The sequence below is a fragment of the Helianthus annuus genome, chromosome 8 (genome assembly GCF_002127325.2).
Source record: "Helianthus annuus cultivar XRQ/B chromosome 8, HanXRQr2.0-SUNRISE, whole genome shotgun sequence".
NCBI lineage: Eukaryota > Viridiplantae > Streptophyta > Magnoliopsida > Asterales > Asteraceae > Helianthus > Helianthus annuus.
In genome coordinates, this window is record NC_035440.2 from 18,573,076 (window position 1) to 18,697,018 (window position 123,943).

At 40.2% G+C, this 123,943-nt stretch overlaps 3 protein-coding genes across 3 annotated transcripts; all 3 read left to right on the forward strand.

The window, feature by feature from the left end:
* Positions 1-47,034: 47,034 nt before the first annotated feature.
* Positions 47,035-49,646, forward strand: LOC110872259. The gene is made up of 2 exons (XM_022121033.2): positions 47,035-47,212; positions 47,307-49,646. The coding sequence occupies exons 1-2, from the start codon at positions 47,200-47,202 to the stop codon at positions 49,448-49,450; spliced, it is 2,157 nt and encodes a 718-aa protein (XP_021976725.1). The 5' UTR covers positions 47,035-47,199; the 3' UTR covers positions 49,451-49,646.
* Positions 49,647-50,903: 1,257 nt separating this feature from the next.
* Positions 50,904-53,995, forward strand: LOC110872258 (probable disease resistance protein RF45). The gene has a single exon (XM_022121032.2). It carries the CDS (start codon positions 50,985-50,987, stop codon positions 53,784-53,786), a length of 2,802 nt encoding a protein of 933 aa, XP_021976724.1. The 5' UTR covers positions 50,904-50,984; the 3' UTR covers positions 53,787-53,995.
* Positions 53,996-88,709: 34,714 nt separating this feature from the next.
* On the forward strand, positions 88,710-103,336 carry LOC110899708 (putative disease resistance RPP13-like protein 2). The gene is made up of 3 exons (XM_022146604.2): positions 88,710-89,090; positions 97,775-100,163; positions 103,054-103,336. The coding sequence occupies exons 1-3, from the start codon at positions 88,752-88,754 to the stop codon at positions 103,125-103,127; spliced, it is 2,802 nt and encodes a 933-aa protein (XP_022002296.2). The 5' UTR covers positions 88,710-88,751; the 3' UTR covers positions 103,128-103,336.
* The last annotated feature ends 20,607 nt before the right edge of the window (positions 103,337-123,943 follow it).

A 123,943-nucleotide genomic window follows, 5' to 3' on the forward strand; every position in this document is an offset into this window, starting at 1 on the left:
CTGATCTGGTCCCTTACGGACCGTATACAAGACCATACGGTCCGTATACTAATACCCAGCAGCAGAATGTTGAAAACCAGCTTTGGTTTTGCTCTTTGTCTCTCATACTTGAATCTAGGGGCTGCCCATTGTTTAGTAAACCATGGGTAGGAGGTGTATGGCTCAGATTTGATCACAGTTTACGAGAAACGATCCTAAGGGTTCTCAAAAACCTATAAATACTCCTCAAATTTTTGCTCTCATTCACCCCTTGATCTCATTGTTCTAAGTTGGGGCCCTTGTGCTTCATACCTGAACATCCAAGATCAACTCCCTCCTTGCTTAGACCTTTTGTAAGTGTCCTTTCATGCTTAGTTTAAATTTTAGCGGTTATAACCGAAAGTCAAGCGTTTTCGATAAACACTTTGACTTTTAAATGGTTGAGCCATTGTTCGCATCGAACATGGCTACCTGACCGTAGTTAGGTAGGTGTTTAACCCTTAAAAGGGCACCTCCTAATTACCACGTTTACTTAGTTTAATTGTCGGGTCAAATAAAAGTCAAACGGGTTAGTTTTAAATAAAATACATGGCTATTATATAAAAGTCATAAAATCAGTTTTCTCACTTTAATAACTTGGTAAATATTAGTTGAACATGCCTAAGCATGATTCAACCCGACAATTCTAAGTATAGGCTCGGTTCAACCGAAAGTCGCAAAAGTTGACTTTTGCTTTGACTTTCAGTTCTGACCCGATTTAGCTTAGTTTAGATATGCCTTAGGATTCCATTAGGACCATATTATAAGTTAGTATAACCCTCCAAGGTTATACAACTTGGTTCCATAGAAATCCTAGTTCATGCGTATCTCCGTTATATGCCTAAATGTTGACCGTTATGCCCTTTGGACCTTAAAACGATATTTTTGAAAATGTGAGAGGATAGAAACCTTCACTACTGAATTATAAACTTGTCCCTAAAATTTGACATCAGTTTGAGGTCTAGATTAGGAGTTATGCTCATTAGCGTAAATGAAAGCTTTTTTCTAATTAAACGACATAATTAGCGTATAGCCTATCTAAACCCAATTTTTAATACCAAACTTTTTACCCACTAATATAAAATAATATTTTGAGATTTTTGAATATTTTTATTTATTTTTAGGCTGAGCATAACTTGGGGTTGCAGCATTAATTCGGTAATTGTCGGTTTTGCCCTTTTGAGCTATAAAATGAGTTTTATAAATCCTTTTGACCCCAAACCTTTTTCTACTGATCTAATATGTTAAATAAAATATTTTGAGCCTTCTGGAATATTAAAAATATCAGCTTTCTATACAAAACCCGGAAATGGCTCCAAATCGCCTTTTTAAGCATTTTTAACGCATAGTATGTATCAAAACTAGTTTAAAGATATAAGGGTTGATGCCTACTGATTTTCTCAGTAAATTTTTATATTTTAACAGTAAGCAAAAGTTTTAATCTCAGATTTCCAGTTTTGGCCTTTAAGGCTTATGTGAAATTACCAAAATGCCCCTACGGTGCATAGTATGGTTATAATTCATAAATTTTACGTATAAGTGATACCCTACTGTTATAACTTATTAAAATGAGTATATTTACTGATTTAATCAGACCTGTAACTCAGATTACTATTTAAACTCTTTTATAAACTTTAAAATGACCAAAATGCCCTTGCGAGGCATAGTTTGAGTTTAAAATCATCTTGGGCATAATGGAAGGTATCCTATTGATATCACAACATATTTAAGGCATATTAACTTAGGAAACCTATTCATGACTCTTATGGTTACCCGTTACGCCCTTTTCGCGTTCGGATCGGCTTATGTAACTAGTTTGCATAAATTAGCCGAAACGGGTCAAACCTTATCATGTTCATCTCAAAATCCAGAATGTGTTTAGTTTACCCATATTAAACAAGTATTCAAACTTGTTGGGACTAAACCACATTCTAATCCGGTCTTCGCTTGCGTTTGAACCGTAAAACTGTAGGTCCCTTGTCGGAGGATGACGAACCTAAACCTTGTTATACTAACCCACTAGCGAGTGCGGAATCCAAGCTAGCAAGCAAACCGGGATGAGACAAGTATAAACACAAACACACACGGGTTCACCGATTAACACAACTTGTATTAATGCAAATGAAGGTTTCGGTTACAAGCACAATGTTTACAAATCTAACTTGTAAACTCTCAAAGTGTGTGTGTGAGTTTCGGACAGAATGCTCTCAAAGCTCTCAATCTCTCGGGTGTGTGAATCTGTCTAAGTGTCTATGTCTACTGAAACTCAACACACTGCATGGGTATTTATACCCAGCCCATGATGTCTGGTCCGAAGGATCCGACAGATGGTCCGAAGGATCATCTATCGAAGATAAAGTATTCGAAGGATCAGCAGGAACCTCGAAAGATCACCTTTCGAGGTCTGTCATTCGAAGCCTATCTTTCGATGCCATCGAAGGATCTACAATATCCTTCGATGAGCTATCCTTCGACACAGAACATCCTTCAACATTTACAAACTGTTGTCCAAGTCAAACCGGAGGATGGTTGACTTGGTCAACTTACAAGACTGACAAGGACATCGTTTACATCGTGACCGAATACAGACAAAGTACAGACACAAGTGCACCAACAAACTCCCCCTTGGTTGTAGCTTTGTCTTTATCTTCTATAGTTGTAGACTCGTCTCGAACTTCGATGGTCTTTGGTCTTCGAGTTCTCAAAACTCTGATGTCCTTTCAAGTCTTCAAAGTCGGAGGATCTTGAAAGTCTTCACGTCTTGAAAGCAGAGAGTGTATCAACAAACTACCCGTATCATGTAGGAAGTGTGTTGACAAACTCCCCCGTGGCATAAGCTCCCCCTTGAGTTATGCTCGTGAATGACTTGATCTTTATGAAGTGAGATCCTTGTGGTGTTGATGATGGCCAGCGGCAACTCGATCATCTTCATCTTTTGAGCGCCTTCTCGTCGTGTCTTCATTCCAAAGCTTGTCATCGACCATGTTCTCCTAGCCTTTAGAATCTGCACATGCAAGAAATCTAAACGCGTAATGAGAACAACTGCTTGGAATAGTTAGTATAACCAAATGACACACGAATGACCATGTCATAATCAAACACCGTCCGACAGTTTGAAAGTTTAATAAATTTATCATTTTTAAATTCTAACTTTCAAAATCTGCAAATTTTGACCGTTTATGAAGATTTAGTCAGTTCGGTTTTCAGTCAGGTTTCAGGTAACGAAGACTAGAGTTCCAACATCGTACGATCGAAAATAAAATAGAAATAAAATCTTTTTGGCATTTTTGAATTTAAAAGACAACAATTTAAAATCCTTTGAGTGTTATCAAACGACATCACCGCTAATGTCGTGCTGATATGCACCAAACGACGAAACTGTTTAAAAGAAAACAATAAAAGTTAAGCAGTAAATAAATATTTACAGACATACTTTTTGTGAGTTTCGAGGGTAAGAGAATCATATCAGTGTACGGTCATGCCAAAACACTCTTGTTGTTTAGTTAGTCAACATTAAGATAAGCATCCTATAACGATTATCGGTATTGTTGTCCACTTAAACTCAACTTATCAGATGTAATCATGGCGAGGGGATACGTTAAGGTATGATTTATACTTACCGACCGGTGTTCATCCACATCACGACACATTCCCGTATCAAGGTATGCACGAGAGTTCATCTTACCGGTGAGTATACCGATTATCATCTGTTTGACCGTATAAGCTGTGAGATTCTCACTTATTTTGATTTGAAAACAAGTCCTATGTGATATAATCACTTATTGATGAGGAACTTGATTTTCATATGCATGAGGGCACAGGTGCAAGTCCGTGAACAGGTCAGTACTTCCGTACAGCATAGAGACGAACTTGACACCCGGATAAATGTGATATTATATCACTTATTTGTTTTGGACATGTGATTGTTTATCACTTATTAAGGTCGAATGCAGTATGTATTATATACACGTATGTATAGTATCATGGAAGATCTAGACTTGCGTCCCCGTTATTTTTCGGTAAAAGATACAACCATGATACCCAGATGATAAGCAGCATAAAGACCGAATATCTCAGAACCTCGGCAATCTATCAAACGAAATTTCGGTACTAAGACCATATGCCAATGAATGGTTCCCACCTGGTCTTCAGTCGATTAAGATTTATATCACCCTGCACACTTTAAAATGATTGTGAGCCTACCGATACATCTTATATAGAGCTGCTTATCGTTTTTCATTTAAGGTTTAAAGAGGTTTGGATAGACCACTGATGTACTATCATTTTCTCTTTTGCTCGCCAGGAAACTCATTTTTGTTTTTCTATTGTTTTTGTGTTTTTGAAATTTTTCGATGTTTTTGGATTTTCAGATTTTTGGATTTACTCCCCCTAAAATCAATAAACTAAGAGAAATTTAAAACACAAAGATATTTACAAAAATGATTTTCCGATGTTGGTTTTACTCTTGCTTGACCTTAATGCCGTTTACCAATAATAAAAAGTCAAATCTTGATTTGTCAAATGCTTTGGTAAATAAGTCGGCACGTTGGTCATCGGTGTGAACCTTAACAACATCGATTAGCCTTTTCTCAAAGCAATCACGTATGAAGTGATATTTGATTTCGATGTGTTTGGTCTTTGAGTGCTGCACAGGATTTCTAGTGATATCTAAAGCAGCAGAATTATCAACGTAAATAGGAGTAGTTAGGAATTCAAAACCGTAGTCCCGCATTTGTTGTTGGATCCAAAGAACTTGGGAGCAACAACTTGAGGCAGCAATGTATTCAGCTTCGCATGTTGATGTAGCGACACACGTCTGCTTCTTGCACTGCCATGTGACTAGGCGATTTCCTAAAAACTGACATCCAGCCGTTGTGGATTTACCGTCGATTTTGCATCCGCCAAAATCAGAATCACTGAAAGCTACCAATTCAAAGTTATTATCCCTAGGGTACCACAGACCGGTGTCAGGGTACGCCTTCAAATAACGAAAAATCCTTTTAACAGCAGCAAGATGTGAGGCCTTCGGGTTAACTTGATATCTGGCAAGCAGGCACGTTGGGTACATTATGTCTGGCCTTGATGCTGTGAGGTACATAAGAGATCCGATCATTGCACGGTAGTTTGAGGGGCTAACAGCTTCTCCCTTCAAGTCAGGAGTAATTCCGTGATTAGTTGGCAATGGGGTACCAATGGGCGTTGCATCAGACATCTGGAACCGGCTCAAGATGTCACCAACATATTTAGTCTGATGGATGAATATCCCAGACTCTGTTTGTTGTACTTGTAGGCCCAAGAAGAAGGTCATTTCCCCCATAGCACTCATCTCGAATTTATCCTGCATGATGCGCTCGAATTCCCTACACAAGACATCATTAGTAGAACCAAAAATAATATCATCAACGTATACCTGTACCAGAAGAAGATCCCCATCTTGTTCTTTGATGAAAAGAGTACAGTCGATAAGACCTCTACGAAAACCGTTCTCCAGCAGATAGTGAGATAAGGTTGCATACCAAGCTCGCGGTGCTTGATGAAGACCATAAAGAGCTTTGTTGAGCAACCAAACCCGATCGGGGTGGATAGGATCTTCAAAACCTGGAGGCTGTTCGACATATACCTCTTCTTCAACCACACCATGTAAGAATGCACTTTTCACGTCCATCTGATAAACCTTGAATCCTTTGAAGGATGCATAGGCTAGAAAGATTCGAATTGCTTCGAGACGTGCCACTGGTGCATAGACTTCGTTGTAGTCGATCCCTTCAATCTGACGAAAACCTTGAACGACTAAACGTGCTTTGTTTCGGATAACAACTCCGCGGTCATCCTTTTTGCATTTGAACACCCAACGGGTACCAATCTTCTTGTATCCAGCAGGTTTCTCTACGAGTTTCCAGACACCCAGCTTCTGGAATTGCTGCAGTTCTTCCTGCATTGCTTCAACCCAAGCGTTATCTTTCAAGGCTTCTTTCCACGTTCTTGGTTCTTCCTGTGAGACATAACACGCGAAAGACCAATCGTTTTGTTGCCCGGATTCTCGAATAGCTGCATACAAGCCTGCATTGTTGTTGTTTCGCAACATGTTTCTTGTTTGAACGCCACTTTGCACATTTCCAATGATGTTTTGTTGAGGATGGGTATTATGAATCCTTGTTTCTGGATTATCTGGAACTGGAACATTTATACCCAGGTTGTTGAGATTAAGATCAACAACCAAATCAAGGCCTGGAATTGACGAAGAGGATGATGCAGTAGCCTCAGCTGTTCTGTGGGCATCCACTGGAGGAGTACCCTCTGAAGTACCATGAACTGCTGTTGTTGGGGCTTCTTGATCTGCATCTACAAATTCATCATCCTCTGAAGATTCGTTCAATTCGTTTGCATCATGAAAATCCTCATTGTTGAGAGTATTATTGTTCACCGAAGAAGATGGTTCTTGATTAACAAGAATTGGACGAACCACCGGTGAAACTGTTGCATTGTCACTCTCGAAAAACAGCCTAGCCGCAGCATTTTCTTCAACGGCTTCAACACTGATCGAATTGAAGAAGTCATCGTACTCAAACATCCAAGGTTGACCCGGATTTTTAACTGGCAAGGTGTGCCTTTGTACTCTGACCTCAGACCATTCCTCGACCCTTTTAGTCTCTAGATTCCAGACTCGTAAGTTAGGGGTGGCATACCCAAGAAAGTATCCATCAATTGCTTTTGCCCCAAACTTTCCATTAGGATCGATGATTGTGCATGGAGCTCCAAACGGTTCAAGATAAGACAAATCTGGTTTCCGTTTTTGAAGAAGCTCAAAGCAGGTCTTGTTGTGCCTTTTGACTGTAAGGACTCGGTTCAATGTGTAACATGCAGAGGCCACAGCTTCAGTCCAGAATGGAATGGGTAGCTGCAACTCTACTAACATTGTCCTAGCAGTCTCGATCAATGTGCGGTTCTTACGTTCAGCGACACCATTCTGCTGAGGAGTATAAGCTGCACTAAACTCATGAAGAATACCCTTTGAAGTGCAGAACTCCGTCATGGAATGATTTTTAAATTCAGTACCATTGTCGCTACGTATCCGCCTAACCTTCAACTTATACAAATTCTCAATCTGAATGATCAAGTTTTTGATGATGCCAAAGGTTTCACTCTTGTGTGCCATGAAAGCTACCCAAGAAAATCTTGAATAATCATCTGTAATCACGAGGCAGTATTGATCACCCCGAATACTCTTGTGCTTGACAAGACCGAACAAATCCATATGCAAACGTTCAAGAGGAACTGCTACCGTGTTGATTTTCTTTGTAGGGTGCTTCTTCTTCGTTTGCTTTCCTTTCTGGCACGAAACACAGACGTCTTGAAGATGGAAATTTTTGAGAGGAACACCATTCACCAATTCATTTGAAACCAAATGATTCATTTTGCGTAAGTGAATGTGACCCATTCGTTTGTGCCAAGAGATAGTGTCTTTTTCTGTGGCTTTGGAAACGAAACAAGTTGCTTGTGCAGACGTAGTAATAGCTTGGCTCATGCCAAGGACGTACAAGTCATTTATCCTTGGAGCCGACAAGAGAATCCATTCTTTTGGAATTTTGAAGCCGGGCTTCAGCACATAACATCCATTAGCATCAAAGTGTACGGAGAACTGCTTGTCACAGATTTGAGAAACACTAAGAAGATTGTGATCAAGTTGTTGAACAAAGTTGATCTTGTCAAAGCTGACAATCCCGTTAGATATCATTCCTTCTCCCGTTATATATCCACCTTTATCTCCAGCAAAAGCAACATAACCTCCTCTAATAGATTTAACGTCGTAGAGAAGCTTCATGTCGCCTGTCATGTGCCTGGATGCCCCACTATCAACAATCCAATGACTACTGATAGTTCCTCCTGAAGCACCCTGCACATGAACTCAATCAATTAGTTGGAGATGGGGACCCAAGCCATTGTGGTCTTGGGTCTTCCATTTTCATCAATGACAATAACTTCTTGTCTTTGATGGTTGGTGAATTGTGATGGTCCCCCTGATTCAGTAACCGATTTTGGTTTCCAGGTCTGTTTTGTTTTACCAGTGTCTTTCTTTAAAATTTTAACTTCTTGATTGTTTGAAGTTTTAGAATTGTCTGGTTTTACAGCAACAGATTGTTTTTGAACCACATCGATTTTAATTGCTTTCTCAATCTTCTTGACCTGTTGGCGTTTCTGTTTCTTTTCCCTTTCTTTTACAAGGCGGGGATCTTGTTTTACAGAAACAGATCGCTTACGGTCATTATGGTCACGGGGAACATCAACCTTTTCTTTTTGCTTATGAAGATATGGACAATTTCGAATAATATGTCCAATAGTTCCACATTCAAAACATGATCTTCGTTCTACAAACCCCGAAGTATCATGTGATCTCTTAGCCGATGATGTTGAACTTTGTGAACCCGAGGTACTAGGCTTTGAACTGTCTTATTCATTTCTTTTCAAAACCATAGCTTTCTTGACAAAATCTAAGTTAGATTTATTTTCAAACGTTTCAATTTTGTCCGTTCCCGTTGATTTCACAAAGTTTACATTCTTGTTTTTCTTCTGATTCGGCTTCTTTTGAGTTTGAGCCGGTGATTTTCCTTTGGGCTTGGTGTGATTTTGCTGTTTTGGCACCGTTGGTAATTTCTTGTTTCCAAATTGTTTTCGAATTTCAGCCTTTGGAATAGGAGGACACTGTGTAACTGTAACACGTGGTCCTGACTTTCCCAAAAACTTACTTGTCGAGTTTTCAAAGACTTTACAGATTAAGGATTGATTAACATTCTTAATGGGAAAATCTTTGTCTGAGTAAATTTTATCATCACCAACTAGAGTGTACAGCAAATTCACACTCTCCGGCTCTTCTGCAGATGAGGACTCAGTTGCAACAGTCTTAGCGGGCTTCACAGGGGGGTCACATAGAATGTGATTCTCGAGAGGTATGTCCTCATTCTTGACTACCGCATCAGACTTTGCTGCGACAGTATCATCAGATTCATCATCAGAAGAATCAGCATCCTCAATCATAACTGGAGGATCTTGATTCTGTTCAGCACTTACAAATGTATCTGCTGACACATCTGAATCTGAGGATACTTCCTTTTGGTATCCGAGTCCTGCAGCAAACTCTTTCACATCTAGAGGCACAGACGGTTCAAAGAACACCCTGTCCTCTTCATCAGGCATGGCATCATAATTGTGTCTAACTGGTGGTGGACATTTCTTGTAGCCAATGCATGTGACATCCCTCTTTTCCTTCTGAACATCAATGATGTGGTCCAACACATAGCTAGAACTCAAATAACTATCTAGCTTAAGCTGGATCGCATCGCTTTCTGTTTTCACACAAGCCATCTCCTTTTGCATAATCTCAAGGCGAGATATATACAAATTAATATCAGTTTGTTTTCTTGAAACCATTTTTGTCAGTTCAGTTTTATCTTTCTTTAAGGTCTCAATTACTGACTTAAATTCTTTTTCATGGTTTTCATAAAACATGTTGGCTTCTGTGCATTTTGAGAGATCCACAGTCAACTTCTGATTGTGGATGAATGTCACATCATATTTCTCTTGCAAAGCCTCATGCTTGCTTTGCAAGTCACACCACTCAGCACTCAAGGAACTATGTTTGTCTTGCAAGTCAAACAAACTAGCTTGTAAAGCATCATGTTTGGCTTGCAACTCAGACATGTTTCCTTCTAAGTCAGCACACCTAGCATGCAATCTATCACATTCATCACAGTTAATAGCAGTGGGTTCATCGACACATACCTGACTTGATGAACCGTCGACATTAGCCATAAAGGCTGAATGGAGAGAAGACGAAGTATAAGCAGCTTGATCCACCAAAATAGATCTTCTACGAGTTTCTGCTGCTGCTTCCTCCAAAAGCCCATCAAAGTTAGCATCATCCGAAACATTAGATGTCTCACCCACATGATCATCACCAGTATTGGATGATTCTTCATCAACACTTCTGCTGTACCCAGAAGAGTCTTCATCTTCAGACGATTCACCACCACTGGCAGAAGATTCTCCACCACTGGTGTGAACTAACTCCTTCACAATCTGAGCAAAACATGCTGTTCCATCGGGAGCATCACCACCCAACTGGATTGACCAGTCACAACCTTCATCCACCTGAACTGCAAGTGCCCGGTTGGTTTGGTTGTTGACAGGCACCAATGTACGCTCATTGTTTCTGTTCTGCTGGTTGCCTTGATTTCTGAAGGGGTTTTGATTTCCGTGCTGTGCTGGCTTTGTACATTCCCGTTTAAAGTGACCCCGTTCACCACAGTTGAAGCACTTAACAGCTTGTTTGTCGAACCCATACTTGGTGTCTCTCTTACTTTCCAAGTTGGTTCTTCCAGTACTTTCCATCCAATCCTTTGCTCTTCTCACAGCACTCGCAAAGGCCCACTTGATATCCATCAAGTCCATCTCTTCTTTATCAATCTGCCGGTAGTCTTCTTGTGTCAGATTAATATTGCTAATCTGACCTTCTATCAACCCACAGTACGCGCTCACTACAGTGTTAAGTAGCTCCATGTGTTCCTTAGCTATTTCTACACTGACTTTAGAAAAGCTTGAAGTGTCGAGCTGTACAGTACTAGGCTTTGATTGTTGACCTGCAGATGATGTTCCTCCATAACATGCACGTTGTGTTTGAGCAGGAGGAGGAGGAGGAGGTGGCTGTATTGGATTTCCATACATGTCTGTGGTGGGAGGTGGCTTAACAGGAACTTGCACCGGATTTCCATACATATCCGTGCTAGTGACAAACGCTGTTTGCAAAGGAGCATGTGGACCTGTTCTTGCAGACGAAGTATTGGAAGTTCCACAATACATTTCTGGATTTTGTGGCAATGGAACTCTCTTCACCTTTAATGTTTCCTCCTGATCCTTGTTTTCCAGAAGCTGCACGAAGTCGTTGATATTTGTAGTTTTCAACACTCCGTTATACTTCAGGATTTCCAAGAAACTACTCCATTGGGGAGGCAAAGCATCAGCAAACTTTTTCACCACTTCTGCTTGAGTTGTCGTCACACCAAAATTATTCAGCTCAGTAAGCAAATGATAAAACCGACTTGTCATGTCTCCCAAAGACTCCTTATCTAAGCATGTGAAACAGTCGAATTCTTTCTTGAGCAGATCATGACGCAATTGACGTGTTGCTTCATTCCCTACTCCTCTGGTTTTCAAACCGTCCCACAGCTTCTTCGTAGTCTTGAAGCTGACAAACTGATGATAGATGTCTTTGCTTAACGCCTGAGTGAGAATGGCGTAGGCTTTCTTCTCCAGATCATATATTTTCTTTTGATCTTCTGGAAGATCGGCAAAACTAGCAGTTGTTGAAGCGGCGACTTCGATAGCTTGATCAAAATCTGTGGTGAAACGTATCCACAGCTCTGTATTCTGGCCCAGAACATATGTACGGAATCTGTCAGCCCAACCCGGATACTCATTTAAATGCATCAGCTTCGGAGGTCGATTCAAACTTCCTGTTTCACTTTCGCTCAGTAAGATACTTTGGATACTAGGAGTTTGATTCGAGACTAACGCCCACTGATTTCCCTGAGAAGATGTCGATACCGGAGACTCGGCCCATGAAGGCGATAGACTTGTAGACGTGTATTTTCCACTGTCTGGCGCCGGTGTACCCCACCATGAGGGAGTGACACCAGAACTAGTATATTTTCCACTGTCTGGGGCAGGATTCCACCAACTCGGATTCATGATTGATAAGCAAAATAAATGCTAAGTTAATATTCTGAAAGATCACACAGCCGAAGGACCCTGTTCGAAAGATCTGAAATCACAGAAACTTGTTAACAATAAAAGATCACAATCGAAAGATCAAATCTTGTTCGAAGGATCAACAATACTCGAAAGACTACTGTTGAATCTCGAACAATGATTTCGAAAGATTCACAAGCTCGAAGGATTCACTATTTGAAAGATCCCTATCTTTCGAGCAAAATCCTTATCTTTCGAATAACACTCTTTCGAAAAGATTCCCTAGATCGAAAGATATGTTTCAGACTTCGAAGGATGGGTCGAAGGATGATGATCTTTCGAGCCTCCCTTGATCGAAAGATGGTCTTTCGATGTCGAAAGATATCTTTCGAGACCCTCTGACACAACTGACACGATGTGAAAGGTTGGTGAAAAGGTGATCGGTAGGTAAGTCAACTTTCGGCAGAAAGGGATGTGCAGGCTGTACCTTCTTACCAACTTTGAAAAATTTGCCCAAAAAGGAAAAACCTTATCCTAATACCAGTCACCGGAATATTGATCGGAATATGACCGGAAAACACAAAGTCACTTAAAAACAAGTTTTCAAGTTACCCAACCCAACCTTGAACACTCCCGAAGGTTTAGAAACCGTTTTTCAGTTCAAAATTGCAAGAAAACCAACAAAAACGGGTGCTAAACCAAGTGTCCAAACACACCAAACACTTGAACAAACCGGTTTTAAACAAGGTAAAGAGCCAAGCTCTGATACCACTTGTAGGTCCCTTGTCGGAGGATGACGAACCTAAACCTTGTTATACTAACCCACTAGCGAGTGCGGAATCCAAGCTAGCAAGCAAACCGGGATGAGACAAGTATAAACACAAACACACACGGGTTCACCGATTAACACAACTTGTATTAATGCAAATGAAGGTTTCGGTTACAAGCACAATGTTTACAAATCTAACTTGTAAACTCTCAAAGTGTGTGTGTGAGTTTCGGACAGAATGCTCTCAAAGCTCTCAATCTCTCGGGTGTGTGAATCTGTCTAAGTGTCTATGTCTACTGAAACTCAACACACTGCATGGGTATTTATACCCAGCCCATGATGTCTGGTCCGAAGGATCCGACAGATGGTCCGAAGGATCATCTATCGAAGATAAAGTATTCGAAGGATCAGCAGGAACCTCGAAAGATCACCTTTCGAGGTCTGTCATTCGAAGCCTATCTTTCGATGCCATCGAAGGATCTACAATATCCTTCGATGAGCTATCCTTCGACACAGAACATCCTTCAACATTTACAAACTGTTGTCCAAGTCAAACCGGAGGATGGTTGACTTGGTCAACTTACAAGACTGACAAGGACATCGTTTACATCGTGACCGAATACAGACAAAGTACAGACACAAGTGCACCAACAAAAACTTTCCTTAAAACTAACCGGTCTAAGTTAATACTTAAAGAAGACCTGTTAGGAATCTAATAGGTTAATAAAAACCTTCGTTCCAGATTAAGAGCCCCAGTAGAGGTACTTGTGCTTGCTGATTAGGATATACGGCTGAGTATAAATTGCATTTTAAGCTCAGGTAAATATTCTTAACTTATTTTCCCTATACGGGATTGGGATACGGTATTATAATAATACCGCTTGGTCGAGTATTGAATGTTTAATCGTATTGTGATTAAATTATTGAGGTAACCTGCTTTAATCTGTATTGTTTGAAATAAAAGCCTTTAGGGGTTAATGACCATGTCCCGGATATCCTTGGCATCATTATAAATTAAAAATGGCCACGTCTTAAGCACGGGGTGTGGGCGTACACCTGACAACTGCTTAAGGGAAACGGTATCTCACTCTCTTGTGGGCCTATACTTGTGGTGTGTCTGTTAATCTTGACTCGGTTTCTACATCGGGCCCTAAATGTATAACGAACATGTAAATCTGTATACAAGATTATTTTTATATAATTGTCCCAAGTTATAAAAGTTTTGTGCCATGTGCATTCAAATCAATTTTCTAAAACATTTTCAAAATGAGTCAGTTAAGTTGTATTTACCACTGTAAACTGACGTATTTTCCCAAAAAGTTTAAGTGACAGGTACTATACGTAATTGGCTGAGAGCTCAGGGCGTCAATAGGGAATCTCGCAAGTTCTAGATGCCTAAAGTCTGTTGAAAAATGTTATCTTTCTGTTTTAAGATCCGTCTGTGGATCCAACTTACATTCCGTTGTAATAATTGATATTACTTTTGAATCGGATTGTAATATATTTATCTTTTGCTTCCGCTGTGCATTTAAATTGTGTTGTTTGACTATGGTGATATCAACTACGTCACGATACTCCCCACCGGGCCCACCGGTAATACGTGGAAATGTCGGGGTGTGACAATTTCAAATACAGTGGTGTTTTTCACGTTCTAAACCGCCATGTCGCGTACCAAAAAATAATGGTTATGAATAAATACAATGTTTAAAAACACATTTTTTCCTAAAACAAAAGGGCTTGTAGCCTAGCGGTACTTAGATTTGTTGTGAAGACGTTTCTTCCAAAGTGGCCAAGGATAATGGTGGTAGACATTGGTTAAGATTTAGAAGCAGTTTTAGAGGTGTGTGACATTAGTTTTCTAAAAGACCCTTATTGGCAAATTACCAACGAGCATTGGCGGAGCTAAGTAAATAGGTATGGGATCACCAGACCTCATTCTTTTTTGGTCTTTTTTTGTGTTTCATGTAGAACGTACAACACGAAAATTCTAAACAACCCTAATACTTTTTTATGACAACCGTTTTGGTTTTATGAAATTTTGGCATCGTGCACGTCGGATTTATAACTAAAAGAATTATTTAAGGTTTTTACAAACTAAAAAATTATATAGAATTTTACCTAAATAAATAAATAATTATTGTTAAGAGTTTAACCAATTAACACACTGCTTTTAATTCCAATTTGAATAAGCCCAACTATTCATTTAAAAGCAAGTTATTACCAGTTAAAAGAATATCATTTTCTTATTTCTCAATTCTCACAATTCATTTAATCGAGCCTAAATGAAAATGATATATGTGTCCTCTATCGTCTCTTTATTAAAGTTAGCATTAGTTTCATCGATTGCAACAAGCCAACGACAAATGTTAACCGACGTTTTTCTTCAATGAAAAAAGTAAAAACAAATCGCATCCAATGGATGATGATTGTATGAACAATTCATGCATTTGTTATATTGAAAAATAGTTCTTTGCAAAAGTTACGATTGAAGATGTAGTGAGTTGTTTTCAAAACATGAAAACTCAAAGAAAAACAACTATTGTTGATGCACTTGTGTCTGTACTTTGTCTGTATTCGGTCTATATGTAAACAATGTCCTTGTCAGTCCTGTAGGTTGACCAAGTCAACCGTCCTCCTGGTTTGACTTGGCCAAACAGTTTGTGAAATGTTGAAAGTTGTTCTGTGTCGATGTAACACCTCGAAAAATTTCGTCCAATAATGTCTTGACACGTGTCATAAGGTTCCGTTATGTGAAAACATACTTTAGAGGGACTAAAAGTGACAAACAGTGAAAACTATGGAACGTAAGGGTCCAAAATGTCAACAATGGATAAATAGGCTCTATGATAACCCCACATAATGTTTATAACCTTTAACGGATGGTTCATGGATCATACGAAAGTGAAGTATTGCAAACTATAGGGGCCAAAAGTGTCAACATGTTTAATTTATACCTCTGAGTGAACTTTTGGCAGACCTGAAGCTTCGTATAGCTAAAATATACTCACTAGAATATGTGGTAAAAATTTCATGAAGTTTCGTCAACGTATGAGAAAGTTATGGCCAAAACCGTACTTAAGGGACTAAAAGCGTCAACGTCGAATTTCAGGGCTTTTCGGTTGAGCGCAAAGTTATCCGAGGACATTACCATGTTGGTAAAAGTCCTAAGGTTCTTAGAAACCAAGTTTGGGGGTTTACGGGTCGAGAAAAATAGCCGAAACATCGCGTACAAGTTCAGGGGTCAAAGCTGCCAATGTGTGAAAGTTGTTTGGCTGAACCAGGGGTCAGGCGACCCGCCTGGGAAAGCCCAAGCGGGCCGCGTGGGTTGCCCAGCGACAGAAAATCGTATTTGGGTCATTTTGAGTCCGAATTCAAGTGCATTACAGTTGTATCTTGCCTCCAATTGAGCCAATAACATGCCATGCATGCCTACTACTACAGGAACCTCGAAATTATGGCTTTAAATCAGGTCTTGATCACATTTCTTGATCATTTTTCATTGTAACCAAGTGCTCTCAATATTCAAGGACTTCAAGCAAGCTTTCTGGAGGAAATCTGAGCAACAAGGCCGATCCTAGTGTTCACTAAACATCTATAGGACTCTTGTAGGCTTTCAATTCGTTCTTTAATCCGTTTTTGTAGTGATTATTGCTAAAAGTCAAACTGGGTGCTCATAACCTTTGACTTTCTGATTAAACGGATTTCTTTCAGTCATTTCTCGAATTGAAACTTGTTATAGATTGGTATTTATGTGGGAAACAAACCCTCTAAAGGGTACTATCTGATTCCCACTACATGCATGCAAACTGTCGAGTCAAACATGGTTCTAAAAAGTCAACAGAATTGATTTTCGCAAAAATAAGCTTGAATGTTAATATATCAGACATGCAATCTGATTGATCATCATAAGTAACTTGTAATACATATAAGAATGTGTTTTAATCATCATCAACTCGACAATCTATAGTATAGCCACGAATCGGAACCGAAAGTCTTGTGAAACGATTATTCCGTAGACTATCGATTCGGATTCGTACATGCATGTTCGAGATCTGTATTGGAAAGTATTTTTGACTATTTTTATTTTAGTTAAACTTCTGGAATTTTCTTTGATTGAGTCTATGCTTAGCCTATTCGAATGCATGTTTCCGGTTTATGCATAAAGTTGACTATTTTGCCCTTTTTGATTTAAAACGGGATTTTTGGAAAAGTGAAAGGATAGAAATCTTTATTTTTATTATATAAACTTGCACCGAAAGTTTCGGATCAGTTGGTGGTCCAGATTGTGAGTTATGGCCATTAGCGTAAAACTATATTATAAATTTACATAAACGGTCCTTTTCGCATAGAACCCGTTTCTGGCCACGTTTTGGTACAAAACTTTTTACCAACTGATGTATTATAATATTCTGGGAATTTTGATGATTTTTAATTAATTTTTGGCTGAACGGATCCTAGATCGCCTATTCATTTCGGCTTATGTCGGTTTTGACCGTTTTAGCCATAAAATGAGTTTTACACATCCTTTTGACCCGAAACCTTTTTCTACTGATTTTATATGATGAATAAATTATTTTAAGTATTCTGGAAATATAAAAATCTCAGAATTAATTTGAAAACCCGAAAACACCCTTAAATCGCATAATTAGCGTTTTAAGCGCATAGTGAGCGTTATACTTGTTTTAAACATATAAGACCTATACCTACTGATGTAACTTACATATTTTCATATAATAACAGTAAGTATAAGTATATAAACTCAGACTTCCAGTTTTGGCGTTTTTAGCCCTTGTGAAATTACTAGAATACCCCTACGGTGCATAGTTTGGTTTAAATGATAAATTTGATATATGGGTCATACCCTACTGATATAATATGTTATATTAAGTATATTTACTGTATGAACCAGACCCGAAACTCAGATTTCTAATTTTACCCTTTTATTAACTTTTAAATGACCAAAATGCCCTTCTAAGGCATGGATTGGGTTTAAAATTATTCCGGGCAATATAGGACATAACTTACTGATATAATATCATATTTTAAGCATATTATCTCAGGAAACTTGCATTTGAATCTTTGGTCTACCGTATCGTCCTTTTCGCGTTCGGTTCGGTTTACGTAACTAGTTTGCGTAAATTGACCGAAACGGGCCAAACGATATCATTTTTATTTCAAAATCCAGAATGTATTTAGTATACCCATATTATACAAGTATTCAAACTTGTCGGGTCTAAATCACGTTCTATCCGGTCTTTCGCTTAATCGTGCGTAAACCGTATCATTCCTAAAACTAACCGGTCAAAGCTTAGGCTTAAATAAAAGGCCGTTAGGAATCTAATAGGTTAATTATAAACCTTTGTTCCAGATTAGGAGGCCCGGTAAAAGCTACCACCACTTATCGTTTGTGACTTATACTTGCTCAGGTAAATACATTTTGACTTATTTTCCCTATACGGGCTTGGGGTACGGTATTTAAAATACCGCTTGATCGGGCGCACAAGTCCTGCGCCTTATAGGTGTACAGTCTTGAATAGCTTGTGCGACTTCGTTTAAACAGTTTTGTCTTACTTAAAGGCTTTGGGGGGTTATTGACCATGTCCCGGATATCCTTGGCATTATCTTACGAGATGGCCACGACCAGAGCACGGAGTGTAGGCGTACACTCGTCGTGTATAACTCTTTAATGTGGTGTGTCAATTAAATCTCTAGCCCGGACAGTAGATCCCGGGCCACCAGAGATATAAGTGCATGTAATTCGTTCACAAGTTTATATTATATAATTATCCCAAGTTAATAAAAATATTTATGCCTTGTGCATTTAAATAAATTTTCAATCATTTTCAAAATGAGTCAGTCGATTTGTATTTACCAGTGTAAACTGACGTATTTTTCCCAAAAGATTAAGTGCAGGTACTATACGGAAATAGGCTGGCTGTTTCCTAGAGAGCGTCCACAATAGTCTCGCAAACTCGGACGACATTTATCTGTTGAACTATTTATTTCTATTTTTATTTGATCCGCCTGTGGATCCATTTCAACTACTGTGATATTTATTATTACACTTTATTTAAAAGTTGAAATGTTTCTATTCTGCTTCCGCTGTGCATTATTATATTGTGTTGATTGTCTATGACGATGCCAACTACGTCACTGTACCCCACACCGGGCCCACCGGTGACACGTGGAAATCGGGGGTGTGACAGGTTGGTATCAGAGCCAACGCTGAGTGAATTAAACACTATCCTAATGTGTTTAATCTCAGTTACACAATTGCACAGTCCTCGATTTTCGAGTCTAGACAAAGAACTTAGGAAATGTTCAACATTTCGTTTAATTTCATTTTATTTATTATTGCATTGTCTTATATATATTGTTGTGCAACTTGTTTGATTTTGACAGGATCACTATGCCGCCAAGAATGAGAGGTCGAGGAGGATTTGCTACTACCCACGACCATGAGGCAGGGCCCTCACATAGGCGAGCACCATCCGCCACACACAACACAGCCGCCAACGACCTTTGGAGGTCTTTCGCCGAGCCTGCTAGACACTCGGTATCCGCCAGCACTTCACCGTCTTTACCCCACTCGTTTGGGCCCCACTCGGAGAACGGGCCCCATGGTTCGCATGGATCGTACATACCATTGCACCAGTCACCGCAGCAGTATCCAGCGCCAGCCTACCAGGGTTTATATAACCCTAATGCTTATGTGGAGGAGCCAGTGGGCCACAACCCACTCGGGCCGGAGGACCATTTTTCGGGAGAGCACGAGATGGACGTAGACGAGGATACGGACCCGTCGCTACCACCATCAGGTACGCCTAACCATCCGATTGAGATATCGGATGGGTCGCCATTTAGGGGATCACCCTATAATGGTGGGGACAGCTTTCAGGAGAGGTTTAAGCAGCATGATTGGTACTTCACCCCTAGCCACAACTCTCCGATGCTTCAATCACTCCATGGTACTCCGATGCTCCAATCGCTCCATGGTTCGCCGGTGCACTCGCAGCACCACTCGCAGCAGCAGCAGCTCCAGCAGCAGCCGCCTCTACCGCAGGACCTATCTGAGGCCCAGTGGCGTGACGTGATCACTCCGTCACCACCGCCGCCACCAGTTTTACCTCCTCCACCTCAGAGGCCGAGGAGGAATGCGCGCATGTCTACGCGCGGAGGGATTCGCATAGGCACCCCTCCACGTGTTAGTAGCAGCCGCTACACGTCTCTACCCGGGGAGTCCGAGACAGGGGAGTCTCAGCATCCCGTATCGGAGGTTACTTCTGTTCCGATCCCGCCTCCGCCGCCGCAGAATTTTGGAGAGCCGATTCCGGCTTATGCTAGTGCCGCTCAGTTCAACCCGTTCGAGCATGTATTCCCTCAGGGTTATGATTACACGGGAGACCCTTATTGGCAAGCTGTGAACTACAGCTCACTCCCTCCTAGCGGTCCATTGGGAGACACTTGGACTGCTGGGCAGTCTACTTTTGGTTACCCTCCGGGTTACCAGCAGCCACCGCAGCCGCAGCCTTACCAGCCGCCGCAGCCGCAGCACTACCAGCCACCACCACCGGCGCCTATGATGTCGCCGCCGCAGGTTCAGGAGATCCTGCATGGGATTGATAGCATGCGACGGGAGATGCAAAATGATCGCCGTCACAACCGTGGCATGTTCCAGAAGGTATTCGATTTGCTCAAGGGTAAGAGCAAGAAGGATCGTTGAATCCTTCGATTATCATTTCATGTACTCATGTCCCTGTGTGGACATCTATCCTTGTACTCTACCCCTGTGTGGGTATATCTATCTTATTCTACCCCTGCGTGGGTATGATATTCTGTTAACCCCTGCGTGGGTTTGCTTTATTTTATTTTGTTATTTGCTTAGCCCCTGCGCGGGCATGTTATTCATGTTATCCATGTTATTTCAAAGTCCCGTTTAGGGCAAATATGTACTGGTACTTTTATTTGAAATTTGAAATGGTTAGTTTGAAATTATCATTTTATTTATATGCATGAATAATATTTAAATAATGGAAATTATCAATTTTTATTTGATTTGCCATTTTATAAGAATCTTAGTAAGGTATAACCTAGCTTGAATGCCTTATTAACAGGCCTGGCCGTGACGGTAAAACCTGGTTGAAAAGATTCAACTCCCTGTTAACATCTGAAAACATGTTAACATTCTGGGCTAAGCGTGATCTGTAGAATCACACGACCCATTTTTTTTTTAAATTATCTACAGATTTTATCTGTATACAAGTCTATTAATGACTTGATACCTACGGGTTATGACTATGTCATATAGTGGCAGTTGTGGTCTATGACTCCCTGCCTAGTGAAGAATTATCTACAGATTTTATCTGTATACAAGTCTATTAATGACTTGATACCTACGGGTTATGACTATGTCATATAGTGGCAGTTGTGGTCTATGACTCCCTGCCTAGTGAAGAAAACTATCTACAGATTATATCTGTATACAAGTCTATTAATGGCTTGATACCTACGGGTTATAACTATGTTATATAATGACAGCTGTGGTTTATGACTCTCTGTCTAGTAAAGGATTATTTGTTTAATTATACAATTTATAGTCCTATAAAAATCTAAATTTGTAATTTAGTAATCGTCCATGTGACTAGGCCTATGGTGCCAATATATATATTTTCATTCCTTGATTGCTAATAAGAGCTTGAATGAAATTTATTAAATTAACTGCTAAGGTTCTTGATACCATGGTTAATAAATCGTCTAGAACGATAATACTGTTAGGTTCTAAATTAGACCTTGTCCTTTATTGTAGCTTAAAGCTACAATGGCCAAATCGGAGGAAACCAACAGTCATTCTGGGGAACACTCAGATAATGCAAAGATTCACGTTACCGGTGCAGAGTTGCAAGCACTGATAGATAATGCTGTCGCCAAGGCTATGGATCGGCAGTTCAAGGAATCTAGTGGTACTCGGAGTAGGACCCGAACAGAAACACACGCAAAGCCTAAGACTCATTCTGAGGCTCATAGTAAGCCGCCATCTAAAAAGAGTGAGCCGAAGAAAGCTGAGGATGATAATCATTCCTCCAACCACAGCAGCGTCCCGAAACAGGAGATTGAGCTGAAACATGACACGTACAGCAGGTCCTGTACGTACAAGTATTTTGTATCCTGCAAGCCCAGAGATTTCACTGGGGAAAAGGGAGCCGTCGATTGTATGACGTGGATTGACGAGATGGATACTGTGGTTGATATCAGCGGGTGTGCTGATAGGGACGTCGTGAAGTACGTGTCCCAGTCATTCAAAGGAGATGCGTTAGCATGGTGGAAGTCACTCCTACAAGCTGCCGGTAAGGCCACACTGTACGGGTTGTCATGGGAACAGTTTGTGGCCCTGATTAAAGAGAACTTCTGTCCGCAGCACGAGGTCGAGCGAATTGAATCGGATTTTGTATCCTTAGTCATGAAGAACCTCGATTGTCAAGCGTATCTTACTACGTTCAACACGCTGTCTCGTTTAGTGCCTTACTTGGTGACCCCGGAGCCGCGTAGGATTGCTCGATTCATTGGGGGTCTGGCACCGGAGATTAAAGCCAGCGTCAAAGCTTCAAGACCTACTACATTTAGATCCGTGGCGGATCTATCCCTCTCCCTCACTCAAGACGTGGTTAGATTGAGAGCCATGAAGAGCTCTGAGGAGAACAAACGGAAACGTGAGGATGACACCTCACGAAGATCTGAAAAGCGACATAGAGGGAACAACGACCACAGGAAAGGGTCGGGGTCTAGGAAAAGTGATCATCAGTCGGGTGAGAAACCCAGATGCAAGATCTACAGGAGGCACCACTTCGGGAGGTGTCGGTTAGAAACGAAATCCCAGTCTTCAGAAAAACGATGTGGAATCTGCAAGTCCACAGACCATAAAGCTGTGGATTGCAAGAAAATGAAGGATGCAACGTGTTTTGGTTGCAACGAGAAAGGGCATATTCGGCCCAACTGTCCAAAGTTTGCAAAGAAGGCCGAGGAAGGGAAGAAGACTAATGCGAGAGTCTTCAGAATGGACGCAAAGGAAGCAGTCCTTGACGATAACGTCATTACCGGTACGTTTCTTGTAAATGATGTTTTTGCTAGAGTCTTGTTTGATTCGGGGGCTGATAAGTCGTTTGTAGATGATAAGTTTTGTAAACTGTTGAACCTTCCTGTTAAAACCTTAAGTGTAAAATATGAGGTGGAATTAGCCGATGGAACCATAGAAACCGCCTCAACTGTTCTAGATGGATGTGTTATATCCATTAGGAATCATTCTTTCCCGTTATCCTTGCTTCCCTTTAAGCTAGCTGGATTCGACATAGTGATAGGCATGGATTGGTTGTCGAGTAACCAAGCCCAGATTCTGTGCAACAGAAAGCAAGTAATAGTTAAGACTCCGTTTGGTGAGTCACTTACTATTCAAGGAGATACCCAGCATGGATTGCCCGAGCAAGTGTCCATGCTTAAGGCATCCAGATGCATGCAAAAGGGATGTGTCATTTATATGGCACAAGTTACCATAGATGAGCCGAAGCCGAAGATTGAAGATATTCCTGTTATCTCGGAATATCCTGAAGTATTTCCTGAAGAGCTACCTGGTTTGCCACCAGATAGGCAAGTAGAGTTTCGGATAGACATCATTCCAGGTGCTGCACCTGTAGCAAGAGCACCATACAGATTGGCACCAACGGAGATGAAGGAGTTGAGGACGCAGTTGGATGAGCTTTTAGCTAAAGGTTTTATTAGACCTAGCTCGTCTCCTTGGGGAGCGCCAATCTTATTCGTTAAGAAGAAGGATGGTTCGATGCGTCTGTGCATCGATTACCGTGAGCTTAACAAGGTCACTATCAAGAATAGGTATCCGTTACCCAGGATCGACGATCTGTTCGATCAGTTGCAAGGAGCAAGCTATTTCTCCAAGATTGACCTAAGGTCAGGTTATCATCAGTTGAAGGTCAAGGAGGAAGACGTACACAAGACCGCGTTTAGGACTCGTTATGGACATTACGAGTTCCTAGTGATGCCGTTTGGGCTCACTAATGCACCAGCCGCGTTCATGGATCTCATGAATCGCGTCTGCAAGCCTTATTTAGATAAGTTCGTCATCGTCTTTATTGATGACATTCTTATCTACTCAAAGAGCCAAGCTGATCATGAGAAACACCTTCGTTGTATTCTCAAACTTCTGCATCAAGAAAAGCTTTATGCCAAATTTTCGAAGTGTGAATTTTGGCTTCGGGAAGTCCAGTTTCTTGGACATGTTGTAAGCGAGCGTGGTATCCAAGTAGATCCCGCTAAAGTCGAAGCAGTCATGAACTGGCAGGAGCCGAAGACTCCTACTGAGATTCGCAGTTTCCTCGGATTGGCAGGATATTATAGGAGATTCATCGAGAACTTCTCAAGGATTGCTGCGCCCCTAACCTCATTGACCCGTAAGAAGATTAAGTTTGATTGGGGCCCTAAGCAGCAGGAATCCTTTGACATTCTGAAGCAGAAGCTGAGCAATGCGCCAGTGTTGACATTGCCCGATGGTATAGATGAATTTGTGGTGTACTGTGACGCATCACACACTGGCATGGGTTGCGTACTCATGCAGAAAGGCAAAGTCATTGCCTACGCTTCTCGACAGCTCAAGGTGCACAAGAAGAACTACACCACCCACGATTTGGAATTGGGTGCGGTTGTATTTGCTTTGAAGTTATGGAGACATTACTTGTATGGAACCAAGTGCATAATTTATTCGGATCACAAGAGTCTTCAACACTTGTTCAATCAGAAGGAATTTAACATGCGTCAAAGGCGATGGATGGAAACTCTAAATGATTATGACTGTGAGATAAAATACCATCCAGGCAAGGCAAATGTGGTTGCCGACGCCTTAAGCAGAAAAGAAAGGGTTAAACCGATCAGAATCAATGCCAAGCGCATTGAAATAAGAAATAGTTTGAATGAAAGGGTGTTAGCTGCACAGAAGGAAGCTGTGCTGGAAGCTAACTATCCCGCAGAAAAGTTGGGAGTAACCGAGGAGCAGTTATCCCACGACAAAGATGGAATGCTACGCCTAAACGGACGAATATGGGTTCCAGTTTATGGAGGACTTCGGGATGTTATCCTCCAGGAAGCCCACAGCTCAAAATATTCCGTTCATCCTGGAGCTGATAAGATGTACCAGGATTTGAAGTCAAACTACTGGTGGATTGGTTTGAAAAAGTCCGTGGCCGAGTATGTGGCCAAATGTTTGACTTGTGCGCAAGTCAAGGCTGAGCATCAGAAGCCGTCAGGTTTGCTTCAGCAACCTGAAATTCCCAAGTGGAAATGGGAAATGGTGACAATGGATTTCATCACCAAGTTGCCAAAGACGAAAAAGGGAAATGATACTATATGGGTCATAGTAGACAGACTGACTAAGTCAGCTCATTTTCTACCCATCAAAGAGACGTATAGCTCAGATATGTTAGCTCAATTATACGTCGATAAGATAGTAGCACTACATGGTATACCTATATCTATTATCTCTGATAGAGATACTAGATATACGTCACATTTTTGGAAGAGTTTCCAACAGTCGTTGGGCACTCGTTTGAATTTTAGTACGGCTTACCATCCTCAGACCGATGGTCAGAGTGAGCGTACTATTCAAACTCTGGAAGACATGCTTCGTGCATGTGCGATCGACTTAGGTGGTAGTTGGGATAAGAACCTACCACTAATTGAATTCTCCTACAACAATAGCTACCATTCCAGCATAAAGGCTGCGCCTTTTGAGGCCCTATACGGTAGAAAGTGTAGATCGCCCATTTGTTGGGCAGAAGTTGGAGATGTCCAGTTGTCTGGACCAGATATCGTCTTTGAGACGACAGACAAGATCGTTCAGATCCGTGATCGTTTGAAAGCTGCCAGAGATAGGCAGAAAAGTTATGCGGATCCTAAGCGCAAAGATTTTCACTTCGATGTGGGTGAAAAAGTGTTGCTTAAAGTATCACCTTGGAAAGGTGTGATGAGATTTGGAAAGAAAGGCAAGCTAAGCCCGAGATATATAGGACCTTTCGAGATTATCGAACGTGTCGGGTCAGTCGCTTACAAGTTAAACTTGCCTGAAGAGCTTAGTGCCATTCATAATGTGTTTCACATCTGTAATTTGAAGAAGTGTTTCGCTGACGATTCACTGGTTATACCGCATACAGATATACACATAGACGAAAGTCTAAAGTTTGTTGAAAAACCTTTGTCGATTGAGGATCGACAGGTAAAGAAGCTTCGAAGGAAGCACGTGCCTATTGTAAAGGTCAAATGGGATGCCCGTAGAGGTCCCGAATACACGTGGGAAGTGGAATCCACGATGCAAGAAAAATATCCCCATTTGTTTGATTAAAATCTCGGGGTCGAGATTTCTTTTAAGGGGGTGAGGATGTAACACCTCGAAAAATTTCGTCCAATAATGTCTTGACACGTGTCATAAGGTTCCGTTATGTGAAAACATACTTTAGAGGGACTAAAAGTGACAAACAGTGAAAACTATGGAACGTAAGGGTCCAAAATATCAACAATGGATAAATAGGCTCTGTGATAACCCCACATAATGTTTATAACCTTTAACGGATGGTTCATGGATCATACGACGCGGAAATTGCACGAAAGTGAAGTATTGCAAACTATAGGGGCCAAAAGTGTCAACATGTTTAATTTATACCTCTGAGTGAACTTTTGGCAGACCTGAAGCTTCGTATAGCTAAAATATACTCACTAGAATATGTGGTAAAAATTTCATGAAGTTTCGTCAACGTATGAGAAAGTTATGGCCAAAACCGTACTTAAGGGACTAAAAGCGTCAACGTCGAATTTCAGGGCTTTTCGGTTGAGCGCAAAGTTATCCGAGGACATTACCATGTTGGTAAAAGTCCTAAGGTTCTTAGAAACCAAGTTTGGGGGTTTACGGGTCGAGAAAAATAGCCGAAACATCGCGTACAAGTTCAGGGGTCAAAGCTGCCAATGTGTGAAAGTTGTTTGGCTGAACCAGGGGTCAGGCGACCCGCCTGGGAAAGCCCAAGCGGGCCGCGTGGGTTGCCCAGCGACAGAAAATCGTATTTGGGTCATTTTGAGTCCGAATTCAAGTGCATTACAGTTGTATCTTGCCTCCAATTGAGCCAATAACATGCCATGCATGCCTACTACTACAGGAACCTCGAAATTATGGCTTTAAATCAGGTCTTGATCACATTTCTTGATCATTTTTCATTGTAACCAAGTGCTCTCAATATTCAAGGACTTCAAGCAAGCTTTCTGGAGGAAATCTGAGCAACAAGGCCGATCCTAGTGTTCACTAAACATCTATAGGACTCTTGTAAGCTTTCAATTCGTTCTTTAATCCGTTTTTGTAGTGATTATTGCTAAAAGTCAAACTGGGTGCTCATAACCTTTGACTTTCTGATTAAACGGATTTCTTTCAGTCATTTCTCGAATTGAAACTTGTTATAGATTGGTATTTATGTGGGAAACAAACCCTCTAAAGGGTACTATCTGATTCCCACTACATGCATGCAAACTGTCGAGTCAAACATGGTTCTAAAAAGTCAACAGAATTGATTTTCGCAAAAATAAGCTTGAATGTTAATATATCAGACATGCAATCTGATTGATCATCATAAGTAACTTGTAATACATATAAGAATGTGTTTTAATCATCATCAACTCGACAATCTATAGTATAGCCACGAATCGGAACCGAAAGTCTTGTGAAACGATTATTCCGTAGACTATCGATTCGGATTCGTACATGCATGTTCGAGATCTGTATTGGAAAGTATTTTTGACTATTTTTATTTTAGTTAAACTTCTGGAATTTTCTTTGATTGAGTCTATGCTTAGCCTATTCGAATGCATGTTTCCGGTTTATGCATAAAGTTGACTATTTTGCCCTTTTTGATTTAAAACGGGATTTTTGGAAAAGTGAAAGGATAGAAATCTTTATTTTTATTATATAAACTTGCACCGAAAGTTTCGGATCAGTTGGTGGTCCAGATTGTGAGTTATGGCCATTAGCGTAAAACTATATTATAAATTTACATAAACGGTCCTTTTCGCATAGAACCCGTTTCTGGCCACGTTTTGGTACAAAACTTTTTACCAACTGATGTATTATAATATTCTGGGAATTTTGATGATTTTTAATTAATTTTTGGCTGAACGGATCCTAGATCGCCTATTCATTTCGGCTTATGTCGGTTTTGACCGTTTTAGCCACAAAATGAGTTTTACACATCCTTTTGACCCGAAACCTTTTTCTACTGATTTTATATGATGAATAAATTATTTTAAGTATTCTGGAAATATAAAAATCTCAGAATTAATTTGAAAACCCGAAAACACCCTTAAATCGCATAATTAGCGTTTTAAGCGCATAGTGAGCGTTATACTTGTTTTAAACATATAAGACCTATACCTACTGATGTAACTTACATATTTTCATATAATAACAGTAAGTATAAGTATATAAACTCAGACTTCCAGTTTTGGCGTTTTTAGCCCTTGTGAAATTACTAGAATACCCCTACGGTGCATAGTTTGGTTTAAATGATAAATTTGATATATGGGTCATACCCTACTGATATAATATGTTATATTAAGTATATTTACTGTATGAACCAGACCCGAAACTCAGATTTCTAATTTTACCCTTTTATTAACTTTTAAATGACCAAAATGCCCTTCTAAGGCATGGATTGGGTTTAAAATTATTCCGGGCAATATAGGACATAACTTACTGATATAATATCATATTTTAAGCATATTATCTCAGGAAACTTGCATTTGAATCTTTGGTCTACCGTATCGTCCTTTTCGCGTTCGGTTCGGTTTACGTAACTAGTTTGCGTAAATTGACCGAAACGGGCCAAACGATATCATTTTTATTTCAAAATCCAGAATGTATTTAGTATACCCATATTATACAAGTATTCAAACTTGTCGGGTCTAAATCACGTTCTATCCGGTCTTTCGCTTAATCGTGCGTAAACCGTATCATTCCTAAAACTAACCGGTCAAAGCTTAGGCTTAAATAAAAGGCCGTTAGGAATCTAATAGGTTAATTATAAACCTTTGTTCCAGATTAGGAGGCCCGGTAAAAGCTACCACCACTTATCGTTTGTGACTTATACTTGCTCAGGTAAATACATTTTGACTTATTTTCCCTATACGGGCTTGGGGTACGGTATTTAAAATACCGCTTGATCGGGCGCACAAGTCCTGCGCCTTATAGGTGTACAGTCTTGAATAGCTTGTGCGACTTCGTTTAAACAGTTTTGTCTTACTTAAAGGCTTTGGGGGGTTATTGACCATGTCCCGGATATCCTTGGCATTATCTTACGAGATGGCCACGACCAGAGCACGGAGTGTAGGCGTACACTCGTCGTGTATAACTCTTTAATGTGGTGTGTCAATTAAATCTCTAGCCCGGACAGTAGATCCCGGGCCACCAGAGATATAAGTGCATGTAATTCGTTCACAAGTTTATATTATATAATTATCCCAAGTTAATAAAAATATTTATGCCTTGTGCATTTAAATAAATTTTCAATCATTTTCAAAATGAGTCAGTCGATTTGTATTTACCAGTGTAAACTGACGTATTTTTCCCAAAAGATTAAGTGCAGGTACTATACGGAAATAGGCTGGCTGTTTCCTAGAGAGCGTCCACAATAGTCTCGCAAACTCGGACGACATTTATCTGTTGAACTATTTATTTCTATTTTTATTTGATCCGCCTGTGGATCCATTTCAACTACTGTGATATTTATTATTACACTTTATTTAAAAGTTGAAATGTTTCTATTCTGCTTCCGCTGTGCATTATTATATTGTGTTGATTGTCTATGACGATGCCAACTACGTCACTGTACCCCACACCGGGCCCACCGGTGACACGTGGAAATCGGGGGTGTGACAGTCGAAGGATAAGAGATCGAAGGATAATGTGGATCCTTCGATCTCATCGAAAGATATGTTTCGAATGATAGATCTCGAAAGGTGATCTTTCGAGGTCCCTACTGATCCTTCGAATGCTTTGTCATCGATAGATGATCCTTCGGACCATCTATCGGATCCTTCGGACCAGACATCATGGGCTGGGTATAAATACCCATGCAGTGTGTTGAGTTTAGGCAGATGCACATAGAGAGACAGACAAAGAGATAGAGTTTTGAGAGCATTCTGTCCGAACCACACACACACACTTTGAGAGTTTGCAAGTTAGATTTGTAAACATTGTGCCTGTAACCGAAACCTTCATACGTATTAATACAGTGGTGTTAATCGGTGAATCTTTGTGTGTTGTGCTTTATACTTGTCTCATCCCGGTTTGCTTGCTAGCTTGGATTCCGCACTCGCTAGTGGGTTAGTATAACAAGGTTTGAGGTTCGTCATCCTCCGACAAGGGACCTACAAGTGGTATCAGAGCTTGGCTCTTTACCTTGTTTAAAACCGGGTTGTTCAAGTTCTTGGTGTGTTTGGACACTTGGTTTAGCACCCGTTTTTGGTGGTTTTCTTGTACTTTTAAACTGAAAAACGGTTTCTAAACCTTCGGGAGTGTTCAAGGTTGGGTTGGGTAACTTGAAAACTTGTTTTTAAGTGTCTTTGTGTTTTCCGGCGAAAATTCCGGTTAAAGTTCCGGTGACTGGTTTTAGGATAAGGTTATCCTTTTTGGGCAACCTTTTCAAAGTTGGTGGGAAAGTTAGGCCTGCACATACCGTCTTGCCGAAAGTTGACTTACCAACCCATCACCTTTTCACCAACCTGTCACATCAGCGTCAGTGTGTCAGAATCTCTCGAAAGATATCTTTCGACATCGAAAGACCATCTTTCGATCAAGGAAGGCTCGAAAGATTGTCATCCTTCGACCCATCCTTCGAAGTCTGAAACATATCTTTCGATCAAGGAATCTATTCGAAAGACAGGTGTCCGAAAGATAAGGATTTAACTCGAAAGATAAGGATCTTTCAAAGTGTGAATCCTTCGAGTTCTTGAATCTTTCGAAATCATTGTTCGAGATTCAACAGTGATATTTCGAGCACTGTTGATCCTTCGAACAAGATTTGATCTTTCGATTGTGGTCTGTTTATTGTTAACAAGTTTCTGTGATTTCAGATCTTTCGAACAGGATCCTTCGGCTGTGTGTGATCTTTCGGAATATTCACTTAGCATTTATTTTGCTTATCAATCATGAATCCGAGTTGGTGGAATCCTGCCCCAGACAGTGGAAAATATACCAGTTCTGGTGTCACTCCCTCATGGTGGGGCACACCGGCGCCAGACAGTGGAAAATACACGTCTACAAGTCTATCGCCTTCATGGGCCGAGTCTCCGGTGTCGACATCTTCTCAGGGAAATCAATGGGCATTGGTGTCGAATCAAACTCCGAGTATCCAAAGTATCTTACTGAGCGAAAGCGAAACAGGAAGTTTGAATCGACCTCCAAAGCTGATGCATTTAAACGAGTATCCGGGTTGGGCTGATAGATTCCGTACATATGTTTTGGGTCAAAATACAGAGCTGTGGATACGTTTCACCACAGATTTTGATCAAGCTATCGAAGTCGCCGCTTCAACAACTGCTAGTTTTGCCGATCTTCCAGAAGATCAAAAGAAAATATATGATCTGGAAAAGAAAGCCTACGCCATTCTCACTCAGGCGTTAAGCAAAGACATCTATCATCAGTTTGTCAGCTTCAAGACTACGAAGAAGCTGTGGGACGGTTTGAAAACCAGGGGAGTAGGGAATGAAGCAACACGTCAATTGCGTCATGATCTGCTCAAGAAAGAATTCGACTGTTTCACGTGCTTAGATAAGGAGTCTTTGGGAGACATGACAAGTCGGTTTTATCATTTGCTTACTGAGTTGAATAATTTTGGTGTGACGACAACTCAAGCAGAAGTGGTGAAAAAGTTTGCTGATGCTTTGCCTCCCCAATGGAGTAGTTTCTTGGAAATCCTGAAGTATAACGGAGTGTTGAAAACTACAAATATCAACGACTTCGTGCAGCTTCTGGAAAACAAGGATCAGGAGGAAACATTAAAGGCGAAGAGAGTTCCATTGCCACAAAATCCTGAAATGTATTGTGGAACTTCCAATACTTCGTCTGCAAGAACAGGTCCACATGCTCCTTTGCAAACAGCGTTTGTCACTAGCACGGATATGTATGGCAATCCGGTGCAAGTTCCTGTAAAGCCACCTCCTACCACAGACATGTATGGAAATCCAATACAGCCACCTCCTCCTCCTCCTCCTGCTCAAACACAACGTGCATGTTATGGAGGAACATCATCTGCTGGTCAACAGTCAAAGCCAAGTACAGTACAGCTCGACACTTCCAGCTTTTCTAAAGTCAGTGTAGAAGTAGCTAAGGAACACATGGAGCTGCTTAACACTGTAGTGAGCGCGTACTGTGGGTTAATAGAAGGTCAGATTGGCAACATTAATCTGACACAAGAAGATTATAGGCAGATTGATAAAGAAGAGATGGACTTGATGGACATCAAGTGGGCCTTTGCGAGTGTTGTGAGAAGAGCAAAGGATTGGATGGAAAGTACTGGAAGAACCAGCTTGGAAAGCAAGAGAGACACCAAGTATGGGTTCGATAAACAAGCTGTAAAGTGCTTCAACTGTGGTGAACGGGGTCACTTTAAGAGGGAATGTACAAAGCCAGCTCAGCACGGGAATCAAAACCCTTTCAGAAACCAAGGCAACCAGCAGAACAGAAACAATGAGCGTACATTGGTGCCTGTCAACAACCAAACTAACCGGGCACTTGCAGTTCAGGTGGATGAAGGTTGTGACTGGTCAATCCAGTTGGGTGGTGATGCTCCCGATGGAACAGCATGTTTTGCTCAGGTTGTGAAGGAGTTAGTTCACACCAGAGGTGGAGAATCTTCTTCCAGTGGTGGTGAATCGTCTGAAGATGAAGACTCTTCTGGGTACAGCAGGAGTGTTGATGAAGAATCATCCAATTCTGGTGATGATCATGTGGGTGAGACATCAAATGCAACAATCGATGCAGATATTGATGAACTTTTGGAGGAAGCTGCAGCAGAAGCTCAAAGAAGATCTATTCTGGTGGATCAAGCTGCTTATACTTCGTCTTCTCTCCATTCAGCCTTTATGGCTAATGTCGACGGTTCATCAAGTCAGGTATGTATCGATGAACCTACTGCTGTTAATTGTGATGAATGTGATAGAATGCATGCTAGATGTGCTGATATGGAGAAAAGTATGTCTGAGTTGCAAGACAAACATGATGCTTTACAAGCTAGTTTGTTTGACTTGCAAGACAAACATACTACTGTGAATGAGAATTTGAGTGACTTGCAAAGTAAGCATGACGCTTTGCAAGAAAAGTATGATGTGACTTTCCTCCACAATCAGAAATTGACTGTGGACCTTTCCAAATGCACAGAAGCCAATATGTTTTATGAAAACCATGAAAAAGAATTGAAGTCAATGATTGAGACATTAAAGAAAGATAAAACTGAATTGACTAAAATGGTTTCCAGAAAACAAACGGACATTAATCTGTATATCTCTCGTCTTGAGACAATGCAAAAAGAAATGGTCTGTGTAAAAACGGAAAGTGAAGCAATCCAACTCAAGCTAGATAGTTATTTGAGTTCTAGCTATGTGTTGGATCACATCATTGATGTCCAAAAGGAGAAAAGGGACATGACGTGCTTGGGATATAAGAAATGTCCACCTCCTATGAGACACAATTATGATGCCATGCCTGATGAAGAGGACAGGGTGTTCTTTGAACCATCTGTGCCTCTAGATGTGAAAGAGTTTGCTGCAGGACTCGGATACCAAAAGGAAGTATCCTCAGATTCAGATGTGTCAGCAGATACATTTGTAAGTGCTGAACAAAATCAAGATCCTCCAGTTATGATTGAGGATGCTGATTCTTCTGATGATGAATCTGATGATATTGTCCCAGCAAAGTCTGATGCGGTAGCCAAAAATGAGGACATACCTCTCGAGAATCACATTCTATGTGATCCCCCTGTAAAACCCGCTACGACTGTTGCAACTGAGTCCTCATCTGCAGAAGAGCCGGGGAGTGTGAATTTGCTGTACACTCTAGTTGGTGATGATAAAATTTACTCAGACAAAGATTTTCCCATTAAGAATGTTAATCAATCCTTAATCTGTAAAGTCTTTGAAAATTCGACAAGTAAGTTTTTGGGAAAGACAGGACCACGTGTTACAGTTACACAGTGTCCTCCTATTCCAAAGGCTGAAATTCGAAAACAATTTGGAAACAAGAAATTACCAACGGTGCCAAAACAGCAAAATCACACCAAGCCCAAAGGAAAATCACCGGCTCAAGTCCAAAAGAAGCTGAATCAAAAGAAGAAGAAAAACGTTAACTTTGTGAAATCGACGGGAACGGATAAAATTGAAACGTATGAAAATAAATCTAACTTAGATTTTGTCAAGCAAGTTACTGTTTTGAAAAGAAATGAACAAGACAGTTCAAAGCCTAGTACCTCGGGTTCACAAAGTTCAACATCATCGGTCAGACGATCACATGATTCTTCGGGGTTTGTAGAACGAAGATCATGTTTTGAGTGTGGAACCATTGGACATATTATTCGTAATTGTCCATATCTTCATAAGCAAAAAGAAAAGGTTGATGTTCCCCGTGACCACAATGACCGTAAGCAATCTGTTTCTATAAAACAAGATCCCCGCCTTGCAAAAGAAAGGGAGAAGAAACAGAAACGCCAACAGGTCAAGAAGATTGAAAAAGCAATTAAAATCGATGTGGTTCAAAAACAATCTGTTGCTGTAAAACCAGACAATTCTAAAACTTCAAACAATCAAGAAGTTAAAATTTTAAAGAAAGACACTGGTAAAACAAAACAGACCTGGAAACCTAAATCGGTTACTGAATCAGGGGGGCCATCACAATTCACCAACCATCAAAGACAAGAAGTTATTGTCATTGATGAAAATGGAAGACCCAAGACCACAATGGCTTGGGTCCCCATCTCCAACTAATTCATTTGAGTTCATGTGCAGGGTGCTTCAGGAGGAACTGTCAGTAGTCATTGGATTGTTGATAGTGGGGCATCCAGGCACATGACAGGTGACATGAAGCTTCTCTACGACGTCAAATCTATTAGAGGAGGTTATGTTGCTTTTGCTGGAGATAAAGGTGGATATATAACGGGTGAAGGAATGATATCCAACGGGATTGTCAGCTTTGACAAGATCAACTTTGTGCAACAACTTGATCACAATCTTCTTAGTGTTTCTCAAATCTGTGACAAGCAGTTCTCAGTACACTTTGATGCTAATGGATGTTATGTGCTGAAGCCCGGCTTCAAAATTCCCAAAGAATGGATTCTCTTGTCAGCTCCAAGGATAAATGATTTGTACGTCCTTGACATGAGCCAAGCTATTACTACGTCTGCACAAGCAACTTGTTTCGTTTCCAAAGCCACAGAAAAAGACACTATCTCTTGGCACAGACGAATGGGTCACATTCACTTACGCAAGATGAATCATTTGGTTTCAAATGAATTGGTGAATGGTGTTCCCCTCAAAAATTTCCATCTTCAAGACGTCTGTGTTTCATGCCAGAAAGGAAAGCAAACAAAGAAGAAGCACCCTACAAAGAAAATCAACACGGTGGCAGTTCCTCTTGAACGTTTGCACATGGATTTGTTCGGTCCTGTCAAGCACAAGAGTATTCGGGGTGATCAATACTGCCTCGTGATTACTGATGATTATTCAAGATTTTCTTGGGTGGCGCTCATGGCACATAAGAGTGAAACCTTTGGCATTATCAAAAACTTGATCATTCAGATTGAAAATTTGTATAAGTTGAAGGTTAGGCGGATACGTAGCGACAATGGTACTGAATTTAAAAATCATTCCATGACGGAGTTTTGCACATCAAAAGGTATTCTTCATGAGTTTAGTGCAGCTTATACTCCTCAACAGAATGGTGTCGCTGAACGTAAGAACCGCACATTGATCGAGACTGCTAGGACAATGTTGGTAGAGTCGCAGTTACCCATTCCATTCTGGACTGAAGCTGTGGCCTCTGCATGTTATAGATTGAACAGAGTCCTTACAGTCAAAAGGCACAACAAGACCTGCTTTGAGCTTCTTCAAAAACGGAAACCAGATTTGTCTTATCTAGAACCGTTTGGAGCTCCATGCACAATCATCGATCCTAATGGAAAGTTTGGGGCAAAAGCAATTGATGGATACTTTCTTGGGTATGCCACCCCTAACTTACGAGTCTGGAATCTAGAGACTAAAAGGGTCGAGGAGTGGTCTGAGGTCAGAGTACAAAGGCACACTTTGCCAGTCAAAAATCCGGGTCAACCTTGGATGTTTGAGTACGATGACTTCTTCAATTCGATCAATGTTGAAGCCGTTGAAGAAAATGCTGCGGCTAGGATGTTTTTCGAGAGTGACAATGCAACAGTTTCACCGGTGGTTCGTCCAATTCTTGTTAATCAAGAACCATCTTCTTCGGTGAACAATAATACTCTCAACAATGAGGATTTTCATGATGCAAATGAATTGAACGAATCTTCAGAGGATGATGAATTTCTAGATGCAGATCAGGAAGCTCCCACAACAGCAGTTCATGGTACTTCTGAGGGTACTCCTCCAGTGGATGCCCATAGAACAGCTGAGGCTACTGCATCATCCTCTTCGTCAATTCCGGGCCTTGATTTGGTTGTTGATCTTAATCTGAACAACCTGGGTATAAATATTCCAGTTCCAGATAATCCAGAAACAAGGATTCATAATACCCATCCTCAACAAAACATCATTGGAAATGTGCAAAGTGGCGTTCAAACAAGAAACATGTTGCGAAATAACAACAATGCAGGCTTGTATGCGGCTATTCGAGAATCCGGGCAACAAAACGATTGGTCTTTCGCGTGTTATGTCTCACAGGAAGAACCAAGAACGTGGAAAGAAGCCTTGAAAGACAACGCTTGGGTTGAAGCAATGCAGGAAGAACTGCAACAATTCCAGAAGCTGGGTGTCTGGAAACTCGTAGAGAAACCTGCTGGATACAAGAAGATTGGTACCCGTTGGGTTTTCAAATGCAAAAAGGATGACCGCGGAGTTGTTATCCGAAACAAAGCACGTTTAGTCGTTCAAGGTTTTCGTCAGATTGAAGGAATCGACTACAACGAAGTCTATGCACCTGTTGCACGTCTCGAAGCAATTCGAATCTTTCTAGCCTATGCGTCCTTCAAAGGATTCAAGGTTTATCAGATGGACGTGAAAAGTGCATTCTTACATGGTGTGGTTGAAGAAGAGGTGTACGTCGAACAGCCTCCAGGTTTTGAAGATCCTATCCATCCCGATCAGGTTTGGTTGCTCAACAAAGCTCTTTATGGTCTTCATCAAGCACCGCGAGCTTGGTATGCAACCTTATCTCACTATCTGCTGGAGAACGGTTTTCGTAGAGGTCTTATCGACTGTACTCTTTTCATCAAAGAACAAGATGGAGATCTTCTTCTGGTACAGGTATATGTTGATGATATTATTTTTGGTTCTACTAATGATGTCTTGTGCAGGGAATTCGAGTGCATTATGCAGGATAAATTCGAGATGAGTGCTATGGGGGAAATGACTTTCTTCTTGGGCCTACAAGTACAACAAACAGAGTCTGGGATATTCATCCATCAGACTAAATATGTTGGTGACATCTTGAGCCGGTTCCAGATGTCTGATGCAACGCCCATTGGTACCCCATTGCCAACAAATCACGGAATTACTCCTGACTTGAAGGGAGAAGCTGTTAGCCCTTCAAACTATCGCGCCATGATCGGATCTCTTATGTACCTCACAACATCAAGGCCAGACATAATGTACCCAACGTGCCTGCTTGCCAGATATCAAGTTAACCCGAAGGCCTCACATCTTGCAGCTGTCAAAAGGATTTTTCGTTATTTGAAGGCGTACACTGACACCGGTCTGTGGTACCCTAAGGATAATAACTTTGAATTGGTAGCCTTCAGTGATTCTGATTTTGGCGGATGCAAAATCGACGGCAAATCCACAACGGCTGGATGTCAGTTTTTAGGAAATCGCCTAGTCACATGGCAGTGCAAGAAGCAGACGTGCGTTGCTACATCAACATGCGAAGCTGAATACATTGCTGCCTCAAGTTGTTGCTCCCAAGTTCTTTGGATCCAACAACAAATGCGGGACTACGGTTTTGAATTCCTAACTACTCCTATTTACGTTGATAATTCTGCTGCTTTAGATATCACTAGAAATCCTGTGCAGCATTCGAAGACCAAACACATCGAAATCAAATATCACTTCATACGTGATTGCTTTGACAAAAGGCTAATCGATGTTGTTAAGGTCCACACCGATGACCAACGTGCCGACTTATTTACCAAAGCATTTGACAAATCAAGATTTGACTTTTTATTATTGGTAAACGGCATTAAGGTCAAGCAAGAGTAAAACCAACATCGGAAAATCATTTTTGTAAATATCTTTGTGTTTTTAAATTTCTGTTAGTTTATTGTTTTTAGGGGGAGTAAATCCAAAAATCGGAAAATCCAAAAACATCGAAAAATTTCAAAAACACAAAAACAATAGAAAAACAAAAATGAGTTTCCTGGCGAGCAAAAGAGAAAATGATAGTACATCAGTGGTCTATCTAAACCTCTTTAAACCTTAAATGAAAAACGATAAGCAGCTCTATATAAGATGTATCGGTAGGCTCACAATCATTTTAAAGTGTGCAGGGTGATATAAATCTTAAATCGACTGAAGACCAGGTGGGAACCATTCATTGGCATATGGTCTTAGTACCGAAATTTCGTTTGATAGATTGCCGAGGTTCTGAGATATTCGGTCTTTATGCTGCTTATCATCTGGGTATCATGGTTGTATCTTTTACCGAAAAATAACGGGGACGCAAGTCTAGATCTTCCATGATACTATACATACGTGTACATATTACATACTGCATTCGACCTCAATAAGTGATAAACAATCACATGTCCAAATCAAATAAGTGATAAAATATCACATTTATCCGGGTGTCAAGTTCGTCTCTCTGCTGTACGGAAGTACTGACCTGTTCACGGACTTGCACCTGTGCCCTCATGCATATAAAAATCAAGTTCCTCATCAATAAGTGATTATATCACATAGGGCTTGTTTTCAATACAAAATAAGTGAGAATCTCACATCATATACGGTCAAACAGATGATAATCGGTATACTCACCGGTAAGATGAACCCTCGTGCATACCTTGATACGGGAATGTGTCGTGACGTGGATGAACACCGGTCGGTAAGTATAAATCATACCTTAACGTATCCCCTCGCCATGATTACATCTGACAAGTTGAGCTTAAGTGGACAACAATACCGATAATTGTTATAGGATGTTTATCTTAATGTTAACTAACTGAACAACAAGAGTGTTTTGGCATGACCGTACACTGATATGATTCTCTTACCCTCGAAACTCGCAAAAAGAATGTTTGTGTATATTTATCTATTTACTGCTTAACTTTTATTGTTTTCTTTTAAACAGTTTCGTCGTTTGGTGCATATCAGCACGACATTAGCGGTGATGTCGTTTGATAACACTCAAAGGATTTTAAATTGTTGTCTTTTAACTTCAAAAATACCAAAAAGATTTTAGGTGTGTTTTAATATAAACTTTGTAAAAGCCAAAAAGATTTTATTTCTACCTTATTTTCGATCGTACGATGTTGGAGCTCAAGTCTTCGTTGCCTGAAACCTGACTGAAAACCGAATTGACTAAATCTTCATAAACGGTCAAAATTTGCAAGTTTTGAAAGTTAAAACTAAAATTGACAAATTTATTAAACTTTCAAACTGTCGGACGGTGTTTGATTATGACATGGTCATTCGTGTGTCATTTGGTTATACTATCTATTCCAAGCAGTTGTTCTCATTACGCGTTTAGATTTCTTGCATGTGCAGATTCTAAAGGCTAGGAGAACATGGTCGATGACAAGCTTTGGAATGAAGACACGACGAGAAGGCGCTCAAAAGATGAAGATGATCGAGTTGCCGCTGGCCATCATCAACACCACAAGGATCTCACTTCATAAAGATAAAGTATTTCACGAGCATAACTCAAGGGGGAGCTTATGTTAAGGGGGAGTTCGTTAACACACTTCCTACATGATACGGGTAGTTTGTTGATACACTCTCTGCTTTCAATACGTGAAGACTTTGAAGATCCTCCGACATTGAAGACTTGAAAGGACATCAGAGTTTTTGAGAACTCGAAGACCAAAGACCATCGAAGTTCGAGACGAGTCTACAACTATAGAAGATAAAGACAAAGCTACAGCCAAGGAGGAATTTGTTGATGCACTTGTGTCTGTACTTTGTCTGTATTCGGTCTATATGTAAACGATGTCCTTGTCAGTCCTGTAGGTTGACCAAGTCAACCGTCCTCCTGGTTTGACTTGGCCAAACAGTTTGTGAAATGTTGAAAGTTGTTCTGTGTCGAAGGATAAGAGATCGAAGGATAATGTGGATCCTTCGATCTCATCGAAAGATATGTTTCGAATGATAGATCTCGAAAGGTGATCTTTCGAGGTCCCTGCTGATCCTTCGAATGCTTTGTCATCGATAGATGATCCTTCGGACCATCTATCGGATCCTTCGGACCAGACATCATGGGCTGGGTATAAATACCCATGCAGTGTGTTGAGTTTAGGCAGATGCACATAGAGAGACAGACAAAGAGATAGAGTTTTGAGAGCATTCTGTCCGAACCACACACACACACTTTGAGAGTTTGCAAGTTAGATTTGTAAACATTGTGCCTGTAACCGAAACCTTCATACGTATTAATACAGTGGTGTTAATCGGTGAATCTTTGTGTGTTGTGCTTTATACTTGTCTCATCCCGGTTTGCTTGCTAGCTTGGATTCCGCACTCGCTAGTGGGTTAGTATAACAAGGTTTGAGGTTCGTCATCCTCCAACAAGGGACCTACAACTATAAAATGGATTTTTTTTTATATATGTATTTGAAATGTTGTGTTTTTTTCAATGACAATGTAGGTTCGTTAAACCAAAAATTATGACATGGGTTTGTTATTAATTTAAGCACCGAATACTTCAGACACTAGAGAAAAATATCCTGACTCAGTCACTACAGACTAATCCTACCTTCACCGACAGATTTGTACATCAGTGGTTAGTGGTTGGTTGTGTGAAAGTAGTATGTTTTGTAGTGTAGCCTTATTTATTATTATTAAACCAAATATAAATATATTGGTCCGTCAGACCAAACCTTGCCCATATCCACCCACCAATCACTGACTTGAATATCCTCCAATTAAAAATAATCTTTCTAAACTGTAATCATTGACCAAACCAGCCTGAAGGTCAATATGTTACTTTGCATCTACTTTTCAACTCATACAGCACCAGTTCACTACAACATATTCATCTTTTACAGTCCAGAAATTATAAAAAAAAAATGGTACTCAACAGTAAGTTAATCAACATCCAAAATCAAGATTCCAACTCATTCACTTATCTTTTTATTATTAACTTTTTAGCTTATACAGAAAGTTACAAATGAGTCTGCAACTATCCAAGCTACACCCTGTAGATCTGCAATGATGCTCATATCTGTATGCTTATCATCTCAACAGTTAGTTTATGAAGATTCCTATCAGCACATTCAAGGAAAAACATCATGTGAGGTATGGTTGTCTCTTGAATGGCCTTATGCCCCTGTTACATTGTCTCGTGAATTTACCCTTAAAAGTCAACTTCTGAGAATCACCATGAAAGGTGATGAAAAACCGGCAGAATATAGGGCTCAAGAGTATGCCACTGCCCTTGCTAACATCGGAGAACCGGTTAAAGACAAGGATCTTGTCATGCTCACTCTTACAGGACTTAGAGAGGAATACGATGGTCTCAAGGCCAACTTATTAGCCCGTGTTCCTCTCGTTTCCTTCCAAGAATTACATGGTCTTCTGTGTGACCATGATTATGTCTTTACAAAATTGATGACTGCTACCCCCATGCTTTCATGGAAAATGCTCTTTCGATTCAACAATCATCATCGACTGCTGCCCCTTCGGTTCAACAACCGAATATTGATCAACTTCAACAACTACAAAATATTCAACTAATGGCTACTCAATTGGGTTATCAACTAAACCCCATTCAATCTCCACGACCTCAAGCTTACTTTGGTTCTCGGTCCTTCAATAACAATCGAGGTGGTCGTGGATCACGTGGATCTTCTCGTGGCAACTCACATGGTGGTTTTAACAACCGCCCTCGGGATAGCAGTGGCACACAACCGTTTTCTTGGGCTTCTACTGAAAACACTGTTTATGGTTATTGCAACAGGTGTGGTATAGGACATTTATCATCTCAATGTCCAACTCAATCGAACCAGTCTCAACCTGCTCCACATGCCAACTTTACAACACGCTCAGAGGTTGGCTGACGGGTGGTCCGTAGGACAACCCTTAAGTGCCTTAAAAAGATTAAAATCCCATGTTTTACTCGTTTAATTGTTTGAACTTGGTAACTACTAGTTGTTTGTACGTGCAAGTGCAAATGGAGCTTAAAATGGAAGTAATTTGGAGCATCAATGAAAACAAAAATGTTTGGAATTGAAGAATTAAGAGGATAGCATGATAAAGGACGAAATTATGAGAACGTAGGCGAAAACGGTGAAGAAAACGGAGTTGAAATGAAAAAGTTATGCTGAAAACAAGTTTTCATGTTGAAGCCTGCCGTAGGCTACGGCAAGGGCCGTAGCTTACGGCATCGACCGGCACTTTTTGTCACCGTATGACAGTTTAAAGCCACCGTAAGCCATTCCAAGCCACCGTAAGCTATGGTGGCCACCGTAGCTTACGGCGCTGACCTGCGTAAATGTGTAACTTCCACCTTTTAATGCGGATTTATGGTGTCTTTTCATGTCTAATCATTCCCATTTGGTTACACACAGTTCTAGGGGCGATTTTGAGTGTTCTTGGGAGCTTGAACACATTCTCTAATCATTCGGTTTGTGTTTTTAATTGTTATGAACATTGAAACTTGTGTGAGGATGATGATTCAAGCCATGAGTGGCTAAATACTTTGTGATCATCTTTGGTTGAAGGTTATGCAAGACTTTATGCTTGAATTCCTAATTTCTAGGATAACAATATTTATCTTTATTGAATTGCTTGTTATGGTGTGTGATTGCTTTGTTGTAAATTGTTGATTCTTATGTTAAACTAATTAGAAACCATACGTTCTTGGTGCCGTTGGCAATCGAGATATCATGGGTATAGTTAGGCTTGGATAAGGGTTGATTGATCATCGGGTAACAACCTCACGTTCTAGGAATCTGAGTACTTAGTTCCCTTTCATCACTGCAAGCAGTCACACATGAGCTATGTCTATGTAGTTCTTTCTAGTGGAATGATAGCATAAACGTCGAAGCAAACTGGAAACTAAAGATGGTCATTTGTTTCTAATTTGTTTACAACCAACACTTTCATTTTGCAATTAGACTAATAATCTTAGTTTTAAAAATCAAATCAATCAAACCAACTCTTGCATTTTACTTTCATTGCAATTAGTTTAACTTGGTTAATTTAGACACACTTTTAAATAACACATATTCCACAAACTCCCTGTGGCGATACCCACTTGCCACTAGCTATTTAGTAGTAATTGGATTAAATTTGATTATGACCACGACAGCACGTCATTGGCCCATCTTTTGGACCTACTTGGAAGCCCGACACTGGTGCAACTCATCATGCCACTCCGGACCTGGCTAGCATGGATAACTCTGAGGCCTACTATGGTAATGATTCTTTACTTGTTGGTAACGGTAACTCAGTACCCATTTTTCATGATGGTTCATCCAAAATTTACTCACCAAACAAAACCTTTACCCTATCTGATATCCTTCATGTTCCTCAACTAAAACAAAATCTTTTATCTATTCATAAATTTTGTCTTGACAACAATGTTTTCTTTGAATTTCACTCTTCTTATTTTGTTGTGAAGGACGAGTCTACACACACTACCCTCCTTTCGGGCCCCAGTGAGCAGGGATTGTACTCCATTCATCTTCCACAACTCAAGTCTTTGCCCAAGGTTGCTTTCACTGCTGTGAAAGCCTCTTCAAACATTTGGCATCAACGCTTAGGACATACTCATGCTCAAGTTTTTTGTTCTATTGTTTCTTATTCTTCTTTACCTGTTTCGGACAAATTATCAAATAATTTATGTTCTTCTTGTCAATGTGGAATCTCAAAGTTATCTTTACCTAATTCTACTTTTCGTAGCAATAATATTTTAGATCTTGTTTATTGTGATGTTCGGGGCCCTTCTCCCGAACCATCCTTTGACGATCATCGCTACTTTCTTTTATGTGTTGATCATTGTACTCATTATATGTGTATTTATCCCTTAAATCAAAAATCAGATGTTTACACCATCCTCGCTAATTTTATCACCATGACTGAACGTCAATTTAACACTAAGCTTAAATGTATTCAAACTGACTGGGGGGAGAGAATTTCGATCTCTCACCAATCTTTGTCGCAACCTTGGCATTATCCATTGACGGTCTTGTCCTCACACCAGTGAGCAAAATGGATTTGTTGAACATCGTCATCGTCATGTTGTGGAATCTGGACTCACCCTCTTGGCTCAATCCAGTCTTCCTCAATGCTTCTGGAACTTTGCTTTTGAAACAGCTGTATACCTCACAAATCGCCTCCCCTCTCGTGTTTCATCTAACAAATCTCCCTTTGAACATGTCTTCAAACGAAAACCGGATTACTCATTCTTAAAAGTCTTTGGCTGTCAGTCTTTTCCTTACCTTCATCCGTACAATCGTCACAAAATTGAATTCCGGTGTACTCCTTGTATTTTCCTAGGTTACAGTCCTACTCACCATGGTTATCGCTGCCTTGACCCTTCCACTGATCGGATCTACATTGCTCGGCATGTTCGCTTCAACGAACATGTTTTCCCTATCAGCCTTCAGCAACACCAACACCACCACCACCCTCTACCCTTCCTTACATCTCTATTTTTCCTGACCCACTACCCGGCTTTCTACCCGAACCACCACAATCACCAACGCATCCATCACCACCTCCTCAATCTCCCCCACAATCTCCACCCCCATCACCTACTCAGGCCGCTAATACCAACATACTATCACCACCACCTCCTCGACCTCGACCTCGACCATCAAACCTGCGTCCTAATCCTAAACAACCAGATCGATACAACCCCGCTGCCTAAACTGCCACCACCTCCACATCTCCTCCCATTGAACCCACTATCTTTACCGTTGCTAACAAGTCTTTAGAATGATGCCAAGCAATGGACAAAGAGCTATTTGCGCTTCATAGGAATGGCACGTGGACACTTGTGCCCCCTGTTTCAAATACGGTGGTGTTTTTCACGTTCTAGACCGCCATGCCACGTACCAAAAATAATGGTTATGAATAAATACAATATTTAAAACACATTTTTTTCCTAAAACGAAAGGGTTTGTAGTCTAGTGGTGCTTAGATTTGTTGTGAAGACGTTTCTTCCAAAGTGGCCAAGGATAATGGTATCATGGGATACATTAGTGAAGATTTAGAAGTAGCTTTAGAGGTGTGTGACATTGGTTTTCTAAAAGACCCTTATTGGCAAATTACCAACGAGTATTAGCGGAGCTAAGTAAAAAGGTATGGGATCACCAGACCTCATTCTTTTTTGGTCATTTTTTTGTGTTTCATGTAGAACGTATAACACGAAAATTCTAAACAACCCTAATACTTTTTTATGACCACCTTTTTGGTGTTATGAAATTTTGGCATCGTGCCCGTCGGATTTATAACTAAAAGAATTATTTAAGGTTTTTACAAACTAAAAAATTATATAGAATTTTACCTAAATAAATAAATAATTACTGTTAAGAGTTTAACCAATTAACACACTCCTTTTAATTCCAATTTGAATAAGCCCAACTATTCATTTTAAAGCAAGTTATTACAAATTAAAAAAAATATCATTTTCTTATTTCTCAATTCTCACAATTCATTTAATCGAGCCTAAATGAAAATGATATATGTGTCCTCTATCGTCTCTTTATTAAAGTTAGCATTAGTTTCATCGATTGCAACGAGCCAACGACAAATGTTGACAGACGTTTTTCTTCAATGAAAAAAGTAAAAACAAATTGCATCCAATGGATGATGACCAGTGGCGGATCTAGAAAATTCGCCAAGCCGTAACGTTTTATAAAAAAGCCGTAACGAAATCGTAAAAATGTCAAATTTTTCTAAAATTTACACTAATTTTACACTACCGCCGGAGCGCCAAGCCGTAGCGGAGGTTGCCCCTTCTTATATGCTAGGTCCGCCCCTGATGATGACTGTATGAACAATGCTTGCATTTGTTATACTGAAAAATAGTTCTTTGCAAAAGTACTTACTATTGAAGATGTAGTGAGTTGTTTCAAAACATGAAAACTCAAAGAAAAACAACTATAAAATGGATTTTTTTTATATATGTATTTGAAATGTTGTGTTTTTTTCAATGACAATGTAGGTTCATTGAACCAAAAATTATGACATGGGTTTGTTATTAATTTAAGGGGTGTGATAAATATACCCAAGATAAAGATTAATATACCCAAAAGTCAAATTAGTAATGATTTAATAATGACTAAATACTTTATTATATTATTTTATTATAAAGTTAAAAGTAATAATTATGTTTTATTATAAAGTCAAAAGTCATAAAATTTGAGAAAACCAGTTATTTTCATATGATATATTTTCAGTCTAAATGGAAAACAAAAAGGTCAGTTTTATTTTAGTGGATTATATTAAAATGTGACTTTATTTTATGTGATTTAATGGTTATTTAAGATATTTGCTGCAATTGAAATTAAATTATTTCCCTATGAAAAAACTGAAGAAAAGGTGAACTATGTGGAATATGTGCATACACACTTTTCGGAGAAGTTTTTAATCAAGAAACTAAAAACAGATAAATTTTATATTGTTATACATAGTGTATTTTATTAACTACTAACTGTATTTTTTAAAAATTGTTTGCAGCTGTAAAAAAAATTAAAAGATATATGGAAACTTGAAAAGTGCACTAAAAATTTATTAGTTTATGGAAATTTGAAAAATTGACTTGTAGGAAAAAGTAAAAAAAGTTGGCTTTTAGGTGTATTTAACACAACCCTAATTTAAGCACCGAATACTTTAGACACTAGATAAAATTATCCTGACTCAGTTACTACAGACTGATCCTACCTTCACCGACAGATTTGTACATCAGTGGTTGGTTGTGTGAAAGTAGTATGTTTTGTAGTGTAGCCTTATTTATTATTATTAAACCAAATATAAATATATTGGTCCGTGAGACCAAACCTAGCTCATATCCACCCACCAATCACCGACTCAAATATCCTCCAATTAAAAATAATCTTTCTAAACTGTAATCATTGACCAAACCAGCTTGAAGGTCAATATGTTACTTTACATCTAATTTCCAACTCATACAGCACCAGTTCACTACAACATATTCATCTTTTACAGTCCAGAAATTATAACAAAAGATGGTACTCAACAGTAAGTTAATCAACATCCAAAATCAAGATTCCAACTCATTCACTTATCTTTTTATTATTAACTTTTTAGCTTAAACATTTACCTTTTTTGTCAGTTTTCAGTAACTTCATCACTGTGGATGATAAAAGAAGACTGGTTGAGATTTTCCCAGATCCTGTGAGGAAACAATGGAACAAATGGGAGCTAAGAGGATTGGTTCTTCTCAGCCTCACCCTGCAAACTTCACTAATCTACAGCGGTCACCGCAGAAAGTATATAGCCAAAAGAAGGATCAGAATCTTTATATGGTGTGCTTACTTGTTAGCCGACTGGATAGCCACCGTGGCCCTCGGCCTCCTGGTCGACCGCCAAGGGAATTCAGCCAGTTCTAGTTCTAATAACAGCAACAAAGATTATGGAGATCTAACACTCATGGCTTTCTGGGCACCCTTTCTTTTGCTTCATCTAGGTGGGCCGGACACCATCACTGCTTACGCGTTAGCGGATAACGAATTATGGTTAAGACACTTGCTTGGACTCGTGGTCCAGACGGCTGCAGCTATTTATATCACTCTGTTGGCATGGGATGGCAGTGTTGTTTCTGTCCTCACAGTTCCTATGCTTGTTTGTGGGATTATCAAGTATGGTGAGAGGAGTTGGGTTCTGATGTCGGCTAACCGGGAGCAGTTTCGTGATTCGGTTCTTGCAGATCAAGACCCTGGTCCGAATTATGCTAGGTTTATGGAGGAGTTCTGTTTGAAAGAGGCTGAGGGGTACTATGTTGCGGCTGTGCAAGTGGACGAGGGAAATTCTCCGGAAGATGATGTGGAAAACACTGCGGGGGCTGCTGCTCCATCTGTTCCTAACCCTGATGCTAGCACACTAGACATAGCGGATTACTTCTTTGAAACATTGAAGTTCAAGCGGCTTTTTGTGGATCTAATACTCGGGTTCCATCCGCGAGATGTGAGTCAGTCTTTCTTTGAGAAACAGGAATACAACACCGCGTTTGAGGTGATTGAAATTGAACTTGGATTTGCCTATGATGTTTTCTATACAAAAGCACCTATCATATACACTCCTTTCGGTTTGTTTTTCCGGCTCGCTACTTCCTTCATCACGCTCTCGGTGTTATTGACTTTTGTTGCATCCATGAACATGAGGCCACATAAACATCAACCTGAAGATGTTGTGATTACTTGCATATTGCTGATCGGTGCTATTTTGCTTGAAGCATATGCAGCCATATCTTTGCTGTTCTCGGATTGGGCAAATCTATGGTTAAGCCATCGTTCTTCGAAGTTTCCATTTAAGCGTGTAGTCTCGTCGCTCCAGTCTTCACAGAAAGGAAAAAGATGGTCAAACTCTATGTATCAATACAGCTTGATAGATTTTTGCCTCAACCATAAATCCTCATCGTTTCAAAAAATCTCAAAAGTCATCCCTTTGCATAAAAGGATCAAGAACTTATGGGAGAAATGGGAGAGTATGCTCCAGCTTAAACATCTTACAATAACACCCGAACTAAAATCTTTCATCTTTAATCACTTTAAAGAGAAATCTACCGACACAGAATTGGATCTAAAGATCTTAAACACCTGTCGTGGAGCGGTCTCTCTGCGAACCCACAAAAGTTATGGCACATTTAAATGGACGGTTGATGTGGAATTCGATCATAGCATTCTCATTTGGCATATTGCTACTGATCTATGCTTCAATCTAGATAAGACTGGTGAGGAATTCAAACAAGAATGGAATCACTACATGATATTGAGCAAACAATTAGCAGACTACATGTTATATATACTGGTCATGTGTCCTTTCATGTTGCCCATTGGAATAGGAATGATACGGTTCAGAGATACATGTGCAGAAGCCATGGTGTTCTTTAAAGAGAGAAACAGCACAAGTAAACTTGAGGCGTATGAAATGCTGGGGCAAGTGAGCACCAAAGTGTTTCCGGCAACAGTAAAGGGGGATCGTAGTAAGTCGGTATTGTTTGAGGCGTGCAAGCTTGCGGCTTCATTGAGTGAGATGGGTGATTCTGATCCTGGAAAGATGTGGAAGATGGTGGGTGATGTGTGGGTGGAGATTCTTGGCTATGCAGCGAGTCAATGCCGAGGGTTTGACCATGCTCAACAGCTTGAAAAGGGTGGAGAGCTTCTTACTCATGTTTGGCTTCTGATGGCACATCTTGGCATCACTGAACACTTTAAGATTGAAGAAGGTCATGGAAGAGTTAAGCTGGCTGTTACCTAGAGAAGCTAAAGAGCAAACTCGGTGCAAGAGGCTCCCGCAAACGCAGGGTCCGGTTTGGGGGGGGAGGGGGTTGGGCCAACTTGGCATGTTACCTAAAGAATTATTGGCTTTTAGTATAAGAATATACTCTGTAATCAATGTGCTGCAAATGCAATTATATACTTAGCTCTTTAACAATACATATGATCTCTAGTTAGATATAGGGCTGCTTTATTATACCTAGGTTTTTTCTTTCTTTTTACGGTCCATTTTCTCTGTAGGATTTGGATAGTTAGGTTCTTGGCTTTGAGAGTTTTTAACACAAAAGTTTGCAGGTAAACCATAGGTATAACTAAAGAACAAGAATCAATAATCATGATCATATAAAATAGCTCAGTTAATTGTCATTATCACTAATGAAACCCACCACTAGCAGCAATATAGCTGATAAAATATACGTTAAACAAACTATTAAAAGTTAAAACCACCACTAGAAACAATGTGGCTGATTAAATATACATTAAATGAACGATCTAGTCAAGCGGATATGATACACAAACTCAAGATTGGATATTCTATTTTTATATCCAAACATTGCTTTTAAGCTGGCTGTTCAACCAAACAGATTTCATTAATTTTAGAGATCGACTACATATTCCAAAATTTCAGTTGCTAGTATTTTAGTCCTATGTAGAAACATGTAAATCATAAAACGAAAAATAGCATAAAAGCTCCAATAACTAAACAAATATGAGAAAATCATGAAAGTAATCATTTTCTTAGGTGCGTTACACATATATATAGTCATGTCAGAAACAAATAACTCAGTTAGCCACGAGACGCTTGTCTACTTTTACTCGCAGGCTTTTGTTACGGACTAATACCATTGCAAGGTATAGGACTTGTCCCACATCGGTTGTATGGGCAACTGATGTGGGGTTTATATACCAAATGAGCTCCCTCACCCATCAGACTAGTCTTTTTGGGTTGAGTTCTCTCGTTTGGTATGAAACATTTTCCATCAATGATGATATTGTGATACGCAACACCATAGAGCGTATGTATCATTATTCGTGTATAGAACAAAAATATTTAGTATTTAGGCGAGAAAAAGTAATTACTCGACCAATGATTCACGTATCTCACGGCTGTGACAATAGAGATAAGAAATAGCAATAACCTTTCTTACAAAAATAAAAAAATAAAAAGATATGGTCCACATGAATAACATAATTACAGAATTGACTACAAGGGCAACAAAATTCTAAGTCAATGAACGAATTGGACCGCTAGAATTATTGATGTTTAATTGAAGTCACTATCCTGACAGAAACAAGTTACTTGGACTGTTCTAGTCCATGAGGTGTGGACCACCAAGGAGAAAAAATCAAACTGATAGATTACATTATGAAAATATGATAGTGACAGATGGAATCTCAGCCGCCCAAAGTGATCTAGGACCATCAGTGGATCTAAAAAAGATAAGAGTTCACTTACTGGTTATGCTATTCACACACACACACCAAAAACAATTGTCTTTACCTACTGTAGAGAAATGGCTGTTGAGGCCATTGTCTCTGTGGTACTACACAACCTAACAAACTTACGGATCGAAGAATCAAATATATTTAAAAAGGTTAGAGATGAAGTAGAAAGGGTTGTCATGGAGCTTAGGGAGATGCAAAGCATTTTAAATGAGGTAGAACATCAAGAACAAGGTGACAAGGTGCTTACAGAATGGATACTAAAGTTTCTAGACATAGTCTACCGCGTGAAGGATGACATAGAATCTTTTTCCCTCACAGAAACACGCTTGAAAAATATGGGTTTGGTCAAGAAGCGGATATCCGTCACTGCGAACAAGTTCAAACTTTGCAGAGAAGTACCAGATGAGATGGTTGATTCTATGAACGTTCGCAGACTCAAATCCAAGATGAATGGAATCAGCAAAGAAATTCAAGAATGGAAAGAAGGAAAACCTTCATTGGCTCTGGCACCTGTTCAAGGTTCTTATGCGATGAATCGCGATGAACAGCCATGGCAAGAGAGCGATGGTTATTATGCACCAAAGAAGGAAGAAACCATCTTCAAGAAAGATGTTGAAAAGTTGGTGAAGCAGTTAACCAGCAATAGCAAACCACTTCAAATTATTTTGGTATTTGGAGAGGTTGGAACAGGGAAAACAGCTCATGTGAAGACGATATACAACAAGTTAGAGGTCAAGAACAAGTTTCCATGTCACGCTTTCGTAATCCTCACCACAAAGTGCTCGATTAGATATCTCATGATCACTATACTGCAACAAGTGACCAGCTTGAAGGCGAAAGATAAACTCAAAGATGAGGACTTGATGGTAAAGCTGAATGAGTTCTTGAAGGGTCAAAAGTACTTGATAGTAGTGATTGATGTAAAAAGTTCTGGTCTCTTGAAACAACTAAAAGACGTGTTGCCAGATACAAACAATGGAAGTAGGGTTGTGATCACCACCCCTGATGAAGAAGTTGCTTCATTTCCAGATGCAACAACCCATTATCATTTCAAACCACTAGACATGGAAGATGGGTTAAAGTTTTTCATCAAGAAAGTATGGGGTGTAAAAGGAATCCCATTCGCAGGTGATGTCATAGAGGATCTAAAGAACAAAATAGCCGAAAGATGCAAAGGGACCCCTCTAAGGATAATAATGCTTGCTGGATTGCTATCAACTAGAAAAATGATGTATGAAGATTGGTTGAGTGTTTTTGAGCAACATGATTTTGCAGCGAAATCACCTTCGTTTGACATTTTAGCTTTCTGCTACAATGATCTTACGCCTCACGTTAAGCTATGTTTTCTTTATTTGGGACTTTTTCGAAAAGGATTTGAAATACCTGTGAGAAGGTTGTTTCGGTTGTGGCTTGCCGAGGGTTATGTAAAGCCATCAGAAGGGGTTATTCTGGAGGACATTGTAGAAGGATATCTTGAAGAGCTTGTGAAGAGAAACATGGTGGAAATAACAAAAAGACGATCTGATGGGACTCCCAAAAGATGCAGAATGATTGGAGTTCTATATGACATCTTCATGCCGAAAGGTGTAGAAATAGGCCTCTTCCACCTCCACCAAACGTCGGACGAAAATCCAAATGCAACAACAGAACCTCGATTTGGAGTTCGCCGGGTGGTTGAATACACCAATATCAAAGACTACCCATCTACCAAACCTTTCAACCAGAATCTACGGTCCTACATATCCTTCAATGGAAGAAAGAAAGATACGCCTGCAGAAGAAGTAGGAACATTTTTAGAAAGAATCATTGGAGTAAGAGGTTTTGGATTGCTCAGGGTGCTTGATTTAGAGGGTGTTTATCGACCACAGCTACCGGAGAATCTGGGGAGCTTATATCACTTGAGGTATTTAGGATTGCGATGGACTTTCTTAGACACTCTTCCGTCTTCACTTGGTGATTTGCTCTACCTTGAAACACTTGACATCAAGCACACACATATCACAGCGCTCCCAAGTTCTATATGGAATATGAAGCATCTCCGACATCTTTGTCTGAACGGAGTTCGTCTAGATATACCTGTGCAGTCAACCAGACATAGAGCTCCGAGCCAGCTCCAAACTCTATGGGGTTTGTTCGTAGACGAGAAGATCGCAAGAAAGATTGGTTTAACTTTGAGCAGAATGACCAACCTACGAAAACTTGATCTGACAAGGCAGTCATCCTCAACGGTAAAAACAACGACCATCACAACGGCAACAACGACCACCACTACGACAACATGCCATTCATCCTCCTATGAAGAAATCGGTTTGTGGATTTCATCACTGTCTAGCCTTCCGTCTCTAAGATTGAGGTCCAAGGACAAAATGGGCCGGCCTTCAGAGCTCATCGTTAAACCTTTCTCGAGTCTTGTAAATCTCTCTCAACTGTACTTATTAGGAAGTTTACACAAATCTATTGATTGGTACCAGATGCCACCTGCACTCAAAGTTCTTACTTTATCAGTCTCGCATCTAGAAAAAGATCCCATGCCGACACTATCTCAGCTGCCGAGCTTGATTGTCCTGAGGCTTTTAGCTGCATCTTATGTGGGAGAAGAAATGTGTTGTCCGGAAAACGGATTCCCTGCGCTCCAAGTTCTGAAGCTTTGGAAGCTGGAAAGGTTAAAAATTTGGACCGCACATGGTGGAACAATGCCGAATCTACATACCTTAGACATTAGGTGTTGTAGAGAGCTAGAGGAGATTCCTGTAACCTTGCTGCAGATACAGAGTTTTGAGAATTTGATCTTGACAAATATGCCAAAGCAGTTTGTTTCTGGTACTCGAAAGAAAAAGAAGAAACACACCAAGATTGTGGAAAATGAATAGAACGGCTGAGTAACGGTCCCACTAGTAAACCGAACCTTTATCTATCTTGACCTACCCTTGAAAGAGTCCAAACCCAAGTTGTATCTGATAGCTTTGAGCCTCTGTAGCAAATAGAGATTAGCCATAGACAAACTGCTTAGTACTAAAATGTTTGTACTCATGCTATGCACTAATATTCTATCTCATATGCATTTCTAATGTTCTATTCATCTGGTGCCCATAAATACAGTTAGCAGAATAGCATAAATTCCTACTGATTTGTTTATATGTTTTTGTACCTTTTTTATTTGGTTTTAGGTAATTCGCCATCAGGACATGAAAATGTCATTCGAAGTTATGTGGTACATGTTTGATTTTCGTATTAAAGTGGTGAAGAAAAAGAAATATAATGACATGACCACAATGTAAGAGATGATAGCAAAGAAAATTTGCTACCAAGGGATAAATAAAATGATTTTGTTTTTAAGGGCATTGCTTTTATCAAGAAGAATCACAGAAATGCAAGAGAAAAACAAGTGGTAAGTAGGGAAAATCAAGAAACATCAAAGTTCCATGAGGCAGAAACACAAAATATAGAAGAGAACACTCTTCAAGAGAAAGTTGATAAAACTCTTAAATGAGAAAAACCATTATCAACCCTTTTTATAAAGAAAATCTACTTGCAAATGTGGAAATTTGGGTTCAACGGTTGAGCAACCCGCCTCTGACTGTTTTTCACAACCTTCGGCCAATTATGCCAATTAACCCATCTTAAAATTTAAAATGCCCATATCAACCCAAAATGGAAAGGATAAGCTTATTTTGCCAGGCCTAATTGACATCAAGCAAGCTATTATAGATGTTGTAACTGTGAAAAACATAACAATACCAATGTGAAGGATCAAAACGGATAAAATACGAAAGTATGAGGGTGGTACGGTAATCTCTATAGGGGTGGTTCGGAGGAGATTAGTCTAAGTAATTTAGATAATAGGTTTATTGTTTAAACGTATTAGTATTGGGTCAGGATTAGTTCCTTGTTAGTTGTAGGTCCCTGTTTCGCGGAGGATTACGAACCTAAACCTTGTTATACAAACCTACTAGCGAGTGCGGAATCCAAGCTAGCAAGCAAACCGAGTTAGTAGCAAGTAGAGAAACAAACACACAAGTTCACCGATTAACACAACTTGTATTAATGCAATGAGGGTTCGGTTACAAGCTCAATGTTTACAGAAGTGTTCTATAAACTCTCTAAGATGTGTGTGTGAGTTTGGACAGAATGCTCTCAAAGAATACTCTCTCTTTCTGTCTGTGTGTCTGTCTGCCGAAACTCAACACATGCATGGGTATATATACCCAGCTCAGCAGGTCTGGTCGAAGGATCCGAAAGATGGGCCGAAGGATCATCTTTCGGATACAATGCTTTCGAAGGATAAGCAGGGACCTCGAAGGATAGTCTTTCGAGGTCTATCGTTCGAAGCATATCTTTCGATGAGATCGAAGGATCCAAATTATCCTTCGATCTCTACATCATCCTTCGATCAGAACATCTCTCAACATACAATCTGTTGTCCAAGTCAAACCGGAGGATGGTTGACTTGGTCAACTTACAACACAAATCAGGACATCGTTACATAAGACCGAATACAGACAAAGTACAGACACAAGTGCACCAACAAACTCCCCCTTGGCTGTAGCTTTGTCTTTGATCTCTAAGCTTTGTCTTGTTCTTCTAAAAGTGTAGACTCGTCTTGAACTTCGACGGTCTTTGGTCTTCAGGTTTTCAAAACTCTGATGTCCTATCATGTCTTCAATGTCGGAGGATCTTCAAAGTCTTCACGTCTTGAAAGTAGAAAGTGTATCAACAAACTACCCGTATCATGTAGGAAGTGTGTTGACAAACTCCCCCTTAACATAAGCTCCCCCTTGAGTTATGCTCGTGAAAAGACTTTATCTTTATGAAGTGAGATCCTTGTGGTGTTGATGATGGCCAGCGGCAACTCGATCATCTTCATCTTTTGAGCGCCTTCTCGTCGTGTCTTCATTCCAAGGCTTGTCATCGACCATGTTCTCCTAGCCTTTAGAATCTGCACATGCAAGAAATCTAAACGCGTAATGAGAACAACTGCTTGGAATAGTATAAACAAATGACACACGAGTGACCATGTCAAAATCAAACACCGTCCGACAGTTTGAAAGTTTAATAAAATTTGTCAATTTTAGTTTTTAACTTTCAAAACATGCAAATTTCGACCGTTTATGAAGATTTAGTCAGTTTGGTTTTCAGTCAGGTTTCAGGTAACGAAGACTTGAGCTCCAACATCGTACGATCGAAAATAAAGCAGAAATAAAATCTTTTTGGCTTTTATAAAGTTTATATTAAAACAAGCCTAAAATCTTTTTGGTATTTTTGAAATTAAAAGACAACAATTTAAAATCCTTTGAGTGTTATCAAACGACATCACCGCTAATGTCGTGCTGATATGCACCAAACGACGAAACTGTTTAAAAGAAATAATAAAAGTTAAGCAGTAAATAAATATATACAAACATTCTTTTTGCGAGTTTCGAGGGTAAGAGAATCATATCAGTGTACGGTCATGCCAAAACACTCTTGTTGTTTAGTTAGTTAACATTAAGATAAGCATCCTATAACAATTATCGGTATTGTTGTCCACTTAAGCTCAACTTATCAGATGTAATCATGTTTAGAGGATACGTTAAGGTATGATTTATACTTACCGACCGGTGTTCATCCACATCACGACACATTCCCGTATCAAGGTATGCACGAGTGTTCATCTTACCGGTGAGTATACCGATTATCATCTGTTTGACCGTATAAAATTGTGAGATACTCACTTATTTTGATTTGAAAACAAGTCCTATGTGATATAATCACTTATTGATGAGGAACTTGATTTTCGTATGCATGAGGGCACAGGTGCAAGTCCGTGAACAGGTCAGTACTTCCGTACAGCAGAGAGACGAACTTGACACCCGGATAAATGTGATATTTTATCACTTATTTGATATGGACATGTGATTGTTTATCACTTATTGAGGTCGAATGCAGTATGCAATATGTACACGTATGTATAGTATCATGGAAGATCTAGACTTGCGTCCCCGTTATTTTTCGGTAAAAGATACAACCATGATACCCAGATGATAAGCAGCATAAAGACCGAATATCTCAGAACCTCGGCAATCTATCAAACGAAATTTCGGTACTAAGACCATATGCCAATGAATGGTTCCCACCTGATCTTCAGTCGATTAAGATTTATATCACCCTGCACACTTTAAAATGATTGTGAGCCTACCGATACATCTTATATAGAGCTGCTTATCGTTTTGCATTTTAAGGTTTAAAGAGGTTTGGATAGACCACTGATGTACTATCATTTTCTCTTTTGCTCGCCAGGAAACTCATTTTTGTTTTTCTATTGTTTTTGTGTTTTTGAATTTTTCGATGTTTTTGGATTTTCCGATTTTTGGATTTACTCCCCCTAAAATCAACAAACTAAGATAAATTTAAAAACACAAAGGTATTTACAAAAATGATTTTCCGATGTTGGTTTTACTCTTGCTTGACCTTAATGCCGTTTACCAATAATAAAAAGTCAAATCTTGATTTGTCAAAAGCTTTGGTAAATAAGTCGGCACGTTGGTCATCGGTGTGGACCTTAACAACATCGATTAGCCTTTTCTCAAAGCAATCACGTATGAAGTGATATTTGATTTCGATGTGTTTGGTCTTTGAATGCTGCACAGGATTTCTAGTGATATCTAAAGCAGCAGAATTATCAACGTAAATAGGAGTAGTTAGGAATTCAAAACCGTAGTCCCGCATTTGTTGTTGGATCCAAAGAACTTGGGAGCAACAACTTGAGGCAGCAATGTATTCAGCTTCGCATGTTGATGTAGCTACACACGTCTGCTTCTTGCACTGCCATGTGACTAGGCGATTTCCTAAAAACTGACATCCAGCCGTTGTGGACTTGCCGTCGATTTTACATCCGCCAAAATCAGAATCACTGAAGGCTACCAATTCAAAGTTATTATCCCTAGGGTACCACAGACCGGTGTCAGGGTACGCCTTCAAATAACGAAAAATCCTTTTAACAGCAGCAAGATGTGAGGCCTTCGGGTTAACTTGATATCTAGCAAGCAGGCACGTTGGGTACATTATGTCTGGCCTTGATGCTGTGAGGTACATGAGAGATCCGATCATGGCGCGATAGATAGAAGGGCTAACAGCTTCTCCCTTCAAGTCTGGAGTAATTCCGTGATTAGTTGGCAATGGGGTACCAATGGGCGTTGCATCAGACATCTGGAACCGGCTCAAGATGTCACCAACATATTTAGTCTGATGGATGAATATCCCAGACTCCGTTTGTTGTACTTGTAGGCCCAAGAAGAAGGTCATTTCCCCCATAGCACTCATCTCGAATTTATCCTGCATAATGCGCTCGAATTCCCTACACAAGACATCATTAGTAGAACCAAAAATAATGTCATCAACGTATACCTGTACCAGAAGAAGATCTCCATCTTGTTCCTTGATGAAAAGAGTACAGTCGATAAGACCTCTACGAAAACCGTTCTCCAGCAGATAGTGAGATAAGGTTGCATACCAAGCTCGTGGGGCTTGATGAAGACCATAAAGAGCTTTGTTGAGCAACCAAACCCGATCGGGATGAATAGGAATCTTCAAAACCTGGAGGCTGTTCGACGTACACCTCTTCTTCAACCACACCATGTAAAAATGCACTTTTCACGTCCATCTGATAAACCTTGAATCCTTTGAAGGACGCATAGGCTAGAAAGATTCGAATTGCTTCGAGACGTGCCACTGGTGCATAGACTTCGTTGTAGTCGATCCCTTCAATCTGACGAAAACCTTGAACGACTAAACGAGCTTTGTTTCGGATAACAACTCCGCGGTCATCCTTTTTGCATTTGAAAACCCAACGGGTACCAATCTTCTTGTATCCAGCAGGTTTCTCTACTAGTTTCCAGACACCCAGCTTCTGGAATTGTTGCAGTTCTTCCTGCATTGCTTCAACCCAAGCATTATCTTTCAAGGCTTCTTTCCACGTTCTTGGTTCTTCTTGTGAGACATAACACGCGAAGGACCAGTCGTTTTGTTGCCCGGATTCTCGAATAGCTGCATACAAGCCTGCATTGTTGTTGTTTCGCAACATGTTTCTTGTTTGTACGCCACTTTGCACATTTCCAATGATGTTTTGTTGAGGATGGGTATTATGAATCCTTGTTTCTGGATTGTCTGGAACTGGAACATTTATACCCAGGTTGTTAAGATTAAGATCAACAACCAATTCAAGACCCGGAATTGACGAAGAGGATGATGCAGTAGTCTCAGCTGTTCTATGTGTTTCCACTGGAGGAGTACCCTCTGAAGTACCATGAACTGCTGTTGTAGGAGCTTCTTGATCTGCATCTAGAAATTCATCATCCTCTGAAGATTCGTTCAATTCGTTAGCATCATGAAAATCCTCATTGTTGAGAGTATTGTTGTTCACCGAAGAAGATGGTTCTTGATTAACAAGAATCGGACGAACCACCGGTGAATCTGTTGCATTGTTACTCTCGAAAAACATCCTAGCCGCAGCATTTTCTTCAACGGCTTCAACATGGATCGAATTGAAGAAGTCATCGTACTCAAACATCCAAGGTTGACCCGGATTTTTGACTGGCAAAGTGTGCCTTTGTACTCTGACCTCAGACCATTCCTCGACCCTTTTAGTCTCTAGATTCCAGACTCGTAAGTTGGGAGTGGCATACCCAAGAAAGTATCCATCAATTGCTCTTGCCCCAAACTTTCCATTAGGATCGATGATAGTGCATGGAGCTCCAAACGGTTCTAGATAAGACAAATCTGGTTTCCGTTTTTGAAGAAGCTCAAAGCAGGTCTTGTTGTGTCTTTTGACTGTAAGGACTCTGTTCAATGTGTAACATGCAGAGGCCACAGCTTCAGTCCAGAATGGAATGGGTAACTGTGACTCTACCAACATTGTCCTAGCAGTCTCGATCAATGTGCGGTTCTTACGTTCAGCGACACCATTCTGTTGGGGAGTATAAGCTGCACTAAACTCATGAAGAATACCTTTTGAAGTGCAGAACTCCGTCATGGAATGATTTTTAAATTCAGTACCATTGTCGCTACGTATCCGCCTAACCTTCAACTTATATAAATTCTCAATCTGAATGATCAAGTTTTTGATAATGCCGAAGGTTTCACTCTTGTGTGCCATGAACGCAACCCAAGAAAATCTTGAATAATCATCAGTAACCACGAGGCAGTATTGATCACCCCGAATACTCTTGTGCTTGACAGGACCGAACAAATCCATGTGCAAACGTTCAAGAGGAACTGCCACTGTGTTGATCTTCTTTGTAGGGTGCTTCTTCTTTGTTTGCTTTCCTTTCTGGCACGAAACACAGATGTCTTGAAGATGGAAATTTTTGAGGGGAACACCATTCACCAATTCATTTGAAACCAAATGATTCATTTTGCGTAAGTGAATGTGACCCATTCGTCTGTGCCAAGAGATAGTGTCTTTTTCTGTGGCTTTGGAAACGAAACAAGTTGCTTGTGCAGACGTAGTAATAGCCTGGCTCATGTCAAGGACGTACAAATCATTTATCCTTGGAGCCGATAAGAGAATCCATTCTTTTGGAATTTTGAAGCCGGGTTTCAGCACATAACATCCATTAGCATCAAAGTGTACTGAAAATTTCTTGTCACAAATTTGAGAAACACTAAGAAGATTGTGATCAAGTTGTTGCACAAAATTGATCTTGTCAAAGCTGACAATCCCGTTAGATATCATTCCTTCACCCGTTATGTATCCACCTTTATCTCCAGCAAAAGCAACATAACCTCCTCTAATAGATTTAACGTCGTAGAGAAGCTTCATGTCGCCTGTCATGTGCCTGGATGCCCCACTATCAACAATCCAATGACTACTGATAGTTCCTCCTGAAGCACCCTGCACATGAACTCAAATGAATTAGTTGGAGATGGGGACCCAAGCCATTGTGGTCTTGGGTCTTCCATTTTCATCAATGACAATAACTTCTTGTCTTTGATGGTTGGTGAATTGTGATGGTCCCCCTGATTCAACAACCGTTTTTGGTTTCCAAGTCTGTTTGGTTTCACCAGTGTTTTTCTTTAAAATTTTAACTTCTTGATGATTTGAAGTTTTAGAATTTTCTGGTTTTACAACAACAGATTGTTTATGAACCACATCGGTTTTAATCGCTTTTTCAATTTTCTTGACCTGTTGCCGTTTCTGTTTCTTTTCCCTTTCTTTTACAAGTCGGGGATCTTGTTTTGTGGAAACAGATGGCTTACGGTCAGTCTTACCACGGGGATCATCAACCTTTCCTTTCTGCTTATGAAGATATGGGCAGTTTCTAATAATGTGCCCAATGGTTCCACACTCAAAACATGATCTTCGTTCTACAAACCCCGAAGAATCATGTGATCGTCTAGCCGATGATGTTGAACTTTGTGAACCCGAGGTACTAGGTTTTGAACTACTTGGTTCATTTCTTTTCTCGACAAAAGCTTTCTTGACAAAATCTAAGTTAGATTGATTTTCAAACTTTTCAATTTTGTCTGTTCCCGTCGATTTCACAAAGTTAACATTTTTCTTCTTCTTTTGGTTCGGCTTCTTGTTAGCTTGAGCCGGTGTTTTACCTTTGGGTTTGGTGTGATTTTGCTGTGTTGGTACTGTTGGCAGTTTCTTGTTACCAAATTGCTTTCGAATTTCAGCTTTTGGAATAGGAGGACACTGTGTAACTGTAACTTTAGGTCCTGCCTTTCCCAAGAACTTACTCGTCGAATTCTCAAAGACTTTGCAGATTAAGGATTGATTAACATTCTTAATGGGAAAATCTTTGTCTGAGTAAATTTTATCATCACCAACTAGAGTGTACAGCAAATTCACACTCTCCGACTTCTTCTCAGACGAGGACTCAGTTGCAACAGTCTTAGCGGGTTTGACAGGGGGATCACATAGAATGTGATTCTCAAGAGGTATGTCCTCATTTTTGACTACCGCATCAGACTTTGCTGGGACAGTATCATCAGATTCATCATCAGACGAATCAGCATCCTCAATCACAACTGGAGGATCTTGATTCTGTTCAGCACTCACAAATGTATCTGCTGACACATCTGAATCTGAGGATACTTCCTTTTGGTATCCAAGTCCTGCAGCAAACTCCTTAACATCTAGAGGCACAGAAGGTTCAAAGAAAACTCTGTCCTCTTCATCAGGCATGGCGTCATAATTATGTCTCACTGGTGGTGGACACTTCTTGTACCCTATGCATGTGACATCTCTCTTTTCCTTCTGAACGTCAATGATGTGATCTAACACATAGCTAGAACTCAAATAACTGTCTAGCTTGAGTTGGATCGCATCACTTTCGGTTTTCACACAAGCCATCTCTTTTTGCATACTCTCAAGGCGAGATATATACAAATTAATATCAGTTTGTTTTCTTGAAACCATTTTAGTCAGTTCAGTTTTATCCTTCTTTAACGTTTCAATTACTGACTTAAATTCTTTTTCATGGTTTTCATAAAACATGTTGGCTTCTGTGCATTTAGAGAGGTCCACAGTCAATTTCTGATTGTGGAGAAAGGTCACATCATATTTTTCTTGCAAAGCGTCATGCTTACTTTGCAAGTCACTCAGATTCTCATTCACAGTAGTATGTTTGTCTTGCAAGTCAAACAAACTAGCTTGTAAAGCATCATGTTTGCCTTGCAACTCAGACATACTTTTCTCCATTTCAGCACATCTAGCATGCATCCTAGCACATTCATCACAATTAACAGCAGTGGGTTCATCGACACATACCTGACTTGATGAACCGTCGACATTAGCCATAAAGGCTGAATGGAGAGAAGACGAAGTATAAGCAGCTTGATCCACCAGAATAGATCTTCTTTGAGTTTCTGCTGCAGCTTCCTCCAAGAGTTCATCAATATCTGCATCGATAGCTGCATTCGATGTCTCACCCACATGATCATCACCAGAATTGGATGATTCTTCATCAACACTTCTGCTGTACCCAGAAGAGTCTTCATCTTCAGACGATTCACCACCACTGGCAGAAGATTCTCCACCACTGGTGTGAACTAGCTCCTTCACAATCTGAGCAAAACATGCTGTTCCATCTGGAGCATCACCACCCAACTGGATTGACCAGTCACAACCTTCATCTACCTGAACCGCAAGTGCCCGGTTGGTTTGGTTGTTGACGGGTACCATGGTACGATCATTGTTTCTGTTCTGCCGATTGCCTTGGTTTCTGAAGGGATTTTGATTTCCGTGCTGGGCTGGCTTTGTACATTCCCGTTTAAAGTGACCCCGTTCACCACAGTTGAAGCATTTAACGGCCTGCTTATCGAACCCATACTTGGTATCTCGCTTACTTTCCAAGCTGGTTCTTCCAGTACTCTCCATCCAATCCTTTGCTCTTCTCACAGCACTCGCAAAGGCCCACTTGATGTCCATCAAGTCCATCTCCTCTTTATCAATCTGCCTGTAATCTTCTTGTGTCAGATTAATGTTGCCAATCTGACCTTCTATCAACCCACAGTACGCGCTCACTACAGTGTTAAGCAGCTCCATGTGTTCCTTAGCCACTTCTACACTGATTTTAGAGAAGCTTGACGTGTCGAGCTGTACTGTACTTGACTTTGATTGTTGACCAGCAGATGATGTTCCTCCATAACATGCACGTTGTTGTTGTTGAGCAGGAGGAGGTGGAGGTGGTTGGATTGGATTTCCATACATGTCTGTGGTGGGAGGTGGCTTAACAGGAACTTGTATTGGATTGCCAAAACAATCTGTGCTTGTGACAAACGCTGTTTGAAGTGGAGCATGTGAACCGGTTCTTGCAGACGAAGAATTGGAAGTTCCACAGTACATTTCTGGATTCTGTGGCAATGGAACTCTCTTCGCCTTCAATGTTTCCTCCTGATCCTTGTTTTCCAACAGTTGAACGAATTCGTTGATATTAGTGGTCCTCAACACCCCGTTGTACTTCAGGATTTCCAAGAAACTACTCCATTGAGGAGGCAAAGCATCAGCAAACTTCTTCACAACTTCAGCTTGAGTTGTCACTACACTGTAATTATCCAATTCCGTAAGCAGATGATAAAATCGGCTTGTCATATCTCCCAAGGACTCCTTATCCATACAAGTGAAGCCTTCGAATTCTTTCTTGAGAAGATCATGACGCATTTGACGTGTTGCTGCATTTCCCACTCCTCTGTTTTTCAATCCATCCCATAACTTCTTTGTTGTCTTGAAGCTGACAAACTGATGGTAGATATCCTTGCTCAACGCCTGAGTGAGAATGGCGTATGCCTTCTTTTCCAGATCATAGGTTTTCTTTTTATCTTCTGGAAGATCAGCAAACGTAGTAGAATCTGAAGCAGCAACCTCTATGGCTTGATCGAAATCTGTGGTGAAACGTATCCACAGTTCCGTATTTTGACCAAGAACATATGTTTTAAATCTCTCAACCCATCCTGGATATTCATTCAAATGCATCAACTTTGGAGGTCGATTCAAACTTCCTGATTCACTTTCGCTTAGTAGAATACTTTGAATGCTCGGAGTTTGATTCGATACCAAAGCCCATTGATTTCCCTGAGAAGATGTCGATACCGGCGACTCGGCCCATAAAGGAGATGACCTGGTATTCGTGTATTTTCCATCGTCTGAAGCCGATGTACCCCACCATGAAGGAGTGACATTTGATCTTGTATATTCACCATTGTCTGGAGCCGGAGTTCCCCACCAACTCGGATTCATGATAGATAAGCAAAATAAATGCTAAGTAAGAAAGATCCGAAAGATACACAACCGAAAGATCCTGGTCGAAAGATCTGAAATCACAGAAAATTGTTAACAATAAACAGATCACAATCGAAAGATATAATCTTGTTCGAAGGATCAACAGTACTCGAAGGATTACTGTTGACTCTCGAACAATGATCTCGAAAGACTCAAGAACACGAAGGATTCCCCTTTTGAAAGATCCTTATCTTTCGTGTTAAATCCCTATCTTTCGGACACTTATCTTTCGAATAGCTAACTTCCGAAGGATCACACTTGTTCGAATGATCAACAGTGTTCGAAGGATCACTGTTGACTTTCGAGCACTGGCTTCGAAAGACTCAAAATCTCGAAAGATTCACACTTGAAAGGTCCTTATCTTTCGAGATAAAACAACTATCTTTCGAAAAGATTCCCTGGTCGAAAGATATATTTCGAACTTCGAGGGACGGGTCGAAGGATATAAATCTTTCGAGCCCTTCTTGATCGAAAGATATCGAAGGATGATCTTTCGATGTCGAAAGATATCTTTCGATATGTTCTGACACACTGACACAAAGTGATGGGTTGGTGAAAAGGTGACAGGTTGGTAAGGTCAACTTTCGGCAAAAGGTATGGTCAGACGTACTTTCCCACCAACTTTGAAAATTTTGCCAAAAATGAAATCCTTATCTTCAACACCAGTCACCGGAATGTTAACCGGAGACTTAACCGGAAAATACAAAATCACTTAAAACAATTTTTCAAGTTACCCAACCCCACTTAAAACACTCCCGGTAAGTTTAGACACGTTTTTACTCAAAGAAAAAGCAAGAAAACAAGTAAAAACAGGTGCAAAACCAAGTGTTTCAACACACCACAACTTGTAAAAACCCGGTTTTAAACAAGGTAAAGAGCGAGGCTCTGATACCACTTGTAGGTCCCTGTTTCGCGGAGGATTACGAACCTAAACCTTGTTATACAAACCTACTAGCGAGTGCGGAATCCAAGCTAGCAAGCAAACCGAGTTAGTAGCAAGTAGAGAAACAAACACACAAGTTCACCGATTAACACAACTTGTATTAATGCAATGAGGGTTCGGTTACAAGCTCAATGTTTACAGAAGTGTTCTATAAACTCTCTAAGATGTGTGTGTGAGTTTGGACAGAATGCTCTCAAAGAATACTCTCTCTTTCTGTCTGTGTGTCTGTCTGCCGAAACTCAACACATGCATGGGTATATATACCCAGCTCAGCAGGTCTGGTCGAAGGATCCGAAAGATGGGCCGAAGGATCATCTTTCGGATACAATGCTTTCGAAGGATAAGCAGGGACCTCGAAGGATAGTCTTTCGAGGTCTATCGTTCGAAGCATATCTTTCGATGAGATCGAAGGATCCAAATTATCCTTCGATCTCTACATCATCCTTCGATCAGAACATCTCTCAACATACAATCTGTTGTCCAAGTCAAACCGGAGGATGGTTGACTTGGTCAACTTACAACACAAATCAGGACATCGTTACATAAGACCGAATACAGACAAAGTACAGACACAAGTGCACCAACATTAGTCAAGTTTTCTTGTTAGTCAAGTTTCCTTGTTAGTCAAGTTATTTAGGTTATAAATAGCTGAGTTTGTTTCTTTATTTTATACACTTGTAATCCAGTTTTTTTTATTAGTAAAAAGTGTGGATCGTTGTGATCAAATTGTGTTAGTGTAGGTCCCTTTTCTCGGAGGATCGAGAACAACCTAAACCTTGTTATACTAACCCACTAGCGAGTGCGGAATCCAAGCTAGTAGGCAAACCGGGATGAAGCAAGAACAAACACAAGAACACACAAAGTTCACCGATTAACACCACTGTATTAATACGTATGAAGGTTTACGGTTACAAGCACAATGTTTACAAAACCAAAGATGTAAACTCTCAAGTGTGTGTGTGTGTTTCCAGCAGAATGCTCAAGCTCTCTATCTCTTGTCTGTGTGCATCTGCCTTTCACACTACACTGCATGGGTATATATATACCCAGCTCATGATGCCTGGTCGAAGGATCCGATAGATGGTCCGAAGGATCATCTTTCGGATAGAAAGCTTTCGAAGGATTAGCAAGGACCTCGAAAGATCACCTTTCGAGGTCTATTGTTCGAAGCCTATCTTTCGATCACCTCGAAGGATCAACAGAATCCTTCGAGTCTATCCTTCGACATCGACACACATATCAAACATATGTTAACTGTTGGCCAAGTCAAACTAGGAGGATAGTTGACTTGGTCAACTTACAGACTAACTTTGGACATCGTTTACATACAGACCGAATACAGACAAAGTACAGACACAAGTGCACCAACAAACTCCCCCTTGGCTGTAGCTTTGTCTTTATCTTCTATAGTTGCCGACTCGTCTTGAACTTCGACGGTCTTTGGTCTTCGAGTTACCAAAACTCTGATGTCCTTTCAAGTCTTCAATGTCGGAGGATCTTCAAAGTCTTCACGTCTTGAAAGCAGAGAGTGTATCAACAAACTACCCGTATCATGTAGGAAGTGTGTTGACAAACTCCCCCTTAACATAAGCTCCCCCTTGAGTTATGCTCGTGAATGGACTTTATCTTTATGAAGTGAGATCCTTGTGGTGTTGAAGATGGTCAGCGGCTACTCGATCATCTTCATCAGTTGAGCGCCTTCTCGTCGTGTCTTCATTCCAAAGCTTGTCATCGACCATGTTCTCCTAGCCTTTAGAATCTGCACATGCAAGAAATCTAAACGCGTAATGAGAACAACTGCTTGGAACATAGTATAAGCAAATGACACACGAATGACCATGTCACAATCAAACACCGTCCGACAGTTTGAAAGTTTAATAAATTTTTTAATTTTAGCCTTTAACTTTCAAAACTTGCAAATTTCGACCGTTTATGAAGATTTAGTCAATTCGGTTTTCGTTCAGGTTTCAGGCAACGAAGACTTGAGCTCCAACATCGTACGATCGAAGATAAAGTAGAAAGAAAATCTTTTTGGCTTTTATAAAGTTTATATTAAAACACACCTAAAATCTTTTTGGTATTTTTTGAAAGTAAAAGACAACAATTTAAAATCCTTTGAGTGTTATCAAACGACATCACCGCTAATGTCGTGCTGATATGCACCAAACGACGAAACTGTTTAAAAGAAAAAAAAACAATAAAAGTTAAGCAGTAAATAAATATATACAAACATTCTTTTTGCGAGTTTCGAGGGTAAGAGAATCATATCAGTGTACGGTCATGCCAAAACATTCTTGTTGTTCAGTTAGTTAACATTAAGATAAGCATCCTATAACAATTATCGGTATTGTTGTCCACTTAAGCTCAACTTATCAGATGTAATCATGTTTAGAGGATACGTTAATGTATGATTTATACTTACCGACCGGTGTTCATCCACATCACGACACATTCCCGTATCAAGGTATGCACGAGAGTTCATCTTACCGGTGAGTATACCGATTATCATCTGTTTGACCGTATAAAATGTGAGATACTCACTTATTTTGTTTTGAAAACAAGTCCTATGTGATATAATCACTTATTGATGAGGAACTTGATTTTCGTATGCATGAGGGCACAGGTGCAAGTCCGTGAACAGGTCAGTACTTCCGTACAGCAGAGAGACGAACTTGACACCCGAATAAATGTGATATTTTATCACTTATTTGTTTTGGACATGTGATTGTTTATCACTTATTGAGGTCGAATGCAGTATGTAATATGTACACGTATGTATAGTATCATGGAAGATCTAGACTTGCGTCCCCGTTATTTTTCGGTAAAAGATACAACCATGATACCCAGATGATAAGCAGCATAAAGACCGAATATCTCAGAACCTCGGCAATCTATCAAACGAAATTTCGGTACTAAGACCATATGCCAATGAATGGTTCCCACCTGGTCTTCAGTCGATTAAGATTTATATCACCCTGCACACTTTAAAATGATTGTGAGCCTACCGATACATCTTATATAGAGCTGCTTATCGTTTTGCATTTAAGGTTTAAAGAGGTTTGGATAGACCACTGATGTACTATCATTTTCTCTTTTGCTCGCCAGGAAACTCATTTTTGTTTTTCTATTGTTTTTGTGTTTTTGAAATTTTTCGGTGTTTTTGTATTTTCCGATTTTTTGAATTTACTCCCCCTAAAATCAATAAACTAAGATAAATTTAAAAACACACAAAGATATTTACAAAAATGATTTTCCGATGTTGGTTTACTCTTGCTTGACCTTAATGCCGTTTACCAATAATAAGAAGTCAAATCTAGATTTGTCAAAAGCTTTGGTAAATAAGTCGGCACGTTGGTCATCGGTGTGGACCTTAACAACATCGATTAGCCTTTTCTCAAAGCAATCACGTATGAAGTGATATTTGATTTCGATGTGTTTGGTCTTTGAATGCTGCACAGGATTTTTAGTGATATCTAAAGCAGCAGAATTATCAACGTATATAGGAGTAGTTAGGAATTCAAAACCGTAGTCCCGCAATTGTTGTTGGATCCAAAGAACTTGTGAACAACAACTTGAGGCAGCAATGTATTCAGCTTCGCATGTTGATGTAGCTACACACGTCTGCTTCTTGCACTGCCATGTGACTAGGCGATTTCCTAAAAACTGACATCCAGCCGTTGTGGATTTGCCGTCGATTTTACATCCGCCAAAATCAGAATCACTGAATGCGACCAAGTCAAAGTTATTATCCCTAGGATACCACAGACCGGTGTCGGGGTAAGCCTTCAAATAACGAAAAATCCTTTTGACAGCTGCTAGATGTGAGGCCTTCGGATTAACTTGATATCTGGCAAGTAGGCACGTTGGGTACATTATATCTGGCCTTGATGCTGTGAGGTACATAAGGGATCCGATCATCGCGCGATAGTATGAAGGGCTAACAGGTTCACCCTTCAAATCAGGAGTTATTCCGTGATTAGTTGGCAATGGGGTACCAATGGGCGTTGCATCGGACATCTGGAACCGGCTCAAGATGTCTCCAACATATTTAGTCTGATGGATGAATATCCCAGACTCCGTTTGTTGCACTTGTAGGCCCAAAAAGAAATTCATTTCCCCCATAGCACTCATCTCGAACTTATCCTGCATGATGCGCTCGAAATTCCTACACAAAACATCATTAGTAGAACCAAAAATAATGTCATCAACATATACCTGTACCAAAAGAAGATCTCCATCTTGTTCTTTGATGAAGAGAGTACAATCGATAAGACCTCTTCGAAAACCGTTCTCCAGCAGATATGTAGATAAGGTTGCATACCAAGCTCGTGGCGCTTGATGAAGACCATAGAGAGCTTTGTTGAGCAACCAAACCCGATCGGGATGAACAGGATCTTCAAAACCTGGAGGTTGTTCGACATATACCTCTTCTTCAACCACACCATGTAAAAATGCACTTTTGACGTCCATCTGGTAAACCTTGAATCCTTTAAATGAGGCATAAGCCAGAAAGATCCGAATAGCTTCCAGACGTGCAACTGGTGCATAGACTTCGTTATAGTCGATCCCTTCTATCTGACGAAAACCTTGAACGACTAAACGAGCTTTGTTTCGAATAACCACTCCACGGTCGTCTTTCTTGCATTTGAAGACCCATCGAGTGCCAATCTTCTTGTAGTTCTCAGGCTTTTCAACAAGCTTCCAAACACCAAGCTTGTGAAATTGCTGTAATTCTTCCTGCATGGCTTCAACCCAGGCACTGTCTTTCAAAGCTTCTTTCCACGACTTTGGTTCTTCTTGTGACACGTAACACGCGAAGGACCAGTCATTTTGTTGACCAGATTCTCTTATAGCTGAATACAAACCAGCATTCCGGTTGTTTCTCAGCTGATTACGCGTCTGCACACCGCGATGGACATCTCCTATGATATTCTGCTGTGGATGGGTATCGTGAATCCTCATTTCAGGATTATCCGGTACACGAGCATTGATACCCAAATTATTCAGATTAAGATCAACAACCAACTCCACACCAGGAATGTGGTTAGAGGTGGATGCATTCCCTTCAGCAGTATCGACATTCTGCGTATGAGGTGTATCACCAGAGGCACCTTGAACAGGAGCAGCTGGAGCTGAAGATCCTTCGGCTGCATCATGATATTCATCATCTTCAGAAGAGTCATTATAATCAGCAGCATCTTCATAAACCTCATTTTGAACCATATTGTTGACTGACGTAGAAGCTTGAGGGTCAACAACAATAGGTCTAACCAATGGCGAGACAGCAGCGTTGTCACTTTCCAACAACATCCGAGCCGCTGCTGATTCTTCGTCAAAGGTTGGCAGATTGAAGGAGTCAAATAGCCCATCATAATCGAACATCCACGGATCACCCGGAGCCCTAACAGGACTCGTGTACCTTTGAACCCTAACTTCGCTCCATAGCTCAATCTTTTTGGTAGATAGATTCCAAACACGAAAATTCGGAGTAGCATATCCAAGGAAGAAACCCTCGATAGCTCTTGCACCAAACTTTCCATCTGGTTCAATCATAGTACAAGGAGCACCAACCGGTTCAAGGTAAGAAAGATCCGGTTTCCTTCTCTGAAGGAGTTCGAAGCAAGTCTTGCCATGTCTCTTTACTGTAAGAACTCTGTTCAACGTGTAGCAAGCAGCCGATACAGCCTCTCCCCAGAATTGAATAGGGAGTTCCGACTCTACTAACATTGTTCTTGCAGTTTCAATAATAGTTCGATTCTTCCTCTGAGCGACACCATTTTGTTGTGGAGTATAACGAGAACTGTACTCATGAAGAATGCCTTTAGAAGTACAAAACTCATCCATAACTTGATTCTTGAATTCAGTTCCATTGTCGCTTCGGATCCTTTTCACTTTCAACGTATAGAGATTTTCCAACATTGTAAGAAGATCCTTGAGGATGCCAGGAGTTTCACTCTTGTGTGCCATAAAAGATACCCAAGAAAATCTAGAGTAGTCATCAGTAACTACTAAACAATAAGCATCACCAAACGTTGTCTTGTGTTTCATAGGTCCAAATAGGTCCATATGAAGACGTTCGAGAGGCATACTGACAGTGTTGATTTTCTTCAAAGGGTGAGACTTCTTTGTTTGCTTCCCTTTTTGGCACGAGACACAGATATCTTGTAGATGAAAACTTCTAACAGGCACACCATTCACAAGATTATTTTTCACCAAATGGTTCATCTTTCTCAAGTGAATGTGTCCCATTCTTCTGTGCCAAGATATAGACTCCTTTTCTGTGGCTTTTGAGACAAAACAAGTAACTTGTGCAGATGTTGTAATCGCCTGGCTCATGTCGAGAATATAAAGATCATTAACTCTCGGAGCCGATAAGAGAATCCATTCTTGTGGAATTTTGAATCCAGGTTTCAGCACATAGCAGCCAGCATCATCAAAAATCACTGAGAACTTTTTATCGCAGATTTGCGACACACTGAGGAGATTGTGATCAATTTGCTTCACATAATTGATCTTATCAAAGCACACGATACCATTGGAGATACTTCCTTCTCCAGTGATGTACCCTCCCTTATCACCCGCAAAAGCAACATACCCTCCTCTAATATTTCTCACGTCATATAGGAGCCGTAAGTCGCCAGTCATGTGCCTGGATGCTCCACTATCAACAATCCAATGACTATTAATAGTTCCTCCTAGAACATCCTGACTAGTAGAGGCTGAACCATTTGCCATAAAGGCAGTTTGAAAAGAAAAAGCTCCATCTTCAGAAAATAGCTTTTCCATTTCCGTTGATGTAGCAGCAGCCTTCCTAATCAGAATTGATTTCTGACATTTAAGCTCATCAGCTTCATTCAGAAGATCCTGAATATCTTCACCTTCTTCCTCCTCATCAGGCTCTGAGTGATTATCCCCAGAAACAGAGCCTTCTTCATCCGAACTGCCCGAATAACCAGAACTGTCATCGCTCCCAGAAGATTCTTCTTTTTGAACATGCTCGATGACTTTAGCATACAAAGCAGTTCCACTTCCTTGATCACCCTCACCAAACTGCACTGACCAGTCACATCCTTCATCAGCTTGAACAGCCAAAGCCCGATTGTGATTGGTAGCTCCAGGCTGTCCCTGATTGTTATTCACTGCCACCATCCTCCGTTCACGGTTTTCTTGTTGGGCATTCACATTAGTCTGGTTTCTGAACGGGTTGTGATTGCCGTGTTTTGTTGGTCGAGTGCACTCACGTTTAAAGTGCCCTTTCTCGCCACAGTTAAAGCACGTGACGGCATTAATATCAAACCCATACTTCGTGTTTTTCTTTCCTTCCAACGAAGTTCTTCCAGTTCGCGCCATGAAATCTTTTGCCCTTCTAACCGCACTAGCAAAAGCCCATTTAATATCCATCAACTCCATTTCTTCCTTGTCGATCTGATCATAATCTTCATTGGTCATGTTGATGTTTCCAAGCTGACCAGCTACCAAACCACAGTAAGCACTGACCATGGTGTTGATAATTTCCATATGTTCCTTAGCAACTTCAATGCTAAGGTGTGAAAGATTTGAGTTGTCGACTCGGATTGTATGATGACTTTGGGGTTGAGGTTGAGGATTGCTTGTATAGTGAGCTTGCTGTTGTTGTTGTTGAGGTTGTGGTTGTGGCTGTGTTGGAACAGGAATATAGGACCTCGGATCGAATTGAGGTTGTGGTGGAGCAGCTGTTGATTGAGGAAATGGAAAGGAACTTGAACTTGTATTGGACACAAATGCAGTCTGCAGCTTAGGTTGCTGTTGCTGAGCTGCAGCGGATCTTGCCAAAGCATCGAATCCTGGAAGATACATTTCTGTATTCTGAGGAGCTGGAGCACGCCTTGCTTTTCTAATTTCTTCATCATTTTTATGTTCCAGCTTCTGAATGAACTCGTAGATGTTGATTTCATCTAGAGCTTTAGTATGCTTCAACAACTCAATAAACGAACTCCATTTTGGGGGTAGGGCGTCAGCAAACCTATTCACCATGTCTTGTTGAGTAGCTGCCACCCCATAAGCACACATTTCACTAATCAAATGATAGAAACGTGTGGTCATATCATTCAGAGTCTCGTTTTCCAAAAACTGAAAAGATTCAAATTCTTTCTTCAACAAATCATGCCTAGACTTTCGAGCAGCTGCATTGCCTTCTCCTCTAGCAACTAAGGCATCCCACAATGCTTTCGTGGTCTTGCAATATGAAAACTGATGGTAGATGTCTTTGTTGAGTGCTTGAGTAAGTATGGCATAGGCCTTTTTCTCCAATTCATAAGCCTTCTTGTCATTTTCAAGCATGTTGGCGTAACCTTCTGAAGTGGATGCTCTACTTTCAAGACTTTCATTGAATGCATTGACAAAACACATCCAAAGGTCGGTGCTTTGTCCTTGAACATATGTGTGAAAGCGGCCCTTCCATGACGGAAAATCGTTCATGTGGTTCAGCTTTGGTGGACGATTGTTACTGCCTGTTTCACTCTCACTAATCAGAAGATTCTGAAGACTTTGACTTTGATTGGATACCAAAGCCCATTGACATGAACTTATTGATTGTTGTTGTTTTGGAATGGCACTCGTCATATATTCAGCCATCGACATCTGTTTCAGATCTGGTTGTGGATCCGTACTCCAATCCCAAGGACTTGTGCAACTCATTTTGATCAATTATATATATACCAAACCTACACACCACAAACTGTTAAAGTGTAAAACAGATATGAACTGAAAGATACAACCTGTTCGAAAGATCAATACTTGTTCGAATGATCAACAAGGTTCGAAAGATCCTTGTTGAGTTTCGAACAAAGACTTCGAAGGATTGACTTCGAAGGATTGACTATATGAAGGGTCCTTATCTTTCGAAGGATGATTTCGAAAGATTCTCCTTATGTTTCGAACACAGGCCTCGAAGGATGACAACTGTTCGAAGAATCAACAGTGTTCGAAGGATCACTGTTGATGGCTCGAACAATAATCTCGAAAGATAACCTTGAAAGATTCACCCAACACGAAGGATCCTTATCTTTCGTAATGAACAGTGACTCGAAGGATGTATCTATCGAAAAGATTCCTTGACTCGAAGGATAACACACTGACTTCGAAAGATGTTCGAAGGATGGTTATCTTTCGAATCTCCTTGATCGAAGGATGATCCTTCGAGCTCGAAAGTTATCTTTCGACGGCTGACACACTGACAAAAGTACAGATGGGTTGGTGAGAAAAGTGACAGGTTGGTGTACCAACTTTCGGCAGAAAGGATGTTCTTGGCCCATAATAGTCGCGTTACCATTTTTGCCATTGCATCGGTAACCGTGACTACCCCACATTTTCAACAATCAAGTTTTCATCATCTCTTGTTTTCATCATGCCGCATCATCCCGCGCGCTCCCAAATTCATACGAATTTTGACGTTGACATTTAGAAGCGCGGTTCAAATCAACTTCACGAGCACCCGACCCCACTTGTAAATCGCCCCAATAAGTAGTGTCAGCCCATGTGCTTCAATTATTGTTTATTGTTTTCTCGGTACAGTGCACCTCCAATGTGCCGCCCAAATGACTAATAAATATTGTTTTCATGGCCCAATGCACCTCCCCAATAAGCCAATAACATTTGATGATTTGTTGATGTGCTAACTGTTCAATTCAAGGCCCAATTAAATTCTTTATACAAAAGGTCCACTAATCAACAACTCTAACTCCAAAAAGCAGCCGACAATCCACTTTGTCTTATCCACGCTTCATTTTCTTGATACACAACATGCATTCAAAAGTCAACAACCATCAAAGAAAAAACATCACAGCCGACATTTTAATGGACCCAAGAATTAACCCATGTGAGCATTAATTATCCCATCAAACCCAAGATCCCATCACCTCATCGATCAGAAAGAAAATAAAGACTGCCGCTAAACCATGTGAACATCCTTCGAAGTTATGTGAATCTTTCGAAGTTATCATTTAGTTTTTTTTTTTAATTAATCAACAACATCCGACAAATTCACTTTCTCTTTCTTCGATGAACAAAATCAGCTGGATCCTTCGAACAACTGATTTCTTCGAAATCCATTTTATCTTTCGAAAACAGTTATCAATCGAACCAGTTATCTTTCGAAAACTGGTATCAAAATATCTTTCGAAATCTGTTGATGATCCTTTCAAGTTTGTGAGATAATCCTTCGAGAAAAGAATAATCTTTCGAAGGTTGTGAAGTTGACTTTTCTGGCACATGTCAGATCTGAATCTGACACACATCAGCTGCTGTCAGAACTGATCTTTCAAAAATTTGACCCTTCGAAGCAAGAATGATCCTTCGAAGATAGTTGGGTTGACCTTTCGAGGTTGCTTTTGGGTGGAGGTTGATCCTTCGATTGAATGGCAGACCTTTCGAAGTTCTTCACATCTTTCAACACATGAAGATGTGAAGAACACCAAGAACACAGACATCTGGGTAAATTTCAGATTCGATGAAAACGTTTTGAAAACGGTTTTTGATGATGATAACTTGAATTTTTAGGAGAAAAACATAAAACCCAACACTCGTTTTATCACAGATCTGGATATTCGGGTCCAGATCTGAGTTTTTCTCATTTTCACCATTTTTACATCTTGAACAAAAACCCACAAGAATCACAGATCTAGAGCACATGTGACTTAGTAAACGGTTAGTTTTACTAAATCGGGCACCATGGCTCTGATACCAATTGTAGGTCCGTGTTTCGGGATCCAATCCGTGATTTTCATGTTTATGTTCAAAGATGGAAGAGATAAAGAGATGATAAACAGACAACTTTTGTATTAATCCGGTAGTAAACATTACAAGTCGGCCCGATTACATGGAAACCGAACTAATACCAAAGAAGTATACATCCAGGGAGAAATCAAGTGGTGATTTCTCCCGGTGAGGACTCAAACCTCCTATCACTCTCTAGCACACACTTGTGCTCTCACTCTTGTGTTTTACAAGACAAGGTGTTGGTATTTATACCAAACACAGGTTGCACAGTCGAAGGATCAAGCTGACTGGTCGACAGATCATCTGTCGACCATCTAGCTTTCGAAAGACACATACATACCTCGAAGGATCACATATCCTTCGAGGTCCATCCTTCGATGGATATCTTTCGAGCTCATCGAAGGATATCATCAATCCTTCGATGCCTTATCCTTCGACACCAACATTAACAACCATAACTTGTCTTGCAACAACACACGGTCAACCGAATAACCCTCTCGTTTGACCACTTCAAACGAGCGGGTCTATACACGTTCGATAGACCGTTTCACTAACTATTACAATTTCAGCGTAAAATAATAACTAATCTATTCGACAAGCATCGGACACAAAATCTGCATCAACAGTTAGTTTGTTTGTTCTTGATCGTCCCAGTTTCAACAACTGGTATCAGAGCAACAAACGAATCTTGGGAACAAAAGAAGAAGGTTCATCGCAGGGGAAAGAAATCCGATTGACTCAGTCTTCAAGAAGCCACGATCGAAGGAAGTAAAGAAACCGGTCAGAGGCTGTGATCATTCAACGAAACCAAGAAGAACACGAAGAATACTCTCAAGAATTCTCCATGGCAGAATTTCAAGTAGTCAGTGGGATTAAGAAACTGAATCAGTCAAACTACACGACTTGGGCAACATGTATAAAGTCGTATCTTCAGGGACAAGATCTATGGGAAGTTGTAGGCGGCTCAGAAACGCAGGTTCCCAGGATCGATACGAATGGTACGATTCATAAATGGCATGTGAAGGCAGGACGAGCAATGTTCATCTTGAAGACGACAGTTGATGAAGAGATGCTTGAGTATTTTCAAGAAACCGAGTTTCCAAAGCTGGCTTGGGATACTCTAGCAAACCTCTTCTCAAAGAAGAATGATACGAGACTCCAACTACTCAAAAGCGAGCTCATGTCATTATCTCAAGGTGAGTTGTCGATTCCACAATACTTTAGGAAAGTAAAGACTCTTTGCCGGGAAATAGGGGAGTTAGACCCGCAATCAAAAATGGTGAACCACGGATGAAGAGAATAATTATCCATGGTTTGAAAGCTGAATATAGATCCTTTGTCACAGCCATTCAAGGCTGGCCAAATCAACCTACGCTAACCGAGTTTGAAAACCTTCTAGCTAGTCAAGAAGCCTTAGCAAAGCAACTCGTCGGAGTGACCGTAAAGACTGAAGCCGAAGCACTATATATGGAGAAAGGGAAGGAAAAGGCTCGGGCTAGGAAGAATCAAAGTCGATACAATGATAAAGCGAAGAAAGGTGGCTGGGAGAAAAAGAACCATGACAAGGATGATAAGTCAGACGAAAAGAAACCAAGCAGTAGTAACAAGCGGTTTCCGTATAAATGTTACAACTGTGGTCGTAAAGGCCACATAGCCAAAGATTGTCGAGACAAGAAACAAGAAGAAGGGAATAGCGTCGGGGTCGAAGATGAAAAAGGCTGGGATGCTAAGGCTTTTCTCGCTCAAGGAGAGGTGGTAACGGCATTAACTGTTACGGTGGAGGATCAGGCAAACAAACTTGATGACTGGATTATGGACTATGGATGCTCCAACCACCTAACCGGAGATAAAAGTAAGCTATCTAACCCTAAATAATATGAAGGTAATCGTGTAGTTGTCATAGCAGATAACTCGAGACATCGGATATCGAGTATTGGAGATGTAAGGTTCCCGAATCAAAAAGCTTGATCAGATTTAACCCTCGAAAGTGTATACCATGTACCCGGAATGAAAAAGAATTTAATTTCAGTTCCACAAATAACTGAAACGGGAAACTATGTTCTATTAGGGCCTCATGACGTGAAGGTCTTTGACAATTTCGAAACAAAATCAAAACCAATCCTGCAAGGGCAGCGTAAAGACACGGTGTATGTTCTCTCTGCAGAATCAGCATATATTGAGAAAACAAGGAACCATAATAGCACTGATTTGTGGCACTAGAGACTTGGTCTTGTTGCGTATGATAAACTAGAGTTAATGGCCATGAAAGAAGTTGTGAATGGTCTACCAAAGTTAGAAGTCTCCAAGAAAATGGTATGTGGAGGATGTCAATTTGGTAAAGCTCATCAGCTACCCTTTGATAAGTCTAAACAGAAGATGTCTCAACCGCTCGAATTGATTCACACCGATGTGTTCGGTCCAGTTAAGCAAAAATCTATGGGAGGTATGGAGTATATGATTACGTTTATAGATGATTATACTCGGTTCGTTTGGGTAGCATTTATGAAAGAAAAATCCAAAGCCATACTCAACTTTAAGGAATTCAAACAAGAGGCAGAACGAGATGTTGGGTTAGAAATACGAATGCTACGATCAGACAATGGTGGAGAATATACATCACGGGAATTTAATGATTATCTAAAGGCGTGCAATATCAAACGACAGTTAACGTGTTCGAACACACCACAACAGAACGGTGTATCAGAACGTAAAAACTGTCATCTCGCCGAGGTATGTGGTAGTATGCTTCATGACAAAAACGTACCGGGTCGATTTTGGGTAGAAGCGATGTCTACAGCAGCATATGTGATTAATCGTCTGCCTCAACAAGGCCTTGGGTATGTAACTCCGTTTGAATTATTATACAAAATTAAACCAAGTATAAGTTACTTTAAGGTTTTTGGTTGTGTATGCTACGTGTTTGTACCGAGCCACTTACGTCACAAGTTAGAAAAGAAAGTTGTTAGGTACATCTTTGTCGGGTATGATCATGAAAGAAAGGGTTGGAAGTGTTGTGACCCGAACTCTAGAAGAAGTTATGTGTCTTGGAGTGTTGTCTTTGATGAAAATTCATCTTGGTGGTCTGTAAACAAAGAGATCTTACCGGATAGTGAACAGCTAAAAATCGATTTAGAAACGGCCAGAATAAAGTTCGAATGGTCCGAGGATGACGAGGAAGAGAATGACGAACAAGTTGTTCATCCTGAATCAGAAGTCGAAGTGACTCAAGAAGGTGGCCAAGAGAATGTGGCAGAGACGCAACCCAGACGATCAACTCGTGAACGCCGAGCAAACCAGCGATATGCGAATGTTGTAACTACCGAAGAAGTAATTTGAGAACCAGAAAATTACCATGAAGCCTGTGAAAAACATGAATGGGTAGCAGCTATGGAGCAGGAAATCGAAGCACTAAAAAGTAATGAAACATGGGAGTTGGTTTCGAAACCAGAGGGAGTTAAACTGGTAAGTTGTAAATGGATTTACAAGCTCAAACGAAAAGCGGATGGCACAATTGATCGTTATAAAGCCCGTTTAGTGGCAAGAGGTTTTTCGCAAGAATACAGACTCGATTATGATGAGACGTTCAGTCCCGTAGCAAAGATGATAACGGTAAGAGTCTTGATAGCTTTAGCGACAAGCTTGGGGTGGAGCCTTAATCAAATGGATGTAAACAACGCTTTCCTTTACGGAGATCTAAATCACACTATTTTTATGGAACAACCAATTGGATTCGAAGAAAAGGCGCAATTCGGTTATGTGTGCAAGCTCAAGAAAGCATTATACGGCTTAAAACAATCCTCACGCGCATGGTATGGAAAAATTGGCAAATTCCTTGAACATTGTGGGTTTACGAATTCAGTAGCCGATGCGAGTTTGTTTGTAAAACGGGCTGGAACAAGTATAGCAGTGGTATTAATATATGTAGACGACTTGATAATATCCAGAAATTGGAATGAAGAAATCGCTCAACTTCGAAAAAATCTCTCTGTTCGGTTCAGAATTAAAGATCTTGGAAGGTTAAGCCACTTTCTAGGTTTGGAGATAGAATATGGAAAGTCCAATTTGCTTTTACATCAGAGAAAGTATACAGTTGGATTACTACAACGGTTCAATATGTTAGACTCGAAGCCGGCAACAACGCCAATGGATACGAATGCAAAGATGTACGAGAAGGAAGGGCAAGAACTTGAAAATCCAACAGAGTATCGGCAAATCATCGGAAGTCTCATATATTTGACGTTGACACGACCCGACATCGCATTTGCGGTTGGAGTCTTGAGTCGGTTCATGCAAAAACCACGCCGACCTCACTTGTTTGCTGCTCGAAGAGTTTTGAGATATGTGAAGAATTCGATCGGTTTAGGAATAGAGTTCAAGAGGGAGTCGAGTATAGAGTTAAATGGATTTTACGATGCGGACTATGCAGGAGATCCGAATATCAAAGATCGACAACTGGTTACGTATTCTTCATTGGAAGTAGTATGGTATCGTGGTGTAGTAAACGTCAAGCCACGGTGTCCCTATCAACCACTGAAGCAGAATATCGGGCATCCGCGATGGCAGCCCAAGAGGTGACTTGGGTGGTTCGGTTGGTAGAAGAATTGGGTCAGAAAGTTGATTACAAAGTAAAGGTATACTGTGACAACAAATCTGCAATTCAGCTTGCGGAAAATCCGACGTTTCATGCGCGAACTAAACAAGTAGAAGTACATTACCATTTTGTTCGAGAAAAGGTGTTAAATGGTGATACTGATCTTGTGTACTGTAACAACTCTCATCTAAAATTACCTTTTCTTATTCTATTATGTCTAATAGGAAACCCTAATTGAAACCCCCAAGTAGTATTGCATGACCCCTAAAATTTTCAGAACAGTTGGAATCAGGATCAGAGCCCCTAAAACTGAGGGGGGTAAACCCTAGTTGATATTATCAACACAGTTTTTCGTAGAAATCGAATTTTATCATTATGTCGACTCACCCAAGCTACTGAGACACGGGGCTACCCTATGCTAGGGGGTACCCCTTGCGCCACGCGACAGCCCCTCGCGCCACGCGAGGGAGCTGTTTTTCCAGTATAAATAGGGGAGTTTGGCACTTGAAATTCGGCGTTGGTTCGACGTAAAAACTCGCTTCGTACACTGAGATATCGTCTGTTTACTACAAAACACACAGCACGAAATTCTGCCGCGATAACAGGGTAATAGCTCGATCACTGCTAGATTTCAAACTGCTCAATTCTTTTCTTTCCTTCAGCTTTTATTATAGTAAATAGTAGCTCGGGGTTATACCCTCTAAATCCCAAAACTCTGCCCGTTATTAGGGTAATAACTCTAATCACTGGTACGATACTTTATCCGATCGATTAAAACCGATCCAATGGATGTTTAAGTGCTGCCAATATCTGGCTATACTTTGTCATTTATTGTGAGGGTTTCGATCTCGTGATTATCGTTAAAGTTGAATTGAGTTACTACACTAATACAAGTTCCATTATGTCTCGAAATTAGAATTCGTAATCAGGGAGCTGCTAGAATACTTAGCAACTAAGTAAACTTAGTAGTTAAATAAACTTAGTAAACTTACCAATTACGTACACTCAGTTGTTAAGGAAACTTAGCAGTTAAGCTAGTTGAGTAGATTAATTAATCTGCTAATTAAGTTAAGTAATCAACTAAGCAAATTATAAGAGTTAAGATAAATTAATTAGTTAAGTAGTTAATTAATTAATTAAGTTAAGAAAGGTTAATTAAGATTAATTAAGATTTATTAATCCGTTAAGCAAAATTTATTTAAGCTAAGCAAGATTAATTAAGCTAAACAAGATTAATTAAGCTAAATAAGATTAACTAAACATCTAGATAGATATACATGAAAAATAAAAATATATGAAATAGATAATATCAAAGGAAGGTGCTAGGAAGGTGTAAGAGGATATATATTTAGGTAGGAAGTTTCCTAGAAAATGTATAGGTAACTTCCTAGAAAGCTATAGGAAACTTCCTAGAAATTTCATACTTCTTACCTATAAATAGGAAGCCTAGGAATTCATTTCCTTTGCTCATTTCTTTTCTTCTTCTCTCTATACGTTGGTGTTCTAACCAATAATCACCGATGCGATATTCTGTCCGATCGATTCAGGAACCAACTAATGGATGCCAAAGTGCTACACTTTGTGAGTTCGTTAAACGGATGCCAAAGTGCTGTCTAATAAGACTATACTTTGTGAAATTCGTTAAGGTTCGAATCTCGTGACCATCGTTAGGTTTGATGTGGTTTTGCACTAATACGTATTCCACTCTGTTAAACTAAATGTTTAACTACCCGAAACTCTACACCATACTCTTACAATCAAAATGGATGCTTAATCATCAGAAGGTTCAAAACCATAAAGTATATGCTTAATTATCAGAAGGAGTAGAATTAAGAAGCTTGTTAAATCAATACTGCATGCTTATGAGGTGAGTCCATTCTCTTTCCTCACAGTTTGTGAGTCATTCTCTTTTTACCAAAATTGCTTTCAAAATCATGTTTGGTTTCAAAGTTATAATTACAGGGATTAAGTCTTTGTAGTCTTCAATTACAGCCGGTATGTGGGGTTTTGTATACATTACTTGATAACCGTCACCATTGGACAACGGGTTAGCCAATGGGTGATATGACCATAGTTACAGAAACGAATCGAGTGGCAAATACCGTTGGGTAATTGGTTGATATATAAATATTGTAATCGCCCTTAATACTATACATTATAACAGTGTGTCGTTTTGTATAAAAATGAATGAACTCACCAGTATTTCCTGCTGACCAAATCTTTTTAAAACGCGTTTCAGGTAATTACTGTAGATTGGAATAAGGGTGATGATGCGGCACCAACAAGGCTTATAGAAGTGGCTCATTTTATCAATTAAATTAAATTAAGAAAAGTTGTTTTATGCAATCGGATTTATTCTATATTAAAGCTACCTTTCAAAACAAGGTTTTATCCCATCTATTTAATAAATAAAATCCGGTGTTTTCTAAACTTTGATATTTTCCTAACTCGCGGTCCTGATGAAATTTCCGCTGCAATACTTTTCAAAATAACCACCGGTACCACTCGATTGTTCGCGGCTCCCGTCCAGGGTAGGGTCGGGGGTCGTGACATGTACATAGATACCAACTTACATAAAGATGATGTTTTAACAAAGAGTCTTTCGAAGATAAAGTTAATGGAGTTTCGATCAAGCTTAGGAACGAAGAACATTGGTATTGAGAGGGAGTGTGAAAAACGTAACAATACCAATGTGAAGGATCAAAACGGATAAAATATGGAAGTATGAGGGTGGTACGGTAATCTCTATAGGGGTGGTTTGGAGGAGATTAGTCTAAGTAATTTAGATAATAGGTTTATTGTTTAAACGTATTAGTATTGGTTCAGGTTGAAACAGGTTCAAGTCGGAACGGGTTTAGGTTGAAACAGGTTCGGGTTGGAATGGGTTTTCGGCAAGCGGGTCACCCAAATTGTATTTTAGTGCAAAGAAACCCAATATGATATAAAAAATGTTCTACTGTTGAAACAAGGTTGTTATTGTAAGCATACTGAACATACCAACTAGAATCATCATCATCATACTCAATATATCCCATCAATAACAAAGTTAAGGTAGGGTCTCAGGAGGGTAAGATGTAGACAGCCTTACCTCTACCCTGTAGAAATAGAGAGGCTACTTCCAGGGAGACCTCCGGCTCGGTAGTAGTTTTGCATCAAGCCTTGGACATAAGGCACATAACACTCAGTAATTGGGACAAAAGCCGATTAGCGCATGTACCCCCTTGTCTTTCAGCTATCAACGCCACCACATGATGCATGATTAACCATCCCTCGCAGGTAGCAATTTCAATCCATATTTCACTAACAAATGGGCAGATTCAGGTTGACTTTATCTCTACGAAGTCAAATGGGTCAAACAAGTCACACAGGTAAATGAACTCAATAAACTTGATGCTAATATATTTGACCTACAAAGTCAAACCATGCTCCGTTTGAAAGAAATCTAGAACATTAAAATAAGTGTGAAATTGTATATGAGTCCATTTGACCATAAAAGTCCAGTTACTAGTTCTTAACTTTTTTTAGGTCAAACTGAAGTAATTAGCAAGTCCCAAATTGATTATGTATAGGGGGCAATTCTGAGCCGAACCAAGGTTTAAAAGAACGGAAACAAGTTTCGAGGCGTTTTCCCTTCGCCTCACGAGGCATAAGCCTCGAGGCGAACCGAGGCGTAAGCCCGAGGCCGAATTAAAAAAATTATATATCTTGCAAAAATAATAATATTAGCTAAATTCATCATCAAAATCATCAAAAACACACATAAAAAAGACATAAATTATTTGAAATTGACACAAAAAGTTAAAAACATCAAAAACAAATATCAAAAACCCCTGAGGCGCAGCCTTTATAAACCCCATGAGGCGCCTTAGACTCGTTTTTTGGGTGTTTCACCTCAAGGCGCACGCCTCAACTGTTTTTTAAAACCATGACCTGAACTAATACATTTGACCCATGACCCGATCCGACCCTGTTTTGACCCATGAGTCGACCCGATCGTTAGCCGGAACGGCTCGATCCTAAACAAGGGTTGTTTTGGTTCAGGTTGAAACAGGTTCAAGTCGGAATGGGTTCAGGTTGAAACAGGTTCGGGTTGGAATGGGTTTCGGGTCGGTCGGGTTGGTTTAGGAAAAGACTTTTGTTGTTAAAAGGACTTACAACTTACACGTTGTCATTTGTGTCGTTAAAAGTATTAGGTGATGTCGACCCATAACAAAAATAAAAAATAAAACAGTAACATAATATTGAAGAACAATAAGCAACATAATATTGAAGAACAATAAGTGGTTGTATCGCCTAGGAAAATTCTGCACTTTGCTGCGATTTTTCTGCAGATAAAAACATTTTAAAAAATCCTCAGATTGATACTCATTTTCAACTCCTCATTTAAGCTTTTTAAACAGTTTTGATTGGGTTTAAGATGAACAAAAAGCAAGTCAATATGAATAAGGTTGCAACATTATTCATAGGACTATACTATGTAGTAATTTAATCGTTTAAACATCAAGAAGTTTATGACCTTTTATAATTTTATCTACTCAAAATACTCAAATATAATTTACCAACAAACTTAACGACAAACTAGAGAAGATTTGACGAAAATTGATTATAAAAACACGTTCATTTTCATTTAGGCAATTCAACAACAAACAGTTGGTGTGCAAGGGTTTTCAGAGGGAAAAAATAGAGCATATTTTCTGAGATTATAGCAACAAATTGAGGAAAAAAGTAGAGCACATTGGTGTTTGGGATTCTTTCTCAAGAAATAAGTCATAAGTGAGAAGTTGGAAATTCTAACTTCTCAACACACAAAACCTTTTTAAATAAGTTAATCTAAACCCTACAAAAAAAAAACTTATTAACTTTTATGGTAGAGGTTCCTGTAAAAAAAAGGTTTTTTGTGAGAAAGGTAAGAAACAATCTACACCATTAGATCTTTGATCTAATGGTTGAGATCATAATGGCAAAATTGTAAATAATGTTTACTATTAAACATATCAATTTTCTAGATTAATGGTATATAGGTAAATTTAACATTTTTAAATTAAGAAACTAACATTAATGCACATGTAACTTCCCCCGTCTTTTTTAAACGTCAATAACTTTTTATACGTAACTTTTTTTAAAAAAAAAATATACCATAATAACGAGCGTTTTTTATCTTTAATATGAGTACCATATTGCTATACTTATATAGAGAATAAAATATGTTTCGATCAGATGTTTAGTCCATGAATGGTGTTATATACTTACTGAATTGTGTTATATACTTGCTGAATGGTGTTATATACTTACTGAATTGTGTTATATACTTGCTGAATGGTGTTATATACTTACTGAATGGTGTTATATACTTGCTGAATGGTGTTATATACTTGCTGAATTGTGTTATATACTTACTGAATGGTGTTATATACTTTGCTGAATGGTGTTATATACTTGTTGAATGGTGTTTATAGAGATCTTTTAAAAAAATCCACTTCCTATAATTAAGGTTGCGGTTATGGGAAGTTTTTAATTAATTGAATTAATGATAAAATTATTTGTTTACCCTTTTGAATTAATTTAGATTTAAGACACATGTCATCTCCACAATATTTCTCACCTTTCTCACATTTTAACTTTTTTTACAATAACCTTACCCTTTTATAAGTCAATAAGTCATAAGTTACTCTAAAATAAGCTAGCCCAAAACACCCCTGAGATCGATGTAAAGTTTGAAGAAATTAGACCAAAATGTTTACCTGTTTCACCCAGTTTCACCCATTCATTTTTTCTCTTGACCCGCACTGACCCGTTCTTGCCTTTTCATCATATCATTTTAACCCATTTTGACCCATCAAAATTAAACGCTAAACCCAAAACAACCCAGAAAGTTGTTATTATAACCCATTAGGACCCAAAATGAGATTAATGGGTTAGTTTTGTCAGGCCTAACTACCACTAGAACATTTTTTAAAAATTTATCAGATTGACCACCAAAAAATCATTTATTAGAAGGAAAACCAATCAATACTAGACATGTGGAACAACTTTGCTCAAACTTTAGCCACTTTTGCATTAAGCATTGGCGCAAAAGTACTACCACTTTGGCACCATTTAGACTAAAAACTAACACACTGACACATGCCATAACTGACGCAAAGTTAACGGCATACGCACCACTTGGCTCAAATTTCGCCATGTGTCTTGTTGTGATTGTTTTGAGTGAAACATGTGTAACGATCAAACTGATACTGTATAACATCTTAAAGGACAAAGTCGGTGGGTTTCCCACCGGCTTTGCCTTCACTCCCTAAACTTTTACATTATTACATTTCAAGTCCTTTAGCTTTGCTACGGCTCCTCCATTTTTAGAGTAATCAATTTTAGCCCCTTATTTAACTTTACTATTCTTTCACTTTAACAATTGACATTTTTAGCACCTAACTCTATACTAATTTAAATTTCCTTCGTTAATTTCTTTTATTTACACATATAATTTTTTTACTTAAACAACCTATTTTTCTATGCATATTTTTATGTACGTATCCGTATAAATTTAAGGGTGTCTACGTTTCGACATTTTTTTTCTCGAAACGAGTTAGGTCAAACATAACACGTTTTTCGTTTAAAAAAACATTTTTTACGTGCATATTTTTATGTATGCGTCTGTATCAATTCGAGTTGTTTTTTTAATATAATACGTTTTCTTCCTTATTTTATGTACATTTTCATAAATTTTGTTCTGAACAGAGTGGAGTCAAATTAAGGTTTCTTTTTCTTTCTTTCTTTTTTTCCAAAGCTTTAATTAATCCTGTAGAATAAGTTATGATTGTACGATATAGATTCAATTTACTTTACGTTATGATCCAATCGCATTACTTATATAGGTTACATTGTGACAACCCTCACTAAACCAGGTATCCGTATGATTTAATTGATAATTAATTGTTGCCTAATTACCGTGCTTACCTGAAATTGCTGATGAACTGCTACTTGATTTCTAATACTTGTATATTCCTGCATCATACTTTACATACTGTCACTACACAATTTACATGTCGAACCTTAGTGACAAACATGATGCACAAAAGCACAGTAGCGTTTGAACGGATAACCTATTGAACATGCTGATAAAGCCAGCAGGCAGACACTGCCTCTAAGGCCTGTAGGAGCCAGAAATATTTTTACTACACCCATAGTGAGTGTAGGGATACAAGGGTTGTAGAACTGCGTCTCTAGGAATAAGATATAATGACTGGATGTGCCTAAAACGTACTCTAAGCACAAAACACAGCACTTTAATTAACATATCAGCTTCTGGCTAACTAGTAAAGTGCCAAAACATGAGGAAAATATTCCTGACACTTTGGGGAATAAGTTGTGTCACTAAAAATGCTATTTACGACACTTAAAAGCTTTGTTAAGCACTTTAACGGATTACTATCCAACCAAACAACCGGACTATACCCGGAACATAAAAATACTGACAGTAACATTATTGGTCTTTTTCTGAGCCAGTTAGGGTCCCTGAATACCCTAACACCCGCATTAAAGCACAACACACTAGTAACCGAGTTAAACTCTAAACTAACTTGGTTTAACCTAACTAAATACTTAACCTCTAGTTAGGGTCCCTGAATACCCTAACACCCGCATAAAAGTATCATAGTGACAGATGGAATCTTGGCCGCCCAAAGTGATCTAGGACCATCAGTGGATCTAAAAAAGATAAGAGTTCACTTACTGGTTATGCTATTCACACACACACACCAAAAACTATTGTCTCTACCTACTGTAGAGAAATGGCTGTTGAGGCCATTGTCTCTGTGGTACTACACAACCTAACAAACTTACGGATCGAAGAATCAAATATATTTAAAAAGGTTAGAGATGAAGTAGAAAGGGTTGTCATGGAGCTTAGGGAGATGCAAAGCATTTTAAATGAGGTAGAACATCAAGAACAAGGTGACAAGGTGCTTACAGAATGGATACTAAAGTTTCTAGACATAGTCTACCGCGTGAAGGATGACATAGAATCTTTTTCCCTCACAGAAACACGCTTGAAAAATATGGGTTTGGTCAAGAAGCGGATATCCGTCACTGCGAACAAGTTCAAACTTTGCAGAGAAGTACCAGATGATGTAGGTCCCTTTTTGTCGGATGACGAACCTCAAACCTTGTTATACTAACCCACTAGCGAGTGCGAAATCCAAGCTAGCGAGCAAACCGGGATTAAGCAAGTATAAACACAAACACACACGGGTTCACCGATTAACACAACTTGTATTAATGCAAATGAAGGTTTCGGTTACAAGCACAATGTTTACAAACCTAACTTGTAAACTCTCAAAGTGTGTGTGTGAGTTCCGGACAGAATGCTATCAAAGCTCTCTCTTTCGGATGTGTGTGAATCTGTCTCAGTGTCTACTGAACTCAACACATTGCATGGGTATATATACCCAAACACAGCAGGTCTGCTCGAAGGATCCGATAGATGGTCCGAAGGATCATCTATCGATGACAACATGTTCGAAAGATGAGCATGGACCTCGAAGGATGATCCTTCGAGGTCTAATATTCGAAGCATATCTTTCGAGCACCTCGAAGGATCAACAGTATCCTTCGAGGCTATCCTTCGATACAGACAAGCATCTTTCAACTTATTGGCCAAGTCAAACTAGGAGGATAGTTGACTTGGTCAACTTACAGACTACCAAGGACATCGTTTACATACAGACCGAATACAGACAAAGTACAGACACAAGTGCACCAACAAACTCCCCCTTGGCTGTATCTTTGTCTTTATCTTCTATAGTTGTAGACTCGTCTCGAACTTCGATGGTCTTTGGTCTTCGAGTTCTCAAAACTCTGATGTCCTTTCAAGTCTTCAAAGTCGGAGGATCTTCAAAGTCTTCATGTCTTGAAAGCAGAGAGTGTATCAACAAACTACCCGTATCATGTAGGAAGTGTGTTGACAAACTCCCCCTTAACATAAGCTCCCCCTTGAGTTATGCTCGTGAAAAGACTTTATCTTTATGAAGTGAGATCCTTGTGGTGTTGATGATGGCCAGCGGCAACTCGATCATCTTCATCTTTTGAGCGCCTTCTCGTCGTGTCTTCATTCCAGAGCTTGTCATCGACCTTGTTCTCCTAGCCTTTAGAATCTGCACATGCAAGAAATCTAAACGCGTAATGAGAACAACTGCTTGGAATATAGTTAGCATAAACAAATGACACACGTATGACCATGTCACAATCAAACACCGTCCGACAGTTTGAAAGTTTAATAAATTTGTCAATTTTTAGTCCTTAACTTTCAAACATGCAAATTTTGACCGTTTATGAAGATTTAGTCAGTTCGGTTTTCAGTCAGGTTTCAGGCAACGAAGACTCGAGCTCCAACATCGTACGATCGAAAATAAAGCAGAAATAAAATCTTTTTGGCTTTTATAAAGTTTATATTAAAACACGGATTTTAGGTATTTTTGAAATTAAAAGACAACAATTTAAAATCCTTTGAGTGTTATCAAACGACATCACCGCTAATGTCGTGCTGATATGCACCAAATGACGAAACTGTTTAAAAAGAAAACAATAAAAGTTAAGCAGTAAATAAATAAATATATACAAACATTCTTTTTGCGAGTTTCGAGGGTAAGAGAATCATATCAGTGTACGGTCATGCCAAAACACTCTTGTTGTTCAGTTAGTTATCATTAAGATAAGCATCCTATAACAATTATCGGTATTGTTGTCCACTTAAGCTCAACTTATCAGATGTAATCATGTTTAGAGGATACGTTAATGTATGATTTATACTTACCGACCGGTGTTCATCCACATCACGACACATTCCCGTATCAAGGTATGCACGAGAGTTCATCTTACCGGTGAGTATACCGATTATCATCTGTTTGACCGTATAAAATGTGAGATACTCACTTATTTTGATTTGAAAACAAGCCCTATGTGATATAATCACTTATTGATGAGGAACTTGATTTTCGTATGCATGAGGGCACAAGTGCAAGTCCGTGAACAGGTCAGTACTTCCGTACAGCAGAGAGACGAACTTGACACCCGGATAGATGTGATATTTTATCACTTATTTGATTTAGACATGTGATTGTTTATCACTTATTGAGGTCGAATGCAGTATGAATATGTACACGTATGTATAGTATCATGGAAGATCTAGACTTGCGTCCCCGTTATTTTTCGGTAAAAGATACAACCATGATACCCAGATGATAAGCAGCATAAAGACCGAATATCTCAGAACCTCGGCAATCTATCAAACGAAATTTCGGTACTAAGACCATATGCCAATGAATGGTTCCCACCTGGTCTTCAGTCGATTAAGATTTATATCACCCTGCACACTTTAAAATGATTGTGAGCCTACCGATACATCTTATATAAAGCTGCTTATCGTTTTTCATTTAAGGTTTAAAGAGGTTTGGATAGACCACTGATGTACTATCATTTTCTCTTTTGCTCGCCAGGAAACTCATTTTTGTTTTTCTATTGTTTTTGTGTTTTTGAATTTTTCGATGTTTTTGGATTTTCAGATTTTTGGATTTACTCCCCCTAAAATCAATAAACTAAGACAAATTTAAAAACACAAAGGTATTTACAAAAATGATTTTCCGATGTTGGTTTACTCTTGTGCTTGACCTTAATGCCGTTTACCAAAATTAAGTTTTATCCGAAAAGATTTAACAAATTTTGGAAAAATGAGTTGGCATGTCGGTAAGCGGTGCGGACCTTGACAACATTGATGAGTTTCATATTGAAACAATCACGTGTGAGGTGATATCTGAGATCAACGTGTCAGGTCAAAGAGTGCTGTGCGAGATAATAATAATTCACAAAGTAGCTTAAATATCGACAAGTATAGGAGAGATTAAGAATTTAAAGGCGTATCCTGCAACTGTGCCGTGCATTGCAAGGAATCTAAGCACTCTCCCAACTGGATATCCACCCGGTGTGGACTTCAAAGTCGAATTTGCAACTACTGAAAAGTCTCTTGACAGCAATAAAATCATAAACCTCCGGGTCCGGCTGGTCTTTCACATTGTACCAGCGAAGGTCTTGACTTTCTCTTTCAGAAATGGTGTGCGGATGTTCAATCCACGCCAAGGCATCGACACACATTTCACTTCATTCGTTCCTGTGGACCCGATCAAAAACCATAATGACCAAATTTTGACACGTTCTTCATTTGGTCGAATTTTGCAACTTCATTCATCCAAATTTTCTTTTTCTTTCCTCTCTCTCCATCAAAGGCAACAATTTCTTCTGTCGCCTATCTTGTGCAAGGACATTCCACTATCAACAATCCTAAGACTATCAATAGTTCCTCCTGGAACTTCCTGCACACTCACTCAGAGATTAGTTGGAGAGTGGGACCCAAGCCATTGTGGTCTTGGGTCTTCCATTTTCATCAATGACAATAACTTCTTGTCTTTGATGGTTTGTAAATTGTGATGGTCCCCCTGATTCAGTAACCGATTTAGGTTTCCATGTCTGTTTTGTTTTATCAGTGTCATTCTTTAAAATTTTAACTTCATTACAGTTTGAAGTTTTTGAATTTGTTGATTTTACAGAAACAGATTGTTTTTGAACCACATCGGTTTTAATTGCTTTTTCAATCCTTTTGACCTGTTGGCGTTTCTGCTTCTTCTCCCTTTCTTTTACAAGTCGGGGATCTTGTTTTGTGGAAACAGATGGCTTACGGTCAGTCTTGCCACGGGGATCATCAACCTCTCCTTTTTGCTTATGAAGATAAGGGCAATTTCGAATTATATGCCCAATGGTTCCACACTCAAAACATGATCCTCGTTCAACATACCTCGAAGAATCATGTGTTCTCTTAGCCGATGATGTTGAACTTTGTGAACCCGAGGTACTAGGCTGTGAACTGTTTTGTTCATTTCTTTTCAAAACAGTAGCTTTCTTGACAAAATCTAAGTTAGATTTATTTTCAAACGTTTCAATTTTGTCCGTTCCCGTCGATTTCACAAAGTTAACATTTTTCTTCTTCTTTTGATTCGGCTTCTTCTGGACTTGAGCCGGTGCCTTTCCTTTGGGCTTGGTGTGATTTTGCTGTTTTGGCATTGCTGGTAATTTCTTGTTGCCAAATTGTTTTCGAACTTCAGCCCTTGGGATTGGAGGACACTGTGTAACATGTGGTCCTTTCTTCCCCAGAAACTTACTTGTCGAATTTTCAAAGACTTTATCGATTAAGGATTGATTAACGTTCTTAATAGGAAAATCTTTGTCTGAGTAAATTTTATCTTCACCAACCAAAGTGTACAGCAAGGTCACACTCTCCGACTCCTTCTCAGACGAGGACTCAGTTGCAACAGTCTTAGCGGGTGTGGCAGGGGGATCACATAGAATGTGATTCTCAAGAGGTATGTCCTCATTTTTGACTACCGCATCAGACTTTGCTGGAGCAGCATCATCAGATTCATCATCTGAAGAATCAGCATCCTCAACCTCAACTGGAGGATCCTGTTTCTGTTCAGCAGTTACAGATGTATCTGCTGACACATCCGAATCTGAGGATACTTCTTTCTGGTATCCGAGTCCTGCTGCAAACTCCTTCACATCAAGAGGAACAGATGGTTCGAAGAACACTCTATCCTCCTCATCAGGCATGGCATCATAATTGTGTCTGACTGGTGGTGGACATTTTTTGTATCCTATGCATGTGACATCCCGTTTTTCTTTCTGAACGTCAATGATGTGATCCAACACATAGCTAGAGCTCAAATAGCTGTCTAGCTTGAGTTGGATTGCCTCACTTTCCGTTTTTACACAGACCATTTCTTTTTGCATTGCCTCAAGACGTGAGATGTACAAATTAATGTCCGTTTGTTTTCTGGAAACCATTTTAGTCAATTCAGTTTTGTCTTTCTTTAATGTCTCAATCATTGACTTAAATTCCTTTTCATGGTTTTCATAAAACATATTGGCTTCTGTGCATTTTGAAAGATCCACAGTCAACTTCTGATTGTGGATGAATGTCACATCATATTTTTCTTGCAAAGCCTCGTGTTTGCTTTGCAATGCACACCACTCATCATTCAAGGAATCATGTTTGTCTTGCAAGTCAAACAAACTAGCTTGTAAAGCATCATGTTTGGCTTGCAACTCAGACATGTTTGCCTCTAACTTAACACATTTAGCCTGCAAGCTATCACAGTTATCACAGTTTACAGCAATGGGTTCATCGACACATACATGACTTGAAGAACTGTCGACATTAGCCATAAAGGCTGAATGGAGAGAAGACGAAGTACAAGCAGCTTGGTCCACCAGAATAGATCTTCCAACACTTAGTGCTGCAGCTTCATCCAAACGTTCATCAATATCAGCATCAGCCGAGACACCAGATGTCTCACCCACATTCTCATCGCCTGACCCAGATGAATCTTCATCAACACTCCTGCTGTACCCAGAAGAGTCTTCATCTTCAGAAGATTCACCACCACTGGCGGAAGATTCTCCACCACTGGTGTTAACTACATCCTTCACAACTTGAGCAAAGCAAGCTGTACCATTAGGAGCATCACCACCAAACTGGATTGACCAGTCGCAACCTTCATCCATCTGAACTACAAGTGCCCGGTTGGCTTGATTGTTGACAGGCACTAATGTACGTTCATTATTCCTGTTCTGGTTCTGCTGGTTGCCCTGGTTTCTGAAGGGGTTCTGGTTTCCATGCTGTGCTGGCTTTGCACATTCCCTCTTGAAGTGACCCCGTTCACCACAGTTGAAGCACCTTACTGCTTGTTTATCGAACCCATACTTGGTGTCTCGCTTACTTTCCAAGCTGGTTCTGCCAGTACTTTCCATCCAATCCTTTGCTCTTCTCACAGCACTAGCAAAGGCCCACTTGATGTCCATCAAGTCCATCTCTTCTTTATCTATCTGCCGATAGTCTTCCTGTGTCAGATTAATGTTGCCAATCTGACCTTCTATCAACCCACAGTACGCGCTCACTATAGTGTTAAGTAGCTCCATGTGTTCCTTGGCTACTTCTACACTGACTTTGGAAAAGCTTGAAGTGTCGAGCTGTACTGTATTTGGCTTTGATTGTTGACCAGCAGATGATGTTCCTCCATAACATGCACGTTGTTGTTGAGCAGGAGGAGGTGGAGGTGGTTGGATTGGATTTCCAAATATATCTGTGGTGGGAGGCGGCTTAACAGGAACTTGTATTGGATTGCCAAAACAATCTGTGCTTGTGACAAACGCCGTTTGAATTGGAGCATGTGAACCAGTTCTTGCAGACGAAGAGCTGGAAGTTCCATAATACATTTCTGGATTCTGTGGCAATGGAACTCTCTTCGCCTTCAATGTTTCCTCCTGATCCTTGTTTTCCAAAAGCTGCACGAAGTCGTTAAAACTTGTAGTTCTTAACGCTCCGTTATACTTAAGGATTTCCAAGAAACTACTCCATTGAGGAGGTAAGGCATCAGCAAACTTCTTTACCACCTCTGCTTGAGTTGTTGTAACTCCAAAATTGTTCAACTCAGTAAGCAGGTGATAGAAACGACTTGTCATGTCTCCCAGAGACTCCTTATCCATGCAAGCGAAGCTGTCAAATTCTTTCTTGAGTAGATCATGACGCAGCTGACGTGTTGCTTCATTCCCTACTCCTCTTGTTTTCAACCCGTCCCACAACTTCTTAGTTGTCTTGAAGCTGACAAACTGGTGATAAATATCCTTGCTCAAAGCCTGGGTGAGAATGGCGTATGCTTTCTTTTCCAGATCATACGTTTTCTTTTTATCTTCGGGAAGATCAGCAAATGACGCAGTCTCTGAAGCAGCAACCTCTATGGCTTGATCGAAATCTGTGGTGAAACGTATCCACAGTTCCGTATTTTGACCAAGAACATATGTTTTAAACCTCTCAGCCCATCCTGGATATTCATTCAAACTCATCAGTTTTGGGGGTCGATTCAAACTTCCTGTTTCGCTTTCGCTTAATAAGATACTTTGTACACTCGGAGTTTGACCCGTTACTAATGCCCATTGATTTGATGGTAAAGCATTTGCTTGTGAAGATGTAGATACTGGAGATTCGGCCCATGATGGTGATAGACTTGTACACGTGTATTTTCCACTATCAGGAGCCGGTGTACCCCACCATGAAGGAGTAACTCCTGAACTTGTATATTTACCACTATCTGGAGCAGGATTCCACCAACTCGGATTCATGATTAATGAGCAAAATAAATGCTAACTGAATACTCCGAAAGATCACACAGCCGAAGAATCCTGATAGAAAGATCTGAGATCACAGAAACTCGTTAACAATAAACTGACCACAATCGAAAGATCAACTCTTGTTCGAAGGATCAACAGTACTCGAAAGATTACTGTTGAATCTCGAACAATGATGTCGAAAGATTCAAGAACTCGAAGGATTCTCCTTTGAAAGATCCTTATCTTTCGAGTTAAATATCCTTATCTTTCGTATAGCTGACTTTCGAAAGATCACACTTGTTCGAATGATCAACAGTGTTCGAAAGATCACTGTTGACTTTCGAGCACAGGCTTCGAACGATTCAAAATCTCGAAAGATTCACAATTTAAAGATCCTTATCTTTCGAGATAAATCCCTATCTTTCGGACACTTATCTTTCGAAAAGATTCCTTTATCGAAAGATATGTTTCAGACTTCGAAGGATGGGTCGAAGGATGATGATCTTTCGAGCCTTCCTTGATCGAAAGATGGTCTTTCGATGTCGAAGGATATCTTTCGAAGTCGAAGGATATCTTTCGAATGTGCACTGACACACTGACACTGATGTGACGGGTAGGTGAAAAGGTGATGGGTAGGTAAGTCAACTTTCGGCAGAAAGGATGTGCAGACTGTACCTTTCCCACCAACTTTGAAAGATTGCCCAAAAAGGTAACCTTATCTCCAAACCAGTCACCGGAATATTGACCGGAATATGGCCGGAAATTACCAACACACTCAAAAACAAGTTTTTAAGTTACCCAACCCACTTACGAACACTCCCGGTAAGTTTAAAACACGTTTTCAAGTTTAAAAGTGTAGAAAAACCAACAAAAACGGGTGTTAAACCAAGTGTTCAAACACACACCAAGAACTTGAAAAACCCGGTTTTAAACAAGGTAAAGAGCCAAGCTCTGATACCACTTGTAGGTCCCTTTTTGTCGGATGACGAACCTCAAACCTTGTTATACTAACCCACTAGCGAGTGCGAAATCCAAGCTAGCGAGCAAACCGGGATTAAGCAAGTATAAACACAAACACACACGGGTTCACCGATTAACACAACTTGTATTAATGCAAATGAAGGTTTCGGTTACAAGCACAATGTTTACAAACCTAACTTGTAAACTCTCAAAGTGTGTGTGTGAGTTCCGGACAGAATGCTATCAAAGCTCTCTCTTTCGGATGTGTGTGAATCTGTCTCAGTGTCTACTGAACTCAACACATTGCATGGGTATATATACCCAAACACAGCAGGTCTGCTCGAAGGATCCGATAGATGGTCCGAAGGATCATCTATCGATGACAACATGTTCGAAAGATGAGCATGGACCTCGAAGGATGATCCTTCGAGGTCTAATATTCGAAGCATATCTTTCGAGCACCTCGAAGGATCAACAGTATCCTTCGAGGCTATCCTTCGATACAGACAAGCATCTTTCAACTTATTGGCCAAGTCAAACTAGGAGGATAGTTGACTTGGTCAACTTACAGACTACCAAGGACATCGTTTACATACAGACCGAATACAGACAAAGTACAGACACAAGTGCACCAACAGATGAGATGGTTGATTCTATGAACGTTCGCAGACTCAAATCCAAGATGAATGGAATCAGCAAAGAAATTCAAGAATGGAAAGAAGGAAAACCTTCATTGGCTCTGGCACCTGTTCAAGGTTCTTATGCGATGAATCGCGATGAACAGCCATGGCAAGAGAGCGATGGTTATTATGCACCAAAGAAGGAAGAAACCATCTTCAAGAAAGATGTTGAAAAGTTGGTGAAGCAGTTAACCAGCAATAGCAAACCACTTCAAATTATTTTGGTATTTGGAGAGGTTGGAACAGGGAAAACAGCTCATGTGAAGACGATATACAACAAGTTAGAGGTCAAGAACAAGTTTCCATGTCACGCTTTCGTAATCCTCACCACAAAGTGCTCGATTAGATATCTCATGATCACTATACTGCAACAAGTGACCAGCTTGAAGGCGAAAGATAAACTCAAAGATGAGGACTTGATGGTAAAGCTGAATGAGTTCTTGAAGGGTCAAAAGTACTTGATAGTAGTGATTGATGTAAAAAGTTCTGGTCTCTTGAAACAACTAAAAGACGTGTTGCCAGATACAAACAATGGAAGTAGGGTTGTGATCACCACCCCTGATGAAGAAGTTGCTTCATTTCCAGATGCAACAACCCATTATCATTTCAAACCACTAGACATGGAAGATGGGTTAAAGTTTTTCATCAAGAAAGTATGGGGTGTAAAAGGAATCCCATTCGCAGGTGATGTCATAGAGGATCTAAAGAACAAAATAGCCGAAAGATGCAAAGGGACCCCTCTAAGGATAATAATGCTTGCTGGATTGCTATCAACTAGAAAAATGATGTATGAAGATTGGTTGAGTGTTTTTGAGCAACATGATTTTGCAGCGAAATCACCTTCGTTTGACATTTTAGCTTTCTGCTACAATGATCTTACGCCTCACGTTAAGCTATGTTTTCTTTATTTGGGACTTTTTCGAAAAGGATTTGAAATACCTGTGAGAAGGTTGTTTCGGTTGTGGCTTGCCGAGGGTTATGTAAAGCCATCAGAAGGGGTTATTCTGGAGGACATTGTAGAAGGATATCTTGAAGAGCTTGTGAAGAGAAACATGGTGGAAATAACAAAAAGACGATCTGATGGGACTCCCAAAAGATGCAGAATGATTGGAGTTCTATATGACATCTTCATGCCGAAAGGTGTAGAAATAGGCCTCTTCCACCTCCACCAAACGTCGGACGAAAATCCAAATGCAACAACAGAACCTCGATTTGGAGTTCGCCGGGTGGTTGAATACACCAATATCAAAGACTACCCATCTACCAAACCTTTCAACCAGAATCTACGGTCCTACATATCCTTCAATGGAAGAAAGAAAGATACGCCTGCAGAAGAAGTAGGAACATTTTTAGAAAGAATCATTGGAGTAAGAGGTTTTGGATTGCTCAGGGTGCTTGATTTAGAGGGTGTTTATCGACCACAGCTACCGGAGAATCTGGGGAGCTTATATCACTTGAGGTATTTAGGATTGCGATGGACTTTCTTAGACACTCTTCCGTCTTCACTTGGTGATTTGCTCTACCTTGAAACACTTGACATCAAGCACACACATATCACAGCGCTCCCAAGTTCTATATGGAATATGAAGCATCTCCGACATCTTTGTCTGAACGGAGTTCGTCTAGATATACCTGTGCAGTCAACCAGACATAGAGCTCCGAGCCAGCTCCAAACTCTATGGGGTTTGTTCGTAGACGAGAAGATCGCAAGAAAGATTGGTTTAACTTTGAGCAGAATGACCAACCTACGAAAACTTGATCTGACAAGGCAGTCATCCTCAACGGTAAAAACAACGACCATCACAACGGCAACAACGACCACCACTACGACAACATGCCATTCATCCTCCTATGAAGAAATCGGTTTGTGGATTTCATCACTGTCTAGCCTTCGGTCTCTAAGATTGAGGTCCAAGGACAAAATGGGCCGGCCTTCAGAGCTCATCGTTAAACCTTTCTCGAGTCTTGTAAATCTCTCTCAACTGTACTTATTAGGAAGTTTACACAAATCTATTGATTGGTACCAGATGCCACCTGCACTCAAAGTTCTTACTTTATCAGTCTCGCATCTAGAAAAAGATCCCATGCCGACACTATCTCAGCTGCCGAGCTTGATTGTCCTGAGGCTTTTAGCTGCATCTTATGTGGGAGAAGAAATGTGTTGTCCGGAAAACGGATTCCCTGCGCTCCAAGTTCTGAAGCTTTGGAAGCTGGAAAGGTTAAAAATTTGGACCGCACATGGTGGAACAATGCCGAATCTACATACCTTAGACATTAGGTGTTGTAGAGAGCTAGAGGAGATTCCTGTAACCTTGCTGCAGATACAGAGTTTTGAGAATTTGATCTTGACAAATATTGTAGGTCCGGTTTCGGGATCCAATCCGTGATTTTCATGATAATGTTCAAAGATGGAAGAGATAAGAGAGATGATAACAAACAAACTTTGTATTAATCCGGTAGTGAACATTACAAGTCGGCCCGGTTACATGACAACCGAACTAATACCAAAGAAGTATACATCCGGGGAGAAACCAAGTGGTGATTTCTCCCGGTGAGGTCTCAGACCTCCATTCTCTCTCTAGCACACACTTGTGCTCTCACTCTTGTGTTGCAAATGACAAAGTGTTGGTATTTATACCAAAACAAACACTGCAGGTCGAAGGATCAGACTGTCTGGTCGAAACATCATCCTTCGATCAGACAGTCTTCGAAAGATACTCACATACCTCGAATGATATCCTTCGATATCCTTCGAGGTCCATCCTTCGATGGGTATCTTTCGAGCTCATCGAAGGATATTCATAATCCTTCGATGCCTTATCCTTCGACACCAATAACAACACAGCAACTTTGTCTAGCAACACACACACACAGTCAAACCAACAACCCTCTCGTTTGACCACTTCAAACGAGCGGGTCTATACACGTTCGCTTGACCGTTTCACTAACTATTACAAATTCAGCATAAAATAAAACTAATCTATTCGACAAGCATCGGACACAAAATCTGCATCAACAAATTCCCCCTTGTCCGTTGCTGTCGAATGCTGAAAATGCAATTGCAATCAATCTTCAGCCAAGTATTCATCTTCTCTGTGTAGACAAATTCCCCCTTGACCGATGATCCAGGTAAGTAGCATCCTGATGCTCATTGTATAAGATTTCCCCCTCAAAGTACGCGTATCCGTGTTGAGTGTTGTGCAATTTCCTCAAAAGGATCAATTGACCGATCTTCCGCTGATCTTCCAAAACTCCAACCGGCATATGATAAAGGTTCCATTCTTAAACAACTGCATCAAGTCTTGATCTTCAAGTGTCTGTGCAAAACATTCCACGCTGAACCGTTTGAATCACCAGAAGATCATAAACTCTACCACCTGAGATTGCGTTTAGAATTTTGCCGAAGAAATTCAACAAATGAAAAAATTTTTATCCCCCCATTTCTTTGGCAAGATCTCTAAACCTTAACAGATTCTTTCCACTTCAAAGAAACTGTCGTCAAATATTCACCAATTCCCTCCACCAAGCGGAACTGTTGTGTTTGGCCCATAATAGTCACGTTACCATGTTTGTCATTGCATCGGTAACCGTGACTACCCCACATTTTCAAACATCAAGTCTTCATCATCTCTTGTGTTCATCATGCTGCATCACCCCGCGTGTTCCCAAATCCCGTACGAATTTTGATGTTGAAACTTTGAAGCCCGGTATGAATAATGCTTGCGAACACCCGACCCGACTCCAAGTGAATTAAATGATTAACCCCAACACACTGTCTGAGTTCATAAAATTCCACAACACCTGGATCCTTCGAAACACCTGCATCAAACGAAAGATAAACACCAAGACAGCTTCGAAAGATGATCTTTCGAAGTCTTTCGAGCACATGTCACATATCTTTCGAGCATCTTTCGAGCACATGTCACAGATCTTTCGAACACCTTTCGAAGTTGGACATGGCTGATCCTTCGTACACCTCAGACTTGATCCTTCGAAGTCTTTTTGATCCTTCGAAGAACCTTTTGATCCTTCGAAGAACTGATGATCTTTCGAGCACTCCTGTTCATCTTTCGAATCTCCTTGATCGAAGGATGATCTTTCGAGGTCGAAAGTTATCCTTCGATGGTCCTGACACAAGGACAGAAAGTACGACAGGTGTCAGAAAAGTTGATGTGGTAGGTGACCAACTTTCGCAAATTTCGAAGCATGAAAATTTGAAATTTGAATTTTGTTTTATCCTTCGAAAAACTGTTCAATCTTTCGAGGACAAACAGCATCTTTCGAAATTTTAAGCTGTCAAGAACATCAAGAACACGGAGGACTGTTCATCTGCAGATCTGACCGAAAACACTTGTACACGTTGTTTTGATGAAGAAAACTTGAGTATTTTAGAGAAAAACATAAAACCCAACACCCGGTTTAGCACAGATCTGGATATCCGGGTCCAGATCTGGGTTTTTCTCATTTTCACCTTTTTACATCTTGAACAAAAACCCATAAAAAATCACAGATCTAGAGCACATGTGACTTAGTAAACGGTTAGTTTTACTAAATCGGGCACCATGGCTCTGATACCAATTGTAGGTCCGGTTTCGGGATCCAATCCGTGATTTTCATGATAATGTTCAAAGATGGAAGAGATAAGAGAGATGATAACAAACAAACTTTGTATTAATCCGGTAGTGAACATTACAAGTCGGCCCGGTTACATGACAACCGAACTAATACCAAAGAAGTATACATCCGGGGAGAAACCAAGTGGTGATTTCTCCCGGTGAGGTCTCAGACCTCCATTCTCTCTCTAGCACACACTTGTGCTCTCACTCTTGTGTTGCAAATGACAAAGTGTTGGTATTTATACCAAAACAAACACTGCAGGTCGAAGGATCAGACTGTCTGGTCGAAACATCATCCTTCGATCAGACAGTCTTCGAAAGATACTCACATACCTCGAATGATATCCTTCGATATCCTTCGAGGTCCATCCTTCGATGGGTATCTTTCGAGCTCATCGAAGGATATTCATAATCCTTCGATGCCTTATCCTTCGACACCAATAACAACACAGCAACTTTGTCTAGCAACACACACACACAGTCAAACCAACAACCCTCTCGTTTGACCACTTCAAACGAGCGGGTCTATACACGTTCGCTTGACCGTTTCACTAACTATTACAAATTCAGCATAAAATAAAACTAATCTATTCGACAAGCATCGGACACAAAATCTGCATCAACAAATATGCCAAAGCAGTTTGTTTCTGGTACTCGAAAGAAAAAGAAGAAACACACCAAGATTGTGGAAAATGAATAGAACGGCTGAGTAACGGTCCCACTAGTAAACCGAACCTTTATCTATCTTGACCTACCCTTGAAAGAGTCCAAACCCAAGTTGTATCTGATAGCTTTGAGCCTCTGTAGCAAATAGAGATTAGCCATAGACAAACTGCTTAGTACTAAAATGTTTGTACTCATGCTATGCACTAATATTCTATCTCATATGCATTTCTAATGTTCTATTCATCTGGTGCCCATAAATACAGTTAGCAGAATAGCATAAATTCCTACTGATTTGTTTATATGTTTTTGTACCTTTTTTATTTGGTTTTAGGTAATTCGCCATCAGGACATGAAAATGTCATTCGAAGTTATGTGGTACATGTTTGATTTTCGTATTAAAGTGGTGAAGAAAAAGAAATATAATGACATGACCACAATGTAAGAGATGATAGCAAAGAAAATTTGCTACCAAGGGATAAATAAAATGATTTTGTTTTTAAGGGCATTGCTTTTATCAAGAAGAATCACAGAAATGCAAGAGAAAAACAAGTGGTAAGTAGGGAAAATCAAGAAACATCAAAGTTCCATGAGGCAGAAACACAAAATATAGAAGAGAACACTCTTCAAGAGAAAGTTGATAAAACTCTTAAATGAGAAAAACCATTATCAACCCTTTTTATAAAGAAAATCTACTTGCAAATGTGGAAATTTGGGTTCAACGGTTGAGCAACCCGCCTCTGACTGTTTTTCACAACCTTCGGCCAATTATGCCAATTAACCCATCTTAAAATTTAAAATGCCCATATCAACCCAAAATGGAAAGGATAAGCTTATTTTGCCAGGCCTAATTGACATCAAGCAAGCTATTATAGATGTTGTAACTGTGAAAAACATAACAATACCAATGTGAAGGATCAAAACGGATAAAATACGAAAGTATGAGGGTGGTACGGTAATCTCTATAGGGGTGGTTCGGAGGAGATTAGTCTAAGTAATTTAGATAATAGGTTTATTGTTTAAACGTATTAGTATTGGGTCAGGATTAGTTCCTTGTTAGTCAAGTTTTCTTGTTAGTCAAGTTTCCTTGTTAGTCAAGTTATTTAGGTTATAAATAGCTGAGTTTGTTTCTTTATTTTATACACTTGTAATCCAGTTTTTTTTATTAGTAAAAAGTGTGGATCGTTGTGATCAAATTGTGTTAGTTTGTTTGTTCTTGATCGTCCCAGTTTCAACAACTGGTATCAGAGCAACAAACGAATCTTGGGAACAAAAGAAGAAGGTTCATCGCAGGGGAAAGAAATCCGATTGACTCAGTCTTCAAGAAGCCACGATCGAAGGAAGTAAAGAAACCGGTCAGAGGCTGTGATCATTCAACGAAACCAAGAAGAACACGAAGAATACTCTCAAGAATTCTCCATGGCAGAATTTCAAGTAGTCAGTGGGATTAAGAAACTGAATCAGTCAAACTACACGACTTGGGCAACATGTATAAAGTCGTATCTTCAGGGACAAGATCTATGGGAAGTTGTAGGCGGCTCAGAAACGCAGGTTCCCAGGATCGATACGAATGGTACGATTCATAAATGGCATGTGAAGGCAGGACGAGCAATGTTCATCTTGAAGACGACAGTTGATGAAGAGATGCTTGAGTATTTTCAAGAAACCGAGTTTCCAAAGCTGGCTTGGGATACTCTAGCAAACCTCTTCTCAAAGAAGAATGATACGAGACTCCAACTACTCAAAAGCGAGCTCATGTCATTATCTCAAGGTGAGTTGTCGATTCCACAATACTTTAGGAAAGTAAAGACTCTTTGCCGGGAAATAGGGGAGTTAGACCCGCAATCAAAAATGGTGAACCACGGATGAAGAGAATAATTATCCATGGTTTGAAAGCTGAATATAGATCCTTTGTCACAGCCATTCAAGGCTGGCCAAATCAACCTACGCTAACCGAGTTTGAAAACCTTCTAGCTAGTCAAGAAGCCTTAGCAAAGCAACTCGTCGGAGTGACCGTAAAGACTGAAGCCGAAGCACTATATATGGAGAAAGGGAAGGAAAAGGCTCGGGCTAGGAAGAATCAAAGTCGATACAATGATAAAGCGAAGAAAGGTGGCTGGGAGAAAAAGAACCATGACAAGGATGATAAGTCAGACGAAAAGAAACCAAGCAGTAGTAACAAGCGGTTTCCGTATAAATGTTACAACTGTGGTCGTAAAGGCCACATAGCCAAAGATTGTCGAGACAAGAAACAAGAAGAAGGGAATAGCGTCGGGGTCGAAGATGAAAAAGGCTGGGATGCTAAGGCTTTTCTCGCTCAAGGAGAGGTGGTAACGGCATTAACTGTTACGGTGGAGGATCAGGCAAACAAACTTGATGACTGGATTATGGACTATGGATGCTCCAACCACCTAACCGGAGATAAAAGTAAGCTATCTAACCCTAAATAATATGAAGGTAATCGTGTAGTTGTCATAGCAGATAACTCGAGACATCGGATATCGAGTATTGGAGATGTAAGGTTCCCGAATCAAAAAGCTTGATCAGATTTAACCCTCGAAAGTGTATACCATGTACCCGGAATGAAAAAGAATTTAATTTCAGTTCCACAAATAACTGAAACGGGAAACTATGTTCTATTAGGGCCTCATGACGTGAAGGTCTTTGACAATTTCGAAACAAAATCAAAACCAATCCTGCAAGGGCAGCGTAAAGACACGGTGTATGTTCTCTCTGCAGAATCAGCATATATTGAGAAAACAAGGAACCATAATAGCACTGATTTGTGGCACTAGAGACTTGGTCTTGTTGCGTATGATAAACTAGAGTTAATGGCCATGAAAGAAGTTGTGAATGGTCTACCAAAGTTAGAAGTCTCCAAGAAAATGGTATGTGGAGGATGTCAATTTGGTAAAGCTCATCAGCTACCCTTTGATAAGTCTAAACAGAAGATGTCTCAACCGCTCGAGTTGATTCACACCGATGTGTTCGGTCCAGTTAAGCAAAATTCTATGGGAGGTATGGAGTATATGATTACGTTTATAGATGATTATACTCGGTTCGTTTGGGTACCATTTATGAAAGAAAAATCCAAAGCCATACTCAACTTTAAGGAATTCAAACAAGAGGCAGAACGAGATGTTGGGTTAGAAATACGAATGCTACGATCAGACAATGGTGGAGAATATACATCACGGGAATTTAATGATTATCTAAAGGCGTGCAATATCAAACGACAGTTAACGTGTTCGAACACACCACAACAGAACGGTGTATCAGAACGTAAAAACTGTCATCTCGCCGAGGTATGTGGTAGTATGCTTCATGACAAAAACGTACCGGGTCGATTTTGGGTAGAAGCGATGTCTACAGCAGCATATGTGATTAATCGTCTGCCTCAACAAGGCCTTGGGTATGTAACTCCGTTTGAATTATTATACAAAATTAAACCAAGTATAAGTTACTTTAAGGTTTTTGGTTGTGTATGCTACGTGTTTGTACCGAGCCACTTACGTCACAAGTTAGAAAAGAAAGTTGTTAGGTACATCTTTGTCGGGTATGATCATGAAAGAAAGGGTTGGAAGTGTTGTGACCCGAACTCTAGAAGAAGTTATGTGTCTTGGAGTGTTGTCTTTGATGAAAATTCATCTTGGTGGTCTGTAAACAAAGAGATCTTACCGGATAGTGAACAGCTAAAAATCGATTTAGAAACGGCCAGAATAAAGTTCGAATGGTCTGAGGATGACGAGGAAGAGAATGACGAACAAGTTGTTCATCCTGAATCAGAAGTCGAAGTGACTCAAGAAGGTGGCCAAGAGAATGTGGCAGAGACGCAACCCAGACGATCAACTCGTGAACGCCGAGCAAACCAGCGATATGCGAATGTTGTAACTACCGAAGAAGTAATTTGAGAACCAGAAAATTACCATGAAGCCTGTGAAAAACATGAATGGGTAGCAGCTATGGAGCAGGAAATCGAAGCATTAAAAAGTAATGAAACATGGGAGTTGGTTTCGAAACCAGAGGGAGTTAAACTGGTAAGTTGTAAATGGATTTACAAGCTCAAACGAAAAGCGGATGGCACAATTGATCGTTATAAAGCCCGTTTAGTGGCAAGAGGTTTTTCGCAAGAATACAGACTCGATTATGATGAGACGTTCAGTCCCGTAGCAAAGATGATAACGGTAAGAGTCTTGATAGCTTTAGCGACAAGCTTGGGGTGGAGCCTTAATCAAATGGATGTAAACAACGCTTTCCTTTACGGAGATCTAAATCACACTATTTTTATGGAACAACCAATTGGATTCGAAGAAAAGGCGCAATTCGGTTATGTGTGCAAGCTCAAGAAAGCATTATACGGCTTAAAACAATCCTCACGCGCATGGTATGGAAAAATTGGCAAATTCCTTGAACATTGTGGGTTTACGAATTCAGTAGCCGATGCGAGTTTGTTTGTAAAACGGGCTGGAACAAGTATAGCAGTGGTATTAATATATGTAGACGACTTGATAATATCCAGAAATTGGAATGAAGAAATCGCTCAACTTCGAAAAAATCTCTCTGTTCGGTTCAGAATTAAAGATCTTGGAAGGTTAAGCCACTTTCTAGGTTTGGAGATAGAATATGGAAAGTCCAATTTGCTTTTACATCAGAGAAAGTATACAGTTGGATTACTACAACGGTTCAATATGTTAGACTCGAAGCCGGCAACAACGCCAATGGATACGAATGCAAAGATGTACGAGAAGGAAGGGCAAGAACTTGAAAATCCAACAGAGTATCGGCAAATCATCGGAAGTCTCATATATTTGACGTTGACACGACCCGACATCGCATTTGCGGTTGGAGTCTTGAGTCGGTTCATGCAAAAACCACGCCGACCTCACTTGTTTGCTGCTCGAAGAGTTTTGAGATATGTGAAGAATTCGATCGGTTTAGGAATAGAGTTCAAGAGGGAGTCGAGTATAGAGTTAAATGGATTTTACGATGCGGACTATGCAGGAGATCCGAATATCAAAGATCGACAACTGGTTACGTATTCTTCATTGGAAGTAGTATGGTATCATGGTGTAGTAAACGTCAAGCCACGGTGTCCCTATCAACCACTGAAGCAGAATATCGGGCATCCGCGATGGCAGCCCAAGAGGTGACTTGGGTGGTTCGGTTGGTAGAAGAATTGGGTCAGAAAGTTGATTACAAAGTAAAGGTATACTGTGACAACAAATCTGCAATTCAGCTTGCGGAAAATCCGACGTTTCATGCGCGAACTAAACAAGTAGAAGTACATTACCATTTTGTTCGAGAAAAGGTGTTAAATGGTGATACTGATCTTGTGTACTGTAACAACTCTCATCTAAAATTACCTTTCCTTATTCTATTATGTCTAATAGGAAACCCTAATTGAAACCCCCAAGTAGTATTGCATGACCCCTAAAATTTTCAGAACAGTTGGAATCAGGATCAGAGCCCCTAAAACTGAGGGGGGGTAAACCCTAGTTGATATTATCAACACAGTTTTTCGTAGAAATCGAATTTTATCATTATGTCGACTCACCCAAGCTACTGAGACACGGGGCTACCCTATGCTAGGGGGTACCCCTTGCGCCACGCGACAGCCCCTCGCGCCACGCGAGTGAGCTGTTTTTCCAGTATAAATAGGGGAGTTTGGCACTTGAAATTCGGCGTTGGTTCGACGTAAAAACTCGCTTCGTACACTGAGATATCGTCTGTTTACTACAAAACACACAGCACGAAATTCTGCCGCGATAACAGGGTAATAGCTCGATCACTGCTAGATTTCAAACTGCTCAATTCTTTTCTTTCCTTCAGCTTTTATTATAGTAAATAGTAGCTCGGGGTTATACCCTCTAAATCCCGAAACTCTGCCCGTTATTAGGGTAATAACTCTAATCACTGGTACGATACTTTATCCGATCGATTAAAACCGATCCAATGGATGTTTAAGTGCTGCCAATATCTGGCTATACTTTGTCATTTATTGTGAGGGTTTCGATCTCGTGATTATCGTTAAAGTTGAATTGAGTTACTACACTAATACAAGTTCCATTATGTCTCGAAATTAGAATTCGTAATCAGGGAGCTGCTAGAATACTTAGCAACTAAGTAAACTTAGTAGTTAAATAAACTTAGTAAACTTACCAATTACGTACACTCAGTTGTTAAGGAAACTTAGCAGTTAAGCTAGTTGAGTAGATTAATTAATCTGCTAATTAAGTTAAGTAATCAACTAAGCAAATTATAAGAGTTAAGATAAATTAATTAGTTAAGTAGTTAATTAATTAATTAAGTTAAGAAAGGTTAATTAAGATTAATTAAGATTTATTAATCCGTTAAGCAAAATTTATTTAAGCTAAGCAAGATTAATTAAGCTAAACAAGATTAATTAAGCTAAATAAGATTAACTAAACATCTAGATAGATATACATGAAAAATAAAAATATATGAAATAGATAATATCAAAGGAAGGTGCTAGGAAGGTGTAAGAGGATATATATTTAGGTAGGAAGTTTCCTAGAAAATGTATAGGTAACTTCCTAGAAAGCTATAGGAAACTTCCTAGAAATTTCATACTTCTTACCTATAAATAGGAAGCCTAGGAATTCATTTCCTTTGCTCATTTCTTTTCTTCTTCTCTCTATACGTTGGTGTTCTAACCAATAATCACCGATGCGATATTCTGTCCGATCGATTCAGGAACCAACTAATGGATGCCAAAGTGCTACACTTTGTGAGTTCGTTAAACGGATGCCAAAGTGTTGTCTAATAAGACTATACTTTGTGAAATTCGTTAAGGTTCGAATCTCGTGACCATCGTTAGGTTTGATGTGGTTTTGCACTAATACGTATTCCACTCTGTTAAACTAAATGTTTAACTACCCGAAACTCTACACCATACTCTTACAATCAAAATGGATGCTTAATCATCAGAAGGTTCAAAACCATAAAGTATATGCTTAATTATCAGAAGGAGTAGAATTAAGAAGCTTGTTAAATCAATACTGCATGCTTATGAGGTGAGTCCATTCTCTTTCCTCACAGTTTGTGAGTCATTCTCTTTTTACCAAAATTGCTTTCAAAATCATGTTTGGTTTCAAAGTTATAATTACAGGGATTAAGTCTTTGTAGTCTTCAATTACAGCCGGTATGTGGGGTTTTGTATACATTACTTGATAACCGTCACCATTGGACAACGGGTTAGCCAATGGGTGATATGACCATAGTTACAGAAACGAATCGAGTGGCAAATACCGTTGGGTAATTGGTTGATATATAAATATTGTAATCGCCCTTAATACTATACATTATAACAGTGTGTCGTTTTGTATAAAAATGAATGAACTCACCAGTATTTCCTGCTGACCAAATCTTTTTAAAACGCGTTTCAGGTAATTACTGTAGATTGGAATAAGGGTGATGATGCGGCACCAACAAGGCTTATAGAAGTGGCTCATTTTATCAATTAAATTAAATTAAGAAAAGTTGTTTTATGCAATCGGATTTATTCTATATTAAAGCTACCTTTCAAAACAAGGTTTTATCCCATCTATTTAATAAATAAAATCCGGTGTTTTCTAAACTTTGATATTTTCCTAACTCGCGGTCCTGATGAAATTTCCGCTGCAATACTTTTCAAAATAACCACCGGTACCACTCGATTGTTCGCGGCTCCCGTCCAGGGTAGGGTCGGGGGTCGTGACATGTACATAGATACCAACTTACATAAAGATGATGTTTTAACAAAGAGTCTTTCGAAGATAAAGTTAATGGAGTTTCGATCAAGCTTAGGAACGAAGAACATTGGTATTGAGAGGGAGTGTGAAAAACGTAACAATACCAATGTGAAGGATCAAAACGGATAAAATATGGAAGTATGAGGGTGGTACGGTAATCTCTATAGGGGTGGTTTGGAGGAGATTAGTCTAAGTAATTTAGATAATAGGTTTATTGTTTAAACGTATTAGTATTGGTTCAGGTTGAAACAGGTACAAGTCGGAACGGGTTTAGGTTGAAACAGGTTCGGGTTGGAATGGGTTTTCGGCAAGCGGGTCACCCAAATTGTATTTTAGTGCAAAGAAACCCAATATGATATAAAAAATGTTCTACTGTTGAAACAAGGTTGTTATTGTAAGCATACTGAACATACCAACTAGAATCATCATCATCATACTCAATATATCCCATCAATAACAAAGTTAAGGTAGGGTCTCAGGAGGGTAAGATGTAGACAGCCTTACCTCTACCCTGTAGAAATAGAGAGGCTACTTCCAGGGAGACCTCCGGCTCGGTAGTAGTTTTGCATCAAGCCTTGGACATAAGGCACATAACACTCAGTAATTGGGACAAAAGCCGATTAGCGCATGTACCCCCTTGTCTTTCAGCTATCAACGCCACCACATGATGCATGATTAACCATCCCTCGCAGGTAGCAATTTCAATCCATATTTCACTAACAAATGGGCAGATTCAGGTTGACTTTATCTCTACGAAGTCAAATGGGTCAAACAAGTCACACAGGTAAATGAACTCAATAAACTTGATGCTAATATATTTGACCTACAAAGTCAAACCATGCTCCGTTTGAAAGAAATCTAGAACATTAAAATAAGTGTGAAATTGTATATGAGTCCATTTGACCATAAAAGTCCAGTTACTAGTCCGAATTAAAAAAAATTATATATCTTGCAAAAATAATAATATTAGCTAAATTCATCATCAAAATCATCAAAAACACACATAAAAAAGACATAAATTATTTGAAATTGACACAAAAAGTTAAAAACATCAAAAACAAATATCAAAAACCCCTGAGGCGCAGCCTTTATAAACCCCATGAGGCGCCTTAGACTCGTTTTTTGGGTGTTTCACCTCAAGGCGCACGCCTCAACTGTTTTTTAAAACCATGACCTGAACTAATACATTTGACCCATGACCCGATCCGACCCTGTTTTGACCCATGAGTCGACCCGATCGTTAGCCGGAACGGCTCGATCCTAAACAAGGGTTGTTTTGGTTCAGGTTGAAACAGGTTCAAGTCGGAATGGGTTCAGGTTGAAACAGGTTCGGGTTGGAATGGGTTTCGGGTCGGTCGGGTTGGTTTAGGAAAAGACTTTTGTTGTTAAAAGGACTTACAACTTACACGTTGTCATTTGTGTCGTTAAAAGTATTAGGTGATGTCGACCCATAACAAAAATAAAAAATAAAACAGTAACATAATATTGAAGAACAATAAGCAACATAATATTGAAGAACAATAAGTGGTTGTATCGCCTAGGAAAATTCTGCACTTTGCTGCGATTTTTCTGCAGATAAAAACATTTTAAAAAATCCTCAGATTGATACTCATTTTCAACTCCTCATTTAAGCTTTTTAAACAGTTTTGATTGGGTTTAAGATGAACAAAAAGCAAGTCTGTCACACCCCCAAAATCCACCCGCGGAATACCACCGCTTGGGAGCGTGACTGACCAGGATCAAGCCATCAATCATATCAAACATAGCATTTAATAATAATAAAAGTAATTAACGTAAGTCACCATGACATGATTGATGTTTCAAAACCAAATACTGTTTTAAGTAGCGGAAGCATAGCAAAGTAAATTCAAAACGAGTTATGAGTTCGACATCATTAACGATCCATCTGCCCACAACGACCTGCTCCTTCCCTGTGCAAGCTCCCAAGTATACCTAAGGTCCTGCAAGGCATGCAGCAAATAATCAACAAACTAGTTGAGCGAGTTCACAGAAAGTAAGTTCATAAAGTAATGCATAAGTATAGCTAGTGGGGGCTTCCCATACTAGTGTGTAATAAAGGTGGGGGCTTCCCATGTTCATCCTGGTTAACGAGGGCTTCTCATTAACGGTACTTACTAGACTAACTTCCGACCATGTGTTCTTCTTTACCGAGAACAGGAAAAACGTACAGGGTCACGTAGGCTTTACGTGACGTGCCCTTCCCCGAGGACAGTGGTACGCGTGGGGGCTACGTAGGCTTTACGCAGCGTGGCCTTCCGACCTGGAAGCCAGTGGATGGTATTGGGTTACGTAGGCTTTACGTAACGTGTCCTTCCCGACCCGGGAGACATATGGAAAATATACTGGGTTACGTAGGCTTTACGTAACGTGTCCTGACTAACCTGAGGACGATGGTCTATAGTCTGGTATATGCGTAAGTACGAGTAACTCCTTTAACAACAACATATTCAACCCAATTCCCAACCCGGGAATCCCATGCCTTGGCTGTGTGAACTCACCTTGGTTTGCTCGGCAGATACACAGAAAGTACAAGTAGCAAGTAAATGATCACTCACGTCCTATCATGGTTATTATACGAGTCAGGTTCGTATATAGCACGTATATAGTAATCACGTATAGTCATGGCAAACATGTACGCACGTAAACAGATAAGACATAACATGTGAGGATCCAATTGTTCTAAGTCCATTCATACCCGGCCCAAAGACATAAGCAGCCCAATAACAAAAACAGTCCAGATTCTCAATCGGCCCAAATAGCAATCACATACAAGTCCATTAGCAAAACAGTCCACAATTTAAATCGTTGGGCTCAATAGATTGGGCCCGTGACAGTGAAGGCCCAACAGTGTGCGTGTAAACGATGGTCTCGAGTCGCAACGGAGATCTCGAGTCGCAACCGGAGATTACGAGTCGCAACGGCTGGTTGCGAGTCGCAATGGAGATCTCGGTTCATCATGGTCTGGTTACGAGTCGCAACGGGACTCGCAACCGTGGTTTCGGCTGGTTCTGTTGTGGTTTCGAGTCGTGACCACGAGGTTTCGACTCGCAATCTGAGTCGCAACCGTGTGCCGTGTGTGTAACCGATTTCCATAGATCCTGCATTGACTTATCCGTGATTTCAGCTAACAGTTTGGTCAGTTTCGGTAACAGATCAATTAACATAATTTCCAACAATCATTTAGCATGATATCGATCAAACAGAACAATTGTAACACAAATTCATAAGAACCCTAATTAATTCCATATGAACAACATTAACAATTCGCATGATCCGGTCCGATTACTAGCATACACGTTAACTTAACAATTGAGCATAATCATCCATATATGAGCACACACATCAGTCGATTAGCACACGTACAATCTGACATCATTATCTAAATAATCCGATTTGCAACAAACATGAAGCCGATTACATTTATCAACATTCAACCCGGTTCCTAACATATTATCTTGTAACCACTATTGTTTATCATACAATTCCAACCGGATAACATCATGTAACACGTATAGCACAACAGGAAACACAAATCCAAAGGTAATACACTAACCGATTTAGAATCAAACAAGAAGAGTGTGATCCGATCGAGATGATGGTCCTGCCGTCGAGTTCCAAGCAAGCCGAGAGAGAGAGCAAAGCTTCTAGGGTTTTCTTGTGTGTGTTTGTGTTTTGCAAAAGTGGTGAAACAAGCCCCTTGTTCCGGTTTTGTGTTGCGAGTGGGGAGTGGGCCGAGCCCACTTGGTTGTTTAATGGTCCGCGTGCACAAGGAGTGGCCCAAAGGGCTTTGTGTGGCCGGTTTGTGTAGTTTGGGCTCGTGCAACACATAACATTCATACATACACAACACACGTAAACAATTATTCATTTAAAATCATATAATTCAGTTCTCATGAGCACGTAACGTTACATCAAAGCATGTCTAAAGTTCGAGTTGTCACATTATCCCCAACTAATTGGAAATTTCGTCCCGAAATTTGGTATGCACTCACTGAGGAAGCTAGGTAAACTGTACTGTTCACTGATTTTCCTGGGGTGTCACATCCTCCCCCCGTTGATCTGGAATTTCGTCCCGAAATTCCGAAGTAGTAGCTTCAGCCTCAGTAGTGGTTGCCTTGTTCCCGAATAACTGGGGGTACTTTTCTGTCATCCTGTCTTCGCGTTCCCAGGTGTACTCTGGGCCACGTTTGGAGTTCCAACGAACTCGGACAAGAGGGATTCTCTTGTGTTTGAGGACCTTCACATCCCGGTCCGTGATTTCCACTGGTTCCTCGACGAACTGTAACCGCTCGTCGATAGTGAGTTCCTTAAAAGGAATGATAAGATTTTCATCTGATAGGCACTTCTTTAGATTTGATACGTGAAAGACATTGTGAACTGCCCCGAGTTCAGCTGGTAGTTCAACTTGTAGGCTACCTTGCCAATCTTTTCTATAATTTCGAATGGTCCGACGTACCGCGGATTCAGTTTGCCCCGTTTGCCAAAACGAACCACACCCTTCCAGGGTGAGACTTTCAATAAAACCCGGTCCCCGACCTCAAATTCCAATGGCTTTCTACGCTTATCCGCGTAGGCTTTCTGACGGTCGCGTGCTGCCGCCATGCGTTGTCGTATCTGTGCAATCTTTTCTGTGGCGTCCACTACAATCTCTGGACCCGTGATCTGACTATCCCCCACCTCTGCCCAACAGAGAGGTGACCGGCATTTACGCCCGTACAATGCCTCGAATGGAGCGGCTTGAATGCTGGTGTGATAACTGTTATTGTAAGAAAACTCCACCAAAGGGAGGTGCTTTTCCCAGCCGTTGCCGAAATCGATGACGCATGCCCGAAGCATGTCTTCAAGCGTTTGAATCGTACGCTCAGACTGCCCATCCGTCTGAGGATGATATGCTGTGCTCATGTCTAATCGTGAGCCAAAGGATTTATGCATTGCTTGCCAAAGTTCTGACGTGAATCGTGCATCGCGATCCGAAATGATAGATGTGGGCACCCCGTGCCTCGAGACAACTTCTTTGAGATAGACGTCTGCGAGTGTGGAGAACTTGTCCGTTTCCTTAATCGGCAGGAAGTGTGCAGACTTGGTGAGTCGATCAACTATGACCCATATTGTATCGTTCCCACGCTGGGATCTAGGTAAACCCGTAACAAAATCCATGGAAATTTCTTCCCATTTCCACTGAGGTATCTTAGGCTGCTGCAGTAGGCCAGCTGGTTTCTGATATTCGACCTTGACTCTTGCACAGGTCAAGCACTTTCCAACGTACGTAGCGATGTGGGCCTTCATACTAGGCCACCAATAAGTAGTGCTGATATCGTGGTACATTTTATCCGACCCTGGATGTACCGAGTAGCGAGACTTGTGTGCTTCATCCATCACAAGTTCGCGTAAACCGCCATAAAGAGGGACCCAAATCCGGCCCGTTACATAATAGGCACCGTCTGCCTTCTGTTCCATTTGCTGTCGTGAGCCGCGTAAGGCTTCAGCCTTGACGTTTTCGGGCTTCAGTGCTTCTGTCTGAGCACCTCGTATCTGTGCAGGAAGGCTAGACTGAATCGTAAGCTGTAGCGCTCGCACGCGCTTCGGTAAAGTGTCCTTTCGACTAAGGGCGTCAGCCACAACATTGGCTTTGCCTGGATGGTACTTGATAGCGCATTCGTAATCGTTCAGTAATTCAACCCATCGCCGTTGACGCATGTTCAAATCCTTCTGCTTAAGGATATGCTCGAGACTCCTGTGATCGGTGTAAATCGTGCACCTGGTACCGTACAGGTAGTGTCGCCATATCTTAAGCGCAAAAACAACAGCTCCCAGCTCTAAATCGTGCGTCGTGTAGTTCCGTTCGTGAACCTTGAGTTGACGAGAGGCGTAAGCAATAACCTTGTCGCGCTGCATTAACACACATCCCAATCCCCGAATGGATGCATCACAATATACTACGAAGTCTTCTGTGCCCTCTGGTAATGAGAGAATAGGTGCACTGCAAAGTCTATCCTTCAGGTGCTGAAAAGCAGTCTCCTGGGGCTCTCCCCAGCGATAGGTAACACCCTTCTGTGTCAGTAGCGTAAGCGGCTGAGCAATCTTCGAAAAGTCTCTAATAAACCGTCGGTAGTAACCTGCCAGACCCAAGAATTGACGTATCTCTGTCGGTGTACGCGGTGCAGGCCAGTTCCTGATCGAATCTACCTTGGATGGATCGACATGGATCCCATCCTTGTTCACTACATGGCCTAAGAAGTGGACTTCACGAAGCCAGAAGTCGCATTTAGAAAGTTTGGCGTACAACTGTTCCTTCCGAAGGAGTTCCAAAATAAGACGAAGATGCTGTTCGTGTTCCTCCTGACTCTTGGAGTAAATCAGAATGTCGTCGATGAAAACAATGACGAACTTGTCGAGATAGGGTTTGCACACCCTGTTCATAAGATCCATAAATACCGCAGGCGCGTTCGTTAATCCGAATGGCATAACGAGAAACTCGTAGTGACCGTAACGAGTTCTGAAGGCTGTCTTGGAGATGTCCTCATCCCGGACTCTCAGCTGATGATAACCAGACCTCAAGTCTATCTTCGAGTAGTAACACGACCCTTGCAACTGGTCGAATAAGTCGTCGATGCGTGGAAGAGGATAACGGTTCTTCACCGTCACCTTGTTCAGTTCACGGTAGTCGATGCACATCCTGAACGTACCGTCTTTCTTCTTCACGAAAAGCACTGGAGCTCCCCAAGGCGAAGAGCTTGGTCGTATGAAACCCTTTTCCAAGAGTTCTTGCAGTTGCTTTGACAATTCCTCCAATTCCGATGGAGCTAGACGATATGGTGCGCGAGCTATGGGTGCTGCTCCTGGAGCGAGCTCGATCTGAAATTCAACCTGACGATGAGGCGGTAAGCCAGGTAAGTCTTCAGGAAACACCTGAGGGTAATCTCGTACAATTGGAATATCCTCCAATTTCCTTTCCTTTGTTGAAGCATCTGAAACAAGAGCCAAAATGGCTGTGTGACCTTTACGTAAGCACTTCTGAGCCTTCAAGAAAGAGATGATGCCAACCACTGCACCACTCTTGTCGCCTTGAACTTCTAGAGGTTCCTGACCCGAACGAGGAATGCGAATAACCTTTTCGCTGCATAAGATTTCTGCCTGGTGTTGGGAAAGCCAATCCATCCCAATCACGACGTCGAAGCTACCCAAAACTATGGGAATGGGATCAATGGAGAAGGCTTGACCAGCTAGGATAAGATTACAACCCTGAACTACTTGCGTGGCTTCTAGACTTTTACCGTTAGCTAACTCTACTACATGTTTGGTGGGTAAAAGTGTTGGTGCACGTTTTAGCAGTTGACACATTTTCACAGACATATAGCTTGTATCCGCACCCGAATCAAACAAAACAGTAACGTAAATATTGTCGAGGAGAAACTTACCCATCACAACGTTGGGATCGTTCACTGTGTCGCCTCGACCTAGCACAAAAGCACGACCACGAGCTTCATTGCCGTTGTTGTTGTTTCCACCGTTGTTGTTCCCGTTGCCCTGGTTATTATTGTTGTTGCGGTTCTGGTTCAATTGAGGGCAATCGCGTTTGAAATGACCTTCAGCCCCACACTGGAAACACCCCCGGTTTCCACGCTGTGGCTGCTGCTGCTGCTGCTGGTTCTGTGGAGCTGGTTGCTGAGGCTGCTGATTCTGATTCGCAGGACGAGGGCTCCTGCAGTCTTTGGCCTCGTGCCCCATCTTAAGACACCTTTGACAACGACCCTTGTTACATGGGCCGTGGTGATGCCTGTTGCAGTTGTGGCACCTGGGTTGACTACCCTGATATCTCCTCTGTCTGTGACCACTAGAGGATTGCTGACTGGGACTCTGATAGTGATCGATCTTCTGCTGCTGAGCTTGTGGCTGAACAGATGCTGAACCTTTGCTGGAATCCCCATCCCATTTTCTTTTACTGTCACCAGATGTAGCAGGAGTAACTGAGGTGGTGACGTTAGCAGTAGCATTAACACGCTTGGGCAGTTTATTCTGATCCACTGCCTGATCAGTGATACGGTGAGCAAGGCGCTGGATTTCCTGAATGTTTTCAAGGTTAGCCGACGTCACGTGGCTCTGAATTTCTGGCGCCAATCCCTTGAGATACAACTCAATGCGCTTGTACGGAGGGTCCACCATAGTAGGACACAGTACGGCCAGCTCATTCGACCGCTTAGTATACGCTTCGATTTCCGATCCAACCATTTTCAGATTATACAGTTCGTCTTCCAGCTTGTGAATATCTTCCCGCGTGCAATACTCACGCTTGATGAGTTCCTTGAAATCGTTCCATGGGGTGGCGTTAGCAGCTGCCAACCCTAGGATCTGAACTTGGGCGTTCCACCAAGTTAACGCTATTCCTTCCAAAGTGCCAGTAGCAAACTTGACCTTGCGAGCCTCAGGGCACTCGCACATTTCGAATACTGATTCTAGCTTCTCGAACCAGTGGAGGAGTCCAACCGCTCCTTCTGTGCCGCTGAAAGAGTTTGGACGACAGTCCATGAAATTCTTGAACGTGCAGACAGGCTGCTGCGCGTGTTGACCTATTGTGTACGAATAGGACGAGAGTTAAATACGAGAGTTGGTGTAGGATCTAGAGATCCTAGTGTGTGCCTATACTGCAGGATATACTACCTGCTTGAGCTGCTGCAACGGCCGCAGCAACTTGAGCTTGAACAAGAGCCTCTAGCTGGGCTTGTGTCATGTTGATTCGTCCAGACATGATCTTCATAGTAACAAGTAGCATACGTAAGAATGGTTCGCGAGTAGGGCGATGACAGAAAAGTGTAGGCATATAGGTGTTCTCATGTAATCAAAGCATGTGTATCTAAGCGTAATGCGAGCAAAGTTCTAAACAGTTCTAGCAAACAGGCAATAATCATAAACCTTATTACCTAGGATGTCGAGTCTTGCACGTGGAGCGAAGCGTCGTTGTGGATCGTTGAGAGCACTGTTCTGGTTATAGTCCGGTTTTAATAAAAACGTTTTCCCATATTAAAACCAAGTTCTCTATAACCAATGGCTCTGATACCAATCTGTCACACCCCCAAAATCCACCCGCGGAATACCACCGCTTGGGAGCGTGACTGACCAGGATCAAGCCATCAATCATATCAAACATAGCATTTAATAATAATAAAAGTAATTAACGTAAGTCACCATGACATGATTGATGTTTCAAAACCAAATACTGTTTTAAGTAGCGGAAGCATAGCAAAGTAAATTCAAAACGAGTTATGAGTTCGACATCATTAACGATCCATCTGCCCACAACGACCTGCTCCTTCCCTGTGCAAGCTCCCAAGTATACCTAAGGTCCTGCAAGGCATGCAGCAAATAATCAACAAACTAGTTGAGCGAGTTCACAGAAAGTAAGTTCATAAAGTAATGCATAAGTATAGCTAGTGGGGGCTTCCCATACTAGTGTGTAATAAAGGTGGGGGCTTCCCATGTTCATCCTGGTTAACGAGGGCTTCTCATTAACGGTACTTACTAGACTAACTTCCGACCATGTGTTCTTCTTTACCGAGAACAGGAAAAACGTACAGGGTCACGTAGGCTTTACGTGACGTGCCCTTCCCCGAGGACAGTGGTACGCGTGGGGGCTACGTAGGCTTTACGCAGCGTGGCCTTCCGACCTGGAAGCCAGTGGATGGTATTGGGTTACGTAGGCTTTACGTAACGTGTCCTTCCCGACCCGGGAGACATATGGAAAATATACTGGGTTACGTAGGCTTTACGTAACGTGTCCTGACTAACCTGAGGACGATGGTCTATAGTCTGGTATATGCGTAAGTACGAGTAACTCCTTTAACAACAACATATTCAACCCAATTCCCAACCCGGGAATCCCATGCCTTGGCTGTGTGAACTCACCTTGGTTTGCTCGGCAGATACACAGAAAGTACAAGTAGCAAGTAAATGATCACTCACGTCCTATCATGGTTATTATACGAGTCAGGTTCGTATATAGCACGTATATAGTAATCACGTATAGTCATGGCAAACATGTACGCACGTAAACAGATAAGACATAACATGTGAGGATCCAATTGTTCTAAGTCCATTCATACCCGGCCCAAAGACATAAGCAGCCCAATAACAAAAACAGTCCAGATTCTCAATCGGCCCAAATAGCAATCACATACAAGTCCATTAGCAAAACAGTCCACAATTTAAATCGTTGGGCTCAATAGATTGGGCCCGTGACAGTGAAGGCCCAACAGTGTGCGTGTAAACGATGGTCTCGAGTCGCAACGGAGATCTCGAGTCGCAACCGGAGATTACGAGTCGCAACGGCTGGTTGCGAGTCGCAATGGAGATCTCGGTTCATCATGGTCTGGTTACGAGTCGCAACGGGACTCGCAACCGTGGTTTCGGCTGGTTCTGTTGTGGTTTCGAGTCGTGACCACGAGGTTTCGACTCGCAATCTGAGTCGCAACCGTGTGCCGTGTGTGTAACCGATTTCCATAGATCCTGCATTGACTTATCCGTGATTTCAGCTAACAGTTTGGTCAGTTTCGGTAACAGATCAATTAACATAATTTCCAACAATCATTTAGCATGATATCGATCAAACAGAACAATTGTAACACAAATTCATAAGAACCCTAATTAATTCCATATGAACAACATTAACAATTCGCATGATCCGGTCCGATTACTAGCATACACGTTAACTTAACAATTGAGCATAATCATCCATATATGAGCACACACATCAGTCGATTAGCACACGTACAATCTGACATCATTATCTAAATAATCCGATTTGCAACAAACATGAAGCCGATTACATTTATCAACATTCAACCCGGTTCCTAACATATTATCTTGTAACCACTATTGTTTATCATACAATTCCAACCGGATAACATCATGTAACACGTATAGCACAACAGGAAACACAAATCCAAAGGTAATACACTAACCGATTTAGAATCAAACAAGAAGAGTGTGATCCGATCGAGATGATGGTCCTGCCGTCGAGTTCCAAGCAAGCCGAGAGAGAGAGCAAAGCTTCTAGGGTTTTCTTGTGTGTGTTTGTGTTTTGCAAAAGTGGTGAAACAAGCCCCTTGTTCCGGTTTTGTGTTGCGAGTGGGGAGTGGGCCGAGCCCACTTGGTTGTTTAATGGTCCGCGTGCACAAGGAGTGGCCCAAAGGGCTTTGTGTGGCCGGTTTGTGTAGTTTGGGCTCGTGCAACACATAACATTCATACATACACAACACACGTAAACAATTATTCATTTAAAATCATATAATTCAGTTCTCATGAGCACGTAACGTTACATCAAAGCATGTCTAAAGTTCGAGTTGTCACAAAGTCAATATGAATAAGGTTGCAACATTATTCATAGGACTATACTATGTAGTAATTTAATCGTTTAAACATCAAGAAGTTTATGACCTTTTATAATTTTATCTACTCAAAATACTCAAATATAATTTACCAACAAACTTAACGACAAACTAGAGAAGATTTGACGAAAATTGATTATAAAAACACGTTCATTTTCATTTAGGCAATTCAACAACAAACAGTTGGTGTGCAAGGGTTTTCAGAGGGAAAAAATAGAGCATATTTTCTGAGATTATAGCAACAAATTGAGGAAAAAAGTAGAGCACATTGGTGTTTGGGATTCTTTCTCAAGAAATAAGTCATAAGTGAGAAGTTGGAAATTCTAACTTCTCAACACACAAAACCTTTTTAAATAAGTTAATCTAAACCCTACAAAAAAAAAAAAAAAACTTATTAACTTTTATGGTAGAGGTTCCTGTAAAAAAAAGGTTTTTTGTGAGAAAGGTAAGAAACAATCTACACCATTAGATCTTTGATCTAATGGTTGAGATCATAATGGCAAAATTGTAAATAATGTTTACTATTAAACATATCAATTTTCTAGATTAATGGTATATAGGTAAATTTAACATTTTTAAATTAAGAAACTAACATTAATGCACATGTAACTTCCCCCGTCTTTTTTAAACGTCAATAACTTTTTACGTAACTTTTTTTTAAAAAAAAATATACCATAATAACGAGCGTTTTTTATCTTTAATATGAGTACCATATTGCTATACTTATATAGAGAATAAAATATGTTTCGATCAGATGTTTAGTCCATGAATGGTGTTATATACTTACTGAATTGTGTTATATACTTGCTGAATGGTGTTATATACTTACTGAATTGTGTTATATACTTGCTGAATGGTGTTATATACTTACTGAATGGTGTTATATACTTGCTGAATGGTGTTATATACTTGCTGAATTGTGTTATATACTTACTGAATGGTGTTATATACTTTGCTGAATGGTGTTATATACTTGTTGAATGGTGTTTATAGAGATCTTTTAAAAAAATCCACTTCCTATAATTAAGGTTGCGGTTATGGGAAGTTTTTAATTAATTGAATTAATGATAAAATTATTTGTTTACCCTTTTGAATTAATTTAGATTTAAGACACATGTCATCTCCACAATATTTCTCACCTTTCTCACATTTTAACTTTTTTTACAATAACCTTACCCTTTTATAAGTCAATAAGTCATAAGTTACTCTAAAATAAGCTAGCCCAAAACACCCCTGAGATCGATGTAAAGTTTGAAGAAATTAGACCAAAATGTTTACCTGTTTCACCCAGTTTCACCCATTCATTTTTTCTCTTGACCCGCACTGACCCGTTCTTGCCTTTTCATCATATCATTTTAACCCATTTTGACCCATCAAAATTAAACGCTAAACCCAAAACAACCCAGAAAGTTGTTATTATAACCCATTAGGACCCAAAATGAGATTAATGGGTTAGTTTTGTCAGGCCTAACTACCACTAGAACATTTTTTAAAAATTTATCAGATTATTGACCACCAAAAAATCATTTATTAGAAGGAAAACCAATCAATACTAGACATGTGGAACAACTTTGCTCAAACTTTAGCCACTTTTGCATTAAGCATTGGCGCAAAAGTACTACCACTTTGGCACCATTTAGACTAAAAACTAACACACTGACACATGCCATAACTGACGCAAAGTTAACGGCATACGCACC

Excerpts from the sequence above, each read along its gene's own strand:
- LOC110899708 (XM_022146604.2), top strand. The coding sequence starts at position 88,752 with ATGGCTGTTGAGGCCATTGTCTCTGTGGTACTACACAACCTAACAAAC. Across the intron at positions 89,091-97,774 it reads GCAGAGAAGTACCAGATGAT|ATGGTTGATTCTATGAACGT; the intron begins GTAGGTCCCTTT and ends CCAACAGATGAG. Across the intron at positions 100,164-103,053 it reads TGAGAATTTGATCTTGACAA|ATATGCCAAAGCAGTTTGTT; the intron begins ATATTGTAGGTC and ends CTGCATCAACAA.
- LOC110872258 (XM_022121032.2), top strand. The coding sequence starts at position 50,985 with ATGGCTGTTGAGGCCATTGTCTCTGTGGTACTACACAACCTAACAAAC.